The following is a 107,153-nucleotide window of genomic DNA, read 5'->3' as shown; positions in this document are numbered from 1 at the left end:
ACACAAACTTGTCATGAATCCATGCAAGCAAAGCCCATGAGTCAACATCAACTCCAATTGGATAGTCCAATAGAACCCCTTTGTATCATCTGCCCATTCCATCCCAAACCTAGCAAATCAGCCTCTGTATAGCTTATCAGAGCAAATTTATGCATATTAATGCATACCCTAAAGCAAGTGCAAAAGTATCCCAAACAAGGTATAGCCTTTCCAAAATTATATTTTTGAGCCCAAAGGAACATGAAAGAATCATCATTTGCCAAGTTTGGGCTGATTGTCTACTCTCTATTTGGCTGTGTAAGCCCTACAACTTCATCATCCTTCACTAGCTTATCTAGTTGAGACAAGATTGTAAGCCCTACAACTTCACCATCCTTCACTAGCTTATCCGGTTGAGACAAGATTGGATGTGTAACAATAGCAAATTAGAGAGGGTAAGGGGGCATCCTTGCTTGACTGCTTGTGTCAAAGGAATCAACTTAGCCACCCAACCATTAATCATAAGCCTAGCCACTACATGTTGATTAATTGTGTAAATCACATGAAAGGCCCAAATCCTATAGGCTGCATGAGCTGTGAAAGAAATATCAACTAACGTGATCGTAAGCCTATTCAATGTCCAGTTGAAAAGAAGACATGTGAGGCCCAAATCCCATAGCTTATAGAAGCTATGAAAGAAAAGCCCAAATAACGTGATCATAAGACTATTCAATGTTGAACCATAAAGACCTCTTATAATGCAAAGCCCATGCATAATCAATTCCAATTTGTACATTCAATAAATTATGCAAAATGTTCCTTCCTTCAATAAATCCATATTGCCTAGCGATGGATCAAAGTAAGAACAAGTGCTTCAACCTTTGGCCAACACTTTTGTAAAGATCTTATACATGGCCCCCCTTAATGTGATTGGTCTCCATTGATGCAGATCAACTAGGGAAGGGACTTTAGGTAATAAACACACAAGCCCAATCTACCAACTCACAGCCATGAGACCTATATTCCACACCTCTTGGAAAACAAAAGTAAGAGGGTCCTTTAATTCATTAGCATACTTATTGAAAAGCTCATTAGGTAGCCCATCCCAACCAATGTAGGCTTTTCACTTTTGATATTTACAATATTCTTATGTGCATGCTTTTGTTGTAACCAAGCAAAGAAGAAATGGGACTGACAAAAAACATCCTTTAGTACATCCATGGAATCCAAAAGCTTATATCTCACATATTGATTCTCGTGCAATGATGATACAAAAAAGCAATAGCTAGCTCAATGCAGTGCAAGAAGCATCCCCTTGAGCAAATCAGCTATCTTCAAGAGCATTGTCTCTTCTTCGAGAAACCTCCTCATCCAGAATCTTATCCTGCCCTGTGTAGTTATAAAAGGAGGGGGGGAGGGGGGGGGGTAGAGTGAAGGCAGTGACAAGGGCTGTGAAAGCTTCTCAAGGACAAGGAGGAAGGGAGAAGGCAAGGGAAAACGGCAGGAAGGGGGAGAGAGGGCGGAAGGGAGAGGAGTGGGAGAAGTGTGAGAGGCGAGGGGGAGGAGGGAGGGAGGAGAAGGGGAAGCTGTAATGGCTAAGCGCATGGAGATGGGGGGGAGGGAGAGCGGCAGGAAGGGAGCGGCATGTGATGAAATTAATCGATGTGAATAGGTTAATCATGAATAGGAGATGCAAGAATGAATAGATTAATTGACACAATGGAAAGGAAGGCAAATTAATTAATTAATAGAATAGGTTGCATATGCGAATAGAATGACTATGCATCTCCAAACTAAAGGAAAATGAGCTGACAAAATATGATTATACTCCACCTAGATGGACTGCATCGTTGGTGAAACAAATCATGCTGGCAAATATACATTCGGACTAGAGCTTGGGTACCATCATATTGTTGAGAAGGACATGTAAATCCTCATTCATACTAGTGTATCCATGAGCACATATCTTGTTTCAAAACTTGATTGGGAAAGACATCCCTACAAAGCTGCTCTTGCCATCCATAATAGAGTGAGGTGTAGAGGCATGCTTCACGAATTCACATACAATGGCAAATGAAGTTACCGATATCCCCACAATGGAATCAATGGACTGCAAATGATTTAAAAAAAGGGGTCAAAACTATCCACACATATCGCAATTGTCAAGGTCTAGGCTTCCAGTATCAATCAATCTGCAAGCCCTATTTTTATTTATGGGCTCTACCAACACCTCCCCAATGGTAATTATTCCCACAGAGGTAATGAAAAGTCTACAACCGCTACCCAAATAGGGCAAGCTTGGTGCAACACATCTTAATACTTTGACATAGGGCACCACATGCACCAACTCTCCATCCAGAAACAAAGGGACTTTCTACAAAACCAAATCTCAAATTCCTTTGGATGAGAATAGAACATCATAAAATCCCATGGGCATCAAAGACTTTGTCCCCAAATCACCTTCTACTAAGTCATGGAGCTAACTTCCAATCATGTTGAAGAACACCATAAAGAAGCAAATCACATGCTTGTTATGAAAGGATTCCACGTGTCCCACAAACTACTGTGTTTCAATGCGGGCCTTAATGACATCCTTAACCAAAACATTGAAAGCCTTGACATATTCACCATCACATATGGCTTCAAGGTTTGACTCTTATGCAAATCAAGATGCCAAAGACACCTTAGGAGTCTCTACTTGTTGTGCATCCAAAATCAAGGTATCTCAAAGTGGTCGACTAAGTTGTGTCCCACTGTATGCATCATCAACCTGTGTGCTTAGCATGAACATCGAGCACTACCATTGGCTCTCCATCCTTAATGCTTTAGGCATCATCTAGTGAAATATGTGACTCAACAAACTCCATATCTATGCCACCTTGATTCTCATCTCTGGCTCCATTGGCTCTAGAACAAATGCATGGATGGATTCTAGCCTAAATAAAACCCTAAAAGCTTCTGTAATCCCCTAAATGAAGTAAACGCTTGCATTTTCAACATAAGAGAACTAGAACCTTCACCCAAGTTTAAGAAAACCCAAACAAATGTCGACTAGAAGGTTTTTGCAATCCCCCCCACCTAGCAAAAACAAGAAACTTGACCAAATTTTGATAGAACTGCTTGCTAGCAATCACATAAAATATAGACTGGAAACTCCTAGCAACAAATCGCCCCTGTGGGTACAATTGAAGGTGAAGTGATAGAGAACTCTCAAAAGATGTCCATTGATAAAAAAACACATTGCTAATCTCTATAAGAGTGTTCATAGCTACTAAAGGCACCACAAAGTTATCAAGCACCGTGGTGAGCAACCAAACTCCACCTACACCCAAAAACTTGAACATTGTCTGATGCTACTATAATCAAAGTCAAAAAGCAAAAAAAGGCCAAAAAGCATCACTTCTAAAAGCTCCATGACATAAAACATTATTGTGGTTAATATTTGTCTGCTGCTTATGAATCTATCACTACTATTGCATTAGATGAACTCGTCTCACTACTACTTCTGAAGAGCTCCTCTTTTGCTACTGCTATTGAAATCAATGTTACTAATGAATTCATCATTATGGTGGAAAGTGTTATTGCAACCTTTCTACCAAAGGCCAAGAAGGCAAAAATCACCAAAACTGAACTCTCTTTGTGTAGTCTGGCGGTGACTCACGTGTCATGGGGATCTTGCAGAAATGCTGACAGAGTCTCCTCCAAGCTACTATGGGTTGAGAACAATGCAAGCAAATGATATCCACTAGTGTCACTCTAGCGACTCTCATCTTATTGTGATCATGTTTCCATAAGGAGAAGAAGAGGGAGGGGAGAAAGGGAGAGGAGGAGAAGAGAACATGACATTCACAAAAGGCACTATGAGGGAACAAGAGACAACTCCAAAAAGGAGGAGAGCTTGTATTCCAATGTGTGCAACCAACAAGTGAGAACCAAAGTCAACCATTTGGCCTTTTATACACGCCACCTTTTGAAGGGAGGGCCAACTCTATTCCCTTTATACACTCTCTTTCCTCATTCTTTTACAATAATCTTGGGCCCATTTGACTCCAAGGCACACTCCTAGCTCTATAAACTTACTATCATCCAGTAAATGGCATTGCCAACTAATGTAGTTAGCATGGCCCCCTTTGTACTCTCAATCTAGTCCCTTGGATCATGCTAAAGTCATGGTTATTGGAGCATTGTCCATGAAGATCATTCCTTGTGTGCACATGTGTGAAATTTTCACGTTCGCAGTGCTTCATAGGTCTGCATTGGATCCTTTGTTGTGGAATTGTTGCTGGAAGGATGGATATTGCATCTTATAACAATGGATTCCACGGGAATTAGCATGGCATGGCTTGAATGATTGTAATGGCTAGACGTTGGGTGGAAGGATTGGAGCCGAGTACTTGTGACCTTTCAAAGAAAGAGGAAGAAAAAAGAAAAATCTAGGGTGTAAGTTAGTTAGAAGAAGGTGTCAGTAGGGGTTGATGTAAGATCCTAGTGGTGTTAGTGTTAGCAAAGTTAGTATAGTGTATTCTCATGCTCCTTCTTAAGTCCCATATTTGATTTGAGTGGGACTTGTATTGGATTCTCATCAGATAGGTCTTTGAGGTGCCATGTTGTAAGTATGATGTTTTGCATGACATTTTGTCTTGCTTCTCTGTATAGAGCTTTCTTTAATCTATTTGATGGGTTACATTACATTAAGGGATTTTCTTAGCACTTTATTTATCCCAATAAGGTAGCGGCAATCTAAAGCTTTATTTATATGAGTCATCAAATCAAGAGGAGTCTGATAATACACCATACACACTCCTAAAATGAAGACTATGGTTGAAGATGTTTAGAGCACATCTAAATTAAAATTGATATTACATTGGGAGGCTCAATTGGGTAAGTGGGTACTAGTGTTAAGCATAGAAGTGAAGAAGAATAAGAAGAAATAAAAAGAGGAGGGAGAGTTGGAGTTAGCTAATAAAGGATGGTATTAGTAAATGAAACTGAAAACAAACCTTTGAGGATCACAAGGGACTCATCCAATCCCATTTTGATGTCATCAAATTCACCTTGCAATCAAACTCATCTTGTAGAGCTATTGGTGTAGGATCACTTTTTGTTTTGTATATGGAGTTCCTTGGGATACCATGAGTTGATGTGTCTTTGATTGGCCCTAAATCTTCATGAAGTAATTAGGGTTGCGTACTCTTTGTGATTTGCTTTCCATGGTAGCAACATTTTGTTAAGGCCCGTGGTATCTTCTGTTCCAACAGGTTCTTGTGGATCTACTACATTTTTAGGTGTAGGTTCTTGTGGATCTATGGCTATGGAGTTGGATGAAATGTGTTGCCTTGCCCTTTGTGGACCTTACAGTAGGTTCTTGTGTTACTACTCCCTTTTTAGGACTAGGTTCTTATCTAGCTACTACCGGTGTATTCTCGGTTGTCGATATCATAAGCTCAAACTTTTGGGGTCGCCATGCTACTTTTGTGGCTCTAGAGGGGTGAAGTTGACCATAACACAAGCACGAGAAGGTGGGCTGCCATGTTGATGATGCTTAGGGAGTGTTGCCATCAGAATATCTTCTCGATCCCACCCTTTTTGTGCCTTTATTGATTATAGCTCTCACATGTTCAAACATCATTGTATTACCCTAATAAGTTGATAGATGTTCTCTATAGCAAATGTGAGTAGGACCACAGTGTCTCTAAGATCTTCTATTTTTGTTGAGCCCAAGTTGCTTTTGAGAAAGTAGTCATTGAAAATAATTCATCATTATCATTGGAAGGTTCTTGTGTGACGTCCATGGAGTTTTGCATGTTTGGTGTGACATGTGTAGTTGTCACAAGGCTTGATGTCAAATTTCTTACTAATGGAAGTTCTTATTAGCTTCCAAAGTAGATTCCATTCTTTTCACGGTAGGTTCTTGTGTTATTGTCTCTTTTGAGATAGGTTCTTGTCCAATTGCCATTTGCCTTGAAGATGCCCTGACTCCCTCCCCCCCACCTCTCTCTCTCTCTCTCTCTCTCTCTCTCTCTCTCTCTCTCTCTCTCTCTCTCTCTCTCTCCCCTCCGTCTAGGAGAAACCCTCTAACATGTTGATTTTTGAATTCAACATCCATATTGTTACCCTATAATCCACATCGTCTATGTAGACTAATACATCTAGACATTTATATCTTTAGAATTTTGGACAACATTTGCTTTTTGTTCCTCCTTTTTAATGTATCTAATGTTTGTTACATTAATTTAGCAATTAGTTGATCTCTATATGTTGGCACTAAATTCAGAATCTAGTCTAAAGAGTTATGCAATCGAGCCTTGAGCAAGGCCTAAATAGCTCATCAAAGGGGCTTGCATATGATTCTTACTTGTTCTTTGGTTCTTCTAGATCCTTCGTCATTTTTGGAAATGCTTTGAAGTTCAAGGATTATCCATACTACATAGAGGGAATATTTGGACTTTGCTTCTTCTTACAGTTCTAAGTTTTTTGGATTTCCTATAAGTACACCTATCTTGATATAATTCTGATCGATCGAATGAATTGGATCATCTTGGGTTTTGTCACACTCCTTCAAAGTATTAAGTCTCTCCTTGGATCTAGTAATTACCATAAGATGAGCAAAATCTTTCATTGTACTAACATTTTCTATTTGCATACATGTAAAGCAATCACTCTCCATGTGCATGACAAGTGGAGAACCTTTTTAGAGTGTTCTTGTGATTCAAATTACTCATCCATTGTTGTAAGGTTGGAGTATTACGTGGCGCTGGGCTCAAAATTTTAAGATATTCTTATTCCTTTTGATTTCTTGAAGAATCATTGTTCAAAGCACAGATTGAGCTCTATACTAATGGGAAGGCTACCTAAATGGACATTGCTCCATACTAATAATAATATTAATTGAAGCTAGATGCAACCAAAGTGCACACGCTTCCTTGCCTGTGTGGTAGCATGTTCTTGCCTTTATATCATTACTCATACCTTGCCTCTATTGTGTGCTCATGGCACCATTGCTCTCATCCCTTCCCCTTTGTGCCATGATGTATTGGCCATTACAAAGTGGTAAGATGTGAGTTACAAATAGAAATACATCACCTCCTCTTGGTGTATACATTTCTACTTAAGGTGGCAAAGTATGGTGTTACATGTCATACATCCCATGTGTGCTTGAATGGCTACTCTCATGTGTGGATTGATAAAAGAAACTAGTTCTACTCATATAACGACCTGCTACAATCATGGGCTAGGTGGTAAGGCTTGCTAACTTCTTCTTTACATTAGATAAGTGAGATGATGGAGTTATTCTCTTTGCTCAATGAATACTCATTGGTGTAGGCTTTTTCTTCTCCTTTCTAATTTGTTGAGGTTCTTGTCCTGATCTTGAACTCTTCCATCTTCTTGTGAGGTGCTACTTTGATTTTGGTATATTGCCTTTGGCTTGGCACTTGGATTTTTGGTAGCTCCTTTGATGTAGTCTTGATGCTCCTTGTTGCTTGATGCTTTCTTCTTCATTTCCTTCTGTAGCTTTGATTCATTATGTGTGATGCTATGGTCATCTCATGTGCTTTCTCCTTTTGGCTAGCATAGGATAGTGCTTTGTGCAATTATGATTTTGATCTATCCCTTCCGCATTGAAACTCTCACTAGATGAGGTATTTCATGCCATTTTCAAAGTTCATCTTAATTGAATTCTTTTAATATTGATAATGTCTAATTGCATTCACAAGTTTTGAAGTAGGGATTAAAAAATCAATCATTGACTCTTTGCCCCTCCCCTTCCCCCCAAAGTAGCAATAGTCCTCTTTTTTTAATCAAATAAATAAACCTAGAATAAAGAAATTAAGCGAAGCAATCGTAAGTCCCCATGCCCTTGCCATCTTTAGGAATACCATCAATCAACATGTTTACTAATAAATTATAAAAATATTTATATTTCTATTCTTCTTCTTATATCATAGTTTCAATCAACAAAAGGGGTCAATATGAGTGGTAGTTAGATGCGCATATGTTACTTACAAAAATGTTCTTAATAAGTTGCTTATGTTGATGTGGAGTAACTATATGGAAATCAATTTGCTGACTATGCAAGTGATTGATAAGGTGGTATTTGTCATGTGTCTACTGACATTGGTATTTGCTATGTGTTTACTGACATGGCTTATTTGCTGCTGAGTTGACTAACCTACCATGTGGCTCTCTACCATGTGGTACTAACTTAACCTCACCTTCCTATCTTGTCAATGTCCCTCATACATCTTCGAGTAAATGAGGATGTCATCTATATAGATTATGATAAACTTGTCCAAGAAAGCATAAATATGTCATTCATGGACCTCATGAATGTTGCTAGACCATTGTTGAATGCAAAAGGGAGAACCACCCACTCATAAAGTCAATGTCTAGTTTTGAAGGTTGTCTTCCATGTCTCAACATTCTTTATCTTTACTTGACATCACCCACTCTTAAGGTCAATGCTAGTGAAGATGTTGGCTCCTTGCAATTGATCCAACCAATCATTAACCTTGGATATGTTCTCCATAATATTTTTGTTCAAGATCCTATACATATATTCTTCATAGTTATCTTGATCATGGACCTATGATCAATGTAAAGTCTCTAATTCCCATCAAATTTATGATCCAAGTTGACAAGGGATGCAGAAGGAAACCATGATGGCTTGATGTAGCCTACATCCAATACCCCTTGCGATTCCCTCTTGAGCTCCTCCTTTTCCAAAGGTTTGTTCTTGTAGAGAGGTCTACATTGGACACATTGGATGCAAGGTAGGAAGCATTGGATGCAAAGTATGAAGCATTATACGACGTTGTAGTATTGGATGCAATAGGACATGCTAAGTATACAAAGTATGCAGATGATGTAGCAAGGCATGTAGCAATGGTGGATGCATCTGCAGATGATCTTTCAGCATGGTATGCAATAAGAAGCACATGTGCAATTTCAAGATGGTTCAAAGAAGGAAAGGTAGCAATGTTTGTAGAAGGAAAGGCATCTTCTTCACTGTATATATTTATATATTTCTAACCTTTTGTATTGCCCAAAATAATGTCACAAATATCTCCTTCCCATTGAGCTTCCTTTGTACCACTGGGTCTACAGCTTTGCTAGCTTCAAGCTACTTTCTTCTTCCACACGCTCTTAGTTGTTGGCCCATTTCTATGTGTGGTTGGTGTTTCAACTAGTGATTTTTCTTTTCATGCATCACTACTCATTGGTTGTCCAAGTTGCTCTTCTGCTACTACAGGCTATTGCCTTATTTGTTGTATTCAAGGTGATCATCGTATGTTGGCCATTTGTGTGGCACTACTCTAGCTTTGCTTCATCATCTTTCTTTTCTTGCCTTCCATCACATGCATCGCCTAGCCTTTCTTTGTCTATGTATCTTGCATTCAAGTTTGTTGCTTTAGCTAAATGTGTCTATCATTTATGTGTCTTGTATTGTGCTTGGTCGTTGTTAGCCTTATTGATGCTTGCCTTCATAGCTTGTTGTAGAAGTCTTTCGAATAGGTCATTTGCTTGCAATTGTGCTTTATGCATTATTAGCTTGGCATTGAAGTATGTGTGTGCTTTATTCGAGCCCTATTAGAGCTAAATTGAGTTAATTGTAGCTATTGTCCCATGTCTGAGTATTGCTTAGAGCTTTTGCATTACTTAGGCTTTTAGATTTTGCTACATGCTTATGCTTTCTTGTAGCTATTGCTTTTGATAACTTAGAATAGGAATATAGAGCACACATGCTCTCATACACAAAATGGGATATAGCAAGATGAAAGGACACAAAGAACCCTCTATGCACTCAAAAGATCTCTCACCCAAAACTTCAAAAAACACTTAAACAATCTCTTACACTCATAAGGAAGCTCGCTCCATCTCATAACCACTCAAGAATTTCACATGATGCTCAAAAAGAGCTCTTAAAGGTCTAAAACTAAGCTAAGAGGGCTAGATCTACCCTCTAATACCATGCTAAAAGACAAATCAAAATACTAATGACAACTCTAATCTAAGGCAAATGCAACCTAAGTGCACACATGATGATGAAGATCTCAACTAATGATCAAGTTCAATTATGTTACAAGATTGAGACTTGTACTTATAAAGATAATTGAGAGTTTGCATATTTTATTGCATGAAAATGATATCCTTTTTATAAGAGTGGGGTATACACTTGCATTGCTTGCCCAAATGTGGGGCTCAACCTTGGAAGCCATTACTAGTCCTTCATAGCCTACAAAATGACCAATGTAGCATCTTTGATTTTTGTTATTCAATGTGGAGGTATTTCCATTAAATTATTGATACATCTTGTTCAAAGAGATCCCCACAAGGCACTATTCATTGTTTGTGAATATCTAGGCTCTTACAATTGCCTTGCAAAATGAGGATAAATTTGAGGAGGACATAATCTCACCTCCATTTCAAAAGCCGAGCACTATATATTTGAACAAAAATTGGCTAATACTAGCAATAGCTTGGTTCTCCAACAACAACGCAAAGCTTCAAATGATCCCGAAGGATTATCAATGCTAATACTCTCCCCTAAGACTCAAGGTCATGCTAAAAAAAGATCTTTAATTAAAAATCCTAGAATGCATCTTGGATCATGAGGCACCCAATTCAAGCTTGATGATGTTGACTTAGGGAAGATAAGGTATCATTATAAATAAATGTTTTGCTAGGGATCCCTCACGATCCACCCCTTCATGCTCTTGGATCATGGAGGTCCTTGAACTATCAACCACTCACTAATATAATACATCACCTATTAGATCCTATTACCCCTTTAGAAATTATAATTTTTGGGGCTATAGGAACCATATTTTAGAAGCTATAGTGGCAAAATATCCATATCAATTGCTTCAATGTGGAATTCACTTGTTCTACAAAATATGTCAAATCATGAGTCCCCTAGGAGCTATGGGGTGCTTAAAATAGTTTATGGTTGATGAATCCTGTGTGCAATGATGATGAAGGGCTAGAGTAAATCAGCCTAGACTCAAGTTTAGCTAGGTTACACTTGTACTCATAGAGAGACTTGAGAGGTCCACGAGTTATTGCATGAAAGTGACCTCCCATTTATAAGAGTGGAGTGCATACTACATTGCTTCCTCACATGTGGGATAAATCCTCCTTTCCATGTGGTAGCATGCTTTTGCATTCATGCCTTTACTCATAATTTTCCTTATTTTGTGCTTATGGCACCATGACTCTCAACACCTCCTTTTTGTGCCATGATGTTTTGGCCACTGCAAGGTGGTAACACATGAGTTACAAAAGACAATCCATCATCTTGTAGCATTCTTGCTTGTCTTCGAGAAAAATAAAGTTGGTGGTGATGCAAGAGGGCCTCTATGGCAGCACCCTCAAATTCGCCAGTTGTTTAAGTTCTCCTAGATGATAAGCAACAGGTTAAGCAAGTAGTGCATTTACTCCAAGATAAGACAATAGTTGGTAGGATAGTTAGCCTCAAACCCATGAGGAGATAGGTGAGAGATTGGATTTAGGGCAAGCTTGGCAAGCTCCCCCATCATCAAAGCTCCATTGTCATTGGTGCCACTTGGTTTAGCTCTTTCCATGGTACCATGGATTTATGGCGGAGGACATGGACTCCACCGACCATGCCACTCACTTCCCAATAACACTTTGATTCCTGAGGCCCCTACAGGAATATAGAGCCACCTTGACTTTCATTAGTTAGGCTTTTGGTACCATTCTGGAGTCTCCCACGAAGACTACAGCTTCAATTGTGGCAAATGATGGTCTCCCTTGGCTCAAGATAGTCGTAGAGAACCCAGAGGCCCTTCAGGAGGTGATTCTCTAGCGTTATTGGACATAGGCTTGAGGTATCTGGGTTACCAAGGCAGTGTCTTTGATGTAGACAGATGGGCCACCTAGCTAGGGATTGTACCAAAGTTTAGAGCAGGGTACCTTCCTACTCCCAATGGGATGGTCTGAGACAACAGAGGGATCCCTAGGAAAACAAGACCTAGTAATCACACACGTAGCAGTAGTAAGAGCCTCTAATGGAAGGTGGACCAAGGTGGAGAAAAAGGAAAAGAAACCAAGCAAGTGGGCTACAAAGAGTCATTGGTAGTGTTTGAATCTTAGGAAGAGAGCACATGTAGCTTGTCTTTCTCAAGAGGTTCAGATAGGTAGGGGAACCCCTTGCAAGTTGCCCTTCATCATCCAAAGGTGTGGAGGCCACTCCTTCAATAGACTACTCTGCAATAGGGGGTTCAAGCATACAAGTCCCCTTGAAGCAGTAATAGGCTTCAAGAGTGGCAAAATATTCAGAGGCTATTGTTCTTCCCATCACCCCCACCACCATTGTAGAGGAGCAGGCCTAAAATCCTAGGCACCAACATAGTAGCAAGCATCCTCTTCATCAACGAGTTGATAGACCCTCCTCATATCCTGCACCTCCTCCAACCCCCCCCCCTTCTCTCCTCCCCCCACTATTGTTATCATCCAAGTCACCCATCCCCTGCTCCCTCCTCTGCCCCTACACCCCTCACTTGAGTAGTCTCCCCCGTCTCTCATGCCTCTCGTGCCTAGCCTTGGACCCCTTGCCTTGGGACAAGGGTAAGGCTGTGCCCTCTCCCTCAGCCTATTCCTCACCTTTGCTACCCTCTTACCCCCCTTTGCAAAACACAGCCTCCTCAGGGTGCCAGGGGGAGTGGGTTTGTTCTCTTTGCTTACCTCTCCGAGTCTAAGCACTAGGATCCCTCCAGCGGGGGACTTTTGGAGGCTGGGGCCATGGAACTACCTCGAGATTTTGGACTTGTATCGTATGCCTCTAGAGTTGATATTTTTGATATTGCAACCCTATAAGGGGGTCTTGATTAGTGTGGTGGTCGACTCCTGCATGCATCCTTTTTGGGTTCACTAGTTTGCCTCCACATGTATGGAGAAGTGGACACCAATGGTGTATGATGACATGATGGAAGATCAACTATATTTGATGATGGATGAGTTGATGGGCCCACATGGGTTGGACCCCATGGCTCTATTACGATGCTTCTTCTCACTTTCAATTTGGTTTCACCCCAAAGAGTCTAGGCTCAGGTTTGGAAGTAGGAGTGATTTGCTTGCCATCTTGAGTAGTGCCTCGCACCCACGTTACTAGGCAATCTAGCAGTGCACATAGTGGTTTGGGATGGACATCTGCTTCATGTTGCAATGGGCATAGAAGGTTGGTATTGACCTAGTCGTGACCTTGGTACATTGGCACACAGTCACAAATTATTCTCCCTCCAAACACCCTTCATACTCATAGAGGTATGAATCTCTAGAGTAGGCTTTCATCCATATGTGAGCCTTGTTCTCTACCACCCCCTCCCCATAAGTTGGATAGTGTTGAATTGGAGCATGCATGGGCTCCATGATCATGCACGTAGTCAGCCACAATACCGAATACTTTGATAGGAGTTGTAGAAGGCAATGGTAGATTGAGTAGTAGATTTCCTTTTGACACATGTTCTCAATAGCACATATTAGACGTTGCCACCACCTGAGCCCTAGGAAGGGACCACAGGTTTGGTACCCAACAATAGGCAAGAGTGGAGGGGTGTACATCTCAATCTCCTAGGTAGTAGGCCTAGAGGTCTTTGATCAGGGTGAGCTCATCATAAGGCGTGTAGTTTGGATGGACCTCCAAGCTGAGGAGTCCAATATTGGGATCCTAAATGTGTATGCATCCGCTTGCAGATAGCACCACCATACTTTTTGGAGATGATTAGCAGTGTCTTCCAAATGTTGACTTTTGGATTGACCTCAACAATCTAGAGTTTGCGGGACAAGCAGGGAGGAGCCTCCTTCATTGAGATGCTGGAAACAAAGAGGAGCACCTGGGAGCAATTGAATTTTGCAGTCAATGGCAGAGACCCTTGGAGGGAGGAAGAGTTTACTAGGCTTCTCCATAGCCTTCATTTTTTATTTGGGCAGAGGAGGCATGACAGTTTGCTCGAATGCCTTAATAGATATTTTAATTAGGACTAGGCACTACACAGGGGAGGCTCCATGAGCATTTTAGCAAGTACCTCAATGTTGGATCACTTTGATTGTACTCCATCTTGAGTAGGCCCACCATGGATCTCCTAAAAAAGGGGTCTGCATCCCAAACAATCTCTTACAAGAGGTAGAAGGACAACAAGTAGTAGTCGAGATCTAGAGGTAGCTAGAGGGGGGCCAAAGAGGGTTGGGTGTAATGGGTAGTAGATACGATCCAATAGAGTAGTCACAAGCTACAATCCTAGGCCCTTCATCAGAGGCATGACAGTCAGTAGGGAGATAGAGCATTACAATAGGACTTAGCATCCATTGAGAGACTTAGAGAGTAGGACCCAAGTCCTTAGTGCCTCAGTGATAGATAAGAGAGTGCATGGCCATAGAGGTTTGTCAGGTTGAGTTCTTGTAGCACTCCTCCAAAGCCAGATGGGTATAGCAAGGGGATCAGATGACCAGACAGTTCTTCCAAACCACTGGGCTACAATCAACAAGGACTCAAATGACTAGACAACAAGCCATGGATTTATTTTGGCAGTTGTTTCAATCAAAGAAGGAGTTGTTGGTAACTCTGATAGCCCAAGAGGTAGTGTGTATTCTGGCAGTGACTCACGTGTCATGGGGATCTTACAGGAATGCCAATGGAGTACTCCTCCAAGCTACTATTGGTTCAGAGAAATGCATGAAAATGCCATCCATTAGTATCACTCTAGCGACTCCTGGCTTGTTGTGATCATGAATCCATAAGGAGAAGAGGAGGGAGGGGAGAGGGAAGAGAAGAAGTGAGATGAGGTGAAGAAGAAGAGAAGAGGAGAAGAGAACATGACATTCACGAAAGGCACTATGAGGGAACAAGAGACAACAACTCCAGAGAGGAGGAGGAGAGCTTTACTACAATGTGTGCAACCAAGTGAAAACCAAAGTCAACCATGTGGCCTTTTATACATGCCACCTTTTGAAGGGAGGGCCAACCCTATTCCCTTAAAGCCACTCTCTTTCCTCATTCTTTATAATCATATTGGGCTTCAAGGCACAATCCTAGCTCTAGCAACTTGCCCGTATCCCATCAAATGACATTACCAACAACTAATGTAGTTAACATGCCCCCCTTCTTGTTTTCAATCTAGTCCTCTAGATCATGAAAAGGGCATGGTTGTCAGAGTATTGTCAATGCAGATCATTTAGTAGTTTGTGCCCTTGTGGAAAGCTTCCCAACCGGCATTGCTTCATAGTGATGTTGTGGATGCTGTGTGGCGGAATTGTTGCTGTGAGGATGGATATTTCATCTGGTGATATGGTGGTTCCAACATCAAATTCTATTGTAATAAGCAACGCTTGGCATGAATTATTGCAATGGCTAGACATTGGGTGGATGGACTAGAGCAGAGTACTTGTGACCCTTCAAAGAAAGAGGAAGAAAAATGAGAATCTAAGGTGTAAGTTAGTAGGAAAAAGGTGTTAGTAGGGATAGACATAAGATCCTAGTGGTTTTAGTGTTAGTAGAGTAAGTACATTGCATTTTCATGCTCCTCCTTAAGTCCCATATTTGAATTAAGTGATACTTGTATTGGATTCTCATCAAACTATGTCTTTGACATGTCGTATTTGTAAGTTTGAAGTTTTGCATGACATTTTGGCTTGTATCTCTGCATAGAGCTTTCATCAAAATCCTATTAATGGATTATATTACATTGAGGAGTTTGATCGGTAGTTTCTTTGAGACTAATAAGATTGTGGCAATCTAGAGCTTTAATTATCCGAGTCATCAAATCAAGAGGAGTCCGTTAATACACCATACACACTCCTAAAATGAGGACTATGGTTGAAGAGGTTTAGAGCATCGTGATTTCTAGGAAAGTCCTCTAAATTAAACTAGTATTACATTGGGAGGCTCATATGGTTAAGTGGGTACTAGTGTTAAGCATAAAAAATAAGAAGAATAAGAAGAAATAACAAGAGGATGGAGACTTGGAGTTAGCTACTGAAAAATTAGTAAATGAAAGCGAAAAGAAATATTTAAGGATCATAAGAAACTCATCCAGTCCCATTTTGATGTCATTAGATTCACCCTGCAATCAAACTCATCAGGACCACTTATTGTTCCATATGTGGAGGACTGCTTTAGGACACCGATGGTTGATGTGCCTTTGGCTGATTCTAGACCTTGATGAAGTTATTAGGGTTGCATAACCTTTGTTGGTGGTAAATATTTTCTTTCCATGGTAGCAACATTTTGTTAAGGTCTCTAGTATCTTTTTTGCCAATAGGTTCCTTTGGATCTACTCCATTTTCAGGAGTAGGTTCTTGTGGGTCGACTTCTATGAATTTGGCTTAATGCCACACTAAAAGAGTGGTTTTGTATTTTTGTGTGGGAAAAACCCACCAAGGCCTTGAACTATCATTGTCTTGCCCTTTGTGGACCTTGCAGTATGTTCTTGTGTTACCACAATCTTTTTAAGAGTAAGCTCTTGTGTAGCTACTCCCAGTGTGTTCTTGGTTGGTTGATCCTTGAGCTTGTAGTAGTTCCTTCTTGATTCTGACTTTCTTGTGTCTTTATCTAGTATATCCTCTCCCATGTTCCACTCCATTGTTTGACCATAATAAGGTGTGATATGTTCGCTGTAGTAAATGTGAGTCAGACCATGTGAGTCAGACCATAGTGTCTTGGAGATCTTTTGTTTTTGTTGAGTCCAAGTTGCTTTTGAGGAAGCTACTAATGAGGCTAATTCCTCATTCACATTGGAAGGTTCTTGTGTGACTTTCATTGTACGTGGTGCAGTTGGTGTGACAAGTTCTTGTGTAGCTATCATGAAGCTTGATGCCAAGTTTCTCACTAAGGAAGGTTCCTATGTAGCTTCCAAAGTAGATTCCATTCTTTTCATGGAAGATTCTTGTGTTACCATCTCTTTTTAGAGAAGTTCTTCTGTAACTGCCATTTTCCTTAAAGATGATGCAACAAATTCAATGGTATTTTAAGAGACTGGTGGTCGAGTAGGTTCTTGTGTTACTGTCTCTCTTTTTTAGATAGGTTCTTGTGGAACTCCTAGATAGGAGGTAGAGCATGTTATTTATGTGTGATCTTCTTGTATTGGTGATTTGACCTTGTCCTTGCAAGCAAGTTCTTGTGGTTCTACCTTTTTTAAGGTAGCTTCTTGTGGTTTTGCTCTCCAATCTTTGCCTTGGATTTTCATAATAGGTAGGCTTGAATTTGACTAATGACAATGTTAGAGGCTTTGGCCTCCATTCTTTCTTTTGCTCTTTATTGAGCAGCTTTTCGTTGGCTTTGGCCTCCATTCTTTCTTTTGCTCTTTATTGAGCACCTTTTCGTTGGCTGCTTGAAGATGATGGAGGTGGCCTTTTGTTACACATATCACCTTGGATACCCAAATATAAGTGTTTCTAAGGTAATATCCATGGGCCTCTATTAGTCTTGTGGGAACCCAATGATATCATACCTTCCTCGTTGGATGATGTTGTTTTGCTCTTTGATGTCGATGTTTGTTGTTTACATGATGGGGTGGCTTTTGATGTCAAGGTTTTATCGAAACCCAAACATATGATTCACCTTCAAAGTACCCTTGGGCCTCTAGTAGATCCTTTTGGACCCACACTTGCTTAGTTGCTCTTCTTCTTTATCGTCTTTGTTGGTAAGAGTCTTGTAGAGGTTGAGAGGTGGAAGAAGATGTTGATGTGGATGCTTGAATGTTGGTCCAATTGTTAGTAGTGATTAGTACATCTTAATGGTTTGATTCATGGCCAAACAACCCTTTGTGAGTGTCTTGAATCTTGGATGCAACTTTTACCAAGAATCGCAGCTTCCATTAAAGTACTTACAGGAGTTACAAAAAACTTGCAAGGCACAACGTGATTGTCCATGGAAACATTCAGCATTAAACAACCAACAACCTTAATTGAGGTGCCTCCTACGGATTGAATTCTAAAATCACATATTTAAAGGAGTACCTAGCTAAGATGTTTTAATGTGTCCTAGAGTTATTAGAGGACGACCATTTTCTGAGCGAAATCTTTTGAGCATCCGAGCGAAGGAAAACAACAAGTTTCCAATTCTGTAAAAATATGGCAAAAATGGATTGGAACAAAACATAGTTTCACCTAGAAATATGCAAAGTATTATAGCAATGCCTATTTTATACACAAATCTTTACATGAATCTTTGGGAATGGTGAATAACATAATGGGATGGCTTTTGAAGAAACCCACATGTAGAGTAGACTTCTTTATGCAAATCCCCTTATGATACTTCTTACAACTTTTACTTAATAGGGGTGACATTGAAAACCCTCTCTTAACCTAAATTCATGAAGGGTTTCTCCAAAGAAACCTCATTGAAGCAAGCCATCAAGGTAGTTTCGCCAGCAAAACCCCTTTAAAGTAGTCTTCCAAGGTAGTTTTGCTGGCGAAACTATCATGGACAACACTTTTAAAAAATGGCATAGCTTTCACACCCAATGTTCAAATATAGTCATTTAACCACTCAAATTGATAAAAAAACCCCATTTGAGCACATCTATGGAGTTATATTTTGGAAAATCATGCATATATAGTATTAAATATTACATGTATTTTATGAGAGTGATTTATAAGCCCAAATTAGTACTTATTTATAGTAATTTAAACTTCTTTAGAAACATATCCATAAATATATTGTTATTTATGTTATTAGAACACTAGAAAGCTCTTGTCATATATGTGTTTAATAAGTAATTATATATGTATAATATTATTACATTGAGAGTGATTATGAGGGATGTTTCTTAAATGAATTATTTTTCAACACTTTTTAAAGGTAATAAAAGGGGTACAAAGGATGTATATGACTAAGAAAATTTATGTTATGTAAAAATGAATAAGTGACTATTCTGTATATTTTTATGATAAAGGGATCTAGTTTTAGTGAAAATAAAAATGTAAAAACTATGTTTCCTAAAGAAATACAATTTTTGAAATCTCTTGAAAAACATGCTCGGATAAACCTACTCATAGGTTTTTGCCCATAAAATTGACGCATCAGAGTTATTGCTTGCTCGACCATCTGCCATGGCTTATATTTGGCATGTTGCATGTGCTGATGTTAGCTCTACCCATGGTGGAGATGGAGTAATATTTGTCTCCTTAGTATCAATGGCATTATCAATTGTACGATCAATTTGATTAGGTAGTATTGCTCTTATGGTGAAAAAAGGTGTGATGGTAGTAGATTTATCATTGTCAAGGTGCATAAAGTGAGTTCCTTTAGCAATTGGCAGATGTATTGAAGCCAATGAATGCATCCAATTTGTTGAGTCCTCTAACATAGGTAAAGGAGCACACACTGAGTCTTCATGACTCTTTTCATTGTCCTCTTCCTTATAATTGTTGAATACATTTACTAACGTTGCCCTATTGGTGGTGTCAGATTTAGCTACAAATAGATTCTCATTCCCCGAGATAGGGTGAGCCTTCCAAGTTTGGAGATCCACCTCATGACTTGTTCATCCTTATGTAAATATATTCTATTTGAGCTCCAATTGTGGACCAATCCTGCAGTTTGCTTGACTCATAGTTTTAAGTCTGGGCCACTGTTGAATTACTTTTACTTATAAGGATCTATATGCATGCCTTCAGGTCTACCCATTGTTATGTCATAGCCATCCAGTTGGCTAGGGAAGTCCATTACAATCAACCACACTCGATAGGTTAGACCAAAAGTCTTAATTTTAATATCCCTTAGAACTCCTACCGGTTGGGCTATTGCTCCATTAGCCAATTTGATTATGAGGTTTGTGCTTTCCATTTTAGGTCATCCCCACTTGGCCTATAACTACTTAATGGCTATGCTTATACCCGAATCCTCCATCCAAGATTACCATTACTTGTTTATCATGGTATGATATGGGTAGTATTCCATTTGCATCATCACTCTCAAATTACCAGTCCAATTTATTGACAGGCACTTTAGGAAAGTGTTCGGGGTCATTTAGGGGTTCAACCATCTTAGGATTAGGGGGCTCAAGAGCTACTATTGGTCAATTCATCCAATCCAATATGTCTCTCCATAGAGTAGGATTTTACTTTTGTGGATAAAAATGAGGCTAATCCTATGATGTCTCGAGGCCTAGTGATAGGTTCCCTGCCTATTAGTTCCGACTCTCCTTATTTAGTTGTTGCAAGGCAAAGTCTTCTTCAAACATTTGTTGCATTAGTGTGGACCTTCCATTGAAGAGCATGAGGTAATTTCCTCATCCACTCTTTTGGGCACTTGCAAGGATTTTTAGGCTCGGTTGATTGCTTGGTGCCTTAAATAGATTGTATTAGCTCCCTTGCTTGTCTTAAGTCTTTCCTCAAACCTCTCTTAGCACTTATGCACCAAGTTTTGCACCTCAATAAGGCATTGCTTCTCTACTAAGGGGTTTGGATATTTGTCATGAATTTTGGTCACTCTGGTGCTACCTTGAATAGGGGTCCTTAATGATTCCTTGGCTTCTTTAGGAGGAGGATTGATCAATCCTTCATTTGAGGAAGAACCACCAAAAGAAGATGATGTGTCTTCATCAAACCCATCCTAGATGATTACCTTATCATGACGCTTTCCAATATTAGTGGCACATGTAGCATTTCCATGCATAGATGGAGTAGCCTCTCTAGGTTGTGATGTAGTAGCCTTATCTCTTTTGGCCTGCTTACAAAGTTCCTTGTTGCTCTAAGGGTACCGAGGATACTTGGGCTCTCTCAATGTTGAGTAGATTGAGGGTGCATTCTTAGATGCAGTAGTTGGCACTGCTGGTCTCTGCATTGGAGCAATCCTAAGTGAGGTGGTCAACTTCACACTAAGTGCACAATGGTGCTTGTGTGTTTAAATGGGTCATATAGCTGGTACAAATGGGGTGTCCCTATAAAGTCTTGATCTCAAATGGATGTGTTGATCAGCACAGTTGAGGCCCTAATTCTAACTTAACTCTACTTTAATGCACCACATGGGGTTTATTTCAATGCAATCTGCAATCATATTTCATCATTTTTGTCCAAATCTATAGCAATGCTAATGTAGCGAGTTGATAATGTAGTGGGTCAGATATAGCAACAACTTTAATAAGGTAGCGGGTTCATAACACAATCACTTCATAATGCAGAGACTTGATAACGTAGGGTCTTACTGCTTTAACACTAACGTGACGACTTCATAATGCAATGACTTAATAACACAATGACTTTGCTAATGCAATGACTTCATTAATGTAATGGCTTGATAATGCAGTGACTTGCTAATGCAAAGACTTCATTAACATAGCCACTTCATAATGCGATGGGTTGAGAGTCATTGCTTTAGCACTAACACGACGGGTTGACTTTTTTATATGACCACTATCAGTGCACTTAATGACATGTGGCATGCAATAAGTGAACCATCAATGGTAGGCAGTGTCAACATTTAATGCAATGGGTCAATGTATTATTAATACAACAACTGCTGCATTATTGTAGTGGTGACTTGAGGACTAGCTGCATTAAGCTTAACACGGTGACACACACGCATGCAATTTTCCTCATTGGTTTTTGGGCATTTCCTTGATATTTTGAGTTTTTGTTCAAGATTTTTTTTGTGTGGGGGGGTGCTATACTACCAAATCTACCTAGTACTCAATGCCAAAAACAATAAGAAAGATCAAATTTTGAAGAATAAATGGGGTGTTTTGCAAAAAGTGATAGTTTTCCCCTTTCAAACCACTTTGAACATCACTCTTATCACCATTTCTTAGCGCTTTTATTGGGACTTTCTATTACACACACCTTAGCTATTACCTCATCTATCCTTCTACAAACTTTGAACACAAAAAAAAACCAAAATCACTCCAAATGACTTTCAACACCTCTCTTTTGCTCAAACTTCCTATACCCCAAAAACCAACAACTTTTCTCTATAATACTCCAGCATTGGGCAATGGGTGGGTAACAAGAGAAGGAAATGCACTACAAAAGGGCACCTAGAACTCTCGACAATGGTGCCAAAAATGTGTAGTTTGGCTGTGACTCACGTGTCGTGGGGATCATAGGAACACCGATGGAGTACTCCAACTAACTCTGAGTTGAGAGAAATGCATGCAAATGCCATCTACCAGTGTCACTCTAGCAAGTCCCAGCTTGTTGACATTGTGAATCCATAAGGAAGTGAGGAGGGAGGGGATAGGGAAGGGAGGAAGGGAAGAGGAGAAGAGAACATGGCATTCGAAAGAGGCACTATGAGGGAACAAGAAACAACTCTAAAGAGGAGAAGGAGAGCTTGGATTCCAACGTGTGCAACCAAACAAGTGAAGATCAGTCAACCATTTGAGCTTGAGCAATAGACTAGAGCCTCCATTCACGGGTGAGGACCTCTTGGAGGCCCTCAAAGCTCTTCCTCCTCAAAAGTGCCCAATGGAGGATGGTTTGACCCTGGCCTTTTTTTTAATTTTTTTAGGAGCACATTAGGACTCCGCTTCATTTGGCATGCCATGAGATTTTTAACTCAAGCCTCCTCTCGCAGTATTTGAGGCAAGGTTGTGTTGCCTTGATCCCAAAGGGGGCACATAGATCAAACAATGAAGATGGATAACTTTACTAGACAATGCTTGATTACAAGACCTTGGCCAAGGTCTTGAGCTTAGGTCTAGCTTAGGTCTTGAGCTTACAGTTTGCCGCAATTGTTGAACATCATTCATGACATGTAGACCTGTTTTGTTTAGGAACACCGTATCTTGGACAGGATCTTCACTTTCTAGGAGATAGTGGATTGGGCCAAGGAGGATTTGTATCCCCCTACCATCCTTCTCTTGGATTTTGAGAAGGTGTATAATAGAGTGGAGTGGTCCTTTTTGTAGGGAGCCATGCGAAGACTAGGCTTCTAAGAGAGTTGGATCAAAGGGGTCTCAGATCTTTATGTGGGGAGCTCCAGCCAAGTGATTATTGGGGGACACACAGGGCATGACTTTTCTCTTTCTTGCTCAGTTTGGCAGGGTTTCCCCCTTGCACCCTTCCTCCTCTTTTTTTTAGCAGATGCGTTGGGCTATTTTCTAAATTCTTAGTGATTGATCTCACAAGGATGAGATTACCAATCCAACAAGAGGAGAAGCTTTAGACTCAAAGTTTGTAGATGGTATAGCTCTGTATGTGGAGGGATCAATAGCAAGCCCTTAAGTAGTTAGGAGGGCCCTAGGTATTTATTGCGAGGCCTCAGGGGCCCACATCAATTGGCTTCTTCATAGGCATAGAGGAGGCTCAAGAGGTCCATGACTAGGGGGCTACTTTTGACTTTTGTTGGATTTGTCGGGGCAAATAGCGAGATACTTGGCTTCCCTATGTGCATAAAAGAGAGCAACAAATTGCTATGATCTAGAGAGTGTTAGGCACAAGCTTCTATATTGGAGCTCAACTAAACCCTCCCTAGTAGGTAGAGCATTGGTAGTCAAGGTGGTCCTTCTTGCCATAGCCTAGTATATAGCCTCCTACTGGTGCTTCCATTGGGGGTGCATGGGGTAGCTGAGACATTTGGTGCACAACTTCCTTTGGGTAGGATCAAATGGCATGTAGAATACTAGAGCTCAAGGAGAATGATAGACATTGATTATGCCACATGCATGTGGAGGTTGGGTACCATTGATTTGGAGATGCAAAGTAGAGCCATCTTGGGCAAGAATATGGTACATGGCCTCACCCCAGGTGTGGAGCCCTGGAAGTCCCTCCTCTAGTGGGGACTCCTTGGAAGCACTCCCCACAAAGGTGGACAATGGTAGTAGTCCCATAGGTAGATTTTTTCAATGGCTCCCCTCAAAAGGAAGGGCTCCCCCCTATGAGGAGCCTTTTAGAGTCTGGCAGTGGTTGGCTGGGGACTCATTTGGGCATCCCTTCTTGTAGGGAGGAGTTTGATACATAGCTGATCATATGGCACACAAAGGTCCAAGACTAAAAGGGGCATATGCTAGCCAACTGATGCGCATTGGTTGGGTGCAATGGAATAGTGGCCCCACCAAGTCCTTTGGGTTTGGAGGTGGCTCCCTAAGGATGCGGAGACTAGGGTGCAGGCTCTCTCGCATTTGAGGGGATCATGTGCATGGATAACAGAGATTGACGCAGCAATCCTTGCTTCTTGATGGAAAGAGTTACACATTCCTTGGACTTGACGTTCTCATGGAAAGGGGTGCCTCTTAGGGTTTGCTTTTCTTGGAAGTCCCTTGGATCCTTTTGTCACCAAAGCTTTGATAGGTTGGGGCCTGGAGGCTTATTGCAGGCTGAGATAGAGAGGGATGTTAGGGGTGAGGGGGATCTAGACACATACCTATCAACCTTGGAGGGAGCGGTTTGGTATCTGAGGCTCTACCTCTCCATGACAGTTAGTGGGGCTTGAGGGAGTGGTTCTAGCTAGCTTGAATATGGCACTTGGACACGGTAGAGGAAGTCACTTTTTTCTTGTACATGACTCACATTGGTTGATAACTTCAGCTAGAGGCAACAGCTTGGATACCCTCGCGAGAATGCCACTGAGTTAAGTAGGATGTCTTTGGAGAGGTCATCTTCCATTCTGGCCTCATTTTGTACTAGCATGAGACTACAAAAGATCTCTTATTTCTTTTGGCTGTTGCTACCTCATGGGAGCCCATCAGCCCCTGGCTAGAGCAGATGTGAGTAGATGGTAGATGCTTCTTCTACACATAGGGAATTCAGGAGATGATCCCCACTGCCTATGGGGATGCTTTGCAGCTCAAAGGATGTGGCTAGTGACCTTAACAATACTAGTTCACATGTAGCAAATGCGATGGGACTTCACCTGGGGGATGGATGCACGGCTCACAGAGGGAGGACATGCCTTCTGGATTGACGCAGTCTCACCAGCATACAAGGTCCATGGCTAGCATGTTTTTTAGATAGATTTCACCGGACGCCATCACCATGGGATAATGTTTGGGAGATAGTGTCCAACATTACTACATGGAACATTTGGGCCGTGCAACATAGTTTGGTGATGGGAGGATAGCAGATCACTCTGACATGTACCCTCATGGTCATCTAGTAGGACATCATCTTTGCCTTGCACACCATTTGGGAGTGCGATACTCTTGGATTGAGAGCAATTGCCAAGAGGAGGGATCGTTTTTGCAAGGCTTGGCTTGCACGAGCTTTCTACACCCTTTCTAGAGGGGCAGATCTATTGGATGTATAGACCACCTGCTCCAGAGATTCCCTAGGTAGTGAGCAGGGATCGAACATAGGTTGGTTTCTCTTTTGGCAGTTGGGTCCTTTCCACTTGTATTACCCTCCTTAGCTCCTCTTGGAAGCTAATTTGTATGGTGTTTTTCAAGCATTAATAGAAGTTTCATTTTCTTTGAAAAAAAATCCATCGCCTCCCCTTAGCGCATGCATTGCTATCAAAGGTGGTAGAGTGTGCTATTACAACATGCCAACACCTCCCTTGGGTGCTTGAGTAGCTACTCTCAGGTGGTTGAAAGAAAACTAGGTCTATCAATATGGTGACCTTTTACAACCATGGGCTGAGATGGTAAGGTTAGATTCACACCATATCCTCCCCAAAAGGTGGTGTGAAGGGCTTCTATCCTAGTTGGCCCAACAGGAGGGATGGGATGGACAGTAACCTAAAAGATTTGTGTCCAATCCATGAAGGTTGCCCACTTCATGGTTAACTCCTATAACTGCTACATACTTGCCCAATTCATGGTCAACTCCCCATTCCATGGTAAACTCCTATGACCACTAGATTGGCCCATTCCATGTCTTGTAACCCCTACACCAATCACACATTTGTATCATAAATTAGTATGATCCCCCTTAATTGGTGTGAAGCACCACATCCAAAAGCCATCAAGTCTATTTCCTCCTCCATGGATGGGTAGGTGCTGTGAACCCACCCTAAGGCTTGTTGATTGCTTCTTTACATTATGAAGCCATGTGTCAAGTTGTAAACTATAGATCTGAGAAAAAGCTAAATGTGCTTTTGTTTCTCCACAAGTCACCCATCGATTGGAATCCTCACAACTAGATGAGGGCACGGGGTTTGGCCATATGGAGATGCATATGGGTGATAGTAGCCTTGCCCATATGCAAGCACTTCTATAGTTTTCATGGTATTTCGTGTTTTGGTTGTGTATATCATAACGCTAAGTGACGGGTTGCCTGTTGGGATTTTGATAGAGCTGCATTTGACAAAGGTTCACTTGCTTCTTGGATGAAGACCCGATGCACCTTCAGCTAAATTTGCCCTGAGCTCTCTGCCAATGATGCATCAAAAGAGCCATGTATGGTGAAGGGTGGAGAATAGACTCTATATTCAGTGTTTGTGGGAGTGGTCCTTACCAAAAATTCAATTCTAAAATTAGATCCTTCCTGTGTATAATGTGTGATAAAAAAAATGAATGCAATCTTGCAGGATCTGCTAACTAGAGGCCATTAGGCTGAAGACTCTAATTCCAATTTGTTGACTCTACAATTCACGCAACATAATTTCTTGATCTTCGCCTTTGTTTGGAGATCCATTGGGATATATGATTTGGAGCTATTCTTATGCTCCAAAGACAAAAGATTTCTAACAAGTCATGTGTATAATAGTTAAGGAGCTCATAATAAGTTTTGTTGTTGTGAATTAAGAAGCTCTTGCAATGTGAAAGCAACATCATGAATTAACACTGTGGAAGCTACAGGAAAACGATCGAACAAAACAAGTAAAGTTGTATGCCTGCTTTTTTAATTCAAGATCAAAACAAGAACATGGCCTTGTGTGAAGACAAAAAGATGAGATCATCTAAAGCAACACTATGGGAGATACGTAGCCTCCTAGAAATAGAGCTCAATATTCTCTAAGTTTTTGATAGGTTATAAGGCTACCCTCCCTGGGAGGAAAGTTGGAACATATGCTTGCAAGGCACAAAAAAGAGATGCAAAATGGCACGTCGTTTATGAGTCCTCGTCAAGAAGTTGTATCAGATTTATCCTCTAATTCTAATGAGGTTGCAAGCTCTCCCAATTGAGGAGCTAAATTTGGCTGTTCCTACTATCCTTGACCTCCATTTCTATGCTCACAAATATCACCTATCTCTTGTCTCTTACTTCTGGCCCGGCCCCATCTCTCCATCTCCTCTAATCTTTGGGTTCACTTTGCCTGCGGAGTTCCTTTCCTCCCAACCGTCTGATTTGCCGCCTACCTTGCTCATGGCATGGGCAAACTGGAGAAGGGCCATCGTTGTGGACCAAGGGAAAGTGGTAGAAAATCAAGGGATATGCACTGAGGTGGGGAAGTATACTTGCAAATATTATACGACTGGGCCAAACCTTAGAAGAAAATCACTGAGCTGGGGAAACATACTGGCAAATATTGTATGACTAGGCCGAACCTTATGAGAAAATCACTCTATTCTTAATGCTCACGGCAACGTGGTGCCTCATATTGGCAACAAACTAGCACTTTATTAGAGTCCAAAATTAGAGACCAAATGGCCAAAAGAGTCAACGTAAATGATTTGTGCTCTTCCCAGTTGACTCTCAAGACGACGAAGATGGAAATTGTCTATGACTTGAGAACAAGATGAAACAAAGGCTATGATTCAATGTTTGTAGAAGAGAAGCTCTTGATGTTTTGTTTGATAGGTGCGATGCAAGTTCTCTATTACTAGCATTACGAGCCATTTTGCTATTTTGAATCAGCTTCCAAATTTTTTGTGATATTGAGATGGTGTCTCGGTTCTCTTGGTGCTCCTAATTTTTTTTTCAGCATAGCCAGGTGCACAGGCTCACCTTTAATTTTGGCAAAATTATTGTTGGTTAGGTGGTCTTTTCATAGCTAAGTGTTGTTAGGAATTTTGATGGAGATCCACATTCACAAAGAAATGTGCAATTTTTAGTCAATCTCCTTCTTTTGAACCATAAGCCTTGCGGGCTTCTAGCAAAAGTGATGAATTGTTTGATTGTTGTGAGAGGATTATTATTGTTTCTCAATCAAAGCTCTACTATGTTCAATGATAAGTCCTTATGCTGATGGAGGTGCCAAGAGGAATACTTATGCAAGTCATTGAGTGGTGACTGAGCTACTATCCCAAACCAAAATTTGTAAGGAGTGTTGTGACCCAAGGAATTCACCTTGTGGACACAAAATGGATGATGCTTTCCTTTCCACAAGCAAATTTTATTTGGCCACTCCGCAAAGGTGCACCGCATAATATGCAAGCCGAATGAAGTACGCTTACTATGTTATAGATTTTGGGAGCAATATCAAGCATTCTTTGTAGTTTCTAAAGCTTCCAATTTTCCATTCCAGGATTCTTTGTAGATTCTAGCCATTCTCGCAATGTCTCACTTGGGCATCCCTTTGATGCACTATTGGAGGCAAACAAAAGTGACAAATAAAGATTGAAACCTTCAATTTGTGCTTGTATTGGGGGAAAATCCCTTATCAACTATCCATTAAATGGAACTGCCAATTTACTCAACTCTTGCAATGAATCATAGAGTTGTCCTCACGTTTTCTTGTGCCTACAACAATTCCAAAGTTCTATTGTTGTTGGGTTAGTGACATGTATAGTTACTAAGTCCTTGGATAATGATGGTGAAAGACGTGGCTAAGCTAAAAATTATCGGTCACCATCTGTAGACTTTGGACAAACAATAGAAAGAGGACCGCAATGGGTCCAAAATTGAGAACTAACTCTGGCTGCTAGTGTTATAACCCTTTTCATTACTATTGATTTAGCCTAAATATTGTTTTATTGATGCGAGCAATTCCTTAGGGGGGGGGCGGCAGTACCTAAGGTGGAGGACTTGCAAGTTACAGTCCCAAGGAAGGAGAGTGTTTGATTCCCCATGACTATGGATTTAGTTGTCGAAAACTAAAGGAGAAATGAATTGAGGCCTATGGCAAAGAGAGGAACCACCAAAACTTAAGAGTTCTCACCTTGGTATAACAATATTTGATGGGGAAATCAAGAAGGACTACAACCTTGCCATTGATGCCTAGATATCAATAGGAGACACATTTTCTCCCTTGAGGTGCACATCCTAGGGAAGCACTTAAAAACCACCTCTGCCACGTCTAGGAGCCTAGCCTGAAGCTTCATCCACTAAGTCTAGACCGAGGCCAAGCTACAAGGCTATGATGTGAGAGGAATTCCATGGCTTGGCCTAAGCTTATACTGTAAATAGACACCTAAATGGAAGCATCCTTATTTGAGCTTTGTCATCCAAAGGATTTACCCTGCCACTTGATGTGCCCCTAGTTGTAGCCGCCATTCCCAAACTTTTTCTAGGATTCACACTGCGAAGACATGGGTCAAGCTAGACAAATGACCAAGGCTAGGAGTGTAAGGTGAGGTCAAGGATACTCAAGGGTATGCCACATGCAAGGCAAGAATCTTGCTATTGTTTGAGATCATAAGAATGATTAAATGCACTTAGAAGATTGCATATTTTGCTAAACAATCAAACGAGGACCATTAGTTAGATAGCTTTTAAATCTACAATAAGTGTTTTGAAGCCTGAATTCAAGAATGTATATTTTGTTTCTTCGGTTTCTCAAAATAGGATACCTTATGGATGCATCAAATGGAGAAAAAGAGAGAGTGTGCAAGATGAATGCATTCCTATTTGTAACTAAACATTGCGAGAGGAATGAAGAGCTATACATTTGGATGTACATTCCCGTTGGTGACGGTTGTAATTAGACACTATGAGAGCAATGAGGGTGTTACACAAGGAAGCTAGTATGACATCTCTTCAAATACTTCATAAATGATTTAACCGTGGGTTCCAATTTGACATCATATTCTCTTCAGAACCCTCAATTCCAAGGCATGGAATAAGCCATTAATTGGGAATCATAGCCTCTTACATTGTCTTTAAATGAGGGTAATGCACCTTGAGTAGGTCAGGAGTTGGAGCTCTATTGTGTTTTCCCTTGTCCTAAATTCAAAACAACCTATGCTCTTATTGCTTAGTCTTGCCCCTTCCTTGTTCTCTCGAAACTTAGAAAAGTTATTGGGTTCAATCGGCTACGTGTGCATACGTAGATCACTCAAGAGGGGGCCGATAAAGGGGGGAAAGTACCCACTAGCATGTTTCCATACAAGCCAAGTGGAGGAAAAGATCCTCATCTCATTAGTCTTATTAGACTAGTATGCTTTGGTGGTAGAACATGACAAGGAGCCTCACATTTAGAGCAATTTATAAGGAAGAAAACAAGCATATCTCCACAACTCCATAAGAAGTAAGGTGTAAGAATTTCTCTCGTTCTCTCTTTTTCCACTAATGCTCTCTTTCAATAGTTTCTCCGTATTTTTCTCTTGTGTTTATCTCATTCTCACACATCTTCCCTAACCCCCCCCCCCTTGGGTGAAACATTTTTTGTTGTATTGTCAAAGTTGTATCTTTGCTTTTCTACTTCAATTGATGTTGTATTTCTGATATATTCCATTCAAAACAAATCATACAACAGGTGGGAGAGAAAGTACTCTATCCCTAGCCTCAACAATGTTGCAAAAAAGCCATGGAGGTGGTCTAAAATGCCACGACATCCCAAAAGGGGTCAAGTGAAAAAATAAAGAGCAGTCCCATGTCCTCATGAAGGATATAAGTCTCCCACGAGCTGCCAAAGAGGTGCCTGTACACCGCTCCCACTGACTCCTAAGAGTGAAGATAACCTCTGCCCAAATGGAAGCGAGAGTGTTAGCCTCCGTGCATAAATGGTCCCCAAGGACAAAAGAATATCGCGAACACCATATCTGCCATAGGGTAATGCTGGAAATCACCTCCCAGGCTGACCCTGTAGTTGAAGTAGGCATGGAATCCTGTGTTAGTACCGGTACCAAAAGTAAATCCTGCGGCTCCATGATGCTGACCTCCATGGGACCCCGTCTCTGGCGACGCTGCATGAAGAAACCGAGGTCTCCTGGCTGTGACTCAAAGAAAGTAAAGGCTCCAGATCCTCTCCCCCAAAGAGCAGCGCCCCACGTCATCAGAAGGACTCAGATGTGACATATGAGAACAACCTGAAGATACCTGTCCATACCACTCTAGAGCTGGTGCAACTCCATAAACAATGCTTGCTAGATTCCTCTGCAAGCTAACAACGCCTACACAAGGAGGGTCTACCCATCTGCTGGAGCCAAGTACCCGTAGGTATGCCCCTATGTATAGTGAGCCAAAGAAAGTAGGAGACTTTCCTGGCTCTATTGATGCCCCAAAAGTGAGTCCAGTAGCTCAGCAAGAGCTCTGTAGTAAGTCTCTGTGCATGCCAATGCTGGGAGGCAGATGGAATGTGATGAGAGTCTCTCTGCTGGAGCCTGTAACCTGCCCTCGTCGAGTACTGGAAGAAAGAAAGAGGACGAACGCCTGCCACTGGAGCTGGCCATGCCCACTCACCTGGGTCCCAGTCAAGCTCCGCAAGAGGTCGACCCTGGAAAATCCAAAGTCTCCATCTAATATCCTCTGCAATGGTCAACCTGGAAGGATTTGTGGCCCATTCCTTACCCAGGCAACCAATGACCCTGACTCTCTGCCAACGAAGCTCCTGACGATCCAGGGGCTGAGTGGGATGATACAATCTGTGAGAGGAGTCCGTCTCAAAATAAACAAACGGTGCCGGTCCTAAGCGAACTCCAATACATAGCCCAGCCTCACTAAAACAACCTGACCAAGTAGAAATGGGATCAATATAGGCTGGATCTGTAAGTACATCCCTCCACTCCTGAGGAATAGCTCTCATGATCAGTAATCTGATGGCAGCAATTTGTCCAAGTGGCCCATGTCTATCTCTGATCACCTCCTCTGACATCTCCACACCTTCCTTGAACCAATCTCCAACTGTCACAACCCCTTGAGCATGCCATCTGGCCAAGGGAGTCCTAAGTTCTGTACCAAGGGAAGATCCCTGGTACCGAACTAGGGGGTTATGGTAAAGTGGCTGTCGGGCAATTTCCTCTCTGGAGGAGGGAACTGCTCTGATGAGGTGCTGTCGAAATGATCCCAAATCTGAACAAGCCTTTTCACAAGTGGTGAGGAAGGCTGAGAATGCTGGTCCGTCAGGAAGATCCAACTGACTCTACGTGCCCACTGACCTGCTGCTCTGGGGGTGCACTGGTGAATCCCATGCAGCAGGAACTGTTTCCACGGCTGATCTCCTAGAGTCAAACCTCTAACAAGAAGTTTGACTAAAAGGGCTCTGCTCTGCATCTCTGGATCAAGAACCCCAAGTCCTCCCTACGAGAAAGGTAAAGTGATAGTATCCCATGAAACTCTGACCCTAGTGTCCTCAGAAAGTTCCGAAGCAATCTCCTCACCTGATGAATTGAGTCAGCATGAAAGCACCAACATGATGCAACATACTACATAGTCGCTAGTAGAACCTGGTTGAGTACCAGCGCTCTTCCGGCCAAAGAGAGTCTAGCCGTACTCCAGTAGGCTAGCTTTCTCCGGATACTCTCAAGAGTTGGGGCAAACTGTTGCGTCGGGGACACCTCAATGCCAACCTGAAAGCCTAGATATCTCGTGGAGGTGCCTCTGGGTATCCATACAAAGCCTCTGTCTCCTCCCCATGCTGGGGTATCCTGCTGAGCTCCAGTCCATATGCCTTTTGATTTGTTCCAATTGACAAGTCCCCCTGAGGCTAGGCAGAACTTGTCAATTGCATCCGCAACAGTAGCAAGACTATATGCATCTCCTCTGACTGTCAGTGCCGTATCATCAGCAAACTCAGTGTCCAGAAGCTCCTGCTCCCGCCAGATAGGCAGATGCAGGCCCAAAGTACCAAAACTGGTAGCCTGCATAAAGTATCCCATAGCCTCCGCTACGAAAAGGAAAAGGTAAGGTGCAAGCGGGCATCCCTGTCGTACCGATCTGGATAGCTGAAAAGCCGGTCCTCTGCCTCCACAAACCACCATCCTGCTAGAAGAGAGAGTAAAGTGAGGAGACCCATAAAATCCATCTATCATTGAAGCCTAGCCTCCTCATAGTGCCCTCCAAGAAACCCCAGTCCACCCTGTCATAAGCCTTCTCAAAATTGAGAAGGAGAACTGCAATCTCCTGCTGACCCTCCTTCGCCCAGTGAGTGGCCTCCCAAAAAGTGACGATATTATCCAAGATACTCCTATCTTGGATAAATCCTGCCTGAGTAGCTCTGATGATATCTGGCAGCATAGGCTTTAAATGAAGAGCCAAGGTCTTCGCTAGGATCTTGTAGGCTGTCCCTAAAAGTGTGATGGGTCTCCAATTACGTAGGACAATCTTCGTAGACTTGTGGATGAGGCCGGGTCTCTTCAGACGGATCCTCATCGACTTGTTGAAATCACTTCTGATTTCTATTCCACTCTGTACACCGCTGATCCAATCACCGAGGAGATGATCAGAGCCAGAGAGGAGATTTGGAGTCATGTCCCCCAAATGGTCTCAGATAGGATGAGTCATGTTTGGATAGCCCGCTATCACTCCTGGAGATCACAGATGCGTTACATGAGCTGCCCAGAGACAGATGCCCGGGGGAGGACAGTTTGTCGCCCCTCCTTTTTAGAGCTCTCTGGGATACGATTGGGCCTCATCTACTTTCTGCCTTTTCAGAGGCTCTGGATACAGGATCTTTGGGTGAGGCATTATGCACAGGTTGTATTTCTATTTTCCTTCTTGGCAAAGTAGAATTCCCTTTTTGTTGATGTTGAACTTCTTTTAAGTAGTTCCTCTTTTCTTTGTTTGTTGCTAGATGCTCCCTGCTTCTTTAATTGAATCTCATGAACCATCTAGGTTCTCATTGTTGGATGAGCCTTATTATCCATGTACTATACCAGTTATTAATGTGACAAAGGCTAAACTACTATAACTATCATTGCACCATATTACATGTGTGTTGAAACTATAAATCTGCAAATATGTTCTTTGTCCTTGACTTTGCAAATTAGTCATAATATACATGTTTTACTATGAATTGAATTCTAGAAGACTTTTTCAAAACCATGGATTGGTCATTGCCACATCTTTGTTTTGATTTAACCTTTCTAAATGTATCAAATTGATTATATATTCTCTTCTTGATTTAGCAACAAATAATCTCCTTTATCTATTTAACATGTGCCAATCAATGCCTTTCATTCATCCCTGTAGTTTGTATCATTAATTGTTGTTCGTATCATTAATTGTTGCTTTCAAATCATTATGAGCGGAGAACCTACATTACAAAGAGGTTTTTTGGCAAAGATACAACTCTTAGTATGAATATTAATGTTGCTTTCAAATCATTACAAGTGGAGAACCTACATTACAAAGAGGCTTTTTGGCAAAGATACAACTCTAGTATGGATAAGTGTTGGAAAAAATACTAAAGAGTATCTGTGTTTATGGGCTGTTAGCACTATTTAAAATTTCAACTAAAATTACCATCAAAATTGACGTGAATGGGTATAGGCAATGATGTCATGCACGATGCTTAATACTAACAGCAATCTTTGTTGAGCTTAAATACTAACAGCAATCCAACCAAGCATCTTGGGGTGAGCATTTTTGGATAATCCAACAAGACTCTACCTTCTCTTTATATGGTTCTCCATCATACTTAAAAGACAATTCAAACTCGTTTGCTAGCTTTACCACATCAACACTTTTCCTTCTCCAAGCCATCATACCTCATAACTGTCGAAGTAACCCTCACCTCAACATCATCTACGGGAAGCCAGATTGCATCTAGTTTTATATTCAACAAGAAGGTACTAAGTTTCAATAATGAGCAAAAAACCTTAAACTTGTCATTAAGGCCATGCAATTCAACATTGCTGTATTCTTGCAGGACAGCAAAAAATCAGTTTGCAAGTGTGAGCCCTCATATACGCACCTCTTGGTTAAGTGAGCTCGTCATGAGAAGTTTATTGAGGCAGCTTTAAGCTGTGCACTTATCCTTTCTTTTCATTTCAAATTTAGTGACAAATTGTGGAACTTCAGCAATTATTGCTGCCATTCTCCATGAAACCTTTTTCACTTCCATCTTCCTCCCTTTCTTGCAACTTCACTCGTAGAGCATTAAATCAAACGCATACATCTAGATGAATCCAGGAACATGCCAAAACTCATCCTCTAAATCAAATGCATCTTCATAAGTATGTCCCCATAACATTGATACATGTAAATAAGGTGGTAATACACAGCAAAATTCTCAACTTTACTGCAGGAACAAATGAAAATTTTTAAAAATGCAACCATGACCAAGACCATAGCATGTATTCTCTTGCACAGGCAGTTCCAACACAAATACATATTTGACTACCGCAATGTGCAAAATTCCAAGTACTTGTCCGGCGTTAATATCTAAACATGCTATTCTTGGTTCGACTACACAATTCTAATGAAGGTAACATTTCAGCTCTAGTGCATTAATCTGCAGCAATGCAAGACACAAAACCTCAACCATGAAAAATAAGAGACTATAATGAACTGGGCAGATAAAACAATTGAGCTGTTTTCAAATTTTCAGTGAATATCTTAAAGCCATCAAGGCCAGATATGAGAGCACAACAATGTGTAAGCTGAAAGACTCCTTTGCACCCTTTTCCAATTATGTTTCACTTTTAACCTCACCTACAAGGACTCCAATGTTATTTCATGTCCCTAAGATATGCTCACCACTAGATCCTTTCAAAGAATATAGAGACAAGAGGCACATCTATATCATTGCCATCATCGTCCTCACAAGCAACAACTATGTCAAAGTGGTGTCGCGTTGGTGGAATCTCCAGTTTAGCAATCTCTTTGGCAAGGTCGACCACTTTTCTATCCAACCTCTCTCTATGCTTGGGAAAAATGTTATTGTACAGCAAGCTCTGGCCACATGATATGCTATAAGCTGTCAATCCCTTTGCTAGGAACCAGTCCAGTAATTCACGAAGTGTCAGGTTTTCGGCTATAACCCAACGATCCCATATAGACCAGCTCAGTCCTTCATGCTTAAATATCTTTGGTGGGACTGGCTCTGCCATAGAAAAGAGTGGCAATGCTAGGTTAGCAAAAGTGTTGCGATACTTCTCAACCTTATGTCCAAGGAGAACTTTGTAAAGTTCTAAGCACACAAGGCCAGTGGCCATGGAGGTTGTCGTTGCAATGGCTGGAATGATGCGTCCAGCAATAAACTTTGCTTTAAGTTTGTCAACCTCTGGTATACCATAATTTCTAGCCCGCATATTAGCGAGTCCAGCAATGAGATCCATATGGTAATTGGTGTCATCATCCTGCCATTCAGCAAGTCAACATAGTTAGGTTGAGAATAGCAGAGCTTTAAGACTGCATTAAGAGTATACTAGAATACAAAAGCTAACATGCCTTTTCAAACTGTATGGGGTTCATTCGGAACCCTGGAGGTAAGCTGCTGGCACCCTCATCAAGTTTCCTAATCAACTGGTCTATAGCAGCAGAATCATCAGACGCTGGTGTGTTTAAACTTGTAGCTTTCTCATCAGTTACAATTTTCACTCCCTGCTTTGGCTGGAACGGAGGCAACTGAATTTTATCTGCTGCCTCTGCTAGCTTCTTTGCATTCAAAGCCCAATCAGGAATGGTAATACCATATGTCTCAGCCCTCAGAATAGAAGCTGCAGCTAAAAAAGAGAGGCAAGAAGGATCCTGGGAGTTGAACACCAGAGCCTTGGGAAATCTTTTAGGAGCTGACCAAAACAGTGCACCCGTGCTTGTTGTGGCATCCTCCGGAAATGTGTAAGTCAACTGCTTAACTCTGTTTGCAAAATAGTCTTCAAACCTGATTTCCAAATATCGCAGATATGATCAGGATGTTTTTGAAATCAATAAAAGAAATATGACTTTCCAAAAACCTATCCCATGCACCGCATAGACTAACCAGCATATGATGTTTTGATTGCCATAGGAGATGCAGGCCAATCATGGACAATGATGACAACACGCAGATGCAAGTCACTCGTGCAAAAACATGTCCACCTACATATAATAACAAAAACCTGGAAGAATTGTGTTTTACAGGTTTGTGACAGGCAAAGTGAATCATGTTGAAACAATCAAATGCAGTAGCATACACAGCATATGGACTACCCAAAAAAAAAGGAACTTGCAAACACCATGCCGCGTTCAGACAACCATTGGAAGGGAATTGGACAGACAAACATTGGTCAGTTTCCATAATACTCTTCCAGGATGTAAAACATGGTTAAAAAGTCACATGATCACAAGAGTTTATGCAAGGTTGAAGGTGCACCTTTTCCGAGTCCATACTAAGCAATCCTTAAAAGTAGTGCATCTCTCTGTAACCAAGCACTCTACTACTCTCTCAAGCAGTTCTCGAGCCTGAGCGTCTCCTGCTGACTTCATTGATGCCTTATACTCTTCTGGCTTAGAAAGAAATGTGTTTGCCTCAGAAGGAGTCTTCTCCAATAGACCCTCGAATTCTGACCGTGCCCAAGTAAGGCAGTGATCAATGTTATGGGGGAAAGAATGAACTGTGCACATAGGGGCTTGCTTCTCAGGAGGATCTCTGGAAGCCCCATAATTTTCTGTCAGATGAGGAATAACCATCTGAGTATTGCACTTGGTCCCTAGTGTGCCAGACTCCAGTAAAGGCTTCTGGAAGTACACACACCTTGAATCCACATAAAGTCGTGCATTCACATTGTCCAAGGCATTGATTACAACATCAATACTTTCCCAGAATGCATCGTCAAACACACTTTCGGTATCTGGGCTAACCCTATTCTGTAGGGCTTCAATTCTGAAGGTTGGATTAATAGCTGAGGCTGCTGAAGCAGCCACTGTAGATTTGGCTTGCCCAATATTCCAATCTCGGAACAAGAACTGCCTGCTTAAATTACTCTTTTCAATGACATCATCATCTGTAATTATCAACTTGCCTTTGCTGCCACAGGCAACCCCCATCAAAGCCAAGTTCTTCAAAAATTCACAACCAAGAGCACCAGCGCCAACAACAAAAACCTTTGCGTCCTGCAGCTTCTGTTGCAGTTGATGCCCAATTACAGAAACCTGTGTATCATATCTGTTGTTTGATGGTGTGACATCCTGTACCTGAAGTGGCTGGACCGGAAGAGATTCCAACGAATCAAAGTAGAGGAACTGTATACAAACATTCCATCAACAAGGGGCTTATTATAAGACAATGTTGTCAGAACACACTAATCAGATTATCAGTACAACAAAACCAAGACACCCATCTAAATGCAATATACAACTATGACAATGCCATCCACTGCCTAAACACATCCTCTAAAGACAGAACACACATGATAGTCACCCACACAGTTCAAAACCATGAACTTCATCATATGGCACACGCACCGCCACAAATAGAAAGGATTATTGTAATATCAGCAGCTGCAACTTGGATGAATTTAGGAAATGTTTAAACTCAACCTCTAAAACAAAACAACATAGTGCCTCGTGAAATTACCCACGACGTTTAGCCTTCATCACATATAACAACAAAGTCACTGGAAACTTTATTAGAAATGTGTTTCAGGAGTTTAAAAGAAAAAAGTTTTAAAAATCTCAAAGGATTTTTTCCTAGAAACACCCATAATTAATACATGTAAAATATAAAATATAAATATACTCTAAAATACAGATATTTTACTGTCCACATCGAACAAAGTGGTTTGCACCAGTTTCCCTCACATCTCGACCGCTAACACCATAGTCCCGATCCATAAGGCAAGGGGTCCCATGAGTCTGCAAAACTATAGGACCATTAGGAAAGGGCATCTCCCATCCAAGACTTATGTCTCAGCACTTGATACTCAAGTTAGTCAGTTTGCAGGGTGAGGGATTCAAACCTGTTGGGCAGGCAGGCTTCCAGCAAGTATCATTGAGGAGACCAGTCCCTGGAAGCAGAGGGTCTACTATTGCTTTGTGGATTTCCTGCAAAGCTTTTGACACGGTGCCAGGAGCCCGACTATTCAGGCAACTACATGATTTAGGATACAATTGGGACATCATCCGGGCAGGTTCGGGCACTCTACGACCAGGTATCAAGCAAATTCAAGACCGATCAGGTGGACAGAGGAGATCATTGGCACAACTGGGGTCAAGAAAGGTTGTCCTTTATCACAGACCTATAGATGGAGCGGGCTCAGCCTTAGCCAGATCTCTCAACTGGGGTCAAGCTTTATCACAGACCTATAGATGGAGCAGGCTCACCCATAGTCAGGTCCCATGTCAACGGACGACAAGTTCTACTTCTAACATGATTGATCCGTCCCTCACATACCCTCGCTCACCCTCCCCCCCTCTCGCTCGCAGATGAAGTGAATGGAATCATGGGGTAAAACAGTCGCTGTATACCCGAAGATGCATGTGAAATAAGGGAGACTGTGACACAAAATGCTACACAAACTCTGGCAAAACCTGCGAACAAAAATGCAGTTCATCCCAAGAACTAGCATTGCCAATTGGAGGCGAGTCCACTTTGTTGCCAACTGCCGCCAGCTGATCCCTCACCTATGTAAGATGGTTGTGAACTTGATCCCCTTCATCCATTCTATTCTGAACAATTGATTTTGGAGGGATAGGATCCTGACAAACTGTTCGTGTAGTCTACATTTCTAAAGACTCTGCGGGTCTTTAGAAACCCAGTATAGCTGCTTATGCTTGGGCACTGATGACGACATAAGTGTTGCTTTGCTTGCTAAGTATGTATTCCTTTTTTCTCTCATAAAAGTTTTTGTTTACCTCTTTTTTCTTCTCTTTCATTTTCTCTTTTATTTTCTGTGTAGATTTCTTATCTTTAGAACAACAAAAAATCTAAATTTGTATGATTGGACTTATTCTAGTCTTACAAAGGTATATAGATAATAATAAAAAATGGTCGATTCCTCACTGGACATATCCACATTCTGAAATGACAGAATTCGTTGTAGTCCCTACGATCATTGACAGAGCTTGTGTGTCTTTGTCCTCCAACTACTTAAACTGCCAGATCTACAACCACTATCATCTTCCCTTAAGCATCCTTGACATCCATGGGCTTCAGCTCTGTTTCTGTTGTAGCCTTCGGACTTACAAACCTTCATAGCCACAGGTGGCTTCGGATCTTGACCTTACATATGGGATAGCTTGACCCATCCAACTTACCCGAATATCCAAAGTTTGCATTGGACATGGGGGTGGCCATAGCTTTTGAAAACAGAGAATAGACTCTGCTGTAGCAACCAAACAACCACATGCACCTTACTTGAACCGAGGTCGCCTTCGAACTTGGAGGGGCTCCTTCCTTCAAAGTGAATACAAGAGTCTCACTGATGGCTCTAATACCATGTTAAAAATAGAGGCCTGAATGTTTAAATCTCTCAAGCAGCTGATAGATCTAGGAGACTCTTTTCAAGCACTAAGAGATGCAATCACACACTGAACCTCACTCAGAAAATTCCAGCAGAAAACAGAGAAAACAAGAGTGGAAAAAACAGCTCAGAGCAGCGCTAAACACATCCGGCAAAGATGCTGGGTAAAACAGCAGGGTAAAACAGCAATCAAGGATGATTGCACTGCTGAGATCCCTATGGGAGCTGTGTGCTCAAATACTCCTACATCTGCATTGCCTTTGATGGGATTCAGTATGGCTGACGTGTGTTAAAAAAACCCCCTTTATATAGGGGAGGAGAGGCTAGAACACACCCCCCCCCCCGCCCCCCCCCCCCCCCCCTCAAGAAAAAAAGGCCCCTGTAGGCGAACTGTCCGACCAGCCTGCTGCCCACCCCAACTGTACCTGCTGCTGCCTCCAACCTGTTGCTGGAGTTGCCCTACTGCCACGCCTATAAATAGGCCCTGGCCGTGCTGTACTGTTCTGCTGCCACGACCCAACGCTACTGCAGATGCCTCTCAAAATCGGTGCAGACATTATCCTGATGGTGTACCAGCCTGTTCTGGAGAGCTAGGCCTAAACCTACCCTGGTTTACTAACCCATTTTCCTCCACATATGAAGGTTCACAGTTGGGATACTGAGCATTCTTCTAACACTAATAACGTCTTCAAGATCAAATAGCACTCGGATGAAACAGTGGTGAAGTATCAAGTGCCACGGGTATGCACATGAAAAGAGGATTCGTTATGAGGAGGAATAACGATAATCCATTCAGTTGTTTCTTTTCTGTGGTTTATGGATGATCAATATATCAGATGGATGTGTGCTATTAAAAGATAAATCAGCTTTATTGCCCAAAGTCTTCACAATGCAAATGCTCCCACTGAATCAGAGCTGTATGTCTTGCAAGAGGGGACAGATTTTTGACAGTGCTCATCCCTTAAGTGCATGAGACTATACATAGTGTAATATAATGAGGAAGAAATTTTCAGAGAGCTATCAGGTGCATTAACATGACAGATTTGGGGTTATTGCACTATTTATTTGGGCATTAGGTTTTGACAGCCCAAACATGGTATTATTAAGGCCTAAACAAAGTAGCTATATGTTGGAATGGTCACCTCCCCATCTGTAAGCCCCCATATGAGGAGAGCATGGGGGAGGGAGACCTAGGGCAGTACCCCACAGAAAAAGAGAGGAAGGGGCTGCAACATGGACAGCATCATGGCTGTCATGAGGGCAGCACACCTAGAGGAGACCCGGGACAGGTGGTGCAACTGTACAGAGCAGTACGGAGGGGGTGCAGACCCGGGACAGGTGGCACGCAGCTGTACGGAGAAGTACGGGGCTGGATGAGGCCTAGTGGAGCAGCAAAAGAGGCTGCCATGAGGCAGGGACCTGCCTTCATATAGGCTGGGCCCTTACCTTGATTGGAGGGCCAAGGTCCTAGAAGAGTGGGCCCAACAGACCCCGGGTTGTGAGCCCTTATAGGGCTGGACCAGCCACAGACTGGTCGGCCAGTTTGCTGCAGGCTGGTCGGTTTTTTTCAGCCCCCTTGGGGCCTATAAAAGGAGGGCCTCCAGCCCTCATTTAATCATCACTTGGAGCAGCAGTTCAGGGAGCAGAAGGAGCAGCAGATCAGCCACCTGTGGGCCTCTATCCAGAAGGAGACAAGTGGGCTGTAGAGCTGCAGACCTAGCTCAGAGTGCTGCCCACCTAGGCTGGTGCAAAGACAGCAAGGTGGAAGGGATCCAGACGGAAAGTCTACTTACACTCAAGGTGGAGCACACGCGCTCAAGTCTAGAGATAGCCAGCAGATAGGAGAAGTGCCTTGTGGTAAGATCAGAGGACCACACCATTGGTGGGACTCCGCATCTATCTCTTTTGTATTGTGTCAATAGCTTTGGACGGAAATATATTATTTTGGTGGTTTCTCTATCTGGCTGGTTCATTGTCTATTGATGAGTCTGCACATCTATTTTATGCACATAAGTTAAGAAGTTTGTGATTCCACACCCCACACCACACTGTGTGAGCTCTTGGGCTATTCTATCAGTCTTCCGATGTGCGTACCCTCTGTTGGGTCATTTCTAACACTATACATATCATGCAAAAATCCAAGCAAGGATGATGCTAACACATAGCAACTCTGCTTGGTAAGAGTGTAAAGCTGAGTAAGCATCACACTACTTTAAAGCTTACAAACATTTCATAGGCACGGGCTCTATTTATATTGTACAATCTATCCTACATCATTGCCAGACTCTCAGGTATTGAAATGCAGCCAACGTGCAAGGTACTCTCACTTTTGATTTAGATTATGTGGCAAACAGTGACATTTTTGTAGACTCAGATTGGAGATGCTCCACATCTGGCTTGTGCTTCTAATTGTCTTTTTCCTTCGAGTCTTTCTTTAAACATTGTATTGACTTCGCTTTTCTCTCTTCAGTTTATACAGTGCTCATTAACCCCTTTTGAAATCCCACAACAAGATAGGATTAGAGCTTACCTGAAATAATGGATGAAACTTGCCAGAGCATGCCTTTACTACTTCTTGTCCAACAATCCCTCCAAACATAGCAGCCATAGGGTTAAGTACAGCTCTGGCACCACTTGAAAAATGTCTCAAAATATCTTCGTCAATATTTTCCAGTTTCTGATCTCCAGCCCTATCATTGATCACTTTTGCCAATCCTATGAGGTTAATAGCATCATCATCGGAAGCAGGGGCAGGAAAGCGACCAAATTTGGCACGAAAAAGGTCAAGAGCCTGGAAAGCCAGATGTAAAAGTGGGGGCCGATCAAACTTGGCGAAATCACTGAGAAGAAATTCACCAGGACTTTGAAGCGCTTCACATAAGGATTTAAATTTTAACAATTTAGGTTGCTTCACTTGAGTTACAATTCCCCCCTTCTGATATGCTCCAAATACAGTGGTGTCTTCTTCAAGAACAAAAGAGTATGGTCTACAATTCTTTATTCGCCTTGGTTTTCCATCATTCAGTCCCGTCATTCCATGAATTTCAGTAAAAACCACCATGTCACCATCTTGAAATTCCAGCCTTTCATCATCCACACATGACACCATGGCAGGATTGTCATTGCTGATGGATGCAATGATACCAGTGTGAGGTTCTTCTCCGTCAACATCAAAGACAGTAAACTCTGGACCAAAGTCACAAAACACACTACCAAAGAGCCCACGTATATCTGCCTTGATAAAAGCAATTGGTGGCTTCTGCTGGCGACAAAATTCATCATACTTGATTGCTTCTTCAAAAGTTAAATCTGTGAAGACAACAGCCTGCAATTGCAACAAAACGCCCGCTACACTTAGAACTGGGCTCCTTTTTTTTAGGTCCTAATATTTCTTAATAATGGTGCACCAAATAAATCCTTTTAAAAAAGGCAAACATTGTGAAGGATCCACCATGCAACACTTACCTGGTAATTCGAGAGCAAGTCCTCAGTAAGCACAGAAGTATGTGCTGAAACTAAGACAGCTGTGTTAAGCTCTTGTAACTTATCAACACAGGCAAGTGCTTTGTTTTTTCCAATGTCAGACTCTGAGAAATAGAAGGATGCTCCAAGGTCCCAAGTTTCAACTACGCCCGTGTCATGCAGCATCACAGATTTGACTCCAGCAAGTATTATATTCTTTGCTGTAATTCATATATTCAGGCATGAGATAAAACCCAATAGGCATGATGAAAAAGCAAACATCTCTTACACAGACACAAACACACACACACACAGAGAAGGGGGGTGGGGGGGCTCAGCCCTAGTGTAGAATAGTATGAAAAAGGAAAACCAAGATAGTGTGCAGTATATCAAAACAAGGGCTATATGTTGGAAAACAGACCTAACCTTGGTCTATAGTACAGCAAAGTTAAAAACAGCATGCAGGTTAATCAATGTCCTTGCATCACCATCTGAGAACACAACATCTAGTGCAGAAGATATGCCACGGTACAACACCCATCGTATCTCACTTCAAGGCATGTGCACACATAATAAATAAAAATAGGATATCCAATAATGATTCATAAATATAGGTGTTTCATAGACTTGTAATAAATCAAACTAAACGAGGATTATGGGTGCTGAAGGTATAGCCTTCTACAAGCTCGCGGCATGCAAAAGACTATTACTTGATGTTGAAATCCAAGCAACTCCAGCGCATTAGACTTCCCAACAAGCTCTAAACACATACAAGGGATCTAACAAATACACCCAAAAAATCTCAACTACTACTTGTAACACTTTAGTGTCAAACATGGTTTTTCTTTCATGGTGTATGCTCTCATTTAACTGCCCAAGGAAGCAACTCTAGGCAATACCTTGAAAACAAATAAGGGGTGCCTATGTGAGATTCACCGGCCATTTTCTGTAGTAAGCTTTGATAAACTACCTTCCATGGCTCCAGAAACACATAAAGCTTGCCTAAGAGGGCTTGACTCTACATATTTGGGTCAATGATTGCTAGTCCTCCCTCAAAGTCTCACAAGATTATTATCTACCAAACCACCCTAGTTTTGCAATCCCATCCTCCCAAAGAAAGTTGATGTAACAATGACTCTTTCTCACTGCCATATTTTTTTATAATTATTTTTACTTTCTTGAAATCTCATTTTTTACTGACCACACGTGTGTATCCTTCTATGTGAGTTCTTGTGATAGGACTTCACATCCCGGCTGGGCATCTTATGCACATCTTCATCGGTAGTTCAGAGTACGCTCTTTTCATGGCTGATCACCATGCATTGCTATCTCCAGTATAGCACTTGTCAAACCCTTTCTGAACATCAAATTTCTTATCACCTTCAGTGCAATTTGTCACCTTCAACGCGACCAATCACCTTCAGCGTGGCTCTATGACCTTAAGTGTGATCTACCATTCTTGGTTTGCCATCTCCAGCATGGCCTAAGATTACCATGTTCAGTATGGTCTTTTGTTACCCGTCTTCAGCACGGTCTCTCTCTTTGCCATCTTCAGCATGGCCATGGATCTTCAGTATCCATCATAGTCACATCCAGTGACAGGATATCGGAAGCTACTGCATGGGGTGGACTTCACACCAGTGAAGTTACGAGTCGAATGACTATCTTACTGGATCACCCTCCACCTAGTATTTAATTACCAACATGCCGTACAAGATTGATGAGGGATCACCCTCCACCTAGTATTGAATTACCAACATGCCGTACAAGATTGATGACGCTGCGCAAGGGTTCTCCATACCCGATTGTTCTACTCCTAACACCTTCAATGGCCGTGGGGGTGAGTCATTGTGCGTTAGGCTATGATGCTTAGTCAATGAGGACAGATCTAGATCACATAGTCTTGTGAGTTGGAATTGAACTCAAAACCCACTCCATGAGTATCTAGTTTCTAGAGCTTTTCGACAGCTAAAAGATGGTTCCAGTTTGGTAGAATTCTGAGTCGTTTAGAGCTGGATACCAGCCGTTTAAGTTCTCGGGTTAACCGAGTCCTAGGTCCCAGATTAATTAATTGTGTGTCTGGGTAGAGGGGTCACGGGGCAAAATTTTTAAGTGGCCTATTTAAAGTATTCAAATAACTCCTAAAAACTATTCTAACATAGAATAACAAATCAAATACTATAATTAAAAAATAAAATATTAGAAATCGTTCTTCAGCTTTTCACACATTTTTCAGCCTGCTTTTAGTGCTTTCTCAACTTTTATTAGCTTTCTGCTTTCACCCAAGGTCTATATAGAGTTTGGGCTCAATTCTAAGCATTCACAATTGCTCTCTCTGCAAATTGGCACCCGCTCTCTTTGCAAATTCGCCATCTTCCTAGCCATCCTCCTGTTGTCCAACTTGATGATTGCTGGAATCTCTGCTTTAACGTACCGTTCTTCCTTTCCAATGCCCAAGACAAGTCACAGGGCAAGTATTCTTCCCATATTCACTTTTATCAATCACTACACTTTCTTTAACGTGCTGTTTTTCTCACATTCAATTCCGTTTTTTGCCTTTTAGGCTACCAGAAAGTGATATTCAGATTTCGTTTTTCACTCATAGGGCTTTCTAAAACTGATTTTATTTATATTGAACATGTTCCCTTTAATTTCCAAAGGTTCTAACCTCGTTTAGGTTAAAAACGCTAACCGCTTCTGTTGTGGCTGTGTTCCAGAGTCTAAGGTTTCTTTACTAATCCTAACGGGTAGAATCTGTTGTACATCTAAGTCCCACTTTGAAAAGAAACATCATTGTAATAGTCCTATATTTGAGTCTTGGTCTAAAACTCTAGATTTCCCGGAGGGGGTTTTGTCTAAAGATCTGTGCTACCCTTGTAGTGAGGTTGAGCGTCATTGAATCTCTTTAAAAAAATACAGGGAGCGTCCTCAGTCGGGTGCCGGTGTACTTATCTCTATCTCTTTTATTTTCCTATTGTTATGTGGTGTGAATGCATTTAAAGTTATGGTACTTTAGTTTATAAAGGTTCTAATATTCTAAGTTTATTAAGTTATTCGACTTGGAAATCACGCTTTCGTGTAAGCACAACTATAATAGTTTTCCACCAACATGAGGTCCCATGCATCTCTTTGAAGCACCAACATGATGCAATGTACCATGCAGTGGCAAGCAACACCTAGTTGCTATGGTCACCTCCCCATCTGTAAGCCCCCATATGAGGAAAGCATTGGGGGGGTGAAGCAAGGAGTGATGTGGCTGCCACATGGGCAGCACTTTCGCTGCCATGTGGGCATCAAGCTCACAACAAGAAAACATGCAAGCATGAGGCTGCCACATGGGCTGCCATGTGGGCAGCACGTTCAGAAATTTGGAGCCACCATGGTGGACACTATAGGCACGTGGTGTCACCAAGCTGTGAATACTCCAAAGCCAAAGTTCTAGTTGACCATTTATTGATCATAATTAATGAGTTCTTCATTTATTTATTTAAGTTCAAAGAGTTATATTTATTTGGTCAAAGTATTGACTTCGGTTAAGTCCTAACCTCGGCTAAAAGACTTGGATTCGGCCAAGATGGTTAACCAAGGTTAACCAAAGAACCAAAGCGCTGACATTCGGTCAGAGAGTGTTGACTTCGGTCAACAAGACGTGGCTTACGCCAAGAGGGTTAACTTCGGTTAACCAAGATGTGCCAACCTCGGTTGAAGAGACTTGGCCATAATTAAGGCGCTTTGATTGATGGTCAAGCCCCTTAATTACGACCAAGAGGGTTGACCTCGATCGATTAAAGAATTTGTTCTATGTTATGTGCACATGTTTGCTTGGTAGGGACGCCCACGGTGACTAGGATTAGTCCACAGATTATTATTTGCATGCAAAATGCTAACCATTAACGGGTGCTATGGTTGTGCGCTTCTATTAATGATTGTAGTAACGAAGAGGGTGTTGGAAAGGTCACCTCCCCATCTGTAAGCCCCCACATGAGGAGAGGCAAACCTAGTGTCTAAGAGAAATCCACATGGGCAGCATCATGGCTGCCATGAGGACAGTGATCAGACAAGAAAAGAGAGAGAGAGAGGGGGCTGCCACATGGGCAGCACCTCACAGCCAAGAGAGAAGAAAAGGGGCTGCCACATAGGCAGCACATGAGCTGCCATGTGGGCAGCACACCATCCTTACAGAGGGCTGACAGAGGCGCAGCATGTACAGGCTGGAACAGGCCTGCAAAAGAGGCACACGCGTGGCAGCATGAGCAGGCTGGAGGCGCCTGCGTGGCGGGCTGTCTGGCAGAGAAGATGGCGCAGAAGGGCGGGGATCAGGTCGGCCACATGGAGGCCTGGTGGAGCAGCAAAGGGGGCTGCTAGTAGGCAGGGACATGCCTTATATACGGCTGGGCCCTTGTCTTGATTGGCCCTAGAAGAGTGGGCCAAAGAGCCCCGGTTTGAGAGCCCTTAGAGGGCTGGACCAGCCACTGACTGGTCGGCCAGAATCAGCAGCAGCCCTTGGGGGCAACAAAAGGAGGGCCTCCAGGCTCTCATTCCATATCTTTTGCAGCAGCCATTCACAAGCAGATTGGAGCAGTGGAGCAGCTGCCTTGGGGCCTACATTCAGGAGGACCAAGAGGACCTGTGTGCTGCAGACAAAGCTTGAAAAGGGCTGCCTACCTAGGCTGACACACAGGGCAGATTGGAGCAGTGGAGCAGCTGCCTTGGGGCCTACATTCAGGAGGACCAAGAGGACCTGTGTGCTGCAGACAAAGCTTGAAAAGGGCTGCCTACCTAGGCTGACACACACAGGGCAGCAAGGTTGAGAAGTTCATTCTGGACAGAGAGTCTACAGACGCTCGAGGTGGAGCATGCGGACTCGAGTCAAGATATATCCAGCAGATAGTAGAAGTACCTTGTGGTAAGATCACAGGACCACACTATGGTGGGACTCTGGATCGGACTTATTTTTCTGGAAATTATGTCAAGAGTTATCTCTTTGTATTGTGTCATAGCTTTGGACGGAAATATATTATTTTGGTGGTTTCTATATCTGGTTGGTTCATTGTCTATTGATGAGTCTGCACATCTATGTGATGCACATTAAGAAGAAAGAAGTCCGTGATTCCACACCCCGCACACACTGTGTGAGCTCCTAGGCATTTCTATCAGTCTTCCGCTATGCGTACCCTCTGTTGGTCAACTTCTAACAAAGGGATTGAAGGCCTAAGCGATATGGAGCCTAGCAAGCGACCAAGAATGGCTCGCGTGATCTAGTGCTACGAAGACCCCAGAAAATTGCCCTTTGAGGCATGTAATAGGAATTAATCTAGAATTTGAACACTTGGCATGTTGCCAAAAGAAATGAGCTTGAGCTCTCTTGTAAAAAATTTGAATCCTTGCAAGAACAGCTCTACACTGCAATCATGTACTCTGAGTTTTCTCAAGTAATAAAAGACCTTCGGGCAGGGTCTAGCCCGACTGCTGTCTTGGGCCCTGCAGAGTGAGAAAGAGAGAGCGCAAAGAGAAGAGAGAGCGCACAAAAAATTGCAATACGAAGCTTCCAAGAGAGTTGCATTGGTATCAGAGCCTTGGCTCGTTGTCTTACATTGGCAGTGACGATCCAAGGTTACACATATTCCATTTACGCACATGCTGTGGAAATCCGTTGCTGGGGCATAACCTTTCTACGCTCGTGAGAAAGAGGTGGTTCGAGAAAGTCTTGCCCATGGATGGGTGTTGGCAGAGACCCGTGACGAGTTACCACGAGGATGTACGTGAATCATTGTCGCAAGCATGAATCACAGAAGAGTTTCCCAAAGCCAATTGATTCGACGCTATGATAGTGCTCTAAGTTATGCTTGACTAGCCATAGAGGTGTTGGAATGGTCACCTCCCCATCTGTAAGCCCCCATATGAGGAGAGCATGGGGGGGGTGAACCTAGGAAAAGAAAGAGGGAGGGGGCTGCCACATGGGCAGCACCTCACACAAAGAAAGGAGAGTACCTGGCAAAAGGAATTGCGTCGAGGGCAGATCTGGCAAACAATGGCCAGGTGACTGTCAAGGACAGAGCATAGCAGATCTATGCAGCATCTCCATCAAGGAACAAAGATGCGATGACATCAGCCACTGTACGAATCTGTGCGGGCTGCTGCAGGGCAGTGTATGGAAGTTGTACGGGCAGGACATGGCACCGGCAAAGAGCTGCAGCATGGCAGGGGTCTATGGGCAGGTATACAGCCTGTAGAAGGGCAACTAAGGGCAGCCTAGCAGCAGCCCAAAAGGGCCTGGCTAGGGCCCTTAGACAGGGCTGGTTGGACCAGCCAACCAGGTCGGCCAGCAAGCAAACTGGTCAGCCAGGATGAGGCTGGCTGGTCAGTTTTATGACAGCCCCTTGGGGGCCTATAAAGGGAGAGGCCTCAGGCCTCATTTCATATCCAACTATCCAGCAAGAGCAGGAGCAGACAGGAGCCACTCCCTTGGGCCTCACATGAGAGTGTGAGTGAGAGAGGAGGAGAGCACAGTGACACACAAGTTAGGGGATAAGCAATGAGTAATGTGTGTGCCTCCCCAAGCACACGGTAGACCTTTTATATTAATGGATAAGGTTACAACCACTAAGTACACTGTACTTAGTGTACCTAGCAAACAAATGTACTAACTGTACTTAAGTGTACTAACTGTACCAGGGTGGCATTAGTGCCTTTACCCCCACAACCTCCCACTTAAAGGCAAAGTGCCCTTAAGTAAATAAAAAAAAAAACAGCATATACACAATGGAGTACATAGCCCAGTTGGGCTCATCCTATACCCATCAAGTGTCGACAGTGTGCTAACCGCTCTGCAGGCAAACCTTTTGTCAACAGATCTGCTGGATTGTCATCCGTATGAACCTTGACAAGCTGAATCAGCTTATCATCTATCACCTTTCTGATGAAGTGATACTTCACATCAATGTGCTTTGTCTTTGCATGGAAGACAGGGTTATGTGCCAACTGAATAGCACTCTGGCTGTCACAATGCAACAATGGAATATCACCTGTAATGCCCAAATCTCCCACTAGCCGAGATAGCCATAAGGCTTCCTTGCATGCCTCTGTAGCTGCAATATATTCAGCTTCAGTGGTGGACAAAGCTATGCACTGCTGCATCCTTGATACCCACGACACTGCACCTCCTGTGAATGTATATACATAACCGGTAGTAGACTTCCGGTTATCGGGATGACCAGCATAATCTGAATCAACAAAACCATGCACCTTTGCATCCTGCTTGCCAAAGCATATGCACAACCCTTGTGTGCCCTTCAGGTATCTCATAATACCTTTCACTGCCTCCCAATGCTTCTTACCAGGGTTTGCCATATACCTGCTAACCATTCCCACTGCAAAAGCAATATCAGGTCTGGTAGCAACCATGGCATACATGAGACTGCCACAAGCTGAAGCATACGGAATTTTGGCCATCTCAGCCCTGTCAACATCTGACTGTGGGCTGTCCATTGCACTGAGTTTCACATATGGAGGCAATGGAGAACTAAGAGTCTTCCCCTTCTCCATGTGAAACCTTTGCAAAACCTTGCCAATATATTCTGACTGAGACAAGTACAACAACCGCTGTTTCCTGTCTCTCCGTATCCGCATGCCCAGTATGTGATTTGCATCACCAAGGTCCTTCATATCAAAGGCCTCATGCAATCTCCTTTTAAGATCATCAAGCTCTTTACGAGCTTTACCTGCAATAAGCATGTCATCCACATACAAGATAAGGATGAGTAAGCTGCCATTTGCAGCCCTTTTAGTATAAAGGCAGTGATCAATATCACTTCTCTTGAAACCTTGGGACCTCATGAAGGTATCAAACTTTTTATACCACTCCCTTGGTGCCTGTTTGAGCCCATAAAGACTCTTCTTTAACTTACATACAAGTGACTCCTTGTCCTTGACTGCAAATCCCTCTGGTTGCTGCATATAAATCTCCTCTTGAAGATCTCCGTGAAGAAAAGCTGTCTTCACATCCATTTGGCATAATTCCAAATCCTCACATGCAACCAAAGCAAGTACAGTCCTGAGTGTAGTCATCTTGACCACTGGAGAGAAGATCTCATCAAAATCTACACCATATTCCTGCTTAAATCCTTTGACTACCAACCTGGCTTTATACCTTGGCTTAGCATCAGGTGTGACTTTCAATCTGTATACCCACTTGCATGGTAGTACTTTCATACCCTTTGGCAGATGCACCAATTCCCAAGTACCATTTTTATGGAGACTGTCCATCTCGGACTTCATGGCTAGTTCCCATAGCCTTTTATCATGCATTTGCACAGCTTCCTTGTAACAGGAAGGCTCCCCACAATCAGTAAGCATTATAAAGTCTGCCCCTGGAACAAACCTTTGTGGCTGCCTTGTCCTCCGAGTGGACCTTCTGACCCATTGGTCTTGCTGTCCAGCCTGGTTTTCACCTAAAACAGGTGGCTGTTCCATCAAATTCTGTGGCAAAACAATGTCTGGAACATCTTCCACATGTGGTACATCATTTAAGATGTCTTCCGCCATAGCGGGCTGTCCATTTGGACCTGCTGCAGCCTGTTGTGGCTGATTTACAGCTTGCCTGAACTCTACAGAATGTCCCAAATCATCAATGTCAATATCTGACACATGTGAGGGCTGTTTTACAGCTTTAAACATGCATGATTCATCAAATAAGACATCATTGCTGCGTACAATTCTTCTACTGACTGGATCCCATAGGCGGTACCCCATCTCACCCTTGTCACCATATCCAAGAAATATGCATTTAAGAGACTTAGGATCTAGCTTGTTGCGCTCTTCTCTGCGTATGTGCACGTACGCAGTGCAACCAAAGACCCTTAAGTGCTTATAGGACGGAGATTTCCCTGTCCAAAGCTGTTCAGGCACTTCGCCTGCTAGCCTCTTATTAGGCGACCTATTTATGAGATGTACTGCTGTCTTCACAGCCTCAGCCCAAAATCCATAAGATAAAGCAGCATGTGACATCATAGAGCGGACCTTTTCCTGTATAGTTCTATTCATGTGCTCTGCTGTACCATTTTGCGGTGGACTGTAAGGAACAGGGAGTTCCCTTTGAATACCTCTAGCATCACAGAAATCACTGAATGCTTTAGATAAATACTCCCCTCCATTGTCTGAACGCAAAACCTTCAGTGTTTTGCCTGTCTGGTTCTCAACCATGGCAAGCCATTTCTGAAACACTGTAAAGACCTCACTCTTCAGCCGAAGAGGATACACCCACACCTTCCGTGTGGAGTCATCAATGAAAGAAACAAAATACCGTGCACCTCCAAGTGAAGGACTAGGCATCTCACACACATCTGTGTGTACAAGCTCAAGCTGAGCATCCTTATGTCCTATTTTCCTTTTATGAGGGCACTGTAATTGTCTGCCATAAATGCAATGCTCACAAAATTTAAGATCAGAAAATTTGAGAGACGGTAAGTAGCCAAGACGAGCCAACTGCTCCATTCCACTTATGCTCATATGTCCCAACCGGCTATGCCACATAGAAATATTCGGCAGCTCGGTTGCATGAATATCAGCATGATTACATACATTGGCATGAAGAGAATACATAGTGTCAACCTTGGGACCTTTGGCAATAACCAAGGCACCTTTGGTGACCTTCCATAAACCATGACCAAAGCTGGTCACAAAACCTTCATCATCCAACATACCAGTAGAAATCAGATTTTTCTTGACTTCAGGAACATGCCTGACATTGTGTAGCATAAGCTGAGTACCATCGGCAAATACAAGCCTCACATCTCCAATGCCAACAATATTGCATGCATGATTATCTCCCAGAAACACGACTCCATTACTGCCTCCTGTGTACCTGACAAACAACTCTCTGTAAGGTGTAACATGGAATGAGGCACCTGAGTCAATAATCCAAGAGTGCATATCTGCAAGACTGCCTGCATGAAGAGAATGAGCATCCAAAGTAGAGAGAAAGAGAACCTCTCCCTCACTGTCATCACCATGTGTAGAATGAATTTCTTCAATCTTCACTGTACTCTTGCCCTTGCTTACTGGTACTATTGCCTTTGCATCTGCATCAGATTCCTTGGCCTTGTCTCTCTTATCATTCTTCAGCTTATAGCATTGCTTCTTTGTATGTCCCTTCTTGCCACAGTAGTGGCACTCAATATCTTTGTTGGAGCGGGACTTGCTCCTACTCTTTCCCTTTTCCTGGGATTTACCCCTTTGCTGATTTCTTCCCCTTGCATTCAAGGCATTGTTAGGCTTTGACACATTCTGAGCTTTCAGCTTTTGCTCTTCCTGCATAATCAGCCCTGTAATATCTGCAAAACTTATATAAGCATTTGCATTTGTAACAGCCGTGACGAACGTATCCCAACTCTCAGGAAGGGATATCAAGAGTGCCATACCCTTGGTTTCCTCGTCCACCACATACTTCTGATTTGCAAGCTGAGTTATGATAGAATTGAACTCATTCAGATGTGCATCAATGGAAGTGCCTTCCTTCATCTTCAGGTTGAAGAACTTCTTCAACCAATATATTTTTGTTGCTGCACTTTGCTGCTCATATGTGTCCTGTAACTTTTTCCACACACCCCAGGCAGTATTCTCACCATCAACATTCCAAACAACACTCTCATGGAGTGACAATTCAATGATGGATTTTGCTGACAAATCAGCCAGTGCCCAAGCATCATCTGTCATGCCCGTGGGCTTTACACCTTTGTGCACTATTGGAGCATGAAACTGCCTGAGAATAAGAACATTCAGGACCATCTTTTTCCACATAGGGTAGTTAGCAGCACCCTGCAACTTCTTGATGTTAAGAAGTGAAGACTCCGATGATGAAGCCATTATAATCAGCAAATAAACAATTCAACCCAAGTTTGGGTGCCTGACTCACTGCAAACCAAGTGCACACTTGCACTTGAACTGTGCTCAAATATTTAATTCCCGCAGCGGAATAAATAGGAACTGAAATGCACACAATATCTCCCACTTAAACAGAGATGTATCACTGTTTACTGCTTGCTGCAGTTTCAGTACAGCAACTCTGTTTGCATCATTTAATGCACCTTTGTACAACCAGCTTATCTCTGAAAAATCAGAAGCATTTGCCCTTGTAAAATCAGTAAAAATTAGCAATAATAAAAGCTTTTTGTACCGCTGTACGCTGACTGAATTCAGTCAAACCTGTTGACTTTTAACTGTCCTTGACTGTACCAGTTCAATGTCATGAATTTCAACCTCCTTGACACTCCTAAAACTGTATTTAACAGTTTAGGACAGAAATTGGGCAAAAGCCCCTTGACTGGAGGTTTTAAAAAAAAAAAATCACAATTTCACTGCATTACTGCTCTCCTGACATTTATAAGGCATATGCATAAGTCTCTGGCAAAAAAAAACATTCCCTTTGCAAAAGCCCCTTGTTTGACTAGTACATTCCGTGCTGAAGTCTGCATTCACTTCCTGTGTACCATTGGTCACAAATGCATTTAAATCTGCAAAATTCAATCTCCAATGTGGAGTCAGAGACGCAATTCCTGCGTACACAAGCCCAATGTAGGCTCTGGCTACAAAAGCCCCCTTGACTCTGCAAAGGAAATTGAGGATTTCCTCACACAGTGGCATACAAGCTCACTGTATTTGCATCTGACACTAAAGATGCTCAGTTAGAGCTCACAGGACCCTGTGGCTGTTATTGCACCTGCAAGGACAATTTTGTACCTGCTGTACAACTGTACTACTGTCTGTACCTGCTTGCACGCATCCCAATGCAAAAAACTTCTGCTTCTATCCTGTCACTTGTTCTCTCAAATCACATTCTTATCCGCAAAGAACAAAGATGTACCTTGCTGTATTTCTGATTTTTTTCAGACAAAGAATCTGATTTTCATTTTCTTTTTCTTCGTCAGGTGCGCTATGAAGGGGAAAAAGCCTCTATACCAGAGGAGGTGCGCAAGACGAGGATTGAAGAGGGAAGGCTAGTCGGAGGCAGATGGCTGTCGGCCCACAGCCGACAGTCGGCAGTCAGCTGTAGGTCGACTGTCGACCTGTTAGAGGTCGGCCCTGTCGGCCTTGCTCCTGGCCGACAGAGATGCGCGCGACAGCACGCCTGTATTGCGCGCTTGCCTGCAGTAGATGCGCGCGACAGCGCGCTTCGCTTGCGCGCTTATCTGCTCCTCCACACCTCCTGCTGGCAGTCCTTGCGCCCGCGTGCTGCTTCTGACCTTGCCTTAGGCCAAGACTAGTGGCCTTCGGCTGCTCTTGCAGATGTCCAGCCGCAGCTTAGCTGCCGGCTGCTGTTTGCCCTTGCCACAGCAGACGGCTGTTATGCAGCCGACCCCTGCTCAATCCCTCGCACGACCTGATGTGACAGCAAGCTGCACGCCTAGCTTCAAAACGCGCAATGAGGTAGATAGACTCGTGCGCAATGCAGCCGCCTCGATGGCTCCTGGAGAGCTACTCCTTCGAAGAAACAAGGACGAGCTGAAAAATGAGATAGACGGAGAGAAGAGCTAGAAGAACTCGGAGGGAGAAGGGGGATGGGCAACCCGGAGAGGGAGAGATTGTGTTCCTCGCTCTGATACCAGTTGAGAGTGTGAGTGAGAGAGGAGGAGAGCACAGTGACACACAAGTTAGGGGATAAGCAATGAGTAATGTGTGTGCCTCCCCAAGCACACGGTAGACCTTTTATATTAATGGATAAGGTTACAACCACTAAGTACACTGTACTTAGTGTACCTAGCAAACAAATGTACTAACTGTACTTAAGTGTACTAACTGTACCAGGGTGGCATTAGTGCCTTTACCCCCACATCACACTGGGGGTGAAGGAGAGTGGAAGGTGTGCAACAGACTGAGTTCCCCAGAGGCTGGACCTTGGCTGTCTTCTAGGGCAGCAAGGTGTTGTGATCATCACATCATCTGGAGCAGCTTTTGAGGAGCAGAAAGGAGCAGCACTAGGAGCAGCAGTTGGGTCTCATCCTGGAGGTGAACTTGGCTGGAGACCTGCAGACTTAGCTCACTCAGAGGGCTGCCCACCTACGCTGGTTTCCGGACACCAAGGTGTAGAGGATCACTCTAGACGGAGAGTCTACATTTGCTCGAGGTGGAGCACGCAGGCTCAAAGATCTAGAAGTGCTTGACATCTAATAGGAGAACCTTTTGGTATTGTATCTTGTCCTACTTTGTGGACGGACAGAAATATAAAGAGTTGCTTCTATATTTGTTTCTGAGCATTGTCTATTTACTGGCTTGCACATCTATGCACATTAAGTTAAGAAGTCTGTGATTCCACACCCCACACACACACACTATGTTAGCTCCTGGGCATAACTATCAGTCTTCCGCTGTGCGTACCCTCTGTTGGGTAATTTTCTAACAAGAGGCTTGGATTGGCGTCGCAAGAAGGCAGCTCAGGCCGTGTGATCGTGAGGTGTCTCCACGGGCGAGTGTAAGGCAAGACGCCTTCATGCAAGCGCGTGTTTGAACCGTGAAGTAATTTTCATGCGTAGACAATAGACATTTTATCATGATCGCGTGGGGCGAAGTATTCACCACTCGATGTCTGTAATTGCTTACGTCTACATATTTGCACACCCGACCGGAAAATCTGAAGGTGTTACGAATCCCGATCATCTCGTAAGGTGAAACCAATGCTGATCACTGGCAAACCCCGCGAACAGGACGTGAACCAAAGAATGCGAAACAATAGAAGGCCTGGTCGGTTGCAACATGGTTCCATCTACGACCCTTTACCTTGCGTGTGTGTAGGCGTTTGGCGCTGCAGAGATCACGTGGCAGTGCACAGAGCTGACGTGGGCACATACCCGTGGTCGTGACACGTGGCAGACAAGTAGCTTGCTGACGTGGCATGCAGGCTTGATAGGAATGCTGACGTGGCAGTACACATGGCAGCCAACAAAGCTGCTGAGGTGGCAGACCAGTGGCTAGTGTAACCCTAGTCTAGATTTGACTCCGGTTAGAGGTCCAATCAGCTTGGCTCAACCACACCATTCTGGTTTGGTTAGTATAACCAGACTGTAACCAGCTCAGTTACTCTGGTCAGAGGACTAGTTACAGACCAACCAACCTGTTTACCTAACCAAACCAAAGAAAGTCAGTCTGGTTAGTGTAAACAGCCAGTTACCTATCTAGTTACCCCTGTGGGGGGAAAAAAAGGGTATCATTTGTCAATATTTGTCTGTCAAATACTGCATTTCCTGTCAGAAAAGCAGCAGAAAATCAGTAAACATCAGAGTTTTGCACAAGCAAAGAGATGCATGCCTTTGTGCTCAGAAAAGGGGGAAACAGACTTTTGATTTATGCTTTGAATTGACAGCCTATTACTGGCACAAGTTGTGAATGCAATACACCTCTTGTTGAGGTACTCTCTCCTTGAAAAAAAAAAGACCGGCTGAGTGCAGTGGTTGCATATACTCTGTGAAAGAGTTGGTAAAATCTCAGATAATTTGCAGTGATGGCTTCGCACTAGAATGCCATACCCTCCCATGAGGAGAGTGCCATGAATGATCAAGCTATGCAAGAGCACAGTCAAAAGACTGAGGCAAGTTACAGACATTTACTGGCACAGATCATGGAAGCCAGAAGGGATCCACTGTTTCGCAGGCTCGTAAATCCTCATGCAGAGGAAGAGCAGCAAAGGGTTTCTTTTGGGGCAATCCAGAGGGTAACAGCCAAAAAGAGATCCCTGGATGCAGTTCATGTTCTTCCTGTAGATGATGTTTCCAGGAAGAGCAAGAAACCTCGAAAAGAGGACAGCAAAAAGAGGAAAGCAAGTAGTCAGGAAGGGAGTTTGCATTCCAAGAAGAAAAAGGCTAAGCATCATCATCATAGTTCTTCAAGTTTGTCTTCTTCTTCTAACTCTACCTCTTCATCCTCATCATCGTCTTCTTCTTCTGGATCATCAAAGCCAAAGCATAAGAAGAAGAATAAGTCTGGCAAGAGAGCAAAAACCAAAGAGTTCAAGGAAGCTGGGAAATCTATCAAGTTTGCAACTTTTAATGGCCAATATGGCCAGACATAAAAAGCCATGCAGTTCATTAGACAGTTTGATGCAGCTTTTGGCACGGAGAGATTTTCAGAGTCTTCGAAGCTGCGCATGGTGAGGTTACACCTGATAGCAACGGCTAGTGCATGGTGGACCAGACTACAGCTGGCACTACTCCAAGAAAGCCTTCTACAAATAATTTATGCCCAAGCAGTTCAAAGACCATGTTCTTGTCAGCTTGCATATGGATGCACGAGATAAAGTAGAGGCCTTCTGGAAGGTCTCAAAGAAGGCCCAGGTCAAGAAGTAAAGGTCTGGTCTCACACCAAAAATTCAGGTGTGGTTAATACCCAGCCGCAACATAAGGGCATTCAGAATATCATGCACGCAGCCACTGTGGCACGTTTAATGAAGATGCAAGATCCCACCACAGTACCTTTTCTTTACGCCAGGACAGCAAACAAGAAAAAGACAGCCACACCTTAGGCAAAGAAAAAGAAGTTTCCCAAGGCCCAGAAGAGGGAATTTCAGCCCCAAAAGCGAAGGGGGAACCAAGCACCAAGAGCCTTCAAGGGCAAACCCCAGTTTTCCGCTGAGCAGATAGCCATATTTGGCAAAGAGGAGAAGTGCTTTAGGTGTGGAAAGGAAGGGCATGTGGCTGCCTAGTGCCTCGAGAAGCCTTCGGGTTCTAGGGAGTAGAGAAAGCCACCGGGACAGCAAAAGCCGATGGCAAGAGGAATTCCGGACATTTTGGGACGAGTGACAAATCCTGCGGAAAGAGAGTTGTTGCTTTCATGGGGTAAGATTAGAGCCTGGCAGGCGCTGATTTTGTTTGATCCCGGGGCTACAGATAACTTTATAACCGAGGATTTAGCCCTGAGGTTGGGAATAAAGACGGAGGAGCTAGGTAGGGCTCTAGATGCTGACCAGAGGTTCTGTGGGAACCCTGTGCCAGTTACTCCCTTGATAGGGAAGCTCCGTCTTCATGTACAAAGTTATGTTGACCAGGAAGACTTCTTCATCTCCCCACTAAAACATCACGATGTACTTTTGGGTGTGCCTTGGTTCCATCGCAAGGCAGTGAAGTTAACTCTTCCTGAGAGAGTGCTTGAATTTGTACATAGGGGAAAAACAAAGTGTGTGGTTGCCAAGAATAGAGAGGAGACTATCCCCATTGTATCAAATATTTCGGTTGGAAAAGCAATAAAGTATGCAATTTCAGCGGACATGGTTTTTATTAAAGAAAGAGATGTTGAAATGCAAGCTGAAATGAGTGAGATAGATCAAAATATATATTTCAGTTTCTTGTAAACTATAAAGATTGTTTTTCAGACGCTTTGCTAGGGGAGTTACCTCGTGAGAGACCTAAAGATCATGGTTACCTCGTGAGAGACCTGAAGATCATGGCATAGAACTTATTCATGGTAGTGAGCCACCTAATAGGCCCCCATATAGAGTTAGTGCAGCTCAGCGACAAGAAATTATGGCCCAGATGCAAGACTTGTTGTCCAAGGGGCTGATTCAGCCCAAATCCTCTCCATTTTTCTCCCTTGTACTACTTGTACAAAAGAAAGATGGTTCATTTCGCATGTGCGTTGACTATCGTGCACTAAACAAATTGACCATCAAGAACAAGGTTCCCAATCCTGCGCATCAATGATGTGCTGGACCGATTCAATGGGGCCTCAGTTTTAAGCAGGATAGACTTAAATAGTGGTTATCACCAAGTGAGGATACAACATTCAGCCCACTTCCTCTCTATTTTGTTCCCCTGTACTGCATGTACACAAGAAAGATGATTCATTTCGTATGTGCATTGACTATCGCGCACTAAACAAAATAACCATCAAGAACAGGTTGCCAATCCCGCACATTGATGATGTGATGGACCAATTAAATGAGGCTTCTGTATTCAGCAAGATAGACTTGAAGAGTGGCTACCACCAAGTGAGGATACAGCCACAGTATGTGCATAAGACAACGTTTCGCACTACTTTGGGCTGTATGAGCATCTGGTGATGCCTTTTGGATTGACAAATCCCCCGACTATTTTCAATAGAATGATGGATCGTATCTTCTGACCCTATAGACAGTTCATAGGAATCTTCTTCGATGACATCATTGTTTTCTCTAAGTCCAAAGAAGAGCACAAAGAACATCTTGCTACAATTTTCCAAGAGCTGTGAAATCATCAACTCTATGCAAATAGCAAGAAGAGTGAATTCTTTTTGGAAGAGATCCATTACTTGGAGCATATAATATCCGAAGATGGGATACGAATGGATCCGGCAAAGATCCAAGCCATTCAAGAATGGCCAGAGCTAAAGACTGTGCATGAAGTCCGTAGTTTCCTACGCCTGTGTTCTTATGACCGAAGATTTATCAAGCATTTTGCGGACATAGCCACTCCACTTGACGATCTTACTAAGAAAAATGAAGCCTTCAGATGGGGTATTCCACTGAAGAAAGCATTCATCAAACTCAAAGATAAGCTACCCCTGAGCCAATTTTGATAGTTCCATCAAGCCCTAGAGAGGTATTTCTTTTGGCCAGCGATGCAGAAAGATATACATCAATTTGTTACAGAATGCCTAACCTGTCAGAAGGTCAAATATGACAAACGGAAGGTACCTGGCCTACTTATGCCTCTTACCGTATCGCAATGGACTTCATTTTTTATTCAAGATCAAAGCCAAGCACCACGAGAAAGTATCGCAAGTATCGCAATGGACTTCATTCTTTATTCAAGATCAAAGTCAGGGAATGATGGGATTTGGACTATCATTGATAGATTCAGCAAGCACGCTCATTTCATCTGCCACGATTCTGCACGTTGCTCTCTCACCCTCTTCTCGTCCCGCTCGTGGACCGTCGCCGCTCTGATACCAAATGTGAAAAACCAAACTTTTCGAGAATGCAAATGTGTGCAATGCATGCAGAATTTGAATGCCAATTGGCCCTCCAACGGGGAAGAGCGCCCTCGTGAGAGTACTTGTTTCTATTTCAACCTACGGTTCGGGAAACTATAGAGGCATATCATATGGTTAAGCTTTTCATGGCACAGATCTTTAAGCACCATTGTCAGAGATCGAGATCCCAGAATGACCAGTCCATTGTCAGAGACCGAGATCCCAGAATGACCAGTATATTTTCTCTATTTGATAATATGGGGACAAATCTGAATTTATCTTCTTCTTTCCATCCCCAGACATGTAGATGGTCAAAGTGACGTAGAAAATTCTACAATGTTGGATTTGCTGAAATGCTACGTGGCCGACCAAAGTTCAGACTCGAAAAAGTACCTACCACTGGTGGAGTTTGCATACAAGAATACAGTTCACAGCTCCACAAGGAAAGCCCCTTTTGAGGTCATCTATGGAAAGGTGATTTTGCCACCTATCCTGAGGACCAAAGATGAAATATTTGCAGCTCATCAGTTTGTCAAAGACCTCCAGACAGCTTTCAGCCAAGTCCGGAAAGCAATTGAAAGGTCTCACAAAAAGCAAAAGAAGGTTGCAAATAAGCATAGGAGATAGTTAGATCTCAAGGAAGGGGATTGGGTGCTTTTGAAGTTCAAGATAGCTAGGCTCCGCAAGCTAAAGGGCAAGCAAAAGGTGTATGCAAAGTTATCTCCCAAATACTATGGCCCTTTCCGCGTTACGAAAGAAATTAATGAGATTGCATACAGGTTGGCACTACCAAAGCATTGGAGGATTTGTAATGCCGTTCATGTGAGTCTTCTAAAGAAATTTCAGAGACGAAGCCTATAGAGCCAATAACACAAGATCCACCACAAGTGGATGAGCTCGAGGAGGTCCTTCACCCAAAAAAATTGTGTATCATATATGTTGTACACAAAGGCCCCCAGGCTTTTGAAGTTCAAGATAGCTAGGCTCCGCAAGTTAAAGGGCAAGCAAAAGGTGTATGCAAAGTTATCTCCCAGATACTATGGCCCTTTCCGGATTACAGAAGAGATTAATGAGATTGCATATAAAGCATTGGAGGATTCGCAATGCCTTTCATGTGAGTCTTCTAAAGAAATTTCAGGGACCGAAGCCTACAAAGCCAACAACACGGGATCCACCAAAAGTGGATGAGCTCGAGGAGCTCCGTCACCCAGAACAAATTGTGTATCATATATGTTGTACGCAAAGGCCCCCAGGCCAAGGAATTTTACAAGTATCTTGTAAAATTCAAAAACGATGCCAAGTGCATGGATAAAGAAATGTCTGGATCATCCACAGCTTTTGGATATTTACAGGAAGCTTTTCAGTTGAGGTCAGCTGAATAGAAGCCGAGAAGATTTCACAAAGCTGTAAATACTCCAAAGTCAAAAGTTCTAGTTGACCATTTAATGATCATAATTAATGAGTTCATTTATTTAATTATGTTCAATGAGTTATATTTATTTGGTCAAAGTATTGACTTCGGTCAAAGATACTTAACCTCGGTTAGAAAGACTTGGCTTTGACCAAGACGGTTAACCCGCTTAACCAAAGAACCAAAGCGCTGACTTCGGTCGAATACTATTGACTTCGGTGAACAAGACTCGGCTTACGCCAAGAGGATTAACTTCGATTAACCAAGATGTACCAACCTCAGTTGGAGAGACTTGGCCATAATTAAGGCGCTTCCATTGATGGTCAAGCACCTTAATTCGGTCGACTAAAGAATTTGTTCTATGTTATGTACATGTTTGCTTGGTGAAGACGCCCACAGTAACTAGAATTAGTTATTTGCATGCATAGCACTAACCATTAACGAGTGCTATGGTCATGCACTTCAATTAGTGAATATAGGTACCAAGAGGGATTGAAGGCCTTTTGATTTGCGACTCCCATAATTTACGCGTGATTGCCTTGAGCCTCTCGGAGGCGAGGGTCTGGCCATGGGGAGAGACTTGGGGAATTAAAATTCCAAGTAGGCCCTTGTAAATAGTGAATGTGCGCCTAGTTAGTTACTAGGCAATTAATTCCTAGGGCCAAAGTATGCAACAGGGGGGCCAAAAGAGTAGTGCAATTTAAAAACTGCTTTTAGGGACCAAAAGAGTGGTGCAATTAAAAAATACTGCCTAGGGCTTTAACAGGGGGAGGGAGCCCTTCTTTTGGATGCAATTAGCCAAATCAATTCCAGAGGAGCCACATCATCAATATCATGTGATCCAAGGCCTACCAGGGAAATTCGTTTTTACCCAAGGGCAAGTTTCAGGTGATCCAGGGCCTGCCAGCGAATTTCGTTTTTACCCAGGGGCCAGTTTCAGGTGTTCCAGCGCCTGCCAGGGAAATTCGTTTTTAACCAAAGGCCAATTCAGGGTGATCCAGGGCTTGCCAGAGCAAATCGCAATTGATCTAGGAGCCTGTCGCAGCTGGCGATTACTATCAAAGTGTCTGTTCCGGTTTGCGTTGCTTTTGGGCTCTTCCAAGCTGTTCCAAGTGCCTGCGATTGGTTCTAGGGCTGTTCTAGAAGTTTTGGACCTAGCCAAGCTGCTCCAGGTGAACTGCAACTTGCTTTTTTCAGGCTTTCAAGCTCTGCAAGAGATTTAGACCTGATTTTCTAGAGCTTTCTGGGTGTTGTGGCTGGTTTTGGCATCTTTCCAGGAGTGGGTGTTCTATTCTAGGCTGCTTCTGGACTGTGCAAGGGCGGAATCAGCTTATCTCCACAGGATCTAGGGTTTTCCAGCCAAAGTGATCTTTCTTCTATGGATTCTGGGTAGAAGAAGGCTTGTCTTTGAATGTTTTTCCCGTTTCCTGATTGGTTGCTGGCTAGTTATTGCGTTTGGGTTTCTTTCCTCGCAAAGAAGGGTTGATTTATGATGTTGGGCAGTGGCCAAGGAGGCTATAGATTGAAGAAACTCGCTGGGACGTGTTTGGTTGTTTGATTGCACCAAAGTTCAGCTATTGACGGCTTTGTCTTGCTATTGTTCAGCCATGTTTGGCTGGTTGGGCACTTGGATGTGCGATTGCAGGAGTGGTTCAGACAGTGGATGCTATTAGGGTCTATGTTGCATACTTTGGTTGGCTGAGGATATAGGATTGTCTAGTAATTGGATGTTGTTCACCGTTTGAAGTTAAGCAGGGAATTACAGGGTGGGCTAGACAGGGAGTCTGCGGGCGTTGGTTTGCCTGTGGTGCAGCTTCCCAAAGACCTTTGTAATCAGTCGCTTGGCTTCAAATGAATGTTAAATAAATACCGCAAGAGGTGCCAACGTTTAGAGCCAATCGGTGTCTTGTTTTTGAGTAGGAGCGCTCTAGGTTCAGACAGTGGATGCTATTAGGGTCTATGTTGCATACTTTGGTTGGCTGAGGATATAGGATTGTCTAGTGATTGGATGTTGTTCACCGTTTGAAGTTAAGCAGGGAATTACAGGGTGGGCTGGACGGGGAGTCTGCGGGCGTTGGTTTGCCTGTGGTGCAGCTTCCCAAAGACCTTTGTAATCAGTCGCTTGGCTTCAAATGAATGTTAAATAAATACCGCAAGAGGCGCCAACGTTTAGAGCCAATCGGTGTCTTGTTTCTAAGTAGGAGCGCTCTAGCTCCCCTGTGATTGGTTCTATGGTGCATATTTACTTGTCTATTTACTGTGTATGGTGTATTTAAGTGGATCCTACCACCCTTTACGTTGTTGAGGCTGGTTTCAGTGGTTCCATTGCCGGGATCCACCTAACTTCTTCAAGAGGGGAGCCTGTAGTTGGCTTGGTGCAAGTCCAGCAGACTAGGTGAAGAAGACAGCATACTATTCAGTAAATATGTCACACAAGGAGAGATCCGTGAGCCTTACTAAGGAGGAAGAGCAGATGTCTCAATCTCTTGGTGGTGACCAAGATACAAGAGAGAAGACTCGGCACGTTGCAGAAAGAAAGAAAGAAAGAAACTATTATTATCGTCCTCTGGGGGCCTGAAATCGACCCATGGGACCCAATGGAATGTTACAAAAAGTCTCCTTCTTTGAAGAAGGGTGGAGTGGACAGCTAGCATGTTGCTACCTGTGTAATACATTGGTCACGGTATGCAAGGACCTTGGTAATGTAATTTCCCAAGGCTGCGAGGTGAGGATGGGAAAGCAAGCTCTCCAAATTGTTGTGATGCTGCATGACATTGCTGAAATCTTCTTTTAGATGCTCATATCGCAGAGCATCAGGATGATCGGACAGATGAGGAGGATGTGGAACTATTCAAGGCACAAATGCAGAGTTTCATGAGTGCTTTCACGCAGCTCACACAAGATCCTTGCTTCCAGAAGATGATGAACTCAGATGTGCAGCCGAAGAAAAGAAAGCCTGACAATGGGGATAGGGATGTTGAAGCTAACAAGCAACCACATGTCACTTTTCAGGATCAGCCCTCTCAAATCCACTATGGTCAACAGCAGCGGACAGCAAGGAGTTTTGGCAAACCCGGTTCAGCCAGGTTATTTTGGCGGTGGTTCAGTGTTTCACGCTATGGTCAGCCCACAAGCCCAATTTTCAGGTATGCCTGCTAGTCAAACAGTTGGGTTTCAGCCTAGTTTACAGCCCATGGGACAAAACACGATGTATGCAAATGTTGGAGCAGCCCCAGGGTTGCAAACAGGTATGCCTAATGTAGCAACAGGTAGCCTTGCTTTGGGAAATATGCAAAATTTGGGTGCTGGTCTGAATAGTACAGCTTTTCCTAATGCTGGTACTGTGGGGGATAGAGTGAGTGCTGCTGTCCCGTTTGCCCAGGCACCTGTTTATGACAATATGGCACCTCAAGGGAAGTTGAAGGACTTTAAAGAGGCAGGTGCAGCCGCGAAATTTGAGACATTCAGTGGGGTGCAGGACAAACTTAAGGCCTTGACCTTTTACAGCAGTTCGATGCAGCCTACACAGGAGGAAACTTCACAGAATCATCCACCAAAGTACGGGCTGCAAGTTTTCTAAAGGGGAATGCACTTCAGTGGTGGACCACTATGCTTATGCAGAGCACCGCACCAAACACATGGGTAGGTTTCAAGCAGGTGTTTTCAACCGCGTGGCTTACCACGACTTTTGAGGTGGATACTACTTGGCATGAGCTGAATTCCAATAATTGCCGTAATTTGGAGGAGTATAACAGCAAGTTTTGGGCGGCTTTGTTGCCTGTTAGCTCCTACCGGATTGTTCCTTTCATTGAGCAGGTTGAGAAATATTATTGCGGGCTGCCTAAGGAGTTGAGAGACTACTGCACGAAGACTCAAGTCTCCAATATGTCTCTGCTTATCGAGAATGCTAGCACTGCATATGCTTTGATGCAGGGGAGGACTTCAGGGTTCAAAGGTGGATAGAAGTAGGAAGCTGAGAAAGATGACAAAGATAAGAAAACAGGGTTCCGATTTTCTAAAATAGAGAAGGCCAATTGTCAAAAGGATGAGCGTAATCGCTTGTCTCCAGAGGAACGACGCGCTTTATATGAGAAGCTAGTAAATGTTTTATTTGCAAAGAGGAGGGGCATTGGTCTAGAAACTGTCCCAACCGTAAGAGGAAAGAGCCGGCTAGTGACACAGATGAGCCACGGAATGTTTCGAAGAGCAAGAGTTCTTGATTTCATAGCGGATTGTTTACGGCTGGTTTTGTACATCGCCATATACAGGTACTTGTCAAAAGAATTTTGTATGGCAGAGTCTGCCACTCTTTTTGGCATCCGATTCTGGATGATGTATATGGTTTGCAGGATGGTGTTTTCCCTGCTACTTTTGGATGCTCTTTTGCCATGAGGTTTCGACAAAATTGTAGGCCATCTTCTGATGGTTCTAGTGATGCCCTATAGGCCATGGTATGTGCCTTGTAGGCACTTATAGTGTTAGTGCCTTCTAGGCCACATAGGACACTTAGTCCTATGTGACACCTAGGACAGTTAGTCCTAGGTCTAGGTACAAGTATTTTGTACTTGTGTGTTTTCAAATAATCTAAGATTGACGTGACTTCTCTATCGACTCGTCTTGTACCTGCACTCTCTCTCTCTCTTTTCTCAACGGACCTTCAGTGGTATCAGAGCAGGTTTTGCTCTAGCCTTCCAGCTCTCCTCAGCCCCGAGTCCTCCATTGCTCATTGGAGATTTTTCTGCCCTGCTGGTCGACCAATTCCCAACCTGTTCGAGGCTCTTCAGCTGCTATCCAATATTCAGGTGTCGTACAGTCCGTACCTTCCGTACCTTCCGTACAATATCTACGTCGTACAGTCCGTACGTGAGCAAATCTGCGTCGTCGCCGTACATTTGCATCTAAGGTCGCCATACACCTTGCTTTCAGAGATGGCTGAATATGGTTGAGAATGAATCAGGAAACAAGCTTGTCACCCTCAACACAGATAGGGGGGGTGAGTATATGTCAAACGAGTTTGATGCATTTCTATCCTCACGGGGCATTATTCACTCATGCACTACTCCTTACACTCCTCAGCGAAATCCTGTTTCTGAAAGGAAAAACAGGTCCACAATGGAGATGGCCAGATGCATGCTTGAGGCCAAGTCTTTGCCCAATAAATTTTGGCTTGATGCAGTAATGTGTGCCAACTATGTGCTGAATAGATCACCTACACGGGCATTAAAGACTATTACACCTTATGAAGCATGGAAAGGCAGGAAGCCTTCACTTTCACACATGAAAGTTTTTGGGTCTCTTGCATATGTTCATGTACCATCTCAGCTGAGACATAAGCTTGATGACAAGGCAATCAAATGCATATTCATTGGTTACAGCCAGGAGAGCAGAGGGTATCGGTTATATCAACCAAATACTGGGAAGATTATTGTCAGTAGAGATGTGATCTTTGCTGAACATTCAGCTTCTCCTCTTGTGGACTGCAAAGCAAATTCAGATGTTGACATGTTTGATGTCTTTGAATCTTGGTTACCTCTGCCATCATCAGAGGAGGATTTTGAGCAGCAACATGAGCCTCCTGCAGGCCCTCCACTAAGCAATAATCAGCCCCAACCTCATGCTGATTTGCAGGTTTCTCTTCCGGCACAAAATGATCCCATTACTCATGATGCAGTCATTGAAGAAAGAGCTGTCAATAGACAGCAAAGGCAAGTTCCCAGATGGCTTCTGGATACATTGAGGTACAGCAAACAAGATCAGCCTTTTGCTGCCCGGACAAGATCAGGGAATAGACAGCATGGTCACTTTCTTGAGTTTGCACTCCTTGCTACAGCTTGCAATGAAGAGCCTTTGTGCCATAAAGATGCTTTTGACAGCAAAGAGTGGATGGATGCAATGAAAACTGAGTTCCAATCTATTGCCAAAAATGACACATGGGAATTAGAAGATCTCCCACCTGGCAAGCATGCCATTGGAACGCGGTGGGTCTACAAATTAAAAAAGAAATCTGATGGCAGCATAGATCGATACAAAGCCCGTCTTGTTGCAAAAGGGTATGCCCAACAACAAGGCATTGACTTTGAGGAGACATTTGCTCCCACATCCAAGATTACTACCATTCGATGTGTCATTGCCAATGCAGCCCATCATCATTGGCAAGTGCACCAACTTGACATCAAGACCGCTTTTCTTCATGGGGATCTGCAGGAAGAAGTCTATGTCACACAACCTCCTGGCTTTGAGGCTGTTAATTCTGAAAACAAGGTATGCCGGCTTAGAAAAGCCCTTTATGGTTTGAAGCAGGCACCCAGGGCATGGTATGCCAAAATTCATGCACACTTACTATCCCTTGGTCTTCAGAATAGTCCCACAGAACCCACTCTTTATTTCCGTGGGAGTGGATCAGATTTTTTAGTGCTAATTTTATATGTGGATGATATGCTTATCACAGGCCCTGATACTCAGAAAATTGCAGCTTTCAAGGTTGATTTGCAGCAGATTTTTGACATGTCAGACATGGGACGGCTCCATTATTATTTAGGCATTCAGTTTGCTCATGTTGAGGGGGGTATCATGATGTCTCAGTCCAAGTATATTGGACAGCTCCTTGATCGTTTTCAGTTTGAGGATTGCAAGCCAATCTCTACTCCAGTGGATCCTGGCTTCAAATTCTCAGCTCATGATGGGAGCCCACCATGTGATATCACTCTTTATCAGCAGGCTGTTGGATGCCTTATTTATTTATGTCACACCAGACCTGACTTGCAGTATGCAGTATCTCAGCTCAGCAGATTCATGCACATGCCCACTTCACAGCATTGGCAGGCAGTGAAGAGAGTCTTCAGATATCTCAAAGGCACTCGGGATTTAGCCCTCTTCTACGGTGATCAGGGTTCACTTACCATGCATGCTTACACGGATAGTGACTGGGCAGAGTATCTCAGCTCAGCAGATTCATGCACATGTCCAGTTCACACCATTGGCAGGCAGTGAAGAGAGTCTTCAGATATCTCAGAGGCACTCGGGATTTAGCCCTCTTCTACGGTGATCAGGGTTCACTTACCATGCATGCTTACACGGATAGTGACTGGGCAGGATGTTCCGAGACCAGAGTGTCACATACTGGCAATTGTTTTTTGCTTGGCAATTCATGTATTTCTTGGCTCAACAAGAAGCAACCGACAGTTGCCACGTCTAGCTGTTAGGCTGAGTACATGGCAGCTTTCACCACTACAGTAGTGTGTGTTTGGCTTCGACAGTTACTTACAGATCTTGGTATTTGCCAGACATCCTCCACTATTGTCTACACTGACAGCCAGAGTGCTTTGGCCATTGCACGTAACCCAGTGTTTCATGCGCGTACCAAGCATATTGAAGTTCACTATCATTATGTTCGGAAGCGGTTGTCAACAGGAGACATAGAGTTGTCCTATCTTCCCACAGAGGACAACATCGCAGATATGTTTACAAAGGCACTTCCTCGTCCCAAGTTCGAAGTCTTCCGACAGGCTTTACACTTGGTTCCCTTTTTTACATGATCTGAAATTCCTTGTACATTCATAGGTGGCTATATCCTTTTGGATGAACATGTGCCACCATGACCAGAAACTACCAGGTATTCTGAGACATTTCCAGAGTACTTCAGCCCATCCCATGGAGGGGGGTTTGTAGGCCATCTTCTGATGGTTCTAGTGAAACCCTATAGGCCATGGTATGTGCCTTGTAGGCATAAGTGTAGGCACTTGTAGTGTTAGTGCCTTCTAGGCCACCTAGGACACTTAGTCCTATGTGACACCTAGGACACTTAGTCCTAGGTCTTGGTACAAGTATTTTGTACTTGTGTGTTTTCAAATAATCTAAGATTGACGTGACTTCTCTATTGACTCGTCTTGTACCTGCACTCTCTCTCTCTCTTTTCTCAACGGACCTTCAAAAATGAGATTGCTATTTTTGTCATGATGTTTCGACAAAGATAAGAATGCTATTTTTGTCATGAGGTTTCGGTAAAATATGCATGTTATTCTTGTCATGAGGATTCAACAAGATAGGAATGTTCTTTTTTGTCATGTGGTTTCGACAAAAAGAGAATGGATTCCCCTAGACCTTGGTTCCGGATGCGCAATTCCTGGAACTGGTCTATGTTGTGCATGGTTCGCCGCGATGTACGTGGTGTACTAGTCACAGTGGGTGTACTAGTCGCTTGGTTTGCAATGCTATACGGATTTGTTATCTGCAGCTCTACAAATCGTCTATGCATTGTTGGTGATCTGTTGACGGCATGGTTGGCTGTCCACTCACATTTGGATTTGATATCTCAAGTACTTCGGATGTTCATGATGTACCACTAGTGTGGGTCTGAAGAGATGGCCATAGGTGGGTAAAGCATGCATGAACTATCCTTGGGCAGTACAGTCTGAGTATCTATGTGCATGCATTAAGTGTTTACATATGCTCATGATGTACCACACTGGCAATGGGTCCTTAGGGATGGCCATACGTGAGGTGGATTAGACATCGTGGGGAGCATATTGTTTGTGAGTGCATGTATGCATGTATGCATGTACGTAGAATGTTTGCTTGTCTTTTGCCTAACAAACATTTAGTGTTTCCACTTGGTTTTCTTTTGCAGGCAATCGAGGACGCTTGCCTTCTTTCAACAGGGGGGTATGTCCCGAGGACATGAAATTTTGAGACTTTTGATTTGCGACTCCCGTAATTTGTGCGTGACTGCCTTAAGCCTCTGGGACGCGAGGGTCCGGCCATGGGGCGGGACTTGGGGAATTAAAATTCCTAGTGGGCCCTTGTAAATAGTGAATGTGCGCCAAGTTACTAGGCAATTAATTCCTAGGGCCAAAGTGTGCAACAGGGGAGCCAAAAGTTTTAGGGACGAAAAGAGTGGTGCAATTAAAAAACACTAATTTTTGAAGCCTAGGGCTTTAAAAGGGGGAGGGAGCCCTTCTTTTGGATGCAGTTGGCTAAATCAGTTCCAGAGGAGCCAGATCATCAATTTCAGGTGATCCAGGGCCTGCCAGGGAAATTCGTTTTTACCCAGGGGCCAGTTTCAAGTGATCCAAGGCCTGCCAGGGAGATTCGTTTTTACCCACGGTTCAGTTTCAGGTGTTCCAAAGCTTGCCACGGAAATTCGTTTTTACCCAGGGGCCAATTCCAGGTGATCCGGGGCCTGCTAGAGCAAATCACAGTCGATCCAGGAGCCTGTTGCAGGTGGCGATTACTACCAAGGTGTATGTTCCAGTTTGCGATTTACTTTTGGGCTCTTCCAGGCTGTTCCAAGTGCCTGCGATTGGTTCTAGGGCTGTTCCACGAGTTCTGGACCTAACCAAGCTGCTCCAAGTGAACTGCAAGTTGCTTTTTTCAGGCTTTCAAGCTCTGCAAGAGATTTAGACCTGATTTTCTAGAGCTTTTTGGGTGTTGTGGCTGGTTTTGGCATCTTTCCACGCGTGGGTGTTCTATTCTAGGCTGCTTTTGGGCTGTGCCAGGGCGGAATCAGCTTATCTCCACAGGATCTATGGTTTTCTACCCAGGATGACCTTTCTTCTGTGGATTCCGAGTAGAAGAAGGCTTGTCTTTGCCTGTTTTTGCCGTTTCCTGATTGGTTGCTGGCTAGTTATTGCGTTTGGGTCTCTTTCCTCGCGAAGAAGGGTTGATTTATGCTATTGAGCAGTGGCCAGGGAGGCTATAGATTGAAGAAACTTGCTGGGAAGTGTTTGGTTGTTTGAATGCACAAGAGTTCAGCTGTTGAGGGCTTTGTCTTGCAGTTGTTCAGCCGTGTTTGGCTGGCTGGGCACTTGGATGTGCGATTGCAGGACCGGTTCAAACAGTGGATGCTATTGGGGTCTCTGTTGCATACTTTGGTTGGCTGAGGATATAGGATTGTCTAGTGATTGGATGTTGTTCAACGTTTGAAGTTGAGCAGGGAATTACACGGTGGGCTGAACGGGGAGTCTGCGGGCATTGGTTTGCATGTGGTGCAGCTTCCCAAAGACCTTTGTAATCAGCCGCTTGGCTATAAATGAATGTTAAATAAATACTGCAAGAGGCGCTAACGTTTGGGGCAATCGGTGCCTTGTTTCTGAGTAGGAGCGCTCTAGCTTCCCTGTGATTTGTTCTGTGGTGCATATTTACTTCTCCATTTACTGTGCATGCTGTATTTAAGTGGATCCTACCACCCCTTACGTTGTTGAGGCTGGTTTCAATACCGGCGTGAAAGAGAGAGTGGATTAAGCTGCCTGCATGCAGCGGTGAGACTTCCCTGACCCATCATGCTTAGAAACCTAATCACCTCATGGTTCCCTCCCAAAAGCTGATCCACCTTGTGATAAGCCTTCTCAAAGTCCAAAAGAAAACCCACAAGATGCTCAAATTCTTATCGATGGTTTCCAAGAAGGTGATAATGTTTTCCAAGATGCTCCGCACATCTATGAATATCGTAATGATAACTAGAAGGATGGTGTTATGTCCATAATTGGACTAACTAGGGCCTAAGCAAGGCTGAACTGTCTGAGTCAAGGCCATAGCCTGGATGCGGTCTAGATCCTGTGAATTGAGCTAGCCTAAGAAAGGTGTCTATTCCAAGATTAGCGAAGCTAATTAGAGTAAATCATGGATTCCAAGTTCAGTAAAGCATGCAACCTAAGTTTAGGGTTTATTGCCTGTGTCATTACTCAAAGGAGTTGGAGTCTTCTTTGAACAGACCTGGGACGAACAAAGGTGGCTCGACATATTGAGCCTACGGCTCGCATGCTGACTGCTAGCTCGAACCACTATGGGTTGTTTTGCACGATTGTCCTTGGGTACTTTGTATTCTCAGTTCAAGTTGAACCCCTTCAGGGTCAAATGTTTAGTTGAGTGGGTTTGGTTTGGGGCTGTTTTATTTGTATCAGAGCCAACTTCAAGCTGCAATGTGCATGATTCCTGCTGCTATTTGGAGTGCTTACCTTGGAAAGGCCACTGTGTGTATATCTAGATGAACCCAGGAACATACCCATGCTCATCCTCTAAAAACCAACGCATAGTATTCAATCTAACTCCATCACGCATAGCAGGGACTAGCTACTATGACATCCCCACTGACCTCATCAGCACCTAGCAATGGGTGTAGACCATAGTATAAACGTATGCTCTCACACATACCAAATCCACCAACCACAGATACTTGAGCATCCATTTATACAAAGGTCTTCGGGTGGCACTCAGGAGGTGAAGGGCAACTTAACTCTGACAAAGGCTAGCACTAAAGGAGAAGGCTAATCAAAAAGTCGCCCACATTCTCTTCATTCAAGCTACAACTGCTTTTAGAGGCTGATGCCTACAAATAGGGACATGCAAGCAAGCCTAAGGTTGTGTGTGCTAGAAAAGCGTGCATAATGCAGCAGTATTATGGGCTGCATGCTGCGCGCATGTATTATCTTTTAAAGACTAGAATATATCCAATCTTTACAAATTAGACTTTTTTATAGAACAAGGGAAGGAAGGGATATACCTAAAGGAATCCAGCAGGAACATGCCCAAATTCACCATAGAAGAAAGTACAGTTTATAACCTCATGGTAGTCATCCCGAGACAATAAACCATCAACTCCATGCAATAGTAGAGACTAGCTACTACGCCATCCCCATTAACGTCATCAGCGCCCAATAGCCGGTGTGGAACTTCGTATCAATATACGCTCACACACATACACACCCCCCAAGTTTCTGTCAAACCTCCAGAGACACGAGGCAAACTCAGCCATAATGAAGCCTAGCACTTGGGGTGAAGAAAAAGTTATATAGTCATTTCATTATAGTCTTTCCCAAATAAAACTCATAATGATAGAAAGAATTATTACAACAAAAAGGGTAGCTGATATGTCATGCACACCACTAAAGATAGAAAGAACTCTCACAATATCAGCTAGCTGCAACTTGGACAAAATTTTCACAAAGTGAAATTCGCATATCCGCTAATTGGCAAAAGGGAAAGAGTGGGAGTTTGTAAGCAACTTTAGACAAAATCATGAGTAAATGAAAAATTAAAATTAAAATCAGTAAGTAAAAGGGGTTTTGAGGTGAATGGACTTGTGTGTTGCTTCGGGGGGAGGGGGTGCAATTGTCAGCTCAACCAAAGGCACATGTGAGGTAAGAGGTTTTGGTGGGAGAGTGGTTGAAGTGCAAGGAGCCAAGGGGGCAACACGGATGAGAGGCCCCTTGGGTGGACTAGAAGCCACGATCTCTTCGGGGGTCGAACGATGGTTGTCTTGAAGCATAATGGCTCTCTCCAAGAAAAGGGAATCACAAGGACGAAGAGCCTCGAAGCTCGACGATTCACAAGGCAGTGGCAAGGCCATCATAAAAGGGAGGCGTTTGGGACTATCACCTTCTGAGTGGGAGCCTAAGGTCGCTCCTTCGGAATTTACTTAGAAGGGCACATCCACACTATGTGGGGAAGAAGCATCCAAATGCCGGGTTTGGGCTCCAAAAGAGGCTACACTCTCTATGTTGGAAAGGTCACCTTCCCATCTGTAAGCCCCCAAATGAGGAGCATGGAAGAGGGAGACGGAGACCTAGGGCAAGAGAGAGAGGGGGCTGCCACATGTGTTGGAATGGTCACCTCCCCATCTGTAAGCCCCCATATGAGGAGAGCATGGGGGAGGTAGACCAAGGCATGATTAGGCTGCTACATTTTTTTTTGCCGAAAAAACAGTGCTGATTATATTACTTCGAAAAACAAGATACATGAGGTCAGTTTTGTAGCTGACGGGGCTGCGTTCACAAATCGGACGCAGCCCTAAATGGAAACAAAAAGCTCTCTCTCACGGAGGGATCAGGCGGGTGTGAATAAACAGCCAGAGAGGTGGTGAATAGTGCCACTGAAGGCCCTGAGAAGTATGCTCGAAGAAGAGACCCTGCGTATCCCAATCTCGGAGGAAACGTCTCCTCTTCTCTCGGCCAGCCCGGGAATCTCCCTGTATCTGGTCCCACTGGCCTCTGAGTGTGTGTATAATCTCACTCCAGATGTCGGCCATGACCTGGGTAGTCCAAAGAGAGGTACCACCGAGGATCTGCGCGTAGCCCGAGGTCCAAATGTGCCATCCAACGATGCTACTAATAATCTCTCAGACTGGTTGCCTCTCCTGAGATCCTATATCCGCCTCTGCCAGGTGCGGCGGGATGCCCTCAAGCGGCCCCCAAGTCCCCTATGTGATAAGGAACATGGGGTCCTGCGGGCCTACCTCGAACAATTGATGAAAGCCAGGTGTGGTGCTGCATCAGCAGAACGCGCCCCAGGTGATCAAACCTAGCTCCGGTGCTGCGCGAGTAAGGATCCCAAAGGTCCACCTCCACACTTCCTGGGCGCGAGTGCAGCTCCACAGGCAGTGTTTTGGTGACTCCTCGTCCTCATGACAAATCTGACAAAGACCATCCTGACCAATCTGCCGCAACCAGCTCCCCACTAGAAGACCCTTGTAGGCGAGTAGCCAAAGGAAGTAGGAAATCTTACGTGGCCGCCAGCTCTCCCACAAGGCCTTCCAGAAGGCCTGCAAAAATAGCCTGGAGATACCTTGAGCATACCAACTGGGCTGCTGGGTGGACGGGCGGCTCTGCATCCTCCCGAGAACTCTCCTGCCCAATGTCGTGCTGTAAGCGAAGAAAGGGGTCGGCCCCTGGCCTGCCACAACCTCTGGCCATCTCCACTCACCTGGGTCCCAATCAAGCTCTGACAGGGCCCGCCCCTCCCAAAGCCAGAGTCGCCATAACTGCAGCTGATCTTGCTCTATACTAGGATCGATCCGCCAAACCTTCCCCACGAGGAACCCTCTGCCACGAGAAGGGGGTCGATGAGCACACTCTCTCTCTTGAGTCGGCCGTCCCCCAAAACCGCAAAGGAAACAAAGGTGTCGCCAACCCGCCTGTAACCACCAGTGGGATGCCACGGGAGGTGAACTGTCCAAGCCAACGGTCATCACCAAGCATGAGGATCTGAATCTCGAGTGGAACCAACCAACCGGCAAGAATCGCTCCGTCTATCTCTGTGCGTCTCGCCTGAGCTCCACGAGCTCCTCCAGCTGCGGCTGCTAGAGCAACGGTCTCCAAGTGTCCCTCCAAACTCGAAGGGACCGGGCTGGCCCCCGCATCCAACCGTCCCACAGGATATGTGACCTCTCCCCTAGCTGAAGACCCAATGTATCTCTGACTTGATCGTTCCAGATGAGCGGCTGGCGGTCGATCTCCTCCTGACTGCTAGGAGGGGACTGGAGGAGACTGAGACGGAGTCGCCTCCAAACCATGAGAAGGCTACGAATGAGCGGGAAACGGGGGTGAGTAAGCGATGCAGAGGTGAAGATCCACCGGAGGGACGGTAGCCACTCTCCACCTCGGTGCGGGACGCAAGAACTGATCCCCTGTTGAAGTAACATCTTCCACGTTTGTCCCCCCGGGGTCAAACCGCGGATAACTAACTTGCCCAGCAGGGCCTGACTCTGAAGCTCAGGATCAATGACCCCCAAGCCACCCTCAGTCTGCGGAAGAATGATTGTCTGCCAGGCTACCTTGGCTCTGGTATCTCTGAGACCATCCCCCCCAGACCACAGGAAATTCCGAACCATCCTCCTGAGCTGTGCCACGCTGGATCTCGAGAAGCACCAACAAGAGGCCACATACCAGGCTGTGGCCAGGAGAACCTGGTTGATTACAAGAGCACGACCTGCAAGAGAGCTTAGCAGTGCTCCAGAAAGCCAGCTTCCGTCGAATAGAATCTAGCACCGGGAGAAACTGTTGAGCTGGCATGATGTCTAGGCCGACCTGAAACCGAGATATCTAGCTGTCTGCCCCCGCGAGATCCATTTGAAACCCAAAAACCTCCCCCACTGTGAGATTGCCCCAGGGTTTGTGAGAAAACCAACTAATTTATTCCATTTGATTTTCGCACCGGCTGCCGAGCAGAAGACCTCTAAGACCAGCCTCACCCTCTCCAGCATCATCTCATCATCCTGAACGTACAGCGCTGTGTCATCTGCATACTCCGAGTCCAAGAGCTCCGTGTCCTCCCTGATGGGAAGGCAAATACCCCGGATCCCGGTCGACCTCGCCCGAAGGTAGTATGTCATCGCCTCGGCGAAGAAGAGAAACAGGTAAGGAGCAAGGGGGCAACCCTGACGCACTGATCTATCCAATCGAAATCGCTCTCCCATCCTGCCGCCGATGATGACCCTGCTGGAGCTATCCTGTATAACGCTAAGATACCCTAAATCCATCCTACTGGGAATCCCAGTCTCTCCAAAGTACCCTCCAGGAAGGACCAGTCCACTCGATCGTAGGCCTTCTCAAAGTCGAGAAGTAGGATGGCTAAGTACGACCCGCTGTGCTGAGCCCACTCCGTCGCCTCTGAGAAGGTAAAGACATTATCCAGGATACTGCGATCCTGGATAAAGCATGTCTGAGTGTCATGAATGAGGTCAGGAAGTAGTGACCGAACTCTAGCGCTGATCATCTTGGCAAGGATTTTGTAGGCCATGGTGAGAAGAGTGATCGGGCGCCACTGACCAATCTCCTGTCGGTCTCCTCCCTTCGGGATGAGGCAAATCAATCCCGAAGAGAGGCTCTCTGGCATATGTCCGCTGCTGAAAATCCTCTGGAGGGCTGCTAGGAGGGGCTGATGGATCTGATCCCAGAAAGAGGCGAAGAAAGCGCGAGAGAGCCCATCCTCACCAGGGCATTTCTGCCCATCAATGGCCATCAAGGTCTCTTGCATCTCGACAGTAGTGAACGGTGCCATCAACGTCGTCTGCATGCTGGGCTGAACAAGGGCTGGAATGTGCCTCCACACCTCCTCACGGGAACGTCTAGTATGGGGGGCAAGCTGCTCCTGCTGGAAAAGAGTCCTGTAGAAGTCTATAGCCAACCCCAAGACCTCTTCCGGATCAGTAACGATGTGCCCCCTCACTGTCCTAAGACTCCGAAGCTGATCACCTGCTACCCTCTGGCCATGCGTCCTAAAGAACTCTTTGCTCATCCGGTCGCCCTTCCCTTCCGAGCCCAGTAGGAGAGGGAGGCGTGATAAGAAAACTCTGAAGCATTTGCTCATGGCACCAGAGGCCTCTCGCCATTGCTGAAGGTGTTGAAGAACGGGCAGGACGACCCCGTCTCCCCCTCCAAACCTTCTCATAAGCGACAGCGCCTCCATTCCGATATGTCTGATTCTTCTTCGACTTCGACCGCGAGCAGACAGTTGTTCGCAGCCCCCCGTCCCTCTCCATGAGCCTACACCTCGTATCCTGGAATGTGAACGGGTTTCACTCTTTGGGCACCCGTGGTCCCAGGAAGCTCATTTTGCGACAGGAACTTCAGCCTGCAGTGATTGGTCGATTGGATGTACTTTTGCTCCAGGAGCACAAGCTTTCTGCGGCTCATTCCCGTAGCTGCGGGAAGGTTCTCCCTGGACGTCCCTACACTTATTGGGAGCCTTCGATCGGCGCACAGGGGAGGAGTGGGGGTGTCTGTACCTCCGTGTGCGAGCAGTTAGCCCAGAACGTTGGAGTCTCCTCAAGAAGAGCTCTGGCTCGAAGGGCCTCGATCCGAAGCTCCTCCGAACCCGGAGCTGCCTGCTGGAGTCGCTGAATGGAGGCGAGGTCCCTACGAAGAGCTTTCTCTCTGCCCCACCACTCCTGGCGAACCTGAAGGGCTGCGAGCTGGCAAATCTGACTGGACTCCTGCAAAGCTTGCGCCACCGACTCAAACAGATCCACGCACTCGCCCCAATCTCTGTCCCAAAGGCTACCGATACTACAGCGCACCTCCTCCCTAGAGAAGATGGAATCAGAAATCCTGCACGAACGGGGAGGAAGGGACTGAGCTGCCGAGTCTAGTGATAAGAGCACTGGCGCGTGGTCGGAGAGTGTCGTCCCTGGCACTATACCCACCTAACCACCTCTGCTGATGGCCCAATCACTGACATAAAATCTGTCCAGTCTCTCCAGGAGTCTGCCTCCTTCCCTGCGGAAGCCCCACGAGAAGTCCAAGCTCCCGTGCCATCGGCAGAAGGACGGGTCTCTCCAGCTGTCCCTACCTCCTGTCGCGAAGATAAAGGAGTCCCAAGCGGACTACTCTGCCTGAGCTATACCTGTAAACTCTGGTCCTCTGCCCTACTGGTCCTCCAAAGTCTCCAGATTGTTGAAGTCACCTCCAACAATCCACGAATCCATGTCTGGGAGAATCTCTGTGAGTGTCCTCCAGAAAGTGGCTCTGCATCGGAGGTCTGTGGATGCATAGACGTTGAGGATTCCTATTTTGGAGCCCTCCAACTCTAGGCCAACCCAAAGTGCACGGCCTGGGATCAACGTACCATGACCAAAAACTCCCTGGACAAACGACTCGCAAACGGAAGTACAGACACCGCCACTCCTCCCCTGTGCACCGATCGAGGGCTCCCAATAAGTGTGAGAGCGTCCAGGGAGGATCATTCCCGCAGCTACTGTTGGGGTAAAGGCACATTGCCTACCCTTAATTAAAGAATTAAAGATAGGACACCTATGACTGTCTTAAGACAGTCATAGGGTAAACCTAATCCTAATAAAACATAAGTGAGTTTGTGGTGTGGCTCACTCATCACTTCACACCCACACTAGTGTGTCTCTCTTACTCTCACTCTCTTGCTCCCTTCGTCCTCTCTTCCCCCTCTCAACTGGTATCAGAGCCATCGAGCTTTCTCTCCCTCTACCTCCTCCTCATCCTAATCCATCCATACCGTACGGACAGTTCCGTACGTCGTCCGTACGACTGTACGGACCAGGGTGCAGAGCCGTACGGCGGCGCGTTTTCGCGGAGGAGGCGTGGTCGTGGGCGATTTCGTACGGCAGCTGCAAGTCGTGGTCGCGGGCGATTTCGTACGGCAGCTGCAAGGCGTGGTCGCGGGCGCATTTCGTACGGCAGCTGCATTTTTTTGCAGGTCTTTGAAGAGGGCGTGGGCGTCGCCAGCCTGCTGCAGTACAGCAGCATAGCTGCTGTGTTTTACAGCAGTTCTTACATCAGCTGTACGGACAGTCCGTACAGCCGTACGGACTGCCGTACAACTTTGTACGGGAGCTTTGGCATTGTTGTGTACTGTACGGCAGGTACAGTACGGCTGGCGCCGACATCAGCTGGGTACAAAAGTACAGCTTTTCTTTGCTGCAAAAATCTCGTTTTTTTTTTTGGGGGAAGTGTGCACCGATAGTACATAGGTACTCTGCAGGGACAAAAGTACAGCAGGTACTTTGCAGGTACTGGAAAGTACAGCACATTTTCTGATTGGAAGAGGGATAATCCTGAAGCATTCTAGCAGTATACTGTGCATTTGTTGATAGTACATAGGTACTCTGCACCGATAGTACATAGGTACTCTGCAGGGACAAAAGTACAACAGGTACTTTGCAGGTACTGGAAAGTACAGCACATTTTCTGATTGGAAGAGGGATAATCCTGAAGCATTCTAGCAGTATACTGTGCATTTGTTGAGGTACATCAGGTACTCTCGTGTCACTCACGCTTGAGGTGACTTGTGCCACAGTGGTGGTGTTTGTGCAGTTACTTGTCATTCAGGAAGGTCAGATGCTTGCAGAAGCTTCTATGCATTTACTGAGTGCAATTCTCAGTTTTGGGTGATCTTATCAAAGGGCTTTTGCCTGGATGTGGTTGCAGTATATGCCTTGAGGCAGTGTGTAGCCAGGGAGCACACATTTGCTTTATTTCCGCAGTGCATTTGGTGACATTTGTTGCAGGTCACATTCTTTGTACACACCTTGAAAATCTCAGTTGAGCCACGCTTGGTCAGGGCGCATCGAGTTTACTCGGTCCCTAACTGCCCATCGTTGACAGTGCTCAAAAGATTTTCTTCTTGGTGTCTGTACGTTGTGATTTGTGTTGTTACTGAGTACACAGGGGCAGCCTATGCATTACACATTGTCAGGTACAAGTGTCAGAGAGATTTCATATTGCATGCTACCTCAGTGTTGAGGTGTTCTCCACTTGATTCAGGTGTCAGATCAAGGGACTTTTGCCCAAACTTTGTTTGATAGTACGTGGGATACCGACGGAGATCTTCAGATGCATTTTCTCCCCTTGGTATAAGGGTGATTGCTTGGGATTTATCCCATTTACTGTTGCAGGTTTTGTGACAGGCTGAAGGGTCATTTACTGTTTTTTGGGGTGTTTGTCAAGTGGTTTCTGCAATTTGAGTCAGTGTCATACCTCATCTGAGGTGGGAGAAGTGATCAGTACAGTCAGTACAGCAGTGTTTACAGCAGTGTTGGTGGTTTTGTCAGATAATTATGCACTGTTAAGCTCTTGTTGAGCAGCAGCAGCAGTCTGAAATTACTGTTTTTATGCCTCTTTGAGCTCAGAACAGTTTGTCAGAAGGTACACTATTTGCAGGGACATTTACTGTTTTGCTGCAGATTTCACTGACAGTAAAAACAGCACCATTGAGAGTGCTTCTGGCTCTTGAATAGAGCAGGCTTTTCTGAGAAATCAGAACTTTTATTCAGTCCTTTTACTTCCAGGGAGTCAGGTACTTTCCTCATCTGATATGGCATCAAGAGGAGGTGATTCTTCAATTCTGAACATAAAGAAACTGGAAGGAGCACATAACTATGCATTATGGGCAGAACAGTGCTTGAATGTCCTTCTGTTAAAGAAGATTGCTAAGCCCATAAGGGTAAAGGGTGTCAAGCCATCTGATATGGCAGCTGATGACTGGGAAGAGCTTGATTTGTCCGCGAGGGCAACTATCATGCTCACTATTTCAGACACTCTTGTGTTCAATGTACAGGCTGAAAAGACCTCTTATGGTCTATGGCAAAGACTAGAAGAATTATATGCCCAAAAGAGCTCAGCCAGTAAGGTTTATTGGCTAAAGAAGCTGGTTGATCTTCGCATGAAGGAAGGTACAGCTATGACCTCACACTTGAGTGAGTTCAATGCTATCTTTACACAGCTGATTGCACAGGGGTTGAACCTTGATGAGGAGTTCAAGGCTACTTTCTTGTTGTGTACTCTTCCTGAGAGTTGGGACACTTTCAAGACCACCCTGTCAAACTCAAATGCCACTCTTATTTATGCTGATGTAGAGAGCTCTCTTCTTATGGAGGAGATGAGCAGGAAGAATAATGCGGGCAGCAAGTCTTCAAATGCTTTGCAGGTACAGGACAGAGGCAGGACTCAGCAGAAGGGGAGATCTGCTAGTAAGTCCAAATCCCGTAGTCAGTCCCGTGGCAAAAAGGACATTGAATGCTTTTATTGTGGCAAGAAGGGACATGTGAAGTCGAAGTGCTTCAAGTTCATACGGGATCAGAAAGCCAAGAAGCCTGAAACAAAGGATGCAGGAAATGCAAGCAAAGGCAAAGGCAAGGCCAAGGCAGATGACTTGGATGCAGTGAATGTTGCAGCGGAGGACAGTGACAGTGACATACATGATGTTTTATGCTCTTCTGCTGTAATAGCACATGCTTTGGTTATTAATGGCCATGACATGCACACCTGGCTCTTGGATTCAGGTGCCTCTTTTCATGTTACACCTCATAGGGAGTGGTTTACTTCCTACACAGGTACTCATGGAGTTGTTCATCTTGGGAACAACTATGCATGTCAGATTGCAGGGATTGGCAGTACACAGATAGTATTTCCTGATGGACAGTCATTTATGCTTGATGGTGTTCGCCATGTGCCGCAAATCAAGAAAAATCTGATTAGCACTGGCTTATTAGATGACAGTGGTTACCACACCACATTTGGGGATTCCAAATGGGTGATTACTGATGGCCAGACAGTAGTGGCTGAGGGTTTTAAGAGTGACACCTTGTACCCTCTTTATGTTTCCAGTGTGGGTAATCATGTTGTTGCCATAACCGAGCTGCCAAAGGTTTCATTGTGGCATAGCCGGTTAGGACACATGTCTGTTAAAGGAATGCAAGAACTGTCACGTTTGGGTTATCTGCCGTCTCTCTCTTTTTCAGATTTGCCTACTTGTGATCATTGTATTTTTGGCAAGCATTCTGTGACTCCTCATAAGAGGAGAACTCCCCAGAATAGAGCACCACTTGATCTAGTGCACACTGATTTGTGTGAGATGCCACAGTTATCACTAGGGGGTGCCAAATATTTTATTACTTTCATTGATGATGCCACACGTAAGGTGTGGGTCTATTTCTTGAAGCATAAGGGAGATGCCCTAGATGTTTTCAAGAGGTTTGTCGCTCAGGTTGAAAATCGGACAGGTCGTAGGCTGAAATGCCTCAGATCCGATAATGGGGGTGAGTATGTGTCACATGCTTTTGTGCAGTTTTGCCAAGCTAAGGGCATCAAACAGGAACTCACAGCCCCTCATAATGCATCTCAAAATGGTGCAAGTGAGCGGATGAATCGAACTATTCAGGAGAAGGTTCGATGTATGTTGTCTTATGCTGCATTACCCCATGGCTTTTGGGCAGAAGCCGTGCAAACAGCAGTTCACATTATTAACAGGTCACCAAATAAGGCTTTGGAGTTGAAAGTGCCAGAGGAGGTGTGGTCTGGCAAGCCACCCTCATATAAGCACTTACGGGTATTTGGCTGCGAGTGCTTTGCTCATGTACGCAAAGATCTCCGCACCAAACTGGATCCAAAGTCTATCAGATGCATCTTTATGGGATATGGTGACGAAGGTGAAATGGGGTACAGGTTATGGGATCCCGTTAAACGGAAGATTATACGCAGCAATGATGTCATCTTTAAAGAAGATAGTGTACACAAGGAACCCGTGCAACCTGTGGAATACAGGAGGGTTATTTATGATGATGTTGGACAGCAAAGAATGCCCATTTATATGCAGCAGCAGCCTGCTGCAGATCACCCTGATCAAGAGGGTATACAGGCTGAAAATCAGCCAGATAATTTTGCCAATGATGCACCACTGGATGTGCCAACAGATGGGGCTGTAGAACAGCCAGATATGGTGGTACAGCCACCCGTCATGCATGAAGAACAGGCTGGACAGCAGCCTAATCCGGAACATTTTGTGAGGAGGAGCACCCGTGCACAACGGCCTCCTGCCAGGTTTGTTCCTGGAGCCAATAATGTGGCTGATTTTATCATGCTGACAGATTGTGGTGAGCCTTCCAGCTTCAAGGAAGCTATGGGAAGAACAGAGAGAAAGAAGTGGGAGAAAGCCATGCAGTCAGAAATGGACTCCCTACTTCAGAATGATACATGGGACTTGGTGCAGTTACCTGCAGGCAGAAAGGTTTTGCCATGCAAGTGGGTTTACAAAGTCAAAGTGGATTCAAATGCTTTACCTCGGTATAAGGCCAGATTGGTTGCCAAGGGATTTAAGCAAGAAAAGGGCATTGACTTTGATGAGATCTTCTCACCTGTAGTCAAGATGACTACTTTGAGAGCAGTGTTAGCTCTTGTTGCTCATGATGACATGGATTTATGTCAGATGGATGTGAAGACAGATTTTCTTCACGGAGATCTTCATGATGAGATCTATATGAGTCAGCCAGAGGGATATGCTGTTAAAGGGAAAGAACAGCTTGTGTGTAAGCTCAAGAGGAGCTTGTATGGACTCAAGCAGGCGCCAAGAGAATGGTACAAGAAGTTTGATGCCTTCATGCAGTCCCAAGGGTATCATCGGTGTGAGACCGATCATTGCTTGTACACCAAACGGGCAAAGGATGGCAGTTTGATGCTACTCATTCTATATGTGGATGACATGCTTATTGCCAGTAAATCTCAGCATGAGATTAGTGCTTTGAAGAAACAACTGCATAAGTCTTTTGACATGAAAGACTTGGGTGATGCAAATCATATTCTTGGCATGCGTATTACTCGTGACAGGTCCAAGGGACTTTTGTTTCTGTCACAGAAAGAGTATATTGACAAAGTACTGCAGAGGTTTAAAATGGAGGGAGGGAAGTCCATTAGTACCCCGTTGCCTCCACATTTAAAACTCAGCAGTAAGGACAGCCCCAGATCAGATGATGATAAGGCTGAAATGGCCAAGGTTCCGTATGCATCTGCAGTTGGATCTTTGATGTATGCCATGGTTGCCACTCGTCCGGATATTGCTTTTGCGGTGGGAGTCATCAGCAGGTATATGGCAAATCCAGGCAAGCGGCATTGGGAAGCAGTGAAAGGTGTCTTAAGGTACCTCAAAGGTACCAAAGACTTGTGCATATGCTATGGTAGGCAGGATGCATTGGTGCATGGTTTTACAGATTCAGACTATGCAGGGAATGCAGATAACCGGAAGTCTACTACCGGTTATATTTTCACATTTGCAGGAGGTGCTATATCATGGGTGTCTCGGTTGCAGAAATGCGTTGCACTGTCAACCACAGAAGCTGAATATGTTGCAGCCACTGAGGCCTGCAAGGAAGCAATATGGCTTACTCGGCTGGTGGGAGATTTGGGCATTACAGGAGATATGCCAGTTTTGCATTGTGATAGTCAGAGTGCTATCATGTTGGCAAAGAATCCGGTCTTTCATCAGAAGACCAAGCACATAGAAGTGAAATATCATTTCATCAGGGAGGTACTGGAAGACAAGCGTCTTGAGCTTGTGAAAGTACATACTGATGATAATCCTGCAGATTTGCTCACTAAGAGCTTGCCTACAGAGCGGTTTGCACATTGCCGCCACATCATGGGATTAGGATGAGACCATTCTTACTTTATGGTCTTGTATACAGTAACTGTATATTGCTGTATTTTTATTCTTTTCTCCCCTTTAGGCACATTGGCCTTTAGGTGGGAGGTTGTTGGGGTAAAGGCACATTGCCTACCCTTAATTAAAGAATTAAAGATAGGACACCTATGACTGTCTTAAGACAGTCATAGGGTAAACCTAATCCTAATAAAACATAAGTGAGTTTGTGGTGTGGCTCACTCATCACTTCACACCCACACTAGTGTGTCTCTCTTACTCTCACTCTCTTGCTCCCTTCGTCCTCTCTTCCCCCTCTCAGCTACGGGAATGAGCCACTGAAAGCTTATGCTCCTGGAGCAGGAGTATATCCAAGCGACCAATCACTGCTGGCTGAAGTTCCTGTCTCAAGATGAGCTTCCTAGGACCACGGGTGCCAGAAGAATAAAACCCGTTCACGTTCCAGGAGACAAGGTGTAAGCTCATGATGAGGACTGGTAGGCTGCGAACAACTGTCTGCTCGCGGCTAAGGTCGATGAAGAGGCTGAAATTTCAGAATGAAGATGCTGACGCTTTTGTGAGGGTTTGGAGGGGGAGGCGGGGTCATCCTGCCCGTTCTTCAAAACTTTTAGCAAAGGCGTGAGGCCTTTGATGCCATGGACAAACGCTTTCTCGAGCCAACTCGAGATCTCTCAGGTAGTCATCCCGTAGAAGGCGCGAAGTTTCTGAGGAGTCCAGGCTCTGACATCTTGGGGGAGGGGCCACGACAGAGGGGACCTGAGGATCACAATCAATCTGAAACGCTTGGCAGCGCAACGCCACCGCAGGCGCACGTCACCCTCGGACCACTGAGTCTCGAGAAGCTGTCCACCCGACGGGCCTATCCAGGAGCAAATCTGAGCGTGCGTCTGCTCTCTGAGAGCCTCCCAAACCGAGTCGTCTGTCCAAGTCTCGGTGCCGTCGCTGAGAAAGGTGAAAGCAAAGCTGGGGCCATCCCTCGGGGCCAAGGCTGTGATCTTCCCATCCGCCCCTTTACGGAGTAGGAAGATACTGATGTCGAGGCAAGCAGGGAAGGTCCCGAGGTCGACCACATCCAAGTAATCCCAAGGACTAGATTTGTAGAAGTCGCGAGGAAGCTCTCTCTCCTGGAGCTGAGGCCCGTCAGAGTCTGCAACTGAGGGGGTCGGGCTAGCAGACAGGAAAGACTGCTCCAGGGGTGGTGCAAACTCGGGATGCCCTGCCTGGGGTGGGGAAGGGGAAGGACGCTGAGGGGTAGGCAACTCAGATTCCATGGAAGCGACTGACGGGAGAGGTGAAGGAGGGGGAGTGGGGGCTGCCCGCGGCTGAGAAACCACCGATGCACATGACACTGCAGAAGAGTTGAGAGGGGCGGGGGAGGGGGGATGGGGCTGGAGCTGGGACTGGGGCTGAAGAGGAAGAGGAGGGGGCTGAAGAGGAAGAGGCGGGGGCTGATGCTGCGGGTCGGGAAGAGGGGGCTGCGGCTGGGGTAGGGGCTGGGGCTGAGTGGAAGGGAGCTAGGGATCGGAAGAGAGGGGGACCTGAGGCTGCGGAGGGCGGGCTACAGACGAAGAAGAAGCTCTCCCAGGACCTTGGGACAGCTGCCTGTCAGGTCTCTGAGGCGCTGCTGCAGGTTGGGTAACCTCTGCCTCCTTGCCTTTGACAGAAGTCTTCTTATTCTTTCCTCTTTTCCTTCTGACCTCGATCCAGCCGCCAGCCACCTCAGGACCGGACTCCGGCTGCCTCTACTCTTCCTGACGTGGCTGCCCGGAGGGAGGGAGAGGGGGCTGAGGGGGGGGCGGGGGGGCCGAGAGGAGCTGGAGAAGCGTGGACAAGCAGCAACCAGGTGCCCAAAACCGTGACACCTCAGGCACTGGCCTGGCTATCCGGTGACTACCATGCTCTGAGTAATGTTGCCAGCATCTGTCACGATCTCAATCACTGCAAGGAGGGACGCAGGGTCTGCCACAGCCACACGATCTCTGGGAGCTCCCACCGCAGTAACCGCGTCGACGAAAGTGTCATGCATCACCCAGCCAAAGTGGGAGCCCAGGTCCCTGACTATCGGCCGCAACTCAGCAGCAAGGCCTGGAAAAACTAGCGTCACTGGGTGGCGAGGTATGCGGAAACAAGCATCAAAGTCCGCTGCGCTGAATCCTCGGTACCAAGGGACTATCATGATGATCTTTCCATCCACAGATGTGGGGGAACCAGCAATCAGGTTGCTCGCAGCTTTCGCAGTGGAGAGTTTAAGCCAGAAGATGCCCCTTCCCATAAGGGCCACCTCCTCGATGTGGCTGTCCTCTAGCATAAGAGTGGACTGGAGCCAGTCCCTGATGGCTGGTCTGGAGGGAGAGTGTCCAATGACTCTGCCATAGACGGAAGTGAGGGTAAAGTCATTGGCAACCTGTTGTACCCGAGACGACTGTTGCTTTGTTAAGATCACGCGGTAGGCATCTGGAGAGGGGGGGTCCGACTGGGCCTCCGGTTCCGGGCAAGGAGTCGCCATACCGCCAAGACAAACTGCGAGACCTCCGATGAAGAAGAGGCTGCCACCAAAAAGGGGGGGAGATGGACGAGGGATGGAGCCTGGGTGTGACGGAGGAGGATAAGGCGAGGCGAGGCGAAGCGAGGCGGGGCGGAGGAAGAGGAGGCGATGGCGGGAGCGGAGGGCGGAAGGCGGAGGTCGGAGGCGAGAGCGGAGGGCGGAGGTCGAAGGCGAGGGAGAGGGGCGGCGGCAGAGGCGAGGGCGGAGGGCAGAGGGGCGAGGGCGAGGGCGGAGGGGCGAGGGCGGAGGGGCGAGGGGCGAGGGGCGAGGCGGAGGGGCGAGGGGCGAGGGCGAGGGGCCGAGGGCGGAGGGCGGGGTGTGGTGGCGAGGGGTGAGGGTCGAGGGGTGAGGCGAGGGCGTGATGGCGGGGCAAGGCGAGGGGCGAGGGGTGTGAGGCGAGGGCGAGGGGCGTAAGGCGAGGGCGAGGGGGGGCGAGGGCAAGGGAGTGAGGCGGAGGAGGGTAGGGAGGTAGAGGCTGCGGAAGGAGGGAGGAGGGCTCGCAGGAGCGTGTACTTTTGCTTGAATTTGGATAGGCTGCTACATGGGCAGCACATGAGCTGTCATGTGGACAGCACAAGAGACCTTGTGCAGGAAAGATGGCAGGGGCATGAAACCCTGGATCTGACCTGGCAAGACGGAACTGCAGAGCAGGTGTACCGTGTACGGCCTGCAACAGGGCCCTATGAAGGGCACAATGACATCAGCAGGGTGTACGGATCTGTACGGCGCTGGAGAAGGGCCTGGCAGAGGCGCAACATTGCGGGGGTTACCAGCAGCCTGGTCGGCCAGGTATAGGGCTGGTAGGGCTGGTTCCAGCCAGCTACCATGCATAGAAAATGGCAGGGCAGAAGGGGGCTGGACCCTGCATATATAAGAGGGCATCAGCCCTTGAAGTGAGGGCCAAAGCCCTAGTTTTGTGGGCCAGGGGCCCTGGTTATGAGAGCCCTCTTAGGACAGTTTTGCAGCAGCCTGGTCGGCCTGTTTTGGTCGGCCAGATTGAGGCTGCTGGTCGGTTTTTGGGGCAAGCCTTGTGCCCTATAAAAGCATGGCCTCATTTCACACCATCTAGAGCAGCTTTTGAGGAGCAGAAAGGAGCTGCACCAGCAGCAGCAGTTGGGCCTCATCTTGGAGGTGAACTCGGCTGGAGACTTGCAGACTTAGCTCACTCAGAGGGCTGCCCACCTAGGCCCAGACAGCAAGGTGGAGAGGATCACTCTAGACACATTTGCTCGAGGTGGAGCACGCGGGCTCAGAGATCTAGAAGTGCTTGTCATCTAGTAGGAGAACCTGTTGGTTTTGGATCCTGTCCTACTTTGTGGACGGACGGAAATATAAAGTGTTGCTTCTATATTTGTCTCTGAGCATTGTCTATTTACTGGCTTGCACATCTATGCACATTAAGTTAAGAAGTCTGTGATTCCACATCCCACACCACACTGTGTGAGCTCCTGGGAATTACTATCAGTCTTCCGCTGTGCGTACTCTCTGTTGGGTAATTTCTAACAACATGGGCAGCACCTCACAGCAAACAATCAGGGCCTGCAAAGGGCCTAAAGTCGGTTTTGGGGGGCAGCAAGATCAGCAAGCAGTAGCCTCATCCTTAAGCCTACATCCAGGAGGCAAAGGAGGCCCACAGGTGCTGCAGACTGATCTCACTTAGGGCTGAACCCTAGGCTGTCTATCAGGGCAGCAAGGTGCTGAGAGACAGCAAGGTGGAGAGGATCACTCTAGACAGAGAGTCTACATTTGCTCCAGGTGGGGCACACGGACTCAGAGATCTAGAAGTGCTTGGCATCTAGTAGTAGAACCTGTTGGTATTGTATCCTGTCCTACTTTGTGGATGGACAGAAATATAAAGTGTTGCTTCTATATTGGTCTCTGAGCATTGTCTATTTACTGGCTTGCACATCTATGCACATCTACATCCAGGAGGCAAAGGAGGCCCACAGGTGCTGCAGATTGAGCTCACTTAGGGCTGAACCCTAGGCTGTCTAGAAGGGCAGCAAGGTGCTGAGATCTTTGGACAGAGGCTCTACATACGCTCGAGGTGGAGCACGTGGGCTTAGAGATCTAGAGGTACCGGCAGATAGTAGAAGAACCTCGTGCTAAGATCAGAGGACCACATCCTTGTGGAACTCTGGATCTATCTTTTGTATTGTGTCTGTAGCTTTGGACCGAAATATATTCTTTTGGTGGATTCTATTTCTGGCTGTCTCACTGTCTATGTGCTGGTCTGCACAACACATCTATGTGAAGCACATTAAGTAAAGAAGTTTGTGATTCCACCCACACCATCACTCTCAGTGAGCTCCTGGCGATTCTATCAGTCTTCCGCTGTGCGTACCCTCTGTTGGTTGATTTCTAGGCTCACAAGTGTGGGAGCTTGAAGGTGGGGACCTTGCTGAAGGACAACGCTGATTCAAAGCTCTAGGAATCGACTTCCACGACTAGAAGATTGTGCCCTTGTGACGGAGGGTGACTCAAGTTCCAATCAGGTGTACAGAGTTCTTGTCTACAGACAGAGATGTCGATTTCAGAAGCAGAAGCCCTTTCAGCCATTGCTCTTCCTTCCTCCTCCTCCAATCGAGCTCTTTCTTTCACCATTCCTGACTTTGGAGAGTCCGGGAAACTAGATGGGACTAATTATCCTATCTGGAAGGTGAAGATCCAGAGTCATTTAGTTGCTTGAAAACTATGGAAGCTAATACGGTAGCAGAGGCGAAGCCGGAGGATGTGCTGGACAAACAAGGGAGGATACTCGTACTGGTAGATGGAGATGAACTCGAAGACTGCGAGGATAGAGATGCCCATGCCCTAGCCTTGATCAGAGGGACTACGGCGGACTCGTTGATCAGATGATTGACACGTCAGTAGAGGCATGGGCCATTCTGAAGGATCAATATGAGATAAATAATATATCCCGCATCTTGACTCTTCAGCAACGACTCTATAATATGGATATGGATGAGGGAGATTTGGTTCATGACCACTTGACGAAGGTCAAGGTGGTGAGGCATCAACTGGAATTGGTTGGTCAAATTTACCCTCGAGCAAATCTCTTTTTTTCAAGGTTATGTACCCTCAAGCCAGTTGGCCTTGATGGGACTTGGAATGCTACCACGGAGTTTCAATAGCTTTGTTACGACCGTGACAACAAGATACTTTTAAGGAGTTGAACCCATTACTACTACAAAAGAGAAAACAAAGACAACAATGACAAGGCGTTGTTGGCAAAGGACAGGGCAAGCCTAGCAGTGGCAAGTCCAAGAAGGATGGTTATCGAGATGAAGAGGATACTTCCAATAAGAAGAGGAAGCAGAAGAAGAACTGCTTTTATTGTCACGAGTCACGCCATTTTGTGAAAAAAAGAAGAGGGATCAAAAGAACAAGGAGGAGTCGTCCAACTCAAACTCAGATGGTGAACCAAAAGCTAATGTGGTAATCGAGAACTATTCTTGATGACATCTCCATGTGTAATTGAGATCAAATATGCAGACCTAGAAGTCACAGTGAAGATGTCTGATATTGATGTGGGCCAACAGGGAGTCAAAGACCTTTGTTAAGGTGAAGGACAACAAGGAGTGCTTGGACTACTCTTCCAGATGGGACACTAACATGAGGGAGGATTCCATGGAGTGCCCTCGGTTTTCAAATTCCGATGGATCCTACAATTCAGAAGGGGGCATTACAGGATTACACACATTATTGGTATGTACCTCCATGAGGTACATGGTTTGCTTTTAGAGCAAGCACACTGGGAGTACATGATATGTACTTGATGTCATTAATTTGAGCCTTTATAGCATGCCGTGGAGAGAATTCACTCTTCATGTGTCTCGGGAAATTAGAAGGGGAAGTTGTGAGAAGTGCAGCAGAAATGAACAGAAGAGAGAGAGAGAGACAGAGAGAGAGAGAAAGAGAGAGAGAGAGAGACACACACACACACACACAGCACACCTCACACGCACACCACACTAAGAAGGAGAGAAAGGCACAAGAGAAGTGCAAGTGATCTCTAGAGAAAACCCCGCTACACCTGGGGGAAACCTCTAAACAAACAGGCTGCTTGAGAGCTCAACCGGATAGCTCAACAACCACGAGAACTGGAGCACAAGGGAGTGGATGAACTGCTCCACAGCCCTGCTCCTCAGATGCACCACTAAGCTGGCTCTGCTCCTCTGCCAGACACCAGAATGAACTGCTGCAAACACATGTGGGGGGCCTATATATAGCCCCCCAGCCTCCTAGACGGCCAGCAAGGGCAAAGCCAACCAGCCTGCCTACATGGGCTGACCCATGACCCTAGAGGACCGATCCTACAGCCCTCCATATAGGGCTGTCCAGGCCCTAAGAGAGGGCAAACACCCCCCGAAAACAAGGGCTATATCCAACCAGGGTGGCCGACCTGCAGATCGGCCCAACCACTGCTCTATAGCCCACCAAAAGGGGACGCCTAAGGGCAGCAAGGTGAGACACGCTCTCACACAACCTTGCACCCCACCTAGGAACTTCCATGGCCTACGTGGCACCACATGAGGCACTCAAAACCACACCTACTCTCACAGGAGGCGGGCACACCCACAACACAGGCCCTCACTCTCTACCCTAGCCTCACTCACTAAGCGGGCAGACCCATGGTACAACAATCCAACTGATGGTCCTGGTACATGACTCCCAACAGAGGATCCTCGAACAATGATCCAATTGCTACTGCAATCGGTGCAAGGTCTGCTTCCTTGCATGGGCACCTCTATCACAGAGCTAGATAGCCCCCTCTGAAGCCCCAAACTGGTACACTGTCGTCAGATTGAGACTCTGGCTGCAGCAGAACACTAGGAGACCCCCTTTGGATGTGCCAGGTCAACACATCCAAACTAATGACAGACGGGTAACATACTACCACCTGAGTCAGCGGTAACAACTCCTTGTGGCTCCAGGTCCTGCCTGAAAGCCTCGATAAACGACTCCCTGCTCGATGCACCTGGTTCGCAGGTCCAACTGCCACAAACAAGCAAGCAATCCTCCATCTGGATCCGGAAAGCATGTTGGCAGCTCCTGCCAAGTGCTACTAAAAGGCTGGAGTATACATGATCAGCAGTCACACTATTGGCCACCTGGTTACTGGACCCCTCTGCATTCCGTTGAGAAATAATTACCTTTTTGGCCACATCGGTTACACGTACGGGATGCCTTGGGAGCTTCTCCTTCCTCAGTTGTCAATTGCTTTCTATCTTTTTGATCAACTGTCAAAGCCTCAAGCTAACTGTCATAGGAGACTTCTTGGGATCTAACAACCTCATCTGGACCTCTGTGAAGCCCTCTTCATGGGAGAGGTTCGGTTATACATGGATGACAAATGCTCCCATATACTTTTGGCCATTGTCATGTGCTTCACATGATTAATCACCTAAGGAGTAGAGTTAAGAAATATAAATGATCTTACCCTGGCATTGACACGGTCCCAGAGCTGACACACAGTCTTGGCCGCCTTCTGCTCCAAGATGCCAAAGTCCTTCGCCAAGGGATTTGGTTGGGCAACACCTATTAAGATGAAATCTGCCATTGTATGTAATTGAGCCATCCAACTACCGGTCAACGGGGAACGTGCGCAACACTAGAATTCTAATCTTGTCCTCTGCCATCTCAAACAAAGTCGAGTGAAGAGGAAGCTGAACTGAAAGAGAAGGGGGATGGGATAGAAGGGAGCTGAGGGTTGAAGAAAGGAGAAGGCTGAAGAAAAGGATGAAGGAGCTGACAGCCCGATGTACCTTCACACCTCGCTTTCTGTTCCTCAAGAACACCTCCTTTCTGATCTGAACACACCCTTCAAAGTCACCCTTCGCTGGTCACCCGGACAGTCCACTCCTCACTCACGCTCCTCCACAAAGACACCTCCGAACAGCACCCTAATCCTCCTCTCTGTGTGTTGGCTCAACACTCCCTCCGCTCCTCGGGTCTTAAGCCAACCGTGGCATTGATACCATGTGAAAAGTGCAGCGGAAATGAGCGGAAGAGAGAGAGAGAGAGAGATGTATTAACATCCGCGGAAGACCTCACAGACCTATGGGACAAGGATGATGTAATACTAGCTCTCTCGTGGAACCTCACGCTCGTAATTAACTGTAGAAACACTCTCATAAGAGCTCTCTCTCTCTCTCTCTCTCTCTCTCTCTCTCTCTCTCTACACACAGCTAGGGCCCAGGATAAGATGTCAGGCTGGACCCCCCCAAAGGTATTTTATTTCTTGAAGAGAGAATCTGTTACAAGAGTTCAGCATAGAGCTGCCTGACATATATCCAAAAATCCAACGTAGAATAAATCATTACATGAGCTCTAAGGCTCCCCTTCTTGGCAACAAGCCACTTGTCAAATTTCTACACTACTTTCCCAATTACATGCCACTAAGGGCAACTCTGGAGTCTTCGAAGCACTTGGTCACGCGAACCGCCTCCTAGACTCTGATTAGGCTCCCGTAGCGCTTAGGAAAATAACTCTTCCTGGTACCTGCAACAATTAATTAAAGCGCACCACCATGGCACCCATTAATTGTTAGCGCTTTGCATGCAAATAACACACTGTGGACTAATTCTAGTCACGATGGGTGTCCCCACTGAACACGTGCACACATAACAAATATAAAAGTATATATTTATTCTCTAGTTGACCGAAGTCAACGCTCTTAATCATAATTAAGGATCTTTGACCAAGGGTAGAAGCGCCTTAATTATAACCAAGTCTCTCCAACCGAAGTTGGCACAACTCTCAAACCGAAGTTGGCACATCTTGGTTAATCGTGGTTAACCCTCTTGGCGCATGCTAAGTCTCGTTGACCGAAGTCAACACTCTCTGACCGTAGTCAGCTCTGTAGTTCTCTAGTTAACCACAATTAACCCTCTTGGTATTAAACCAAGTCTCCCCGACCGAGGTCAGGTTTACTTGACCAGAGTCAAGTATCTTTGACCGTAGTCAATTCTTTGACCATTAAAAGAACTCTTTGACCATAATTAACACATATAAAACTCTTTAATTATGATCAAATAAATGGTCAACTGTACTTTGACTTAGGATATTTACATTGTGGTGACATCCCCTCGGCTTCTATTCAGTTGACCTCAACTGAAAAGCTTCCTTGTAAACATCCAAAAGCTATGGATGATCGGATAACATGTCTTCGTCCATCCACTTTGCATCTAATGCCGTATAATTCTTGAATTTTACAAGATACCTATAAAACTCCTTGCCCTGAGGGCCTTTGCGTACAGTATGATACACAATTTGCTCTGGCTGAAGGACCTCCTCCAGCTCATCCACTTCTAGTGAATCCTCTGATACTGGTTCTGTAGGCTCTGGCCCCTGGAATTTCTTTAGAAGACACTAAGTATTCATACAACCCAAATGTAGTGCGAAAAGCTGTCTTATGCACATCTTGTGGTTGTATCCTGACTTGATGATAGCCACTCTTCAAGTCTATCCTGCTGAAAACTGAAGCTCCATTTAACTGATCCACCACATCATCAATGCGCGGAATAGGAAATCTCTTCTTGATGGTCATTTTGTTCAGTGCGCGGTAATCGACACACATACGGAATGAACCATCTTTCTTCTGTACTAGCAGTACAAGGGAACAAAAAGGAGAAGAACTGGGCTGAATCAACCCCTTGGACAACAAGTCCTGCACCTGAGTCATAATCTCTTCTCGCTGAGTTGCACTAACTCTGTATGGGAGCCTATTGGGTGGCTCGCTACCAGGCATTAACTCTATCTGATGATCTTCTGCTCTCTCTGGGGGTAACTCCCCTGGCAAAGCGTCGGAAAAGCAATCTTTAAAGTTTACAAGAAACTGAAACTTATCTTTGTCTGCATCATTCATTTCAGCATGCATATCATTCTCCTTTTCTTTTACAAAAACCATGTACGCGAAAATTATAGACTCTATTGCTTTACCACATGTAACATCAGAGACAATGGGGATAGTCTCCCCTTTATTCCTGGCAACTAAACGCTGGTTTTTCCCCCTATGCACAAACTCCAGCACTCTTTCAGGAAGAGTCAACTTCACTGCCTTGCGATGAAACCAAGGCATTCCCAAGACTACATCATGATGTTTCAGTGGAGAAATGAAGAAGTCTTCCTGATCCACATAACTCTGTACATGAAGACGGAGCTTCCCTATCAAGGGAGTGACTGCGCAAGATTCCCACAGAACATCTGATCGGCATCCAAAGCCCTGCCCAACTCCTCCGTCTTTATTCCCAGCCTCAGGGCTAGGTCCTCTAGTAGCCCCTGGATCAAATAAAATTAGCGCTTGCTGGTCTCTGACTTTGCCCCATGATAGCAGCAATTCTCATTCTTCTGGGTTTGAAACATGACCCAGTATGTCAAGAATTCCTCCTGCCATTGGCTTTTGCGGTCCCCGTGGCTTCTCTGCCTCTTTTCCCTTCGAAGTTGAAGGCTTTTCTAGGCACTGGGCAGCCACATGCCCCTCTTTGCCGCACTTGAAGCATTTTCCATCTCTACGGAATTCAGCTATCTGTTCAAGGGTGAATGGAGATTTGCCTTTATATGACTTTGAAAACTGAGTACCCCTCGGCTTCTAAGGCTGAAACCCTTTCTTTTCAACCTTTGGATACTCTTTCTTTTCTGATTTTGAAAAATCAGTTTTCTTTCTTTCAGCATGTCCTACATGCAAGGATAGTACTGTAGATGGATCTTGTAACGGCACAAGACTAGCTACTGAAGCTGAATGCATAAGGTCTTGAATGTTCTTTGCCCCCAAAGCATTCACTACTGCCTGGATTCTTGGACTGAGACCTGCTTTGTACTTTCTCATTTAGGTTCCTTTGGAGATCTTTTTGAAAGGTGCAACCTGCAAATAAGCATCCCAAAACTTTTGGTTGTACACATCCACTGTATCTCCTACATCCATATGCAAACTGTCCCAATCTTGAAGAACATGATCTCTAAACTGTTTAGGCATAAACTGTTGGTAGAAGGCTTTTTTGAAGTCCTTCCACCTCTTTGGGGCTGACCCATCGGTGGTCTATGCACTCCACCATGCACTAGCTGTCGCTGTCAAGTGCAAACTGACCATTCTTAACTTGGAGGATTCTGAAAACTTTTCTATACCGAATGCAGCATCAAACTGCCTGATGAACTGCAATGCTTTGTCTATATGACCATACTGTCCATTGTAGGTCATAAACTTGACAGATTTACCTCCCTCTTTGAATTCCTTGATCTCTCAGGAAGACTTACTCTTCCTAGACTTCTTGTGTTTCCTTCTTTTTCTGGATGGTTTATCTGATAAAGAAGAAGATACAGAAGTCGAACTCAAGGTAGACGGTGATGGACTAGGAGATCGGTGATGATGTCTCAATCTCTTCCTGCTATGAGACCATCCCCTATGAGATCTCTCTTTCTCTGGCTGTACACGAGAGTGTGCCTCTGGCATTGGCACGTCATATGCTGCATTAGGTATAGCTTCTGCTTGAAACAAATGCTGAGCCCTTGGATCCTTTCTGAGATTTTCCATCTCTTGTATACAAGTGCGTACCATCTGCTCAAATTCTTGCTGAGTTTGTTGCACACTTCTCTGTCTTGGATGTACATCCCTATCTTGTGAATCCCACTGGATAGGTGATTGAGCCATTTTCTTACAACTCGTCTGAGATCTGCAAGTTTCTCACACACACTGTGTATGCAACTGATGCACACTGCCTTTGCTTTTCAAAGAGAAAAATTACCTCAACAAGGGGTGTCTTGCATTCACAATCTCTGCCAGTACCGGGCTGTCAACTCAAGGCATATACCCACAAAGTTGCCAAGGCATCAACAACTATATTGCCCCTTTTCTGGCTGTTGCAGAAAGCACTCTGAATGCATCTGATTCCCTTTTTCTGAGCACAAAGGCATGCATTTTCTCTTTTTCGGCAAATCTCTGATTTTTCCTCTGATTTCTGCTGTTCTGACAGTAGATACTTTCTCAGATAAGTGAAAATTGCTAGCAGAAACAGTCTCTGCAACTGTCCTTTTTTTTTTTTTGTGAACAGTAACCAGATGGAGTAACTGGCTGGCTACTCTAACCAGACTGACTGGTTCTGGTCTGGTTAGTCTGCAACTGGACTAACTAGACTGGTCACAGTCTGGTTACAGTGACCAGACTAGACTGGTTGGGTCAACTAACTGGACCTCTAACCAGTCCACTAACCAAGGTTGAGTTAGATTAACCCCTGGTCAGCCATGTCAGCATCCATGTCACCTGTTAGAATGCCAGGTCATCTCACACGTGCATGCCACGTCATCCCTGCATGTGGGTCTGCCACATCAGCTGGTGTCCTCACTGCCCCATCACCTGCCACGTGTCAACTTGACACGTCAGCATATGACACATCATTGCCACGCGTCAGGTCACACGTGTAGCCACTACGTCACCTGCCACGTCAACTTCTCCGTATGGCAACAGAGGCCTCTCAACGTGCGCCCACGTGAACATATTAGCAAAGGTGAAGGTAATCGTAGAGAGATCACCACGAATCAATTGCGCTAAGACATGGAAGATCCGAATCCGTCTCTGCGCATGAAGTTATTCCGTAGGATTTTCCCCCGCTTATTTGTCCCTTGGCAAAATGGACCTTGTGAGTCTTCTGTTAGGATCTCTGTCGGATGACGAACACGGGCTTGCGTTGCCTCACCATGAGCGTTCAAGTGTAGGCTTTGCTCAACGAGATGATTTCATCGCTAGCTCGTCACCTAGCGCAGAATTTATGCATGAAAATCGCCCAAACGCTAGAGCTCCCCGTCGCCTGTCATCGCCTCATTTCGTCACAGCCTCTATCTTCTTCCTTCAGCTCGCATATCACCCAAGGACTAGCATAAGGAGAACGGACTATGAAGCTTCCCATATGCCAATCTTATGCGCAGGCTCAAATATCGTGCACCATCATCACGCATCGGAATACTAATTCCTTGGATCTTCACTGTCTAAAAAGACAGTATAGCATAGCTGTGCTCTGATACCAATGTAATACTAGCTCTCTCGTGGAACCTCACACTCGTAATTAACTGTAGAAACACTCATAAGAGCTCTCTCTCTCTCTCCCTACACACAGCTAGGGCCCAGGACAAGACGTCGGGCTGGACCCCCCCGAAGGTATTTTATTTCTTGAAGAGAGAATCTGTTACAAGAGTTCAGCGTAGAGCTCCCTGACATATATCCAAAAATCCAACGTAGAATAAATCATTACATGAGCTCTAAAGCTCCCCTTCTTGGCAACAAACCACTTGTCAAATTTCTACACTACTTTCCCAATTACATGCCACTAAGGGCAACTCTGGAGTCTTCAAAGCACTTGGTCACGCGAACCGCCTCCTAGACTCTGATTAGGCTCCCTTAGTGCTTAGTAAAATAACTCTTCCTGGTACCTGCAACAATTAATTATAGCACACCACCATGGCACCCATTAATTGTTAGCGCTTTGCATGCAAATAACACACTGTGGACTAATTCTAGTCACGGTGGGCGTCCCCACTGAACACATGTGCACACATAACAAATATAAAAATATATATTTATTCTCTAGTTGATCGAAGTCAACGCTCTTGATCATAATTAAGGAGCTTTGACCAAGGGTCGATGCGCCTTAATTATAGCCAAGTCTCTCCAACCAAAGTTGGCACATCTTGGTTAACCGTGGTTAACCCTCTTGGCGCATGCCAAGTCTCATTGACTAAAGTCAACACTCTCTGACCGTAGTCAGCTCTGTAGTTCTCTGGTTAACCGCAGTTAACCCTCTTGGTATTAAACCAAGTCTCGCCAACCGAGGTCAAGTTTACTTAACCAGAGTCAAGTATCTTTGACCGTAGTCAATTCTTTGACCATTAAAAGAACTCTTTGACCATAATTAACACATATAAAACTCTTAAATTATGATCAAATAAATGGTCAACTGTACTTTGACTTAGGATATTTACATTGTGGTGACAGATGATCTCATACAAGCCTTAGTGGGCACTGGAGCAAAGGGCGCACTAAGGCCCTTGCTGGGTGCTAAGACTACTAAACTGAGAAACTGAAAAATTGATAAGCTGATAGACTGATAACCTGATAACTCTACAGAGCCCTCACACACACCACACTCAGAAGAAGAGAAAGGAGAGAGAGGCACAAGAGAACTACAAGTGATCTCTGGAGAAAACCCCACTACACCTAGGGAAAACCTCTAAACAAACAAGCTGCTCGAGAGCTCAACCGGACAGCTCAACAACCACGAGAACTGGAGCACAAGGGAGTGGATGCTCCTCAGGTGCAACCCTGGGCTGGCTCTGCTCCTCTGCCAGACACCAGAATGAACCGCTGAAAACACGTTGGGGGGGCCTATATATAGCCCCCCAGCCTCCTAGTCGGCCAGCAAGGGCAGCAGATTGGTGGAAGGTGATTATGGACAAAGTGTATTGAAGCCAAAAGAGCACAGAAAGATGAAAACAAGTGATGGGAGGGGGCCCTATATATAGGGTCAGCCCCAGCCTTAACCAACGTATAGCCAACCCCCTGCCCTTGAAAACCGCCCCAGCCCTAGGGGGGCCGACCCCCATCTGCTGCATGGCCAACTGCTCCTCCTATCGCCTATATCAAGTCCTCTAGGGGCTGGCCTCCATCCGCTCCATAAGGGGCTGTGCTCCAGCCTAGGTAGCTAACCAAGAGGTCGGCCCACCTCTGCTAGATAGCCGATCTGCAGGTTGGGCTATCTGCCCCAAAAGGGATGCCAAACTGGCCCCTACACAAGCCCATCCATGGCGCCTCAGAAGGGGCTGCCCCGTGGCAGCAAAGCAAGCCTTAGGAAGGCCCTGAACAGCCCCGCACATGGGCAGCAACCCCTCCAGCACAGGGTATCGTGCCAACAGACCCAGAGGGCCCCAACCTATGCCATGAGCCGTGCCAAACCCTACTCTACCTAAGCCTCACAAGAGGGGCGGGCACACCCACCCACAGGTACTGTCGAAGAAGCCCCCTCTTGGCATGAACCGCCTCAGCACAATCACTGGAAACTTGGAGCTGTTGCTCCCAGGCCACTGGTGCTCCTCTGCTCTAATACTGGTACACTGGGTCAGCTGGTACAACGATCCAACTGCTGGTCCTGGTACATGACTCCAACAGAGGATCCTCGAACAATAATCCGACTGATACTGCCACCGGTGCAAGGTCTGCTTCCTTGCATGGGCACCTGTATCACAGAGCTAGATAGCCCCCTCTCAAGTCCAAACTGGTACACTGATGAACTTCAGTGCTCCAATGACAACGGACATATAACATCTCACAAGGATCAATCAACTGTGTCTTGGTTCCCAGCCTTAAGTGAGTTGGGCCTCCTTTGCCTCTTGGATGTAGGCCTAAGGATGAGGCTACTGCTGCTCCTTCTGCTCCCCTGCTTGCTGATCTGATGGATGATGTTATGCCCCCCAAGCGGCCCCTTTTATAGGGGCAGATGCCTCCTCAAAGTCCACCGATCAGCAGGCTGCTGGCCGACTTCACTGCCCCCAAAACCGACTGGGGGCCCTCCTTTGAAGGCCCTTTGCAGGTCTGACCTGCTGCACGACTTGCTGACTGGCCTGGTCAACCCTTTTTGGGCTGCTGCCAGGCCCCATATAAGGCCCCTCCCTTGGGTAGTTCCAAGGCTAGGTGGCTGGCCTGCCATGACCACCTAGCACCACCCCTCCTCTTTTATCTGCTGCAGCACCTGTTGATTCAAGGCGCCTCCTGTCCGGCCTTCTCCAGCCATGTTCAGCCACGTGTGCACCTCTGTACTGGGCCGTACAATGTTGCCACGTGTCTCGGGTCTAAACCATATATATACCTTTGTAAGACTAGAATAAGTCCAATCATACAAATTTAGAATTTTTTGTTGTTCTAAAGATCAAAAAACCATGCTGATGTCAGGCTGTTCCAGCTCTCACATGGTATCAGAGCACAAATTGGCTCAGGATCCTAGAGGGGTGGAGACGTCATAGAGCCAGCAAGCTGTACGGAGCTATAGATTCCAGGAGTACGAGGCATTTTCAGGGCAGAACCTGCCAAGAGGATTTGTGAGGGAGACACGGGCTGTTTTAGGTTAAGAGGGGGCGTTAAAGAGGCTGCTGTTTTCGGGCAGAAACCTCTTCTTTTTCCACCCCGTCTCCTCCCTCCTTGTATAGATCTATGTAGTATGCAGACCAGCAGAATGTGGTGTTCGAGGCAAGATTGACCCTGAGAGGTTCGGTTATACATGGACGCCAAATGCTCCCATACACTTTTGGCCACTGTCATGTGCTTCACATGATTAATCACCTGAGGAGTACAGTTAAGAAATATAAATGATCTTACGATAGCATTAACATGCTCCCAGAGCTGAGACGGGGTCTCGGCCTCCTTCTACTCCACGATGCCAAGGTCCTTCGCCAGGGGATCTGGTCGGGCAACACCTATCAAGATGAAAACTGCCAGGTAACACAAACTCCATCATCACCCGCCAAACGCTGTAATTGAGCCCATCCAACTGCTAGTCTACCGGGAACATGGCCAACACTGGAATTCTCGTCTTGTTCTCTGTCATCTCTTCTAGGGTAGCCATGTGGAAAAAACAAGTTCCGGCAAGACCTGGAGCCACGAGGAGTTATTCCCGTTGACTCAGGTGGCAGCATGTTACCAATTTGTATTTTTGTTTGGACGTTATGACCTGGCAGATCCAGAGGGGGGACTCCTTGTGTTATGCTGCTGCAAGTAGTATCTGATGTTGCTGGAGATCCAGATGGATCAGTAGATTGCCAGTGCGAACCCTAGGCTGTCTACAAAGCAGCAAGGTGCTGAGATCTTTGCATAGAGAGTCTACATACACTCGAGGTGGAGCACGCGGGCTCAAAGATCTAGAGTACCGGCAGATAGTAGAAGAACCTTGCGGTAAGATCAGAGGCCCACATCCTAGTGAGAGAATACAGAGAGTGGTTGGAATGAATACTAAGAGAAAGAGATACAGGCAAGAAGAGAAGTGAAGACTCTAGATCTATCTTTTGTATTGTGTCCATAGCTTTGGACAAAAATATATTTTTTGGGTGGATTCTATATCTAGCTTGGTTCACTGTCTATTTGCTAGTCTGCACAACACATCTCTGTGAAGCACATTAAGTAAAGAAGTTTGTGATTCCACCCACACCATCACACTCTAAGCTCTTGGGCTATTCTATCAATCTTCCGATGTGCGTACCCTCTATTGGTCGATTTCTAACACTCTACAGACTTAATCCTCTCCTTAGTCCCCTTGCCGATGCATATCCACTTAATCATTGGCCGTATGTCAAGGCAAGCTCTTCTTCTCACATTCTTCGCCACGTACCACCTGACAGGATGACTATTCCCCTCCTATTCAAGGACAACTGGTCCAAGCTAGTGGCCATCAAACTTTTTTGACCCTTCATAGGGTCTTGCTCTGACAAGAGTACAAAGGTCCCTTAGAGCTACATGGCAAGAGCCAATGAGACCTTTAAAAAATACAACAATGAATCTTCATCACTATCATATTTATAATGTAAGATTCACATCATATGATGCATTCCTTTTGAACACAATCAGCTTCTATCACCCAAGACACGTAAATATTTAACCCCTACATAATTCTTGCCCACGCACAGAGCGCCCTACCTACTTACTATCCTCCACAAAAAATGATTAGCGTTGCCTTCTACATAAATTCCAGTGACCAAAAGACCATTTAAAACGTTGGTCATCAACTCCTTCTACATCTAAACCTTCTAAACTAACACCATTTAGATGGATCTTCCATCCACTCCACTTAGCTGGAAGACTCTTCAAATACTTGACTTGTAACACCACGGAATTCGTCTAGAAATGTGCGCCTACGCAAACCATGCCTACGTCAATATAAGAGCCCACAGGCAAATTATCCAAGACGCCCCGACCTTGAATCGTTTTAACAAAAAGCATGGCAAACAAATGCCGGAACCACTTAGTGGGAAATTTAGGTAGATGGCCAAGTCACAACCCCCCTAAGAGATACCGAGTTCACCATAGAGGTCTACAAGTTTTCAGAATTAGTTCATGCCTTGTGATTTTTCCAAAAACAGTAAATAGCTCTTTGGATGCGATAAGCATGTCCATTAGTTTGAGAATATGCCTTAGTGGTTGTTACAATTGAGAAGGTCATAATTTTTAAAACAAACCTGATCGACATGGACATCAAACTTACGGAATCGGAATGTTTTCACTACTCGTATATTGGGGTAAGCCCAACGCAACGACATAGAAGAAGTTCAATCATAATTGATTAATGGGTTTCTTATGTTTTGTCAAAAGGAAAAGGCAAATAGCACCATACCGGTTTCAACCCCAAGCCCTTGAAGGCCAGAGATCAGAACGTTCGCACCCAAGAGACGTCGCATAGTCTCTCTGCCATAAACGGCCAGCTGACGACTGTGCAAATCTTCATCGATGTCCATCTCAGATGGACTGCCATCAGCTGCCATAACGACTTGGTGAGCCTTGCCTGCTGCTGCTTTACCGACTTCTTCAGGGTACGGTCTCTTCAAGGCGTTCCCCAACTCTCCCCCAGCACCTCTCTTTCTGGGAAGCATATAGTGGAGGGAGCTGCACACGAGAGCAAGCGAGGATTTACGGAGGCGATAAGGATCAGCGATGCAAAGCGTTTTTACAAGGCTAAACCATAACAAAGGGAGCATAAAAAGACCTCGAAATCGCAGATATGATGATGACGAGCAACGGGCAGGACCGCAAGGAGCGGAGGAAGGAGGCCAGATTTACCTGAGCAAGTAAGGGCCAAAAAACGTCAACGAGGGCCGGAACCCCAACAGCAAACCAGAAATTTCACCCTAAAAACGAACCGAACATGGAAGGTCGCCTGGAGCGGCAGCAGAAAGAGGGCGAGCACCTGCGCCCTCAATCAAAAGTGAAGAACGAAATAGGGGGAATGAACTGGCTTCATGTAAAAGAAGATGAATAAAAAAGGAGGAGCAAGGCGGTAAGTATTCTAATCGCTCTCAACCTTCGAGTTCAACCCCCCCATTCCACCTCGGCGCACTTCAGGGCGTTCGCCCACCTCAGGGTGGTTTCAGACCAGAATTGCCATCATGGAGTGGGTCACCAATCTTTTGTGTTGGTGTTTCGGCTCGCCCATCCCATCGGGCCAACTAGGACGGCAACCCTTCACACCACCTTTTGGAGGATGGCCGCCGGGTGGTGTGAACCCAACCCCATCTTACTACCTGTGTTCGATTCCCTCGAGAAGATCGCCCACGGAGGCCACGTGCAGTGTTTGTCTCTCGTAGTTGGCCATGTGTTTTTAGGGAGGAGGAAAAAGATTGAAACAACCCCATTAGAAGCACTCACCTTCATCTCAAGCTTAGTAGTCTATCTCGTAAAAGCACGTGCCCTCACAAGGAGGCCCAGCATACTTGGGTTGGGCAATGGTATTGATGTCATTATCGTCCCTTTTCAATCCCAATGGCCTATCATAAAAAGCACCTACCCGCACGACAAGGCCCATTGTGTTTGGGTTGCATAGTGATGTTGACGTCAATACTCTCCATGTTCCTCTTGTAGTTCTCTATCTCTGAAGGTAAGGTGCATTCCTTGAAGAGAATCACAACCACCACGAGCATAACAATGGGCCCAAGCTTGAGAATTTACGTTGGCTTACCAAGGTGACATCAATTTTTTGTCTTGATTAGGTTAGGTTAACTCAGCAATATGATATGACACATAGAAAACATCAATGCCTACCTTGCAATGAGGAGCGTCATTTGCACAATTCTATAGTGTATATTAGCTTGG

General features: G+C 45.0%; 1 protein-coding gene across 3 annotated transcripts; it reads right to left on the bottom strand.

Annotated features, from left to right (window-relative positions):
- Positions 1 to 35,433: 35,433 nt before the first annotated feature.
- On the bottom strand, positions 35,434 to 106,331 carry LOC147902203 (ubiquitin-activating enzyme E1 1-like). Of its 3 annotated transcripts, none has more exons than XM_087374773.1 (8): positions 106,252 to 106,331; positions 106,051 to 106,124; positions 105,682 to 105,950; positions 43,764 to 43,981; positions 42,829 to 43,623; positions 37,211 to 38,079; positions 36,307 to 36,739; positions 35,434 to 36,215 (listed from the first exon to the last, which is right to left on the bottom strand). In XM_087374773.1, the coding sequence occupies exons 3-8, from the start codon at positions 105,935 to 105,937 to the stop codon at positions 35,616 to 35,618; spliced, it is 3,171 nt and encodes a 1,056-aa protein (XP_087230899.1). In that variant the 5' UTR covers positions 105,938 to 105,950; positions 106,051 to 106,124; positions 106,252 to 106,331; the 3' UTR covers positions 35,434 to 35,615. The 3 variants fall into 3 exon arrangements, with proteins under 3 accessions (XP_087230899.1, XP_087230900.1, XP_087230898.1); XM_087374774.1 differs by having other exon boundaries at positions 106,205 to 106,327; XM_087374772.1 differs by lacking the exon at positions 106,051 to 106,124 and having other exon boundaries at positions 106,125 to 106,318.
- Between the last annotated feature and the right edge of the window lie 822 nt (positions 106,332 to 107,153).

The sequence above is a fragment of the Dipteris shenzhenensis genome, chromosome 5 (genome assembly GCF_047967505.1).
Source record: "Dipteris shenzhenensis isolate YYH24624 ecotype China chromosome 5, Dip_SZ_1.0, whole genome shotgun sequence".
Taxonomy (NCBI): domain Eukaryota; kingdom Viridiplantae; phylum Streptophyta; class Polypodiopsida; order Gleicheniales; family Dipteridaceae; genus Dipteris; species Dipteris shenzhenensis.
This window is presented reverse-complemented; position numbering and strand designations above follow the sequence as displayed.

Excerpts from the sequence above, each read along its gene's own strand:
- LOC147902203 (XM_087374773.1), bottom strand. The coding sequence starts at position 105,937 with ATGCTTCCCAGAAAGAGAGGTGCTGGGGGAGAGTTGGGGAACGCCTTG. Across the intron at positions 43,624-43,763 it reads ACTTGCTCTCGAATTACCAG|GCTGTTGTCTTCACAGATTT; the intron begins GTAAGTGTTGCA and ends TTGCAATTGCAG. Across the intron at positions 36,216-36,306 it reads ACCCCATACAGTTTGAAAAG|GATGATGACACCAATTACCA; the intron begins GCATGTTAGCTT and ends GCTGAATGGCAG.